General features: G+C 32.1%; 4 protein-coding genes across 4 annotated transcripts; 2 read left to right on the top strand and 2 right to left on the bottom strand.

Moving 5' to 3' along the window:
- Positions 1-15,940: 15,940 nt before the first annotated feature.
- Positions 15,941-19,083, top strand: LOC134714437 (cerebellin-3-like). Its single transcript, XM_063575678.1, has 2 exons — positions 15,941-16,282; positions 18,659-19,083. Exons 1-2 carry the CDS (start codon positions 15,991-15,993, stop codon positions 19,081-19,083), a joined length of 717 nt encoding a protein of 238 aa, XP_063431748.1. The 5' UTR covers positions 15,941-15,990.
- A 6,222-nt stretch (positions 19,084-25,305) lies between these two features.
- LOC134714436 (uncharacterized) lies at positions 25,306-60,631 on the bottom strand. The gene is made up of 15 exons (XM_063575677.1): positions 60,506-60,631; positions 49,568-49,903; positions 44,887-45,021; positions 44,059-44,148; positions 42,679-42,795; positions 40,300-40,520; positions 34,909-35,188; positions 33,966-34,064; positions 33,166-33,348; positions 30,913-31,092; positions 30,475-30,648; positions 29,669-29,854; positions 28,716-28,892; positions 28,192-28,383; positions 25,306-26,978 (listed from the first exon to the last, which is right to left on the bottom strand). The coding sequence occupies exons 1-15, from the start codon at positions 60,528-60,530 to the stop codon at positions 26,674-26,676; spliced, it is 2,700 nt and encodes an 899-aa protein (XP_063431747.1). The 5' UTR covers positions 60,531-60,631; the 3' UTR covers positions 25,306-26,673.
- Positions 60,632-62,679: 2,048 nt separating this feature from the next.
- LOC134714435 (uncharacterized) lies at positions 62,680-76,985 on the top strand. The gene is made up of 4 exons (XM_063575675.1): positions 62,680-62,745; positions 70,348-74,786; positions 75,649-75,771; positions 76,793-76,985. The coding sequence occupies exons 1-4, from the start codon at positions 62,680-62,682 to the stop codon at positions 76,983-76,985; spliced, it is 4,821 nt and encodes a 1,606-aa protein (XP_063431745.1).
- A 1,080-nt stretch (positions 76,986-78,065) lies between these two features.
- On the bottom strand, positions 78,066-78,683 carry LOC134714434 (zinc finger protein 227-like). The gene has a single exon (XM_063575674.1). The coding sequence runs from the start codon at positions 78,681-78,683 to the stop codon at positions 78,066-78,068; it is 618 nt and encodes a 205-aa protein (XP_063431744.1).
- Positions 78,684-125,971: the final 47,288 nt, after the last annotated feature.

Below are 125,971 nucleotides of genomic sequence, written 5' to 3'. Positions count from 1 at the left end.
AAAAATCACAGCTCCATGAGTTTTGTTCCAATATTAAAATAAAAAAAAAGTAAAATAAGTTCCTGTGATATTAGTTTTGAACAAAGGTATTTTATAGAAATCAATGAAAATGTTTTGCTTGAACCTATTTCACAGAAAATAAGTACCTTTAACATATTGCACAGCAAAATATTTTCTTGTTATTCTTAAAAATTATAATGCAAGCTGGATGCTGTACTGTGCTTGCATGGGGTACATCTGCAATTAGAGGTATGACTGCAGTGTAGGATGAAGATAAGAAATAAAAGCGATGATAATGTATCATATTTTGTATCTATATTTTATCATTTATGTCACTGAGTATTTGACATCCTTGTTTCATGTTGATATGTCATGTGTGTTCTTATCATACATGAACTTATCTATGGTCATTGCACAGTTTGAAATTAGTGTGTCTTAATTTTGTTTCTTTATGTCTTTTGATATAATTGATCAGTCACTTTCAGTTTGTCCTCTTCTAATTAGTATACATGTTCATCTTTAACTAATTATACTTTTTTTCGGAATGACTTTTATTATTATTTCTTATTCTACTCTTTCCTGGTTCATAAGTGCCATTTTTAGTATTATTAGTTGAGTATGTTATTAAACTTTTGCCATACTCTACAGGATCCAATTTGGATGTTTACACTTTCTATTTATTACATTATCAATATAATGCATGTTTTTATAATACATTTAAACTCACTGATGACAAGTGTTCAGTATATGAGATAACAATTAGTTTAACTTGTTCAACCAGTGGAACATATTTCACAGACAAGGAACTTATTTCACCAGGTGAGGAACAAATCTCACAAATCCAGAACTTATTTCACCAGGTAAGGAACAAATCTCACAAGCATGGAACTTATTTCACTAGGTAAGGAACAAATTTCATCAATCCAGAACTTATTTCACCAGGTAAAGTGTGGAACTCAGGGGCGGATCCAGGATTTCAAGTTAGGGGGGGCGCAAAGTTTTTATATTCGCCGAGCGTTGATATTTTTATTTACATGTTACGTCATACATGTACATGTCAATCATTAAGGCAACATTGAAATTGACACACTATTTACTGGTATCATCATGGCAAGCCCTTCAAATACAACTATGGAAGATCTGAAAACCCTTATTTTGGCAGTTGACTCGAAAGTAGAAAAATTTAATGAGAAATTAGATACAATTGAAAATAAATTTTCAAATCTAGTGCAGGAGGTAAAAGAGGATGTCAATAAAGTAAAGTTAGAGGTCTCAGAAACAGGTCAAGCATTAAAAGAATTAAGGCATGATCACGATGAGTTGCAAAGAGGGGTTGAGGCTATGGAACTCAATATGCAATCTCTAGAGGTAGAGAAGATAGAGTCAATGAGGCAGAGCTTTGAGACTGACCTCAAAAATTTAAAAGAGAAGCAGGTCCTCCTTGAAAAACACGACCGCAAATATAATATTTTAGTGTATGGCATGCCTGAAAAGAGGGATGAAAACATCTGGAAAGTCATTGATGACCTAATGATGAATTATTTAAAAATGGAAAAAGCTAAAGCAGAAAGCTTCCCATTTGCAAATGCTCATAGAATACCAGCTAGGCAGAAATCAGGAGAGAAAAAACGACCAAATCCGATAATAATTAGATTTATACACTATGCAGATAAAGAGCTATTTTTATCACTTGGGTCACTTTTAGCCGGTAAGAATATTCGCATGGTAGATGATCTGCCTCCATGCATGAAGGAAGCCCGAAATGAACTTGCAAAAATCGCATACAAGATTAGGTCAGAAGAAAAACTAAAAACTCGCATTCGTCACTTAGGAGTCACTGTAATCCTTGAAACACGCACTAGCTCAAGAGACCAGTGGCATATTCGCAAGCAATTCCGTTGTTGCTAACTTGCATAGACCTTTCATATACTCAGTCACATACTGTTATCAGTACTATTGATAAGTTATTAACTTTGATTCATATATCTGCTTCTTTGTCTTCAGTAAAAAAAAACATTTACTTTGCTAGCATATTTGTAGATATCTCTACCATTTCTGATGTATTTATTATTTCTTTTATACATTTTAGAATACTACAATGAGTGTAAGGATATGTGTGTTGAATTGTTCTTACATGTGCTTCTATCATCTATGTGCTTTTAGTTATGAGCTGGCATCTGTTAATAATTATGCAAATGAGCAATGGATTCAAACTTAAAACTATAAACCTACATGTTACTCTCATTTAAATAATCAAAAATATAAAATATCTTGCTCTTTTTACTTTAAAAGAATAATTAAATATCCAGGAATCAATGAACAAAATTGAAAAAAAAGGGAAAAGGGAATCAGTTCTCTTTTTTCAGACAGCTTTCTAAATATGCACTTGTATATTTATTTTTCATGTGGATATTTAACCACGGGCTGAAATGTTTAATGTCTTAATTGATAAATTATTTCGGAGGAAAAGTTATAGTCTAGGGTTGAATCCAAGTTGTATTTATTGGCTACAGCCATTTTATTTTATTTGCTTTAGGCTTGACATGCTTACTTTTGTAACTGTTGAAACATGTTTGCAATTGCTTGTGTTCATTTATATGAAAGTGCATGCTACTTTATGCTAAATTGTTTTTTTTTGTGCTGCTTTGTTCAATTGGTTTGGTATTGCAGTACATTATGTACAAGAAATTTGCATCCTCGTTTTAAATAACCAACATACATGACATAAAAAGGAAAACATTTTAAAGTATCAAAATATGTGTCCATTTTATGGTTATAAGACCAAGGTCTTTCTTTGGACAATTGTGAAAAATAATACCCTAGGAATAACAAGAACAATTATATAACATTCAAATTAAGACTTTGATAATAGCCATAGAATTACTATGCTGACTAAAATCTTGACTAAAATATACATGTTTGCAATCTTACAATTAAGGGGAGATAATAGTTTGGATTATCTCTCTTTGATTGTTGAAATTTAGCTTGAATGGGTATACATTTGTTAGTTTTTTTCTCCAGTAACCCCTTTCTTTGGAAACAGGTAATCCAAAATTTGTTTTTATTTATAAAAAATCAGAAAACATATCACAATATGATAATCATGATTGTTGTTACTCTTGCTTTTTTTTATTTATTTCAATTCTTATGATGTTTGCACAATGTTTTATAAAGATTTATTTATGCATGAAGATAGATTTATATACCAACTTGTTTATTCATATATAATATTACAGTTTTGTATTTTCATAGACAGTTGTATGAGTCAAAGTGTGATAAAAGGAATAAAAATTATAAATGGAATGTTTATGCTATATCTAGCTATTTAAATGACTAAGGATTCTTTAAAATTTTTCTCATACAACTGTCAAGGTTTAAATTCTATAGAGAAGCGGAGAGATGTATTCGAATACTTAAAATCAAAGCTCTGTCATATTTACTGTCTGCAAGACACACACTTTACTGAAAAAGATGAATCATTTATAAGAAACCAATGGGGAGGAGAATGCATTTTTAATTCTTTTGCTTCAAATCAAAGAGGAGTTGCCATTTTATTTGCAAATAATCTTGATTTTAAAATAAATAAGATAAAGAAAGATGATAATGGAAATTTTCTTGGTGTAGATATTTCAATTGAAGGTAAAAATATAACACTTGTTAATTTATATGGACCAAATAATGACTCGCCATCTTTTTATAATAAAGTTAATGAAATAATAGAAAACTTTAATTACCAACAAGTTATTCTGACAGGGGATTTTAACTTAGTTCAAAATCAGGCATTAGATACATACAACTATCTTAATATAAATAATCCAAGAGCAAGAGAAAAAAATCTTTGAACTTATTGAAACTTATGATCTAATTGATCCCTTTCGAGAATACTACCCAGACAAGAAACGATTTACATGGAGACAAACTCATCCTCTGAAGCAAGCTAGGCTTGACTTTTTTCTTATATCTCGAAGTTTCTATCAAAATGTAAAGCAAGCTAGGCTTGACTTTTTTCTTATATCTCGAAGTTTCTATCAAAATGTAAAAGAAGTAGAAATTCAACACAGCTATAGATCTGACCATTCACCTATAGTTCTACACTTTAAAATAAGTGATTTCAATATTGGGAAGGGTTTGTTGAAATTTAATTATAGTTTATTGTACGATATGGAATATATTAAATCTGTTAAAGAAAAAATAAAACAAGTAAAAGATCAATATGCAACTTTAGTATACAATAGAGACTCACTGGACCAGATTGATTGCTTAGATATTCAATTTACAATAAATGATCAGCTGTTCTTAGAAACATTAATGACAGAAATTAGGGGTAAAACAATTTCCTTTGCATCATATAAAAAGAAAGAACAAAATAAATTGGAAAATGCTTTAATACATGAAATTCAAAAATTAGAAGAAAATATACAAACCACAGAAGCTCTTGAAGATCTCAACCAAAAGAAATCTGAATTACAAATTTTAAGACAAGAAAAAATGCGTGGTCACTATGTTCGCTCAAAAATGCAATGGGTAGAAGAAGGAGAAAGATCCTCAAAATATTTTCTCAACTTAGAAACTAAGAACTTTGTTAATAAAACAATTCCAAAACTAGTCAATAATGAAGGCTGTTTAATAAACAAACAAGAACATATTTTATTGGAAGCTAAAAACTTCTATAAAAATTTATATTCAAAGAAAGATACAATAAATAGTGTTGATCTCAATAAGGAAATTCCATTTTTAGACGTTCCCAAGTTAACAAATGAAATAAGGGATACCCTTGAGGGAAAAATCTCCTATTCAGAATTAACATCTGCTATTAAAAGAATGAAAAGTAACAAAAGCCCAGGATCTGATGGATACACCAGTGAGTTTTTTAAATTTTTTGGATAGATTTAGGTAAATTTGTTCTTAGATCAATCAACTATGGGTATAATATGGGTGAAATGTCAGTATCCCAAAAAAGAGGGATAATTACTTGTATACCAAAAGGAGATAAACCAAGACAATATATGAAAAACTGGCGACCAATAAGTCTTTTAAACACAATATATAAACTAGGGTCTAGCTGTATCGCAGAGCGTTTGAAGTCTATTTTATCACTTCTCATAAATAATGATCAAACAGGGTTCATTCCTGGTAGATATATTGGTGAAAATACTAGACTAATTTATGATATTTTATTGTATACAGAAGAACATGATATACCTGGTATTCTCCTCCTTATTGATTTTGAAAAGGCTTTTGATTCAATTTCTTGGAGTTTTATTGAAAGTGTATTAGACTTTTTTTAATTTTGGGCCTTCTATTAAACATTGGATCACTACTTTTTATACTAAGATTCAATCTGCAGTAACTCAAAATTGCCATCTCTCAGATTTTTTTGAGATTCAGAGGGGCTGCCGACAAGGGGATCCCCTATCACCTTATATATTTTTACTATGTGCAGAAATACTGGGTATACTTATACGAAATAATGACAAGGTTAAAGGAATCACTATAGATGACTCAGAATATCTCATATCACAATATGCAGATGATACCTCTCTTATACTTGATGGATCACCTGAATCTTTGGATGCATCTCTCCGTACTCTAGATAAATATGCAGATTTATCAGGTCTCAATATAAACTTAGACAAGACCAAGGTTGTTTGGATTGGGAAGAAAAGGTTTAGCCAAGAAACTATGTGTGTCAATTGGGGATTGGAATGGGGTTCCAGCAGATTTACACTTCTTGGGATAAATTTCTCAGTGGATATTAGTGAAATTGAAAATTTAAACTATAACCCAAGGTTAAAAGAAATTGAAAACATTATAAAAACTTGGACTAATCAAATACTCTCACCAATTGGAAAAATTACAGTGATAAAAACACTTATAATATCAAAATTAAACCATCTATTCCTATCCATACCTAGTCCAAATAGTACAAAGCTGAAACATTTTACTGAAAACATATTTTCCTTTATTTGGGATAACAAACCAGATAAAGTCAATAGAGACACCTTATCCAAACCGCACTGTTTAGGAGGACTAAAAATGATAAATATTGAAAACTATATAAAAGGTCTTAAATTAACCTGGATAAGAAGAATTAATAGAAATAATTCAAAACTAGTAAAACTATTCCTCTTTTCAGAAAATTTGAATTTTTTGGAAATGCAATTTCTTGGTCCTTATAAAAAGTTGAATAATCCATTTTGGAAAGAAGTATTTGACGCTTGGCAAGATCTACAAAATGTACAAAATAACTGTCAAATTAAAACATGCCCTTTATGGAAGAATGATAGAATAAAGATTGGTAACAATCCAGTACTATATAAAGATTGGACAAAAAAAGGGGTTTGGCTGATCAATGACTTGTTACAGGAAGATGGAAATTTTATGACTTTTGATCACTTTAATAAGGTATACAATATTAAAACTAATTTTCTCACATATCAAGGCCTAATTTCGTCAATCAAAAAGTATTTAAAAGAATATCAAATATGTCCAAATGACTTAAAGAGAGAAAACGGTCCTGTTTTGCCCTCAGTGTTAAAGGTTTTTTTTAAATCCCAGAAAGGTTCAAAAGATATGTATAACATTTTGAATGGTAACAAATCAAATCCTAAACAAAAATGTGAACAAAAATGGTCATTAATTCTCAATGCAAACTTCAATTGGAAAAATATTCATGTACTACCCTTTCATATAACAAAAAATTCAAAATTGCAGTGGTTTCAATACAGAATAATACATCGAATCTTAGGCACAAATGAACTCCTCCTTAAAATAAAAATTAAGATACAAATATTTGCAGTTTTGGGTGCGGAGGGGTCGAAACAATAGAACATATATTCTGGACGTGCCCATATATATCGAAATTATGGGAAGACCTTAACTTCTGGATATTTGAGAAGACAGAAATAGAACTAACTTTAAATATTGATTTGGTTTTATTTGGTATTTTAACAAAAACAGATAAAAATGATATAAGAAACATAATACTTCTGTTAACAAAATTCTACATCTATAGAAGCAAATTAGCTATGGAACAAACCAATATAATAGCACTTAAAAATTATTTGAAGGAAAACTTATTGATAGAAAAAAATATATTCTATAAAAATAAATTACTCAGTAGGGCAGAAAACTGCTGGAACCCCTGGACTCCTTTACTATCATAACAACAAATAAAACAAAAACCAAATAGACTTCACATATATTGTATATATTTCATATCCAAACAGCCTCTGTCTTAAAATCATTATCTGCAATGTATCAAACTATTTTTTGATGTATATAACTATTATGCATACAAATGTGTGTAACCTATTATGTTCATGTGCAAATAAGGAAAAGAGAAATTTAAAATAGAAAACAGTATATATATTTTTCAAAACCTGTGCATTTGTTATACAAATAATTGTATTTGAAAATCTCATTAGTAAACTTCGTTCTGTTTATTTTTCTTTTTTTTTCTTTCAAATATTGAAAATTGAATGTATAATACTAACAAATACTAACAACTGTATAAATATGATATTTACTAATGTAAACGAGGCCGGGATAAGGTACCGGTACGTGATGTTTTAAACTAACAAATGTACAGATTTCATTAAAATATGATAAATTTAAAAAAAAAAAAAAAAAAAAAAAAAAAAAAAAATACAAGTGGATGTGGCCGGGTACTTATACATCCCGACACAAAAAGACACAATGAACAGATCTGAGAGTACTCGCAGTTATCTGACAGCTAGTTCAAAACCACTAACAACTAATAAAATAAAGCATGCATATTTAAGTCTAATTTATCAATCCGTACACATCCAACATCCAATGGATTTAGTGTAAAGACGTCATATTCAGCTAGAGAAAAATATGACCTTGTGCAATGCCAAGTTACAGGTATCGACAGATTGTAGATAACATACTAGTTATATTTAGTTAGCTTTAAATCTACTGATAACAAAATCAATATGTATATAAATAAAAACAATATTAATGTCATTCTTATCATACTTGTCATATATCATATAACTGATAAAATAGATATTGAAAATATGTGCACGACATTTACGGATTAAAATCATAATAAGATGAAATATAGCTGTGTAACATAAATTAACTCAATCTCTATCATAGTTTTTCTCACAATTTGAGATTTAAAATTAACACACATGAAAGATCGTTATATTAAGAATGCTAAAAACATTGTCTGTTGTATTAAAAATGAAATTGTCTGAAAGATTAAACGGAAGCTGTTATAAACAATATAAAAAACTAGTCCAAACGTCCGAAATAAGAAATACATAATTTAGTTTGACTTTTTCCACGATTAAATATGTATAGTACCAGGAAACTATACACATTGTGTACATGTACGTCTAGCTAACGTATATCGCTCTGTTTTATATGCACATCTGTATCACAGGCGCTTGGGTCTATGATACAGATTTTTTTTTTTTTTTATCAAAAATATTCAATTTTCTATATTTATAATACATATCTATCACTTCTGTGCATGTCTCACCTAGTTTCGAGTGATTTAAACGACCCAGAGAAAATACCAAATTTTACTATCCATACTAAGAAACAAATTTCTTCTTAGTATGGATAGTAAAATTTGGTATTTTCTCTGGGTCGTTTAAATCACTCGAAACTAGGTGAGACATGCACAGAAGTGATAGATATGTATTATAAATATAGAAAATTGAATATTTTAATAAAAAAAAAAAAAAAAATCTGTATCATAGACCCAAGCGCCTGTGATCTGTATTAGTATAGTAGAAATGTTGATTGCACAATGGTCCAAAGTCAAGACTTTGTATGCGTTCTTCGAGATTCCCTATACTTGAAAAAGTCGGCAAAAGAAGGTGGCATTTTGCTCTTATACTTAGCAGATTGGTGTGTTTGCAGTTTCTTCCATAAGCATATTTTCTTTTATCATGTATCCAATTTCCACTGGATAAAACGCGCGATAAAGCTACAATAGTCTATTTCTAACGAAATATTAAGACCTGAATCTGATTTAAAATAAAATCTCCGCACTCGCTCATATGTTATGCTTGGTCGCTATGTGGCAGATATAACAACATCCCATTCAAGTGCACGTCAGAGGTCAAAATTTGAATAAGGTCTAGCAACTATATCCAGTCAAAAAACTTATGGCATTCTAATGTACAGTAACTGTTTTACAGTGAAACATGGATATGAAACTACATGTATTTATCTGCCAAACAATTAGTAAAACTTAATTTTAAATTGTTTTTGAAGAAATGTGTCCGGAAGAACTTTCTTAAGGCATGAATAGACATACGAAGATACTGAAAAACTCAGCACATATTCCAAATTCAAATTTGCTTTTAATTCTAAAAGTTAGTTCAATGCGAAAAAAATTAACAGCAAAAGAACTTTAATAAAATTCAAAACATGAAAAGCGAACTCTCTTAATACAAATTTGAAAACCTACTTGACTTTGCATTTTTACTTTAGAATTTAATCTTCTTGATACATGTAGTAATTCAAATAACAAACAAAATATTAAATTTAGAATACACAAGGAAGAAGTCAATGAAGTTCATAAATATGCATACTTTGTTGCAATCAACATTTCTTTAGATAATTTGACTAAAAGCGTCTTTTAACTTGTTGCATAGTTATAACTGTAATTTTGACTATTAAAATAAAAGCAACCAGAAATTACAACGGTTTTTTTTCATTACTCGACTGGTAAAAGATAGTCAGTCCAGCAGCTAAGTCCAATATTTTGGGACAATTGATCACTTTATGGTAAAAGCATGAAACTTTGCACAGTGTTAGTTATGATGCTTATAAACATTTTTGGATATGGAGCCATAAAAAAAAAATTCCACAATGGCCGCCAATTTCAAAATGGCCACCAACAGTTATGAAGCAGAGTCCAAAAATATAGTATAATTTATCATTTGAAAACAAACGCACAAAACTATGCATATTACTAGTTATGATAATTATTAATCTTTTCTGAATATGAAACAATATAAAAAAAATCCATAATGGCCGCAAATTTTCAAAATGGCCGCCAACAGTCATGAGGCAGAGTCCCAAAATATGGTATGATTTATCATTTGAAAATAAAAGCATAACACTTTGCATAATGCTAGTTATGGTGCTTATTGATCTTTAATGAAAATGGCACAATCAAAAATAATTCCATAATGGCCGACAAATTCAAAATGGCCGCCAACAGTCATAAGGCAGAGTAAAAAAAATGGTACAATTGATCATTTGAAAATAAAAGCAAAAAACTTTGCATATTGCTAGTTATGATGCTTATTAATCTTTACTGAATATTGAACAATCAAAAATAATTCCTTAATGGCTGACAAATTCAAAATGGGCGCCAAAAGTCTTATTATCAGAAACTATGTCGGGTATATCGAGAAAGCTATTAGCGTCACTGATACGTCATTTGTAGACGAAACACGCATCTGGCATACAGAAGTTATCCACAAGGAATATATAAACCAATTTACGATCATAGTTTTTACAACATGGATACTGAAAAGACATTCAGGTTATCAAGCGTAGAATATGACAAACTGACTAAATCAAATAATATTGATTGGGCAAATTGCATCCTATGCCAAGAAATTATAGATGAAAAACTCATATGCCTATTTGATTCTAAACGTCTAAATGATGGTGCTGGTTATCAATCTTTTGCTGACAATATTAAGAAGTTTCATGAATTTCGATTGATGCCTGAAGGCATTAATGTGTGCATTGAAAACTTAGATGAGGGAGCTGGAAATTAGCACAATCTTTCATTGACCAAAAGGCATGTTGGCACAAATCTTGCAATTAAAACTGAACAGGACAAAGTTGAATAGAGCAGAAAAACGAACCTCACATGAGAGGATAGATCATAAAGCAACCATATCTAAATGAAAACTATACATAGCTTTAAAATTTTCCTTTCAGTCCACCAGAAACCCGTCTGTGTGCTTTTTCCATAATGAAAATAGCCATGAAGCCCTTCATGAGTCCTCAACGTTTTGATAAGATACACGTGTGAGAGAATGTGCAGTAAAATTAAATGACACATTGTTACTTGCAAAGTTAAGAACTGTTGGTCTAATTGCACAGGAAGCAAAGTACCACTCTGAATGTTTAGTTTCCTTATATAATCGTACATCTCGAATTGAAATGAAAAATGATAATGTCGAATCTAACAAGGAAAGTCAAAACCATGGTATTGTGTTTTCAGAACTAGTCTCTTTAATAAATGAAACAAGATCATGCGATGAAACCATAAGTGTTTACAAGTTGTCAGATCTATGTAAACTTTAAACGGAAGGAATAACATGTCTAGGTGCAGATATTTCATCTCGAGTTAATAGTACACGACTAAAACACAGAATTGTATCTAATTTCCTAACTTAGATGCTTACAAACAAGCCCTTGAAAACATTCTTGCTTTCAAAGATGACATTGATCCTGCATTGAAGAGAGTCTGATTACAAGACTTTGATAATAAGTTTGTCAACATATCAAAAGCAGCTAGGTTCGTAAAGATATTTTAGCATCAAATTCAGAATTTAAAGGAACCTTCCCAAATGGATGTCAGGAAGTTTCTGTATCCCAGTCATTGCTTTCTCTGGTCAGTATGATTCAGTTGGACTTCACATTCAGGACCGTTCATATTCTCAGTCGACATTAACAATAGCACAGCTTCTGATGTATAGTTGTACAAAGAAACTATCCAACCGTCACATGAAAGATCATGAACATCCAGTTTGTGCTTATTAGGGAATCATGATCCACTGTCATTCCTGTAAGACTAGAAAACGTGATCTAGTTGATACTTTCTTCAAACTTGGACTGTCTGTCTCCTATGACCGAGTGTTAGAAATTTCTACTTCCATGGCCAATGATGCTTGTCGTCGTTATGTCCAAGAAGGTATTGTTTGCCCTACCAATCTACTACGAAATGTGTGTACTTCATCTGCTGTAGGCAACATTGATCACAATCCAAGCAGTATATCGTTAAAAGATTCATTCCATGGTACAGGTATATCTTTATTTCAACATATTTCAGAGGATGTTCAAGGCGTTGTTCAAACATTTGACCAATCTGAACCTATGTTGAAATGCCAGTAAAAGAGAGTGCCTCTTTTACCAGAGAGTTTTTCAAATCTTCCACCAGCTGTACTAAGATTCGGCGAACCAGATATCCCATTAGTTGAAGGAGAACTTTCAATTGACATGTTCTTAGTTTTAGCTGCATTAAAAGGGGAATTCAAATGGCTGAACAGATGTGGATTGGAATTAGCACTGGAAAGAACTTCTGATATATTTCAATCCATGGATTGTGTCTTGCTCTATAACCATTGAAATTGAAAGTCTTTCTACTGTGTCATTCTTTTATCAGGTGTGACACAGTCTCAGCTTTTTCTAGAAAAGGTAAGAAATCAGCTTGGGACACATGGTCCGTATATGAGGAGTTGTCAGAAGCATTTCTGCAGGTAATCGAGAATCCAAATGAAGTGGAAATTTTAAAAGTGTTAAAAGTTATAGAACGATACATTGTGCTTTTGTATGATCGGTCTAGTACAGCTAATATGGTGAATGAGTTAAGAAAATAGTTATTCACGCAGAAGACAAGAACAATTGACAATACTACTCCAACACAAGATGCACTTCTTCATTGAACATACGAAAAGTGCAGCTTACCAAGGTAGTGTTATTTGGGGCTATTGTTTAGTTCCAAATAAGTATGCCTTCACCAGATTTATTTGTTGGCAAAAACTATATGGTATCATTCTGATCTGTGCTTGCTGAAGCTTCAATGTCATGCATGTAAATTCTTGGAAGCAGCATTCATTATGAAACTGCTCACCGGACTGCGAAAGACAAACTGATAAAGACTGTGCTTTCTTTTGATTTTACCTGCATTTGTATCATATTTTAATTAAAATTTTGATCTGTTGTTATGCTAAATAGTTACTTGTGAGTTTTTTTTCTTATCTCATTTCTTAAAAAAAGAAATACTCTTAGCACTGATTCAATACTGCATATGTTGGATTTTTTTCATTTCAGGAAAATTGTGAAACCTGTAGCTGTGAAAAGTAAGAACTCGTCAAAGACGCCATTTTGAGTTGTATTGGCCATTTTTATTTCATAGTTAATGTCACCTGTTAAATTAAATAATAATATGTTTGTATATACGTGCTTGTATAGAAATAATTGATCCATTATTTTTTAATTATTTTTATACCATATTTAAAAACAGACGTCAAATTTCCACATGTTAAACGGCGCCATTTTGAATATTGTCGCCATTTTGAAAATTTTATCTATGCACCCAGGTATTAATGATACATTGTAGGCCTTTGTTGATATCAAATTATCCAGTTTCACGGATTTGGTAACTTTCTAACACACAATGATGGTGTATACATACAAATACTGTCAAACTTAGACATTTTGACGCGCCATTTTGAATTTGGACGCCATTTTTATGATTTCTGTATTATAGGGTTTAAAAAAATTATAATTGACATATCTTAATTGTATTTCCTAATGTTTGTGACATCTTCTGAACTCATTAAAATTGGAAGACTCCATCAAATGAATATGTTGTACTTATGTCGGCCATCTTCAATTTGGCGGCCATATTGGATTTTTTTGTCGTGGCTCCATATCTGAATTTTGTCTATACCCCTTAATCTTTCAGTATGCCAAGTTTCATGCTTTTACCATAAAGTGATCAATTATTCTGATATCCGCTGGACCTCATGATTTGCATTGCATAAAACATTATTTTTCAACATCTTTTCAATTCAATTCAATTCAATATTTTATTGGAAAGAGCACAATAGAGGCGTGATCCAAATACAGACAATTATAATATTAAAACAACATATAAATGAAATAAAGATTCATGTAACAAGTCATGAGCCAATTCTATGTATACAAATACATTATAGACTGATATTGATACCATAGACTTATATTTCAGTATTATTATAGATTTTCGTATATTTACTTAAAACACACAATACAAGATATGTATATATATATATATGTATATGCACAAACTACTGTAAAAGATTATTATCTGATGAAACGGTATGGTGGTCTCTCAAATCAAGAGCTTCTTCAATATACATACAAATAGATTTTAATTCCTTTTCAGACATAGGATTTAACATTTTGGTAAAATTTTTATCCAAATTATTTGAATTAATATCATTTATTTTATATTTAGATCTAATGTTTTTATATTGCGGACATTCAATCAAGAAATGAATCTCATTTTCAATTTTTTTCTGTGCAAAATTTACAAAATCTCTCATTAGATGGTATTTTTGGTCTTGCATACCTCCCAGACTCTATTGCTAATGAGTGTGCACTTATTCTTAATTTAGTGAGTTTTTTTCTAAGGTATTTAGGAATATTAAAATTTAAATATTCTTGTTGTTTAAATTTAGTATAAATTTTACTAAAAAATAAAAGTTTACCACAGTTTCCATCTTTTATCTTAGAAAGTTCAAAAATAATTTTATTTTTGTAGAAATCTTCTAGTTTCTGTTTAAAATTAATATTACAATGCTTGTTTAAGGATATTCCAATATATTTCATTAATTCAGATAGTTTATAGGATACAGTTACCTAATCTTAAAGCTATTTTTTGCCTTACTTTGTATAATTTCATGATCATTTTCATTTTATTTCATCTCATAACAACTGCATCAACTTACCAAAAAAACGATTTCTAGTCAATTTTCAAAATAAAAATACTAAAATACCTGTAATTTACTAAAAAGATAAGTGTACAAGAAAATATCTACTGGTATGATACGAACCTGTTATATTTTTATGTTTATCCCTACTACAACTAAAATTTTCTACCTAAGTATGTCCTTGTCATTGTCATGTATAAAAACACCTTTCGATACATTGTTGATGCATAATTTCGTTCAAAAATGAGATAAGGTACGTCCGAACCAAAGGCAGGTTTTTTCTCCCTATTCAAATTTTCAATTTAGTTGTTGTTAAATTACTACGAATTGCATTACATCATAAAGGGAAATTGAAGAGGGGAACTCTGTGAATGTGGACCTGTTACCTATAGTTGTTAATGTTTGTGTCATTTTGGTCTTTTGTGGATAGTTGTCTCATTGGCAATAATACCACATCTTCTTTTTTACATTGAGGCATTACATGCACTGTGCTGTATTACACAATTTTTATGAGAAAAGAAGCATTTGGATGATGTTTGTGGTGAACATTTCCATCAAGACCAACCAGTACAATTTCCGTCTTTTGAAGGAGAACACGGGGACATTTTTATAAAAGAGCATATTGCAATTTTTTTTATAACTGAAATATATGTTTTTAACACAAGCGTGTTTAGTTTTTTTCTAAGTATATAATGGCGTTGGGGTATTGATGGGGTTCATTACGATACATTTTATTTTTGATTTTGCTCAAAACAGTTAATATAAAAGATTTAAAAACGATAACAGCAATTTAAGCTATCTTAAATCAGAAAACAGTGAATTCAAAAGTAATAATAGCAATAAAAAAACAGGGCTATTTTTTTCCCCACAATAACAGTTAACAACCATAAATATGGGAAGATGTGGTGTGAGTGCCAATGAGACATTTCTCCATCCAAATAACAATTTAAAAAAAGTAAACCATTATAGATCAATTTTAGGAATATAGATACATTATTATAACAGCTAACTAGTCACTAACAGTTAAGAACACGGTTGTTTTCAAATAACAAAGTTTAAAGTTTAAAAATGAATAAACACCTAAAGAGAAAAGATGTAGAACCCCCTCTCATAGATATATCAAGTATATTAACATGCTCTTATTTATAAATTGAAAGAAATACACAATTGTCATTGATTGTTTCATCTTCCTAATTTTACTGATAAAGATTTCTTGTCTTATAATGTAACATGATAAGAGATCGTAGTTCGTGGTGTATATGGAGATAATTGAACACCTAAAATGACATTCTTGACAAATTTTCTGGTCTATGTTTGGTGTCTTGGAGGATTTTCATACTGTTTTCAAGTGGATTCTTTGTTAGAAGATGAAATTAAGAAAATTGAGGAACTAGCGTCCCTTTATACAAAACAAAATAATACGTTTCACGAGGAATTTAATCTCGTTGAGATGGAATTGGAATTATTGAAAGCTGACCTTAATGTGCCCTTGGGAAAAAGTAAACATGCACAAACGACGAAAACCAATGCCAAGTGGAATGCGCAAAAGAAAGAAACGAGAAGAGAAAATCGAGGTTGGTCTTCACACTGTTTCATATTTATCTTACATTTCTCTGTATTTTTCAAAATGAAGTGAACTAGCTAATTCCTGCAACAGAGTCACTGAGAACATTCGACGGCATATGATTATGATTTTGAATGATAGATTTTTTTCATAAATTCAATTGAAAAATTACAAAAATAACATTACTCAAGGGTGCATCAACATAGCACTTCGTGTACATAGACAACACATTAAATGAAAGGAAAGATAGTACATTTAAAAAAAAAGTATCAATACAAACTGCATATATTAAGGATAATATCTTTTAACCCCTATGCAAAATATTTCAATAAAATACCGAAATGGAATTGCCACAAAAAACAGTGGTTATGTGGACGGACGGACAAAGAGACAGACTTTGAGAATGAAATTCAAAAAGTTGTTATCAACAGCGATTTTATCAGCATGATACACGATAAACATTATATATTGAGTTTTAAGCATAAAAACACGCCAAAAAATGGTGAATACATTGCAAGAAAATTTTGCCATCCTTAAAATGGTTAAGCCACCGGTATGGTTTCCATCTTGATGAATAAAAAAAAATCCACCATTGTGATTGTCAAATACGATCCAACAATAGATTTTTAATCGTTTAAGCAGATAAATGTATTATATGTGTCTTCCCTGGTGTCTTTCATTTACAATATTCGCCGTATACATCTGTGAGACGGCAGCTATCAAACCAGGAACTCAAAACTTATTGTGTTGGTTCAATCATAAAATGCAATAATTATAAATACACTGTTCTATGAGGAGATGTGGTATGAATTCAAATGAGACAACCATCCACCACTGTTCAAATGAAGATTGTCTATACTGTTTAAAAATCATTATATAATTATACGTTATCATATATGTTAACTCTTAAACTGCATTTTAATACAAATATATATTACAAATACATGGCAAATGAAATTTTTAGTGCTAAATTTCAATTATTTCATCTAGTTATTATTCATAAAATATTACTATATGAACTAGCTGATTATATAGTGTTATTTGATATTTATTTGATATTAATAAAAACTTATGATATTCATTTAAAAAGAAGTGGCAACTTCAACTAAATTCATTCAAAACATGTGTTTAGGACAGGTATGGAAACATGTTTTGAACACGTGATCAAAATGAAAAATACAAATGTTGCAACCGTTTCCTGTTTATGGCTTGCTAGTATTTCAAATCATATTTATGTCAAAAATATAAATGCGCAATACTGTTATATTTATAGGATTTGCCTCTATAGTTTTTATAAAGAAAATTATAAGGTCGAAACTTAACCAAAATATACACTGTAATATTAAACCAAAAATAAGCCAAAATGTATTGAATCCGTTATATTCATAATAGATTTTCCTTGATACTAAATAAAGGCAACAGTAGTATACCGCTGTTCAAAACTCATAAATCCATGGACAAAAAACAAAATCGGGGCAACAAACCAAAACCGAGGGAAACGCATTAAATATAAGAGGAGAACAACGACACAACACCGAAACGCAACAGCACACAGAAACGGACCAAGCAACAGACAATACACCACGAGAATAACAAATATAACATCAAAACCAAATACATGAATATGGGATAGACAAGTACCGTGCCACGTCTTATCTCAAAAATAAGAGAAAACAGAAACGACTCAACGTTAAAATGCAACACACACACAGAAACGAACAATATTATAACAATGGCCATCTTCCTGACTTGGTACAGGACACTTTTAAAGGGAAATAAAAGTGGTGGGTTAAACCTGGTTTTAAGGCATGCCAAACCTCGCACTTTAATGGCACAGTTAAATATAACATTAAAATGAAAACAAAAAATTACAGGACTACAATACAAATAAAAAAATAAATACGTTAATACATGTAGCATTATAATTGTGTACGCCGGACTCAGTTATTACTAAAACATGTAAAATTATATTCACTAGCCATATGTACTTTATTTTATTGAAGACAGCTGTTGTAAATATGTTATCGAAACTCCTTAGTATTAAAATTTCAGTGAAGTATCTCAGTGGTTTAAGTAGTCCAACAACCGTACCACAAACCTGTCGATACTGGGTAGGTGCATGGCAGATTCATTCGACTCCAATCTTATATTGACTTCTCGTCGATTCTCGGTGGTTTTCTCCGGGTAAGCCGTCTTCCTTAAGCAATGAAAACTGATCGCAGCGAATCAGCAACTTAGTGCTAAATGCGGCGTTATACAAGGATTAATAAAATCAATCGATTAAAATCAATTAAATATGACATCGTTTCGATTTTAATAATGTAAGTGGAACACACATAAGAAAGATTTGGCCTCCCTCTTATGTTGATCTTTTTTGTTGTTGCAGCCCAACCATCGACACCAACTGTGGGTTTTTCGGCTACAATGATTGAACACAATCAAGATATGAACCTACAAGATACGGTTAAGTTTCAGAATTTGGTGACCAATGACGGAAATGGATTTGACCATATTTCTGGAATTTTTAGAGCACCTGTACGCGGATTATATTTTTTCAGCGTCATCATATTAAGTCATGCAGGAGAAGACATGGAAACTGAAATTGTCAAAAATGGAGATGGTTTTTTCAGAACGTATTCTGGAGATTCAACCACATGGAATGCAGGAAGACAGTCGACTGTCTTGCAGCTTGATACAGGAGATCAAGTATGGATACGGATATTAAACCTGGTGCCATCAGTCAATAATGGAAATGTAAGAATATTCGGATACGGATTTTCATCTTTTTCCGGATTTTTAATATCAAAATAAATATCATAAATATAAAATATAGCAATCGAACATAGCCGCGAATATCTCTTATATTCCCTTTTAACGAATGTGACCTACCGAATTATACTGTTTACCGGATTTGTAATAACATAAGCAACAGGACAGGTCGTCACATGTGAAGCTGGATCTGCTTACCCTTCCGAATCACCTGAGATCACCCCCAGTTTTTGGTGGGGTTCGTGTTGCTCAGTCTTTAGTTTTCTATGTTGTGTCTTCTGCACTATTTTGCGTCTGTACGTTTTTTTTAAATTTTTAGCTATGGCGTTGTAAGTTTATTTTCTATCCCTCTGGCATCTTTCGTCCTTCGTTTATATTTGAGTTTTTCCTCTAATCTTAATGCAAGCATTAGAGTTTATGCATACTTGCCGCAAGCTTGCAGCAATGTTTGCTGGAGGTTTGTAGTAAGCTGCAAATATCAGATCTGCACACATTATTCCAAAGTTTCCTACATACTTTTTGATTTCAGCAAACCTGCAGCAAATATTTCCGTTCTGTAAGTGTATTAAGTAGCAAATACACAATATCTATAGTACACAAATTGTGTGAGTTTATAGTAAACAGCAAAAGCGAAAATAATTGTGATATCCCCATGTACTCATAACGATTTTCTGTTATTGTAAACAGTACTAAACGGAAGTCTTGTCTACAACATGAAAAAGGTCGTCCGATGAAGGAAACCAATTCCGGACGCCTTTATATGTTACTTTTAGTTTCCATACTCACCTACATAAGAACAACTAAAGGTATGGCACATTGAGTGTATCGGATAAGGCATTTCGTCATAAGTACAACTGAAGCAATGGTGCATTGGGTGTGTACGGAGTTAACATAGATAGTAACTAAATTCCACACTACAACAGTTTTACGGTCACTAGCACTACTTGCATGACCAAAAGGATGTGTCTGCTTTTCAATTCACTAGTACAATGTCTTCGAGGTTTTAGATCTATAAATGCCAGAGAGGTCGTCTGATTTGGCTGACGGGTGATGCGCGAATAATTTATAGACGTTTTATGGATTATTTGAGCAAACCCGATAAATGTTGATAAATTGTGATTCGTTTCTTTCATTCAAATTTGAGTCTATATTTTATAATAACCGACACATTGCTAATTATCTATAGATGTATTTATAAACCGGATGTTGTGTCTGTAATTAGATATTCCTTAGTCTACAATACACATCATGATAGCAAGTTGATGTTGTTATTCTGCCTGAAGCAATTCTTATATTAATGAGCCTTCCTGTCCGATTATACCCACAAATAACATGGTGACAGCGGTGAGCAACGTCTGAAACGTTATAAAACTAACAATTATCAAAAACATTTGCGTAAATGGTCCTGAAAGCACCAAACACAAAATTAATCTCCACGTGGTTGAAAGACGCTGTTTCAGCAATGGCCGAGGCAACAAACACTTTTCGTCTACCCCCACAATTAAATGTCACAGAAGGGAATGTGTCAGAAAACTTTAAAAAATGGAAAAGGCAAGTTGAAATATATCTTGTGGCCAGCGGAGCTGTAAAAAAGGATTGTGCAATCCAAGTAGCTATAATTTTGAATTGTGCCGGTCCCAACATTGTAGACATATTTGACCAAATTCAATGGACAGAGGGAGGTGATGAAAAAAAAAACGATAATTTTTTAGAAAAACTAGAGGCCTACTGCAACCCAAGAAAAAATGAAGTTCTAGAGTCCCATAGATTTTGGATGGTACCATACCAAGAACCTTTTGACAATTTCTTAACTGAATTGAGAACTAGAGCAAATTCGTGCAATTTCCAAGAGAAAGATCGTATGATGCGTGACAAAATTATTTTTAGTGTCACAGGCAAACTTCAAGAACTTTTATTGAGAGAGGACAAGATAAACCTAGACAAGGCAATCACAATTTGTAGAGCTTATGAACAATCAAATAAACATGTTAAGGAGTTGAGAGAATCTACAAGTTCTACTCACACAGTCAATAAAGTCACACACCATGATAAATTCAAAAAGAAAGCTTACCAACCTGAAAGTAAAAGACCCCAAACAAGGTACCCTCAATCACAGAGTAAAACTTCTTACAACACACAAACTAACAACAAAGAATGAAACTTCTGTGGTTACAAACATGAAAGAAAAAAGGAAAAATGTCCGGCATGGGGAAAAACATGCGATGCGTGCAAAGGTAGAAACCATTTTAAAGCTAAATGCAAGAAAATACACTCAATCAGCTCAACACAAAGTGACCAAGAAGAAGATGACTGTTGGTTGAATGCTATCACTGGCCATACATCTGAAAATGTAATTCATGCAATAGGTGCAGAGTCTAAAAACATTTCAGCTTTAATGAATGTAAATGATTGCGATGTTAGATTTCAATTAGATAGCGCAGCCGATGTAAATACGATTTGTAAACGATATATCCGTAAAGAACAAGTAAAACCAAGCACAATCACACTGCGTATGTGGAACAAAACACCTATGAAACCAATAGGAGAGGTACATTTGAAATTGATAAATCCGAAAAATGGTGACGAAACCATGGCAACTTTGGTCGTTGTGCCAAATGGACAAATGAATTTACTAGGCCTGGAAACAATCCGTAGAATGGGATTAATAACTGTCAATGATGACCGTTTTATTGCAAAAGTAGAAACACAGACAATTGGCGACCTAGGAGAGAAAACTCTGAAAGTTGATGAAAATGTACCTGCAAAAATATTACCAAGTAGAAAACTACCGCTCTCTTTACAAGACGATGTTAAGAAGGAAATTGACAAGTTAGTTGAGAGACAAGTTTTGATTCCAGTAACCGAACCGTCTAAATGGGTTAGTCAAATGGCCGTCGTTAGAAAACCGAATGGAAAATTGAGAATTTGCATTGATCCGCAACCGCTTAATACTGCATTAATGAGAGAACATTATAAACTACCAACTCTAGATGACGTACTTCCGAAATTAGCAAATGCTAAGATCTTCAGCCGACTGGATGTTAAAGAGGCATATTGGCATGTAAAACTAGACAAAGAGTCTAGTGATTTAACAACAATGATAAAACCATTTTGGCGATACCGTTGGGCGAGACTTCCGTTTGGTCTCAAAGTTTCAAGAGAAATATTTCAACGAAAGCTCACAGAAACTCTTGGAGATATAGAAGGAGTATTCACAATAGCAGACGATATCATTGTTGCAGGTTGTGGTCGTACGAACGAGGAAGCATTAAAAGAAAATGATCGAAAGCTCAAAAAGTTGTTTCAACGTTGTAATGACTACAACATTCTTCTCAATGAGGAAAAGAAAGAAGTTGGATTAACCGAGATCACGTTTCATGGTCACCGTATTACAAGAGAAGGAGTAAAAGTTGACGATGTTAAAGTAAAGGCGATACATGAAATGCCCTGTCCGACCGACGTGCCAGGAGTGAAAAGATTGTGTGAAATGGTACAGTACATGGCAAAATTTCTGCCAGATCTTGCAAATGATCTAGCACCGATCCGTGAACTCACTATAAAAGATGTACCGTGGATATGGTCCGATGAATGCAATATGGCATTTAACAGAGTAAAGAAAAGACTTACCGAGGCACACATATTGGCTTATTTTGATGTCAACAAAGAAGTTGTACTGCAAGTCGACAGTAGTAAGAGTGGTCTGGGAGCCGTACTGCTGCAAGAAGGGAAACCTGTTGAATTTGCGTCAAGAGCACTTAAACCGTCAGAGTGTAATTGGGCTCAGATTGAAAAAGAAGCATTATCAATGTTATATGGTCTCGAGCGTTTTGACCAATACACTTATGGACGTAAAGTTATAGTTCAGAATGACCATAAGCCACTTGCTGCGATATTAAGTAAACCGCTAAGTCGTGCACCAAAAAGATAACTGAAGTTATTCAGATATGACATTGAATTCCGTTTTGTAAAAGGAGTCAACCTTGTATTAGCGGACACTCTAAGCAGAGCATATTTGGAAAATGACAATGCTACAGAGACAGCAAGACCACGAATTATGCAATAAATTTTTTCGAAGATATACCGGATGCCCGACTGCAAGAAATAAGAACAGCGACAGAAGAAGATACCGAATTACAAAAGCTTGTAAAAATCTTAAATGAAGGATGGCCACAGCACAGAGATACTGTGCCGTACTGTGCATTACCGTATTTTGAATGGTGAGACGAACTAAGTATTCAAGAAAATATAATTGTAAAAGGAGAAGCCATCCTGATACCAAAAGCATTAAGAAAGGAAATGAAAAACCGTTTACACAGCGCTCATTTAGGATATGATTCAATGATGAGGCGAGCCAGAGGAACACTATTTTGGCCAGGAATGACAAAAGAGATAAAACAAATGACAGAGTTATGTGAAATTTGCCAAGAGTCAAAACCGAAAAATCAACGAGAACATTAATACAACATAGTGATGGTCAATCACCATGGGCGAAAATAGGAATGGACTTGTTCGAAATAAAAGGCTGACCATACTTAGTGGTCATTGATTACTTTTCGAATTTTACCGAAGTAGACTACTTATCGAAAACAACCTCTAGTCAAGTGATCACAGTACTTAAGAAACAATTTGCGAGATTTGGAATCCCAAAAACAATTGTATCCGATAATGGACCTCAGTTTAGTTCCGATGAATTTCGACAATTTGCAACAAAATGAGGAATAAATCATACGGTGTCGTCTCCAAATCATCCTCAAGGAAACGGAAAAGCCGAATCCGCCGTTAAAGTGATTAAGAATATGATCAAGAAAACTCTTCAAGATGGTCGTGATCCATACGAGGCTCTTCTTGAATTGCGAAGCACACCTACTCAGAACACTGGTCTCAGTCCGACCGAAATAATGTTCGGAAGAAAAACCCGTTCGATGATTCCATCATTTAACACAGAGCAAAAAGTACCGAATGCGAAAACCACAGAATTACGATCAACAAGGAAACAATCTGTCAAGAAATTTTATGACAAACGTGCTAAGAACTTACCACCGTTAAGATCTGGTGACTCAGTGTATTTCGAACACAAACAAGGACAGCACTGGAAATTGGGAAAAGTAAAAGAAAGATTAAGCGAAAGAGCATACATAGTTAAAAGTCAGGAAGGAGTTCCGTACAGACGTAATCGATCTCACATGCGACCGACAAGTGTAAATGTACAAATCCGTGATGTATCACCACAACGGGAACTATTGAACTTTGATAACATTTCAGACACAAAAACTTCTGTACCGACAGAAGCACCAAATACTGCAGAACTGTCAATGAACTCAGACAATTTAGTTAGCGAGTGCGAACCAATTGAAAAAGAACAAAAGCGTGTCGAACCGATAACTAGACCACAACGTGCTACCAGAGAACCAGCCTATTTGAAAGACTATGTGCGTTAAATATATAACAATTTAATTTGTTTCAAGTAGTTAATTTTATAGTCAATAATTTAGTTTCTAGTCGTTTTCATAATTAGTTTTAGTTATAAAAAATGAACTGCTATCACAAATTCTAGATACTGATTTTGTTCAAAACATGTGGAAAAGACTTTATAATTGAGATTATTATTTTTGGTTAAATTGTTTTGATAATAGTTGCGAATTTTAAAAGTAAATATCTTTCTTAAGAAAAGGGGATGTTGATAAATTGTGATTCGTTTCTTTCATTCAAATTTGAGTCTATATTTTATAATAACCGACACATGGCTAATTATCTATAGATGTATTTATAAACCGGATGTTGTGTCTGTAATTAGATATTCCTTAGTCTACAATACACATCATGATAGCAAGTTGGTGTTGTTATTCTGCCTGAAGCAATTCTTATATTAATGAGCCTTCCTGTCCGATTATACCCACAAATAACAGTATATTTTTACACTTTGCCATAAAAAATATATGCATTGTTTTGGTAAAATGACACATTTAATAGGAATTTAGTTAAGAAATGTAACAGGCGAGTTGTCTGTAATACTATAGTACTTGTAAATTTTGATCACCATGCATATCATGTTAACTGTAAACTCCATGTGATATGCCCTCTGCTGTTCATTTGGAAAATTTTAATTGAATCATAATACCCATCTTATTAATCGCCTGAAGTTTCATGTTGTATTCCATATAAAAGTGCTGTTCTATAGTGGATTATCAACAAGTACACAATGAAAACAATGATATTAAATAAGATTTATTTCAATCAATATCAAAACAAGGATAACACGTGATTTACAAAAATAAACTTTTAAAGTAAATTATTTAAAATACAGTCATTATAACAATATTTTTAAACTACTTTTTCTTTAGAAACATCACCTGTCACATAGAAATAAGCATTTCATACATTTTTTTTTGTCAACACAAAATTAGAAGTACACATGTACATTTTGCTAACATTATAAATTCAAGGTGAAATAGTTCTAGAACATACTGACACAAAGCACATCTGCAACGCTTCAAATTCAAAACACTTTAATAATGATGTACAAATCTTACAGAGACAGATTTCACACACAGTTAATATATACAAAGATGCTGTATGATTAGAAGAGTAGGACTTTTATTTAATTTTCACACAAAGGTCATTTACATATGTCTTCTTTTATACACAAACATACATAGTCTGACAGTTTCAAATCTGTACCAAGAGGTTGTTACAGCAATGTAGCAATTTCAAAAGAAACTAACCAAATTTCAAATGCCCATTGATGACTTGAAATTTAAGTTTCGAAAAAAGGATATTGCTCTGTTTGAACAAAGGTGTGGATTCCTGTGCTGTCGTTAATATAAGATGGTTTTTTTCTATTCTGCAGTTTACATGTTGTAATGTACTATTATATTATTTATTAATGTTTTTCTTTGTGTCGACTGTGTGTTTGTTTGTTGGTACTGTATTCATGTCACATAGTGGTGTCTTTTTAGCGATACATTTTGTAACACTGCATTATAAGCGAGAGTTTAGTTAGCCATAAAACTATGTTCAACTCACCATTTTTTCTTAAAATGTACTGGAACACGGCAGTTGTTATTAAATATCAAATTTCTAGATTTAGGCATTATTTGGAATGAAGTGACATTTTTTCCATTTTTTTATATAGTTTTTTTTTCATTGGAAAGAGAAAATTCCAAATATTACCGATTCAGATCAGTTTATGAACTGTTGGGTAAGATATGCTTTTTGCATTACATGTATCAATTATGCCAAAAAAAAGACGCGGAATGATTTACAACGCCACCTTAGACCAATTGGTTTAGAATTTGGCAGCCTTAGATCACCGTAAGGACTCGAGAAATGAGCAAAACCAGTGACGAATAGCTTATATACGAGCATCACTGAAGAGACATGTATTGTCGAAATGCACATCTGGTGCAAAACAATTGGTACCGTTAATTTTATTATATAGAAAGTCATAAACATAAAAAAAAATAAAACGATTAAAACCAGAAGACTGGTTAAGTATGGTTATCAAAATGATATTATATGGCACATGATATCGATGAACAATAGTGAAAAATGCTAAGAAAGCATTTCCTCAGACAACACAAATGGCCTACGAAGGAGTCCCGTTTGTACGCGTATGAGTTCCTTTCATTTTTCTTATTCAATAACATGTGGAATATCAGAATCACGTGAACTATTGTCTCTAACAGATCTTTTTCTCGTCTTTCCTCCAGCTTTCTGGCAAATATTTATGCAGTCAAAAGACATTATTATAGCTACAACAGCAGTTAAAACAATCACACCAACCCATCCAACAACTATCGCTGATGTTCTGTCATCTGGAGCACTTACTAGCTTCCTTTGAAACGACGAAGTTGTTTTCTTGTCAACTTTGTATATGTAATCTTTTGGATTCATTTGTGTGGTATCTGTTTGTCCGTTATTTTGACTACTGCCGTTACCTTGAAATATGAAAAAAAATATTTATCCTTGTACATGTATATTACTGAAAAAAAAATCTCTTGTGATTTTGTCATTATAAAAAAAGATTCTAACAACTTGTCCAAAGGGATGCAGTAGAAAATTTTGGCAACCTTGTGATCGACATACAAATGTTACGTTGCGTTTGTCTAAAATTGATAAAGAACGAAGACAGTTCTCGCATAATACAATCATACATTTCCAGATTCACATACAAAAAATGTTCACATTTATAAATTGTTTCAATGGTCACTACATTTTATTTCACTGTCATCCTTATTAGAGTTAACAAACCTCACTGTAAATATGTATATAGATATAGGAAGATATGGTGTGAGACAACTCTCCATCCAAATAACAATTAAAAAAAAAAGTAAACAATTATAGGTCAATCTACGGCATTCAACACGGAGCCTTGGCTCACACCGAACAACAAGCTATAAAAGGCCCCAAAATTACTAGTGTAAAACCATTAAAAAATATATATGTATATAAACGCCTAAAAAGTGTACATAACAACACCAATAACACAAAATGGAACAATAAATGTAATTATTTATAAATATTTCGGATAACGGATATCCTTCGTCAGTCAGATTCTGATGTTAAATATCTGACAAAGGTGGTTTTAAATAACGTTCTGTTAATAAAACAAATGTAATTTTATTCGAAGTAAAAGTCAATTATAAAGCTTAAAAGCCAGTCTTTATAAAATTCAGGCAATTTGGAATAATTTCAAAACAGGATCGAGAAAAAACTATGCCGACCTTACCATTTCATTTAGAAGTAACTCGCATCTTAAGTAAAAGAAATTGATAAATACGATCCCGGTTTTTGTTGTAGATCACAAATGTCTGATTGTAATGTGTGCCGTGTAAGGTCACACGTTAACAGTCAACAGAAAGACATGTCACACTGCACGAGCAAACTGTTTAGACTCTGAGCCAATCAATTTGCACCTACTCCTTAAAATACCGTGGAGAAGCAGCAATTTCTCTTTCACAAAAGTAAATATCGCTACCTCAATGGTATCTAGGCAATATGTAATATTATGTATTGGTAACATATGTGCAAATAAAGCATGATAACTACATTTACCCTTTTATATTTATTTAGTTGCCGCGTTTTCAAACATAAATATAGTTTACATAAATGTAATTAAATTGGTGCAATATTCCAAAATGACATTAGTACCTGTTGTTGAAGTAGCCGTGTTTATGCATTGTGGGACAGCACCACTCCAATCTCCTGTCACTAAGCAAAACATTGGAATGGAACCATTCAAGGTAAATCCGTCGTTACATGATACTGCCAAAAATCCATCAACACTATAGTTGGAAGCAAACACATTTCCATTCGGAACTACGAAATTTGGACACATGACAGCTGAAAAAAAATGAATATATATTCATTTACAAAATTTAATTAAATGATTGTTGGTGTTTAAATGCCAATTTTAAAAGCAAATTTGAGGCTATTTTGTGACGGCCAATTGTATTGGTGCAGGAAGCCGGATGCCCAGAGAAACCCATCGACCTTCGATAGTAAAGCTGATAATTCTTATCCTATAAGATTAGAGTTGAGTGCATCCACAAGGGCGGTATTCGAAGTTAAACGTCAGTGTTACCTGGCAAGTGATAACAGGAGTAGAATTGTCTAGACCACAGGGCCAACGAAGACCCTTAATAATGATATCAAACGTGAAGTAATTGTTATACCTCTGCATGTTGGTGGCTCACCACTCCAGGTTTTGTCTGCCTGACAAGTTCGGCTTTCCACTCCGATTAAGGCAAAAGCTCTGTTACATTGGTAAGTTATAATATCTCCATAAAAATACTGGGTGCTGGTATTCCATGAGCCATGAGTTATGAGAGCAGGGTCCTGACATTCGACCACTGAAATAATAACAAAAATTAGACTGCAAACTAATTTCAACATTTCCATTTAAAATAAAAGGCATTACAATTATATGCACCAGTGTATAAAGATGACACAATACCATACGTCAAATTTATTCTGCATTTTTAAATGTGAGTATGAAATGTATGCCAAAATTTGAACTTACTGATTGTATGATCACCCAAAAGTTTTTTAAAAATAATTATCTTAGTTTTTCCTGCAATTAAAAACACTGAAAAATCATGAGAAAATTATTGATTTTGTTTCTTTTGGTTCCACGATGATTTTATTTGTATTCACTTCCTATTCTCTCATAATCTTACACCTATCATAACCATATAATTGTTACATCGATTTCAATGTGCATGACAAATGTAAATTGAAAATGACAAAAAAAGCGAGAAAATAAATGTTCCAATTAAAAAAATAACAATCATGTTTGGGGGGTTGGTAGACTTTTGTGACTGTTTATATCTGACAATAAGATACATATGAGTTTGCTTTTAGTTGAAAGCCCTACAGTTACCTAGTTTTTTCCGTCTCATTTTGTCTCTTGTGGAAGGTTGTCTCATTGTCAATAATATTACATCTATATATCTTTTTTTTTCCATTTGAGGAAAACGCAAAAAAAAGAACGCAAAAAAAGTCAACAAAATAAAATAACGACAAATAGATTTACATGTTGTTATCTATAATCCAATACAAATTCAATATTTTTTTGTTGTAATCTAATATTTCGTACTAATTCTAAAAATATTTGAAAGTTACATACGTTGACAATCTGGAAGTTCACTTGTCCATGAACCTGTATGATCACAGGCGACAGTCCCAAAATTCAACCCAGATTGAGAGTTAATATAGCCAACATCACATGTGTACAAACTGTTAGCTTCAAACAAAGTAGAGGTGAAAGTGACAGATCCTTTCGTGATATTTGGAGGAGCTCCACAGGAAATTCCTAAAAGATATTGATGCCTTGTCAATATTATTATAATAAAGTAAAGTTAATCTCTGACAAACGGGATTTCTTTTTATAAGAATTCAAACACAACCTAATCTTTCGATCAGTGTGGCATGCTAGTAACTACTTCAATTTAATTGAGGTCTTGAGCTGGCATGTCAGTAACCGCTAGTGGTCCTTTGTTATTTATGTATACGTATTATTGTCATTTTGTTTATTTTCTTTTGTTTCATATTCTGACATCCTACTCGGACTTCTCTTTAACATAGATTTACTGTGCGTATTGTTGCGCGTTTGTTTTTTCTACATTGGCTAGAAGTATAGGGGGAGGGTTGAGAAATCAAAAAATATGTTTAACCCCCGCCGCAATTTTGCCTCTGGCCTTATTCTTTAGTTTTCTGTGTTGTGTCAATTGTACTATTGTTTGCCTGTGTGTCTTTTTCTCTTTTAGCCATGGCGTTATCAGTTTATTTTCGATTTATGAATTTGACTGTCCCTCTGGTATCTTTCGCCCCTGTTTTAGACATATAATTGGGGATTAATACAATCTGAACACTCTCGGAATTCATAATACTGTTTGCAAACGTCGGATCTTTTCCTGCGTCATGTACACTTACTTGTACAATTAAACGGTTCTCCTGACCAGCTCCCATTTTCACCGCATTGTCTTATTAAATCACCACCGACATACGTAAAACCGGGTTTGCAGTCAAATGTTGCATTAGTGTTGATAAGATTTCCATCATTTGTACGAATAACGCCATCCGGTACTGATTCTTCTGTACAGCTTTCTGAAAGCAGTAAAAGTATTTAAAAATATAAGATTTTTCTTGTCAGTAAGTCTTTGATTTTTAAGTAAATAAAAAAAGAGTGTCATTGAGAAAAGTTAAATGACCAGTATAGCATACGAACACTCTTATGCATTATCAATGTAAAGTAAACCACAGCCAATTGTTCGGTGATGATATTAAATGTGTATGTGTCAATTCTATCAGTTTGGTTGCTTTTGAGTTAAAGACTTTTATTAAAGATTAAGTATGTAAGAAAATACTCACTTTCACATATTAAAACGCTTCCATTCCATGTTCCGTCCTGCTGACAATTCCGAACATCATCTCCAGATAGATGACCGTACCCATTGATGCATTCATAATTTACAGAATTCAAATATACCGTACCGGTAATAACAACTATCATGGAAAATGTTCCATTATCTGGATCACCGCAGGGTACAGCTACATTGTAAATATAAAATATATGAAACAGGAATTATCGAGTACAATATACAAAATATATATATACATGCATATTTTTTTCTTATTCTAAAATTTTCTTTTTTTATAATTTGGTTCTTGTTATATAAACCTGTATATAAGAAGATGTGCATATTCATGATATTATACATGTAGTTATAGTTAATAAAAATATTTATAAGATCATTCTTCAATGTAGCATACAAACATATCATAAAAGCTCTATTGTTCTGTATAATTATTTCTTTCAATATCTTAAAGTAAGTATGGTATTTTATTATGTATCTTACATAATTACTATATTGTAGTATAGCGTATTTTGAGTTTTGAGGTAATTTTCTTTTCCTAAAATATCGTCAATGCTTACATCTACTTCAACCGGTTTCTGGTGGATAGTTGTCTCGTTGGCAAGCATACGTCATCTTTTGTTTGTATATTCACTGTACACGAAACCTGTTATTTTTACTGTCATTAGATATTTAAAAAAACCAGGAACATTCATGGCAAATTTGAGTTGACCTTAAATGAATTTGGCTATTTTTCTTTTGGTCCTTGCTGTTCATAAAACTCTTCAAATGTGTCGGTTCTTTTACATTCCTAGCTCTTAAATATTCGGATATAATCGTTCCTGATGTAGGGAAATCAAGAACAGGTGCTTTGGGTGCTTGAAATTTAAAAAGTGGTGTTTTAATTTGACCCATGAAAAGAGCCATGACTTTCCTTATTTTCATTTTGAACGTAGCTGATGATTATTATTAAGATCACACGTGCCGTTTACACTGAATCTATAAGAAAGAAAATATGGTGTTGTTTTCAACGAGAGAAATATTATCCAGATTTGAATGAAGTAAATGTAAGCTCCTATATTATTAAGTTTTTCAATCACCTTTACTGTTGAAGATAAATTCCAAAAAGCGCATCGTAAATATGTTACGATATTAAAAAGGTGTTATTTTTTTTAACGCACTGCACTCAAGTCACCACCGAGTGTATCACAGCTTAGCGGTCATTACATCGGTTCTGATATTATTTAAAACCAACTTTTTAAAAAATTCTGTTAAAAAAATAATAAATGTCATATTTAGGTGTGTACAACTGGTTCGGTACTTATGTATCCTTAACGTTATAGTATTTGGTCGGGTTGAGCGTTCCTGGTAAAGATGCACCCGGAAAAACGCTTCGGACACATGAAATGTATACAATGTAGTTTTTATTCGTTGCAGGAATGTTGAAAATCATGTCACTTCATCAATTTAAAATTAATAAACAGCTGCGCCATGAGCGCATGATACACCCGACGTCTTGTGTGGAAGTTTTATGCAATAATCATAAATAGTTTCTGAGAAAGTTTTAAGCAATAACCATGTATTGTTTTTCAGACACGATAAACTCAATAACTCAAAAATAAAATTTTGAATCACCACCAAAAAGTATACAAATCTTTCGATTAATATAACAAAGAAGTGTGTAAAGTTTTAAGCAATAATCATAAATGGTTTTTGAGATACGGCGCGACATGTAAAAATGAAACCCTCTCCCTTTTTTACAAAATACTCAATAACTCAAAAATGAAATTTTGAATCATCACCAAAAAGTATACAGATATTAGGATTAATATAACTAAGAAGTGTGTAAAGTTTTAAGCAAAAATCATAAATCGTTTTTGAGATACGGTGAGACATGTGAAAAAAACCCACCCCTTTTTTAGTTACAAAGTGCCCCGTAACTCAACAAGTTTACATCTTATTTTCATCAAAAAGTATACAGATCATTTGACCATCATAAAAAACAACTATATTAAGTTTCATGAAATTTAGATAAGTCGTTCTCAAATTACGGTGCTACAACTTTTCGCCGGACAGACAGACGGAAGGACGGACGGACAGACACCAAGACATGTGTAAACCATAATACGTCTCGTCAAAATTTTGATGGGTGTATACAAACTGAAAAGCGAAAAAAACGAAAAATTAAATAACAAATTCAATGAAGAACTGTTTGAAGTCAGATACTCTGAAAGGGTAACACTAAATCGAGATATAAGAATGTACTAACGGTCACACAAATATGATTCTCCACTCCATGATTTGTCTTCCTGGCATTGTCTACCGGATGATCCTGATACATTATAATATCCTGTTTTGCAAGAGAATGTAACGTCTTCTTGGTGGTTATATCGGTTTTTTAATGGTGCCAAATTAGCATTCCTATGATCGATTGGTTTGAGGCATGTTACACCTGTAATTGAAATACACAGTATTGAATATGGTTTTCAAATATTTGGTCACATGTACATACAACTTTACTTTAGGTTTCCGTTTTTAGGATACAATACAAGCATACGATAACATTAGTAGGGACATAATGTCATAATTACTGGTTTATTTGTAGATATTTTCGTGTTCAATACTAATATTGGTTACATGGTGTGTTAGTGACCTAATACGGTATATATGGGGTCAGTAAATTCCATATGGGGTGAGAACTAAGTGAAAGGATGTAACTCCTTATTAACCCCAGTTGGTTGCTAACCCTGTATTATAACTAACCATGTAATGTTTAGGACACCCTTTATGAATATATATAGTCACAACGTGTAGATGATTAACCAATCATATCCTTATAAATATATATATGAGTGTAAATTGAGTTAACCTTTTCATTAAAGCCCAAACCTAAACTTTTAAAATAAAGGTATTCATGAAGTAGACACGTAAGCAGCGTTATGACCAATCAGAGAATACAAGGAAAAGCCTACGTTCTCTATATACTTCTGGGAGTGGCTATACTGAATCGCGAAGCTCGCCTTGATGCCACACTTGAGTGTTCTGAAATAAAGATATAAATATAACTACCGCTGTCACAGAACTGTCCTTCCTTTCCACTTCCTGTACAGTTGCATTCTGGTCCTCTGTCTGATGCACCTGCACATGAAAAGGATCCACATGCTGGTTCTACAAAAATATACACATACTTAGATGCCATTTACATATATTTATCACTGTACGTATCCACATTATAAAAACTATAATTGGGAATATACAAAAATCTTTGAACCCTTTTAAAAACAAGAGGCTCGCAAGAAATGGAATCGATCAGCTGTAGTTATTTGCTTACATCGTTCATTAATGATTATTGATGCTTTTCAATTTTCAATATATAACTCATAAAGTGTCTAAAAGATGCCATTCAAATGTTCTTTTGTCTGTTATATTTTCTTCAAAATCAAAAAAACATACAGTTTTGTTCCGTTTAAGCCATAGTGGCTATGTTTCTTTACTTACGAGGAAAAAAAAATTAAAATTCATCCTAGATTCTCTGAAACTATTTAGCCCAAGTTTGGCTGAAATTGATTTAGCAGTTTCAAAAGAGAATATTTTAGAGTGAAAAAACTAGATGAAGAATTTGTGATTTTTTTTTAATTTATAGGACAATAACTGAATATAAAGTAGCCATACATATGTATTAACTTATTTGTAGATCTTACTTTGCTAAACATTTTTGCTGTGTACAGTGTATCTTTATCTATAATAATATTCAAGATAATAACCGAAAACTGCAAAATTTTCTTACAATCATCAATTCAGGGGCAAACATTGTCCTATGGTCTAACTGGATGTTAATCGCGCTGTCTACAAGTATCATACCACGTCTCCTTGTGTTTATATTACACTATATCACAAAACCAAACCAATCAAGACCTTTTAAATACCTTCAGTAGAGAATTGTCTCTTTACAAATAAAGTCCTACTTACTCGATCGAGAGATAATTCTCTACTAAAGTTATTTGTGTCATACCTCTTATGCTAAGCACATTGAAAGTAAACTCCAATGAAACATCACTTTTACTCAGACAGTGTGGTTTACTGTTGGAACCCCATAAACCGCCCATTAACAATACACATCCTGATGATGTCTGTGCAGCGTCCTCGGGTGTCCAGTAGTAAATCTTGTCATCAGTGTAACCATACACAAATGATCCATACTTTGTATTAGTACTGGATGTTGTTCCGTCTGTCATCGATGAACCAGCTGGATAGAACTGGAAACCCGCATTATCACCAGTGTTGGCTTTCACCTTAAGATCGATCAAATAATAGTTTACAAGTCTGCGATGTTAACTTATCTAAACATTTTGTGGCTTAATAATTACCAAATTTAACGATACTTACCTTGGTTAACTTTAAGTTAAAGTGTAATTTTATGAAGACATAGAATAACACTGGAGGTGTTAGATGAGATAGTACTGCGCAACTGCAACCTCCATATTTACAGTAAAAACAAAAGTTGTTGGTATAAAAAGTACATCTACCAATTACAATATACAAAGATGTACCAAGCCCTATAATAAGAGCTGATGGGTTGGGTGGTGGCATCTAACACCTACAGTGTTATTCTATGTCTTCATAGATTTACACTTAAACTTAACCAAGGTAGGTATCGTTAAATTTAGTAATTATATAACGTCATAACACTTCCGGTATTAGATGAGACTTCAAAGCTACAACATATTTGGTTTCCAGGTGTACTTTTGAATGTATGTTACATGTATTTCACACTTCTTTGAAAATGAATACCTGTGATAATCATTAGATACACTAAGACAATTTGCAACAACCAGATGACAGTGATATGCATTATGTAGCACTCATAAACATGTAGATCATTTGATCTTTCTTATTTAAAACTAAATCATAAATCAAACATTTAATAAACTCGTATTCAGATTTGTAACACTTTTTCTGCAAAAACATCACTTGTTGTTACTGTCTTGTCATGAAATTTTCCCAAAGTCGTTGAACTTGACCAACCGGCTTTAGCTAAACTATCACTTACAGGCACATTATTCTGCTTTGCCTTCGAAGTAGATGCAGATCGTGTACTGTTGTGTCAATTCCTGCACGGCACATAACGGACTAGACACCAATCCATCTAGAAATAGTTGAGCAACTAACTTTTTTGTGTGGTTTAATATAACTTTATATTAATGAATCTTGTTCTGATCTTATATTAACAGTACGTTTCAAATATTTCTTCAGCACTAAATACACACATAATCTCCTGTCTGGAGGAAAACTTTTAAAAATAACTTCAGGATTCTTACATTGTATATCCAGGTCTGCTTTGTTTCAGTAAATCAAATATCTTAAAACGAAAACAATCCTTCTGTTTTTGCTTATTGCTGAGTTTTAATAAATGAATATTCTGTGATCTAGTAGCATTCGTCAATGCAATTTACATAACTACATGTAGTTTTAAAGTTTAATCTTTCATTCAAACAAATAAGTCAGAAATTCTAGCACAAGTTCTACAGACGTGGGAAATTTATCCTCTTTCCGTTCAAGACAGAAAATAAACCATTTCTTGATTTATGTTTTATATTGTTTTTGAGTTCCTGATCTCCATGATTCCATGATAATAGCGGAAGTTTTCTCTGAAATTCCTTTGTTTTGAAATCGGTTCCGGATAGCCGACATACAATGTACCATCAAATTCAATGTCTTTTCTAAAGGATGAAATATGTCCTTGTATGGTAGAGTCAATAGCTTTTTGTTTCCTTTGATAACATATGGATTGTTTATAAACAGTTTCATTACTTGAACAAACCATGATTGGGTTGGTCAAAGTGGTCCCACAGACAGCACGTCTGCCTTGTCTTTTATAATCTTCTTTACACAGCGTCCGATCATGCTAAAAGGAGGAAACATATACCTGTAAGAAAAACTACCATAAACCTGTAAGAAAAACTACCCCAATCAAGAGTAAAAGCATCAACAAAAGATGATTATGGGTCAGCTTTCCATGAACAAAAAATTGGTAACTGAGTATTTAGATGTGAAGCAAATAAATCTATTTCTGGTTTATTCCATAATTAACATACTTCAAAATTGTTTTTATTCAGTTGCCATTATATCTGATCATTAAAATGTCTTGACTGATAGTCTACTTTTGTCTACTTTTGTATTTAACTTCCCTGGTATATGAGTAGCAATCAGCCATATTTGGTATTCAATGCACCAAATCCAAAATTTTCTAGCTATTCTATTACATTCAATAGACTTTATACCACCCATACTGTTTATATAGCTTACAGCAGTTGTATTGTCTGTAAGCATTTTGACATTTTCAACAGTATTCAAATCATACTTGAATGATTTAAGAGCATGATAAACAGCTAATAATTCTAAACAATTAATATGATTATTTTTTCCATCCTTGCTCCATCTGCTACCAATTTTTTGTTCATTCAAGACTGCTCCCCAACCTAATTTTGAGGCGTCTGTTTGAATTATAACCTGTGGGTTACCTCTATTAAATGTCATCTTTTGAGTATAAATATTATCTGACCACCACTGTAGGTCTTGTTTCATTTCTGATGTATCAAACATTTCAGAATCAAAATCTCCCATAGCTAATTTTAATGCTTTAATTTTCTCTCTCTCTATTTCCCTGTTATAGAGTTTACCAAATTTCACAGCAGGGAGACTAGATATGAGTATCCCAAGAACTCTAGCTGCTTCTCTTATTTTACATTTATTTTTACTTTGAAATTGTTTGCATTCTTTAGCAATAGTATCTGGTTTTTCAACTGGTGAAGTAACTATCATTGTTTCCGAGTCAATGTAAAAACCTAAAAACTTGATGCATTTTTTCAGGAGTAAAAACTGACTGATCTTTATGTACTATAAATCCAAGGCTTGACACCATATTAACAGTTTCTGTAACATTATTTTTGCATTCGAGTTCAGTATCATCTAATAGTAGTGAATCGTCAATGTACCCAACATTTACATAACCCATTTTACGCAGACTTGCATATACAACTTTCATAATTTTGGTAAAAAGCCTTGGTGCCATAGCTATACCATTTGTTAGCAGGAATATTGAAAATATTTCTCTTTCCAAACAAATCTTAAAAATTTTCTATGCTATTCAGCAATGTTAATAGAATAATACGCATGTCTAAGATCTACAGTTGACATGTATGCATTTTCTTTAATCATATATAAAGCGCTTTCAAAAGAATCCATTTTGAAATGTTGATATTTACTGTGTGTATTTAATTCTTTCAAATTAAGTATCATTCTGTATTCGTTATTTTTTTTTGTTGGTCTTACAAAAATTGGGAAAATAAATTCATTTATTCCAGATTCAACCTATTGGATTGCATACATTTTTAATAATTTTTCAATTTCAATATCAACTATTTTGTCTTCCTTTAAATTAAATTTGGAATTTCTAATTGACATTTTATTTCGCATAGGAGGTCTATTGTCTGTAAATTCTATATAACAGTGCTGAACCGCATCTAAAATATATTCATCAGATGTTAATTTTCTCCATTCATTAACAAACAATTTCAATGTTCCTGCTTGAAAATCATTTGTGTTAATACTCAAAACATCTAATTTCTGTACTTGTGAGTCCAACGGGAGTTTTTTACTCAGATTTGTCAACTGACCTTTAGACACTACCACGGCCTCTTCCGCCTCATCCTCTACCACGGCGTCTATTACATAAGAATCTCCAACCACCACTGTACCGCCCCTAAACTGGCTATAACCATAACCAACTGAAAGGCGATTTGAAATATTTCTACATTCTCCAATGTCTTTGACTGTTTTAGAGACATCTCCACCAAATAACCATTTATTGAAAGGTTATGTTTTTTATTAAACAGGTCACCTTATACATCAGGTTTCGTGAGTTCTCTTCTAGCTAAGCATATTTCTTTATTTGCATGACCAAATAAAGTAAGAGAGTCCATACAGTCATCAAGAATACCTTCCAACTCAGGTTTGTTTTGCGTATCTTCTTTACCTAGAATTGTGTCTAGTCTATTAACTACTTTGGACAGATAAGTTGCCCCTCTGACTACAGAAGTCTGACATTGTCTCATTCCATTGTCATTAGTTCTAGTTCTGGGCCATAACAGATCCCATACTAACTGATCAGTTTGGACTGGTACAAGTCCTTCACAATTCTCAGGCCGATTACTATTTTCATCTTTCATAAGTTCTCTGTATTTCTCTTCCGAAATACCGTTTCTGAAAATATCTGTGATATTGTCTGCTAGATATTTACCTTTCACCACATCTCTCACCAGATCTAAATATTTATTCATACTAGAAAACCTGGACTCTTCGCTATTTGAGAGAGTTTTCTGTTTTTTTACAAGGTGGTTCATTACCGGTATCTTTACCGTCACCAGATTCATGGACCTCGTCCATATCTTCATCTACGTCACCTACATTATCATATTCATCATCATATTCATCATTATACAAAACATCTATACGTTTTTTTATATCTTCCAACCTTTTATTAGTTGAAGATTGTTCATTTCTCATGTCAGTAAGCATGTTAATAATCACATTATTATTGCTATTGATGTACTAGTCGACACCTCGTGTCACTTGTTTACCAGAGTCTTTTCTTTAGCGTCCTTGCTATTTACCTTTGAACCGTTACCTGTACTACTTTTACTGGCTATAGTTTTTGAGCATTTTCTTTTAGCGGGACCTTTAGCGGGATTTTACACTTCCCTTCATATGCTATTTCATCTTCGTCCAACCTTAATAAGTCATCTTCAAAAGAAGATTTAGGAGTTTTATCTCCTTTCTCCTTGTGCAGAATTGCGTCCGCCATCTTTGTCAAGTTAAATAATCTCGTTTCACAAACGAAATAATTATAAGATTTTTACTTGCGCAAAAAATCTGTTTATAAAGACATATACTTTTATTCAATATAAAAAAAATCACATTGACTTAATATATCTTTAATGAAATCTTAGTTAGAGGTTGCGCATCGAGACAAACCACATCCGCTCGATAGCAAAATTAGCAACACATTGAGGTTGCAGTTGCGCATTACTATCTCATCTAATACCGTAAGTGTTACGACGTAATAAAATTACTTGATCTATAAATTGCATTTGAAACATGAAGGCTTTTCTGACGTAAGAGAGATAAACAAAAGTGTTATCCTGTTAGTATAAATTTTATAGTATCTGGTTTATGGAGACAGATAGTCAACTTCAAACAAAATCTATGACTTTAATATGAACAAACCGGTTTGCAAAAATAAAAGAAGCTTGAATAAAATTATGCACGAACAAAATCGTATGTTCAGTTTATGTATTATGTAATTGAAGAAAAAAAAGCGTAGTGGAAAAATTTAACCACTTACCGCAAATAGAATCAAACTGTTATCAGCATGCAAAGAGTACCCAGGTCCAACAGATATAAAACTGGGACTTGTAATGTATGATGTCTGTGTCAGTACGATTGGATTGGTGGGAATAAAATTGGTGTCTAGAAAATTCCATACAAATGCCCTTACTGTAACTGTCTCGCTGTATCCGAAATCGCCAGTTTCACCCCATCCATTCATAGCATTAAAAGGTACACCTGCATTTTTAGATATCAAATATAACATGAATATAATTATATAGTGATAGTGTTATTCTAATCATATACTAGTACAAAATATTTAAAAAGACAATTTGATATATTGAAGCTTTTTAGTTGTAGTATTATTGAAATATTAGTTTTTATGTAGAAGGTCGTACGATGACCTATATTTGCTAACTTCGACTTCATTTGGCCGGTCTCTAGCGAAAAGGTGTTTTATTGATAATTATACTACATCTTTGCATTTCTATTATTATAAAGATGAAACATATTACAGCTAACATTTAATTGCTGAGGTATATACTTAACAACCAAAATAAAAACATTCAACAATTTCTTTGGATTTTAAATTTGAATTGAAATACGTAAACATTTTAACCGAACCTTTCTGAATATATAATATGGTAATTATTTTTTTGTGTCATTTTGTCTCTTGTGAAGAGTTGTCTCATTTGGCAAATGGTAAATGCCAAGTTTGACTAAGCATGAATCGAGCCCTCGAACTTCCGCACTTGAGGCATATACTAGTACGCAACATTAGGACCATCATAGCATTTATTTAGGATTCATACATTAGCGAATTCAAATATCATTACGCAATTTAATATCGTAAAAGATGATGAATGTAGTTGTTTTGAAACAGTGAAATTGTTCAGTTAATTCCAACTTATGTAATAATGCTGTATTTTGATTGGATGAGAACCATGGTATTTTTCACCAACTTCTATATATTGATATTTTGCTAGCAAATACCGTGGCAGATGAAAAATACCCTAGCAAATACCGTGGCAGATGGGGAATACCATGTCTAAAAATAACTCAATGAATTGTTTCTATTCTGATATGACAAATACATGGTCATTCTAAATATATGATTCCAGATAAAATATTTAGGATAAAAAACATCATTATTGAATTTGGACCGAATGACGTAAAAATTCCGGAAATGACGTCATAAATAAAACTCAACGGAAACGAATTCTCAACCGGTCACATTATACTGGAATCCACTTGTATTTCGCTTCACTGAAACTGACGAACAAAGTGTAGTAGTGAGCCGAGAACCAGCTTGTATCACAAAAAGGGAGATATATATACAGTCAGTTACTGTACATAAAAAAAAATGATAAGAAATGACTATACGGTCAATGCAATTTTACTGCGCAAATAGCACAGCTGCAGTGTATACAAAAATTATACATTCAAGTTTAAATTTCATATGATACCTGATTATAATAAACTTTCTGAGGTGGAACATTCGGTGGAATTAAACAATTATATCATGCTTACAGTGGGTATTTGCCAAAAATACCGGTTTCGAGGTAATCAAATTTCCCTCGCCTAACGGCTCTGGAAATTTGTACCTCTCAACCGGTATTTTTGGCAAATACCCCTTGTAAGCATGATATATTTGTAAATAAACCTGGGTTTGTTTTCACTTATAAATTAATCGATTTGTGACTATTAAACAGCGTAATACAAATGTTATATTTATAAACGACGTTACTACCTAAATAAAACAATTTGACACGAAATAAGTCTACAAATGTTAAGTAAATTTAGTTTGAGATTATCCTACGTATTCGTGGTTTATTTTTATAGGTTGTACTTTGTAAATACAGCTGTTGCTCAAAACACACCCCTTTTGGGGAGTAATTGAATATTCATAAACAAATAACTTTGTTTACATACCGGTTCCCAGTTATACTCTCTGTATTCCATATCGCAAAGACTGAACTTGGGAATGTTACCAGTAAATAAACACATGCATATTGTTTACATTGAAATCTGTGGTAACCTTTCATTCGAGGTAGGAGAAGTTAAGAAAATTAGTGTAAGTTTAAACTCTGAGACGTTTATGTTATATAAACGTTGGAAACATGCCGCACAGTCCTATATTTTGACCTTTGAAAAAAATTGTGGCGTATATGAACTTTCAATTCTAGGATAAGATGTTTTTCAAATTTCATAGTAAAAGTGGTACAGTTTAACCGTAAAAGGAGTTCCTATGGGAACTTGCATTGTCAATATTTACAGAAATGCAACCTATAATTCATTGTTATCAAATTTTTGGTAATTATTCATCAAAGAGTGTTTTCGCCGAAGTTGTTAATGAAAATAAAAAAATATTTGACTGAACAATAATGTATTTTACCATTAGCCCTTGACGATCCTGGTCCTTTTTTTGGGACCCATAATCTGAGATGAGTATCGCTATATGCAAAAACGACACCTCCAAACGGATTACTGGATGTTTCATAAAATACGCTACCTGTTGTAAAAAAGAAATTCATTATATCAGACCTCACAATTATGCGTATTACGTCATGAAAGTAAATCCAGTTCTGAGAGATTTTTTTATATGCTTTGTTAGCAATTATCGGCAACAAATAAAAACCATAACGACATATGTTTAAGATAGAAAAAGGAGATTTGTGTTCTCGTAAAACTAGTGTAGTACCATCACAGTTTGTTTCTGTACAAAGATTCATGTTCAGCTTTGTTTGTTAGGTTACTAAATCAGAGGAGTTGATTATATGGTTTTAGCTTTGTGTGTAGATGTATGACTGCCAATGCGACTTCTCTCTATCCAAAAATCTATTTAAAAAAGTTAACCATCTTAGGTCAAAGTACGGTCTTCGACACTTAGCCTTGGCTCACACAGAACAGCAGTCTATAAAAGGACACAGAAATGACAAGTTTAAAACCATTGTCACAATTATTTTTAGGGCTATCATCTCACTGAAACCTTGACTTAGTTGTGCTTAACAAAATATTGATCAATAGGATTGCAAGCTATGGAAAAAAGTAAAATCACAAAAATACTGAACTCAGAGGAAAATCAATTTGGAAAGTCCATAATCACATGGCAAAATCAAAAAACAAAACGCATCAAAAACGAATGGACAAGAACTGTCATATTCCTGACTTGGTACAGGCATTTTCAAATGTAGAAAATGGTGGATTAAACCTGGTTCTATAGCGCTAACCCTCTCACTTTAATAACAGTCTCATCAAATTCCGCTACATTTACATGATGCGTTAAATAAACAGTCACAATTAATAAAATAGTCAAAATATGGGTTCATCAGTCATCATCGTATAACAATTTTAAAAGGAACAATTTAACAGGACACAAAAACATCTACTATCTACGAAAACATTGCTTTTCGCATGTTTCTTATTTAAATTGCAAGGAAATATTCATGAAAACACGGTTTCTATAAAATATACTTTTATTTACATATTGATTGTGGAGGCTTGTGTTATGAAGAATGGTACATTTTCATTTTGAAATTAGATGAAGGTTAATTGCAGAATGACGCGAGATTGCCAATCAAATAACGCAGTATGGTGATAGTTATCAAAGGTACCAGGATTATAATTTAAAACGACAGACGCGTGTTTTGTCCTCATACATGTAAGACTCATCAGTGACGTTTTGATTAAAATATTTTTAAAGTCAATGAACCATACATGTAATGCAATAATATATTCTATATCAAACTAACAATTAACGATACAACATGATTACCTTGAGCCTCATAAACCCAGCCTTGATCAATGTGTACTCTGACAATTACCCACGACGGTTTATGTCCATGTGGTAAATCTTTAGTGTCACCTACAATATAGAATAAAAATAGAGCGACTGTTCATTGGCAAAAATTTAAGCTTATTAACTAAAATTCGGCACCAACTGTAATGTGAAAGGAACACTAAGGACGCCATCAGTTATTTTGATATTGTTGAGTAGAGTTATTTTGAAATATAAAACTTCTTTGTGCAGTAACAATATAAATAATATTCTTGCTTCGATCCTATTATTTTACCTAGACTCATTTTCAAAACATAAAAATAGGAAAAAATAGGAAAGCTGTTTTCCGTCATTATTCTTAATTTTAACCAACGTGACGCAACCCCTTGAAGTTAATTACTTCCCGCTGAAAAAGGGGTCTTTTGGTAGATGGTTGTCTCTTTAGCAATCAATGCAAATCTTCCTAATTTTCAAAAATTACCAACCAAACGTATACGATTTTATTTATTGAACGCATAATATTATTTAAGGATGTTATTTAAAAGACAAAATAAAGTCCAGTTAAAACACTACATAAATATCTAATATTTTTTACATGTACAAGTTTTCGTGGATTGAAGAAAATTCAATTTTCGTAATTATTTGATTACGTAGTTTTCCTTTAGTCAGCATATATCAATATGGACCATTTGTGATTCGTTTAACACTTAAATTCGTAATTTCCCTGTACCCACGAAATCCAAGAAAATGTGTATCCAACGAATAATAATGAATTTACAGTATGTATTTTTGTAACTGAAACAAGTTTTTTCTAATATCCAAAACCTGAACTCATTGGAATTGCATTAGAGATGAATGAAGGTCTTGGAAGTGAGCATGCTCTCCAAACTCTTGCTCTGACATAGCCAGTTGAAAATGATCTTGCTATGGAGCTATTACCATGAAATGTACTGTTTTCCCCTAAAACAGACAAAAAATTAATGCTGTGATTACTGAAAATGTCAATGATTTTAAGAAAGTTATTAAACACAAGATTGTTTTACCTTTGCAAATGTATAATGAAAAAAAATAATCTTTCCACCATCTTATATTACGAAAATGTATAGTTTATTGTCAAGCGGTGAGCTTTAGCAAACAGTTTATTGATCGAAGACCAAAACCGTGTTTTTTTTCTGCCTGCACATCAAAATTTATGTAAACATAGTGTTTAGAGATTTCCGAGTTTCATATTAAATTGTCCGTACGGCCAACGATATAACAAATATACATTTGTATATTGTTCGTTTAATCTTGTCTTGCTAATAACTTTTTCTATAAACATGATTCAGTGTCTCTTTGAGTCTAAAAACGATTTCGGCTAACTTTGTTTTATTTGTAGAGTTTTTCTTGCTGATAATTTTGACAATGTAAAGTGTGAATCTAGTAAAGTGTTCAAAGTTAACATGGCACAAGAACGCAACACATGGTAAAAATTGTCATCAAAGAACATGAACTACAATAAGGAGTTTATAAACATAACAAATCGTCAACAACATGTACTATTCGTTGTTTAATAACAAAGGTTTTATCATTTTTTTAAGACCGTACAGTGAACTATAGCAGTTTACTTCTATTCAATATAGTCTCTGGTTGAAAGTTGCCTAATGGCAATTACACCACATCTTTTTTGTTTTAAAGATAAACACCGGCTGTTCTTTTTGGTTAAATTCCGTTTTATATGAATGTCCTTTAGATTTGTGCAATTTGTATTTATAATATCTCATATTTATCAAATGTACACGAATGTAGTAAAAAACGTCATTTTTGCTGCATATTTTTCTAATAAAAAAAATTGGCACACATAACCTTCTTACGTAATCAAACCAAATGGCATTTTAAACAGAGTGGTCCATGAAATCGTTTTCAACTTAGATTAGTTTGAATGATAAAAATCAGTCGAAAACCGAATCTTTTCTCGATAATAGTTATCAAAGATACCAGGATTATAATTTGGTACGCCAGACGCGCGTTTCTTCTACATAAGACTCATCGGTAACGCTCATATCAAAATATTTATATAGCCAAACAAGTACAAAGTTGAAGAACATTGAGGATTCGAAATTTCAAAAAGGTGTGCCAAATACGGCTAAGGTAATTTATGCTTTGGATAAGAAAATTCTTATTTTTTTGTAATATTCCAAGTTTTGTAAACAGGAAATTTATAAAAATGACCACATCATTGATATTTATGTCAACACCGAAAAGTTGACTTCTAGGCTGGTGATACCCTCGGGGACGAAACGTCCACTAGCAGTGGCATATACTAAATGGTGTTAATAGTTATCAAAGGTACCAGGATTATAATTTAGTACGCCAGACGCACGTTTCGTCTACCTAAGACTCATCAGTGACGCTCATATCAAAATATTTATAAAGCCAAACAAATACAAAGTTGAAGAGCATTTAAGATCCAAAATTCTAAAAAGTTGTGCCAAATACGGCTAATGTAATATATGCCTGGGATAAGAAAAGCCTTAGTTTTTCGTAAAATTCATAGTTTTGTAAACAGGAAATTTATAAAGGTGACCACATTATTGAAGTTCATGTCAAGCAAATACGGCTAAGGATATACATCGCGTAAATAACAATTTACGTTAGCAACTTTATTACCTCCCTTATAACTGCATCGTATGCCCTTAAACCACAAATCAAGTAATTATCTTGTGAAGTTGTGTAATTATCTTATAAAGTCAAGTTATTATCTGCATCAGTTTCCTCATCGATGACAGATCAAACAGCTTGATTGGAAAAAAATTACTATGATGCAATTAGAAACATATAAAGGTATCGAGAGGAAATAAATGATTAGCAATATCACCCTTACATGGCGATAATTTAAGACCTCTTCAAGTGCCTGCAGTTCATTCCAAAAGTTTCCCTGCAGTAAAATTAGTTTTTAAAAACATCGGACAATTTCTGATTTTTATTATTGCTTCAAAATATAATGAAAAGTTCATCGTAGTGCTTGTTTTGCTATTTGGGCTAACCAGTATTGTTTCTGTCCCATAAACCCTTTTCTCTAAGTAAATATACATGTGTTACTATATGTACATGAAACCCAAGAATAAGCTGCTTCTAAAATGTGTACGAATTGTCCAAGCATAATTTCGATTTGTAGCCCTCAACACCAAGAAGACTAGTTAAACGGAACTAAAAATTCAAATAGAATTTACAGAATTTATTGTTATTACATACTATCTTGAATATTGCCAGATCTAAGTGAAGTTCGTTTCAATATAAACAAGTTTCATTCGCGTTTAGGTCGACGCGATATTAATTTAGTATTCCAAACCATGGGAATCGGAATTTCTATCAATGATAAGGTCAATTAAAATACACATATTGAAATTGATCACCATTAACAAACGGTCCCGGCTGGAGATGGAAACATACAAGTTTGTGTAAAACAGTGTAAAAACAGAAAAGGTTCATGATAGGTTGATATTGCTCACGTGTTATTTCAGGATCAGACATTTGTCTTATTTGTTAATCTGACTTTGTTTATCAATTTTGAAACTGACACTTTATGTCTTTTCTTTTTATTGATATTGTTATTGAAGATAAAACATAACAAAAAACGTAAATAAATCCTAAAAAAATCCCTATTTCACCTCAACAAAAGCCAAAAACTGCATCTCACCTTCTATTTCGAAGCCATGGTGGCCCTATTAAAATGGACCAAAACGTCGGATACAATTTATAAACATGTTACCCTAAGAAACATGCATTGAATTTAAGAAATATTAGGCCCAGTAGTTGAAGAGAAAACGATTTTAAAATGTAAACAAACACAATGAATAAATAAATGTATTAATGAATACTTTTAAACTGTTTAAGGTCACTCAATCATTATCAAGGATGCAAGTCAGCGAGTGAAATCATACAAAACAAGCTAAATTATTCACAAAGCAAAAAAAATGAACTTATTAAAAAAGATTCTCACTTGTATGCTTCGATTTAAAAAAAAATCTTCAATTACACAAAAAATATCCACGTATGTTTCCTAATATACAATCATTATTCGTTTTAAGGAATGGTAAATATTTGTTTATTTTTCTTTACTGTGGATTATTAATAATTATAATTAAAGAATTCCCTATGAAACAAAACTATACAATAAAATGTCATTATTAATATTGAGTATCCATTACATAAGACAAATATCAGCAAAAATAGTAATATAATGCATGACGATGCATAACTGCAGGTTTCTGAAAGGAACAGTTATTAATTATTTAATTGTTTGCACATACATGCTAGACATATTTAAAGAAAAAGTTTATGTCAATTAATATTGTTTTTGTTGTATATGTTTCAAGTATGATTCATGTTTAATTTCAGCGTTAGCTCTTTATTTTAAAGTCTTTCTTATGTAGTTTTATGGTATAAATTTTAAATGCTATTATCCTTTGGAATTGAAACATTTCGCAAAAGGTACATGAGAGAATTTGTTTCAGAATGAGTTTCTGCGATTCATAATAAGAAAGGAGTACACGTCAGCGCTTTGATACTTATAGATTGCCCGTTAGTTTAAACATATTTTACTGTTCAAAATGACAAGCGGATTACACACAAGTTTTACAACTTAATAACGTGTTCTTCAAAACTTCCCGTTGTCTATATCTATCAAATATAGTAACAAAGTTATATTGGGTGTCTGAAGTTCTATTATCAAAAACATTATGCTTTGTATGCTAAAATAAACTTAAATTCTGATTAAGTTTAAAAAAGAATAATTCAATGCTCACAATCATGATATACTATAACAGAAATAAAGGAAATTAAAACGTATAACATAACTTATTTCAACAAAAAACGTGTGCAAATTTAAAAGTGGAATGATCATGCATGTAAGATAGTGTGCATTGTCGTCCAAAGGCACACATTTATTGTAACCTAGGTAATTGACACTAACAATACAAGCCATTATGACTTTGTCAAAGAATAATAAAAGAAACAATGATAGTGATCTCTTTTGTTCTTTAGTTCTTTTTTTTTTATTCAAATCCGATCTCCTTTATGATATAAATAACAGCACCCTTTAAGATGAAACATGAAACGCAAATGCTATTTGTATAAATAAGGTGATACGGTATGATAACCAACGAGTCAAAATAACGAAAAAGCCCGAGCAGAGACAAATGCAAACCGGTTTGTCTACATGTCTAAAAATGCATACAGATATATAAATACTTTAATACTTTTTTGATATAATGTAAAAACAAATATGATGTAGGAAGTTGATGAAAAGCCGTTTAAATACTGTGACAGTGTTTTTTCTTTCGATCTATGGTTGACAAATATGTTATAAACAATTTTTTGCCTAGAAACCTTTGGAAATGTATCTTGCTTAGTCACATGTATGTGTGCGATTATTAAATAGTAAATAGATTGAACATGTATTCACATCTGGTAGGCAAATTGTTTTGAGTGTTCGTTAATCTAACCTGCTAGTAAACATACTAACCTAAATATACTAGTAAGCCTGTACACTCTGGTCGTACACAATTCTTTGGTCCTGGTGCTAGTATCTTTATTGTTTCATTGTTATATAAGTATAAAACTCCTCCGAATGGCAAATTATTATCATTTCCTTTCTGTGCAGATCCCATTGCTAAGAAATACATGTCCCTACTTAAGAACGTATCAAACACTTTGACCTGTACTTCGACCTTTAGAGGTAATTCATCTAAACCATGTGAAATGTCTACTTCCGGATTTACGTAGGCTTGTATTTGCATCCAGTTACTCACGAAATCTGGAGGTGCTAATGCGTTGGAAACATCGAATAAAAAAGTTTTCACTGTAATAAAAATATAAGTGAGGATTGTAATAAATTATAAAACATCTATCTTAAAAATTATTAAGAACAAAATCGTTCAGCGTATTACACTAGTCTTGATTTGATCGGAATAGTTATCTAGATAATAGATTATACTCCATATCAACTACTCAAACCGAATGTATTGTGTATACAATATATGTTTTCTAGTTATAGTACATCCGAATACTAGTACATAGTTTAAGATATTAAAACATCTGAATTTGACATTGCCTTACGTAGCAATCAAACAAATACCAACTCCATTTTACAGTTTGTGTGTCGTTTATACCGTTAAACCTCTTTCATAACTTAGAAGAATTTCAAATATGTGGCACCCGCACCATTTTTAATGATTATGTCCAAAGCTTTGAACCTGAAATCGAATAGTAGATAAATGAATGAATGTGACCTGTCGAATTAGACTATTTACCGCATTTGTTATCACATAAGGTAGCAATACACAGTTAGAAGTTTAGTTTCGCATTATGGCCCCTGTAAATTTTTTATATATGAAAGTTTTTGTACAATAAAATTGATTTTTAGGTAATTGAAGAATAATATAGCCTTCTTAGTGGGTTTATATGAACATTTAGATTGATTTTAACATGTTTTATAGGCCATTTCAATGATTGACAGTCCGTATTTTCCTATCCGTACCGTTCATAGGTCCATAAATTATTGTAGTGTTTATCAACAAAGATTTTGCGCTCGATCTTTTCAATTAAATTTTATGGAAAAACGAGCAGGAAGACATATGATTTTTTTTGGACCACTTGATAGATATAAACCTATGGATTCAGGAAAGGTATCACTGTAGTTCATTGAAATTTTCCTTTAGACCAAATTTTGGAGACTTTTGTGACATGTTCATCCCCCTTTTTTTGCTATATTTTGTATCTAAGAAATGCAGATTGTTGGCATGGTTACACCCACAAGGGATTATATTTCACCCTTATGACCATTAGAAATCAAATCTATGGAAGATTCTCTTTCTACATGTATATACATGCATAACACACATATAAAGCCTTCTTTGTTAGACAGGAGGGGAAAGGGGGTGTTTAAAAATTATGAGTGTCAATTTTAAGGTTTTTTCCTAACTGTGTATTGCTTCCTAAGCAACACGACGGGTGCCACATGTTGACCAGGATCTGCTAACCCTTCCGCAGCACCTGAGATCACCCCTAGTTTTTGTGGGGTTCGTGTTGTTTATTCTTTAGTTTTATATGTTTGGTCACGTGTACTATTGTTTGTCTTGTTTTTTTTTCACTTTAGCCATGGAGTTGTCAGTTTATTTTAGATTGATGAGTCTGACTGTCCTTTTTGGTATCTTTCGACCCTCTTTTAATTGTTGCCGTTAACTTTACGTTTTATTTTTTAGTTTAAGGTTATCAAATTAGTAATAGCAAATAGTTTTCATTTTTCAAGTGTTTTACGTTTTGTTATTCGTAGCCTTTTAAACCTACGGTATGAGTTTTCTTAATTGCTGATTGTTTTTTCGTCTCATTGAAAATATCTATATAAGAACTAAATATTTTGATGTTGACATGAACTATGACTTATGGGGACTATTTTATAAATTCACTCTTCATAATTAAATGTAAAAAAATCCTAATATTTCTATTTTTGATGAAATTAAGCAAAGATTAATTGGCGACTTTTATTTGGAACTAATTAAAACCGGGTCAAAATACCAAAAAATATAAAAAGATATAGGAAGATGTGGTGTGAGTGCCAATAAGACAACTCTCTATCCAAATAACAATTTATATAAAAGTAAACCATTATAGGTCAATGTTTGACCTTCAACACGGAGCCTTGGCTCACACCGAACAACAAGCTATAAAGAGCCTCAAAATTACTAGTGTAAAATCATTTAAACCAACGGTCCTATCTACACACAAAAAAAAATTGAAACGAGAAACACGTATAAATTACATAAACAAACGACAACTACTGTACATCAGATTCTTGACTAAGAACCGGGGCAAGCATTTGCAGCGGAATTAAACGTTTTAATGGTACCAAATCATCCCCCTTTTTCTGAACAATAAATACACGATTAAATTCAAAGTATCAAATAAACCCCGAGGATACATTTTTGTTGATGAAATAAACAATGTTCAATTTTGGATCCTTTGAATATTGATGTGGACAAACTGAAAATATGGATCATCAGTTTAAAATCGAAACACACGGTTAAATAAGACATATAATAATTCAATCTTAAAGAATTCAAGCAATTCGAAGTTTAATTTGATTCTTTGGAGCTCAATGTAGACCATTTTAAAACGGGGCCCATAAAAATAATAAAAGGTCCGATTTGAAAAAAACATCAAGATTCCAAGACATTGAATTTAACCCAAAATATGGTGTAATTGGTCAAGAATTATGTCATTTAAACAAAGTATTGTTTGGCCAATTTTTTATACCCAGTTAGTGTAATTTCCCCAAAAATTAATCCCTTCTTACGTGTACCGGTGTGGAACCTTGTCGTACAATGTCATCGATTTCCAAAGACTTATACTCAACTCGGTATCCGGAGCATAGCAAATCCTTATTTTTAACTCTAATTCCTATACGGTTTGAGCCATATCTCCAAAACTATTATAACTTCAGGCGATCAGAAACCTATTATGGTACAATTTAATAGAGAACCATACATTTGTACATAAGTTATGGTACTGAAACAAAGAAAATGCTTGTTTTTGGTCCTTGTTTGCCTCTTATTCTTAAAAATGAGTTGGGACCATAATCGTCAAATAATCGATCTCAAACCCTTTTGTAGTATGGGACTTGTTGATGCAATTTCAAATAGAATAATACACTGATATATACTACTGTTATTGTCTGGGAACTAAATGTCTTTGGAAGACGATGCCAATGACGACAATGTCTTACCATAATACGGCCGTATTGTAGTCGTATAACAAATGGTTTGAAACACAAAGGTTTATTGTCAACGCCAAAGGCACATTTTGGAACGTATGAGTCTTAAATATAATTCGGATGCCGCCCTTTTTTTTGGGGAGGGGTAGGGGGCTTTTTTTAAACACATTGAGTCTGGTGTATCAAAATATAAGCATTATTTGTTTTTATTGAACTTGGACAAATAAATAAAATGAATAAAGGGAATCTTGAAATGTAAGTTTGAAAACGCATTCCTAAATATTATTTGTAAATAAGCTCGACGTGTGCTTTTCTTTGCTCTTTTTCTATAAAAAAGGAACAATTTGGTAAAATACATTTTTGAAACATATAGATGAAGAAAAAACATAAGATACCATTTTTCTGTGAAAATAATTCATGAATCAGAAAAACATGAATTTAACTTAGTGTGTGTATCTGCCAATTAAATGAAATTCAAGTTGATTGTTTTGCTTTTCGTGTTTTCACTAAAAACAAGACAGTAATCAGCACTTTTTTTTTTTTTGTATTCTATATATAGGTCTCTCAAATAAGTTGAATGTGTTTGCTGCATTTTTTATAAGAATTGGGTAGCCTTATTGTATAAGGACTGCATGCTTTTTATATTATCGTTGTAAATTGATGTAGAAAATGATAGATATATGCGCAATAAAATATTATCAAGAGACAAATTCAATTATCGTATCAAATGAACTAGAACAGGAAGAAGATTTTTATCGAGCCAAATATTGAATTGTCAGCGCTTTAAAAACTTATATAATTAATTTATCAGAATAATTGTTCTTAGCTGTTATATAAGTTTATGAAGTAATAAATTGAAACTACTAATTTGAAATTTCAATAAAAAATTAGGACTAATTAATATTCGTATCAATTCAAATGGTGTTAATGTTTTCTTTTTGTAACATTAACCCACGATATTTCATTCTAGTTTAATTATTCAAATGTAGTTCGCAGATATAAAAGAGAAACTTTCCGCTAGTGGTGTACTCACTCCAATGCAATTATCGTCTCGGCGGCCAGTGCTTCGATACAGACATGGTATCTTTTCTGAAACTTTCCGTTGATAAATTCAGAAATATAAAATAATATATTGACCCAACACACTCAAGAAACGTGACCATATTAGAAAAGTTGGCTAATTAAATGCTTTCATATATTGTGTCTTAGCAAGAAAAACAGGTAAAGACACACCAAATTTATAAAGTGTTATTATCAATTATTAAAGCAAACGTTATGATAAAAACAACAATCAATTTCAGTATTTACAATTTTTCAATACAAAAAGCAAAAAAAAATAATATGAGTTAAAATAGGACATATTTTAGATTATTTATCAATAAAGGCAACAGTAGTATACCGCTGTTCAAAATTTATATATCGATAGAGAGAAAAAAATCCAGGTTACAAACTAAAACTGAGGGAAACGCATCAAATATAAGAGAATTACAAAAAACAGAGATACAACAGCGAAATGTAACACACACAGAAACGAACTATAATGTCACAATGACCATTTTCCTGACCTGTCCTGGTACAGGGCTTTTGATGAAAAAATGGTGGGTTGAACCTAGTTTTGTGGCATGCAAAACCTCCTGTTTAAATGGCAATGTTAATTATAACATTAAAATGACAACATTACACGTCAGGGTTACAATCAATAAACACAAAACTATGCTCAGATGTAAAACTGTAGAAAGACATAACAACTATAAAGTAGAAGATTGCGATCGCCGAGAACTTAAAGTTCCAAAAAGTTGTGAGGCCAGGGTTATATATCCTCCTGGGACAAAAAAAAATCATTATTATCAAGAATAATATATAGTTTTGCAGACAGTAAATTTTATGAAATGACTAAATAATAAATTTACATGATTAAACTGAAGTGCTGACTAGCTATAGAATAAAAAAAAATGGAATTTACTAACACATTCACTTTCACCGAACTAGTTCGCCTCAGGTTTGAGATTTTCTCGCTTAGTTCCATTCATGGCATTGGTCTGGTTTCTGCTCTTTTGTCAGGTTGTTGTCTCTTTGACACATTTCACATTTTTATTCTCGATTGTATATAGTAGGAAACGGAAAAACAAACTGCTACCAATTTTCAATGAAGTTTACTAGACGAATAATAGACCACCATTCTTGTCGAATTGCATTTGGCATATGAGTCTTGCTTAATTTTTCACTATGATGATCAATTATTGCTTGGATACTTAAAACCACCTCAAAAAGTATTCATTCAATGAGCATATGTACGGTTACTTCTAGAAGATACAGTACAAATTTGCACATTTTCAAAACTTGCAGTTGAATCTAGTTTGCGGCTATTTGGTAAATACACTCAGCATAATTTCCAGGCTTTAAAGTTCAAGACACATCCATCCTTCATATATAACTAATTTCATCCCGACTTTATACTTATTGTTTTAATATAAACTAATAATGAAAATCGATCCTGTTTCCGGAATATTTTATAAACTAGTCCCTCATATGATCTAGATATCAACATGCATTATCACTCAAGCTTAATAGCTTAAAATCTTCAGCAACTTAGGCACAGTATTCATTAAATGATACTATTAATAAATAAATCAATGCTATAAAATAAAAGATAACACGAAGATCAAACTTATCCTAAAATATAATAGAAAATGAATTAACAAAAATATGTGAATCTCAATAAAATTAAACCAAGCATTCAAATATATATATATATATTACAATTGAGGTGGAAAATTGAGAACATTTTTGTAGTTAATTAAAAACAATCATTTGCATAGCCGAAATTAGTATAACAAAAATACCAAACTCTAAGCCAAATTTAAAAAAAAATCTATAAAAACTATCAAATTTATCAATCAACTAAACATGACAAAAATGACTCCCATACTCCTGACTTGTTTTCGAAGAAAGTGTTTGGTTAAACTTTGTTTTATAGCAACTATACCTCTCACTTGTATGACAGATTTTGTCTTCAGAAAATACATGTACCAAATTAAATTGCCATGGTATTGCAAGTTTTGGTTTTCATATAAGATTGACTAAACCTTCAGTATCCTCCGCCTTTCTCATATCTATGAACAAGTAAGAATGAAAAAAAAAACGGAAATAAAAAGCTATAATGATGCTAATATATTGAATAACTGCAAACAGTTCGTTATTTTTATAATCGAATGTTGATGATCAAAGTTTAATTTATGTTACCAAAATCAATAAGATAATGCAACACAACAAAGTGGAAGATACGTGTATATCAGGGGAACATACAACTCATTAATTGTATTTAAGTTAACCTTATTTGGCCATTATTACTTTTTAATTCGAGAGTCAATGGTGAGTATTTTATTGACATAACGCCGGCCTTTCATTAACAATTTTAAACCTGGTATCTATGGTGCGTTCATGAGCAATATGTGATAGCTAGTCAAAGAAAGGCAGACATCGCAATAGTAAAAACGAAAATTGACGGAAAAATCCACAAAACACTTCACAGAAATCTGTATACTAAGAAACACCAACCACATAAACAAACCTGGAGGGATAAGCAGTCCCTGCTACACAACAAATGTTTCATTGTGTATAACAATGTTGGTAGATTTAACATGACATATTGACAAAATCTATTATTACTTATGGCTGATTTGGTAAGGTATGCATGGTAATAGGGTTTTTTTTTCAAAGCAAAACCTTCATCGTGATGATAGAATAGTTTACCGACCTCGACTAGCTATACAGCCCTCGCACGGCTTTTTTTTTGTCGTCGTACTTTTTCGATTCATCTAATACTACTAATTATACCTAAAGAGAAAATGACAATTTAAAAGCCAGTTCGATTTTCAATTAATCGTTTAAAGTGTGACTGCTATTGTATGCTATGTTTTTAACTGATTGATTTGATACGTTTGCAAATTTATTATTTGGATTTGTATCAAAATCATTTGGTGCGCTTTTCCGTGAGTGATCTACTTGGGGATTTAAGCTGATGTGACGATTGTTTGCGACCATGATAGTTCGTATTGTGAAGCGTAATTGGCATTAAAACGGCTACATTGTTATATCTTGAAAAGTAAAACAGTAGTAATTACTCCTAGAAAATTTCATAACAAAAAGTACTTTATCAAATCGCAAAATCAAAAGCTCGAACAAATCAAAGGAATAAAAAACGAATTAAAACTTCAAGTAAACATAAAAAAGCTAAGTCAATGTCAATTATCAATCAGATAAGTAAACTACATTAAAGGTTGAGTATATTGTAGATCTTTTTTGTTTGCTCGACGACGAGGTTATACGTATGATTTGACAGTTAGTAAATCAGTGTTAATGCGTGTGGTAATGACTATACGGTTTCGCAAACAAATTGTCTGAAGAATCCAAATTAGGAAATAATGAACCTTGAAGATTTATTTTTTTTCGATTTTTTTTATGTAAATAGCAATGGAAACATTGGCTTCCCCCCATATTGATTGAAAACAGACCATACGTTTTCTACAAACAATGAAATTTTCTACTAGAGTGTATCTTTTTAATTCTTTAATTTATTGACATACATTCAACATCCCTTTAACATGACTTAGATATTATTCTTTTGAAATGAAATTTCTATGATAATTGATTATATGATGCACATACATTCATTGCCTAATTCAACAAGCGTTTTAAGTCCAACATGACAGCATGTAAATGGGAACATTCCTATATTATCAGATTATCAAGATCCCCTGCAAAGTTTTTCATCGAAGTTCAACAAAGTCATCAATTATTGTGTATGGGCTATATCCAATTTAGTAATTTCTTTCCTATGGTTTTCAATTAATTTCTGATATAATTCTAAAGTTCAAAATAAAGTAATCATTTAGCTATTTATTTCGTGCGTACAAAGAAATTATTGCAGTTTGCTGTACTTAAATACAGGGTAATGCGTCGACCGTACCGCGACAGTCAATCTATTAGTAATATGTAATAATATAAAATGTAAACTGTTCTGTGCATCTTCAAGATGATTAAAACTGAAAAGGGGAGATATGTTCACCAGTGCATGACATTCTGCAAAAGATCGTTATGTGAACCTTACTTCCAGCGAATACAATTTATAACTTGTCGTATTCATTGTTAATTATTAAACAACGAAAAAGATGACATAACTTAATTTGTAAAACTCAAACGTACTGGAAAAACGGGTGACATTAGTTTATGCATCAGAAAACAGAAATTATTCTTTAAAAAATCCTGTTCAAAATAAGTTCATAAAGTAAAACCCTTTTCCCTGAAATTATTTGCAATGAGGAACCAGGACCGTTCCTTAATATCGTAAAATTGTCTTTAAAACTATTGTCTAAATATTCCTGAAAACAGCAGTTATGATAGATTAGATAAACCTGTGATAATGTACACAAAAAAATGTAAGGATGATTATCTAAGCAAACACCAAAAATACTATCAAAAGTAATTGTATTTAAACTTTGTGAGTTAAGATAAAATTTGCTTGGTCAAAATGTCATTTGATTGAAAACTTGCATAATGGAAATTGATTATATTTTCAAGTTATAAAAATATGTATTAACATTGTTTTAAACCATGTAGGGTATAATAGTTTAAAGAAGTTTCAATATCGAATAAATGATTGTTCAACAAATTTGTGGTTTGTTCCTTGTGAGTGAAATATCTTACGTCCAAACAGCGGTAAACTACTGTTGCCTCTTTTTATAGAACATGTATCTTATAAAATAGACACAGATCAGAGAACAATTAAAGATTGACACAAATTAAAGGTGAAAAAACAAGTTTGAGAACGTGTCAGACGTTTATTTTCTACAAGAGATACAGAAACCGGTTCAACATTCCATCTGAATCTCCGAACAGTGTAGATATAAATGAACACAACAGGGGTCCAGCTTATGAATGTAACTGACGATTTTCTGGAAGCGATGATTGCATAAATATTTCCGCCCCTTTAAAGTTGTTCGAGTTTTAGCTGTTTAGGAATTTTCCAAGTATTGATCAGAATCCGTAATAAGACGACAAAGTAATGTGTTATAACTTAAACTAATGTATTTAATTTCTGAAACTAGTGTGTTGATTTAGGCGTGATACTTTATTGGTAATTAGACAAGTATCAATGAATTAGGAGATAACAGTTTTGTCTTTTATGTATGGTTTCGTAAAACCAAGAAGGGCTCAAATAACGTCGCAAATTGCTAGATAAACGGATATTTGCAACAGTAAAATAAAGTTTTACGAAGGTGCAGTTGAACATACAATACAATAATTTAAGTCAATTCTAAAGCCACACATTAAAATAAATTCTGTTTTAGTTAGAACAATGGCTTAAAAATTCCACTAATTAAAATGCCGTGTAACTATTGCATTGTCTTTGGCATCTAAATTATAGCGACATTATAGGTATACCCCTGCTGTCAAACATAAACAGTAGGCGTATTTATAACTTGAAGTAAACTCCTGAAGGTTTATAAAAAGTACATTTACTAATACAAAAGCGAAATTCAAAACGGGAGCTTTCCTCAGTTACAAACTAGTAAAAATGAAATCTATCCCTAAAAAACATGTGTCAATGTCCAATGAAAATAAACTCGTAGATACCAGGATTGCAATTTCATATTTGCGGCAGACGCGCGTTTCGTCTACAAAAGACTCATCAGTGACGCGCGAATAAAACATGGTAAGGAACCAAATAAGTACGAAGTTTAAGAACATTGAGTATCAAAACTTCCGAAATGTTTTTTTTCAAATACAGCTAAGGTTATCTATTCCTAAGGTAAAAAAAACCTTAGTATAAAAAAAAAAATAAAAATTGTGTGAACAGTTAATTCGTAATTATGAACATTCAATGATAACTCAAGTCAACATAGATGTGCTGACTACTGGACTGTTGATACACTTGGGGAATTAAAATTCCACCAGCAGTGGCATTGATCCAGGCCGTGGGTTTTAATAAACTCATTATACAATGTATATACCAGAATTAACGTTCTATTATGCACTAAATGATAGTAACCTCCACATAATCCAAACTGTAATGTCTAATGTAAAGTAATAGGAGAGAAAGACATGTCAGATGGTTTTGGGCATCATTTTCATTATGCTTGTACAAAAGGTAGATATTCTTTCTTCTATACATATGAATTTAACTCTTAAAAACTTTATCCGTATCGTTACTTTTTTTATATGAAGGTTGCTGAGGGGTCTAAATAAAAATGAATACATAAGTATTTTTTTTATTTCAAGAGAATAATCTCATTAGTTAAAACTCATTCGTCCTGAGAGTCCTCATAAGGTTTGACAATAGATTTTTCTTTTACTTCTGTAAATGTCAATTTAAAAGTATTTTTGCAACATCCCAAGATGGGGTGCTCAGACAAGAAACACCCGATCTATCTTATGGCGTTGTCAGTTAATTTTAGATTTATGAGTTTGACTGTCCCTTTTGTATCTTTCTTCCCTCTTTTATAATATACAATATAACAAAAGACATTAATGATATTGCTGAAACAAGTTTACACAATGTTTTTAACGTTTTATGATAAATTCATTGCTATTTGCTAAAACTGTTAGTCAAAATGGATAGTTCGTCATGATTTTATAAGTCTTTAATATACATCTAGTTCTTCAGTATTAAAATTGAAAAAAAATACTTACCAAATGCTAGAAAAATAATCCACATTTTTATACCCCTACATCCTTCACACGAAATAAAGTATTTTTCTTTTATTATATATATTATATCACAGAATAATTGAATTTGATTCACTTACAAAACATCAACTGAGCAAAAGAACACATTTTGATTATCTAACTTGTCATCCAATCATTAACTTTACTTTTGACGCAAAATTGAACAAATACCACATGCGCTAATTTAAATAATCATCGATCAAAGTACATTGAAATTCTTAATGAACTTGGATATTTTTCAAAAATGTATTGTATTTTCTTTTTACGTATAAAACAATTTTCATACAGACTAGATTTCCAAAAATAAACAACGTTATATCAACTAACTATTTTTATCTATGCTAAAAAGATACACACGCAGTTTCAAACAAATCAGAAAAGGTACATATAATCTGTTTTTCGTGTGATTGTAAAGTCATACTACATAATATACATATATGCAAAATGAAGGTATATAATAGACAACGATAAATCTTACGGGGCGATGGATCGTAGGTGATATTCTTCATATTTTGATCTTTCCATCGATTTTGACACAGTAGGAAGACTTCAAACTAGAAAATATGACAAGCGTGATTATTTCAACTTTCCAATTACCAAATTCCCATTTCTAAGCAGTAGCATACCCGCATATAGCGTTGACATTTCTCAGTAATACGTTAAAAAGGCAACCGTAGTATTCCAGTGTTCAAACTTCAAAGTAAAGTAAAGTAACAAAAAATAGCGAACTCAGCGTAAAGGTCAAACAAAATAGTAACTGCGTTTAATGTCACATGCTTAAACAAAATAGGGTAAGTAGGCAGGGAATTTGTTTTAAATATTATTAATTCTTAACAGTGAGTCTGTGGGCGCAACAGCGTCACTTTATAAGTACTTAATCAAAAATGGAAAAATAAACTTTATAGTATGGGATAAAAATTAGGGTAGGTAGGGGTACAGTATACACATACATTTTAGTTTGGCCAAATTCAAAACGAAAAGTCCGCAATCAAATAGCAAAATCAAGAGCCCAAACACATAAAACGAATGGACACCAACTCTCACATTCCGGACTATAGATACAGACAATTTCTTTCTGTGCCATTTCAGTTCTTGTGGAGAGTTGTCTCATTGGCAATTATACCACATCTTCTTTTTTATATAATAGATAAAAATGTCAAAAATAGCTGTCAACATTGTGTTAAAATGTTAATCACTATAAAAACAAACCAATATATAACAAAGAAACACAAGAAATACGTAGGCGTTTAGACAAAGCAAATTAATAAAAATGAAAGACAAAAATACAAAAATTAACCACAGCACAATAACATAATTACAGGTTGTATAAGTAAAGGCAACAGTAGTATTCGTTTATATTCGTTTGATGTGTTTGGACTTTTGATTTTGCCTTTTGATTTTGGATTTTCCTTTTTGAATTTTCCTCGGAGTTCGGTATTTTTGTGTTTTTACTTTATACCGCTGTTCAAAACTCATAAATCCATGGACAAAAAAAAATCGGGGTAACAAACTAAAACCGAGGGAAACGCATTAGATATAAGAGGAGAACAACGACACAACACCGAAACGCAACACACACAGAAACGGACCAAGCAACAGACAAAACACCACGAGAATAACAAATATAACATCAAAACCAAATACATGAATAAGAATAGAGCCACGTGAAATCGATATCACCAAAAATGACATAACAGTAAATGTAATATTTATAAAGACAAATTAAAGAAAACTGAAACACGTCAGTAAGACGTTTAACAAAGTTAATACCCAGAATGTAATTCTAGCCATCGTGTAATATTTGTAAAGTTGAAACGGAATATTCATCAACAAGGTCTTGGTACCTTTCGATGAACTTTGTTTGAGTAAACGTTCTTTGACATATCTCAATAAATTTTCACAACAACAAAGAATATATTTAATAAGCAAATAAATATTATTGGAGATTTAATGTTGAGAATCAAAGTTACACCAGGGCTTGACAAAACTACTATAAAAGAATAAAGAAATAAGGAGAGCCGCGGTGTAGTGGGTAGCGCTACTAACACAAAGGTTTCTGGTTTTATCCCCGTCCGGCGAAGAAAATTTCAGGGACTGAATTTTCGGCTATTCCTTATAAATTAACACCAACTGTGAATATGGTCTTGAAAAACGATGATAGTCCGTTAGAAGAGGACGATAAATGGCCGACTCGTATTAAGAGAGTAAAAGTGGAAAGGGATTAATATAAGTTGCAATAACTTGATGCACAATCCACTATAAATAAATATGTTTTAAAGTACGTAAAACAGAAATTCATGTTCAATTATTATACCAATGCCATATTAATCATATCATTCTGTATATAAACAGTAAATTCACAAAAAGGTTAACTCCGAGGAAAATTCAATACAGAAAATTAATCGAGAGAAATGAGAAAACAAATCCGGGTAACAAACTAAAACTGTAGGTATACATCAACTATGAGATAAGCAAGATGTTTTCTATTGACTACCGATATACATATAAATAGAAATATAGCGTCACTATACGTAAAAAAAGAAACAATGCTACGGATACGTAGCATAACCTTTTAAACGCGTGATTATAATATCCAATGAAAATAGTAGAATGCTACACCATATGTAAACTATGTTGCTTGGTATCTACAAATATTAAATGAAAAAAACTATCTTTTCCAAAGTATGATGACTACTCTGTATGCGTCTCCTGTGGATGTTTAAATTAAATATTTAAGATGATATCAAATAATAGTTAATAGTTTTACTCCAACAACATCTATCATTATATGTTATCTAGACTAAATAATAGTGAAAAAGCTTTCAGTGAAACGTCTATTTCTAATATAAAAAAAACCAAACAATTATGTGTGTTTAACTGAACAATGAAAATTCAAACAAATTTTAAATATTGTATGATTGCTTTCGATTTCATCTGTTGTACTGAGGAAGTACAATGTCCTGTTACTTTTAATATCATGTATCATGTCTGATTGATTTAAACAATATTTCCATTACATACTTATTTAAAATTTATGACACGAATTCTATAAAATTCTAGTATTCATTATATGTTGAAATGACGTTATCGTAAAATAGATGAATTTGTAGTCTATAATGTTGTCTTTTAAACTCTGTCATATTCATCGTTAGCCTAGAAACATCCTCCCTTTGTTCTTTTGGAATAGTTCACATTGCAGAATATCGAATTCATGTGTACGTCGAAGTCAACGGAGGTATTTCAAAGTGTTACTCTTGACCGTCCTTAAATCTGTCCAACCATCCCATTACGTTTCAGCGCTCTTAACTAAAGTTTTTAAATCAAACTTTTATGAATGTCATACATAATGCTTACTGAACCAAAACTTGCAGATAGATTTTGAATGCTAGCAATGTTTCACTTACCGTTATAGAGATATTTCCCTCTTTGACTTTGGACATTGGTTTTCTTTTATTTTACGTACTAGAACTTTTCCTCGTCCAAAATTCATGCACAATGCTATGAATCACAACAATCAGACAGAGTACAAATTTGGGCAGTGAGTCAATTACCGTTCTAGAGTTAACTTGGGAAATGGCAAAGCTGAAGCGGGGGCATTCGTTACCTCGACACATTCTTCTTTTACTTTTATCACTTATTATACAGTATGGTTGTTGATCATTGTTGAAGGCTTTAAGGCAAGCTATAATATTTGTTTTACATCATCATATATACGTTGTTCTCTCATAAAAAGAATTGATTTACTTGCAATCGTAAATAGTTATCAGGAGTATACAAGGAAATACGCTAGACGCGCGTTTCGTCTACGTCAAACTCACCAGTGACGCTCATATCAAAATATTTATAAAGTCAAACAAGTAAAACGTTGAAGAGCATTGAGGACCCAAATTCCAAAAGGTTGTGTCAAAAACGGCTAAGATAATCTATGCTTGGATTAAGAAAGTTGTTCGTTTTTCGAAAAATTCGTAGTTTTGTTAACAGGAAATTTATAAAAATTACCATATACACTATAACACATCTACTCGTTTAGTTGAATAACATTTAAAAAAAACAATCTAAGGCCACACCAATTTGATTCCTTGTTCGACGGACCCGCCCGCACCAATTTTTTTCAAAACAGATTTTTTTTTTTTTTTTATATTCCCGCTTCCCGCATCCGGAAATGTAATCATGTCCATTTCCCGCACCGGTTTTTTTTGTAACTATTCAAAAAGATATCAGGTGGCACGGTAGTATTTGCTGTCCAGAATTTAGGTTGCTCTTTGGTGTACCCTACTTAGGTAAATGTATCTAAACAGTGTGATTGGACAAAAAATACAGTATCAACTGAACATACTTTCCCAAACTGAGTGATGAATCAGGTGTAGAAAAATATGAAATAATTTTACATATAGATGAAAATGAATTTTTGAGAATTTTTTTAAATTTTGCATTCACTGCACCATAAAAGACCTAAAAGTACTAGTGGCCTTAGGATTTTAAAAATAGCAAAAAAAGTAAACGGTCATGATACATATTCAAATTCATTTCTGAATGGTAAAATGAAAGTACTTCAGTTAACTGTGAATGTAGAATTTTTTTGCAGTGTTAGAAAGTGGTGAAATTCTAAAAAGGCTATCATTATCCCTTATGGGCCAGGAAATACTACCGTGCCACCTTAAACATCTGTTTTTAAATCACAGTCAAACCTGTATATTACGATTTTAAACATAAAAGCACCCCACCAAACCGTGTTAATATCTGTAAGAATATTTGTTTTAGCATGAAACCTATTTATCCAAAGCGGGAGTGCTCCGATATAAATTTAGAACAACGGAAATACCTTTTTAAAAGAACAAAAAATAGTTTCTTTCCACCTTACTTATATTCCCTATCAACAAATGTTCGTTGTTAGAATAAAGTACAAAGAACTTCTGAAGGATTTGCCTTCAACTGCAATTATATTATATGCTGGCGAAACAAAACTATCCATAGCCGCTGCATGTTCATGCACCTGTCCTGATCGATTCAGGGGCCTGTCGTTCAGCATCGTTTGTTGATGTTGTTCATTGGTATTTTCCCGTTCGGATATCATATTAGATCGTTGGTTTTCCTGTTCGAATTGTGTACGCTAATAATTTTGGGGTCCTTTTTAGCTTGCTGTTTGGTCTGTATCAAAGCCCTGTGTAAAAGGTTGTACTTTGACCTGTGTTTGCTATTATCAGGTTGAGAACAACCCACCCTCAGACAAGGGGTAATTTTACTGATGTAGAAAAGAAAATAGAAATACCAACATGACCAAGGATTTGTTTAGTTCTTATATACAAAACCTTTGAAAACTTATAATGTTGTACTCAAAAAGAGGAGAGTTACATCATATTTTAAACAACTTTTTCTAAAAGAGTGGTCCACTTTAATATTTTGAATATTAATTATTAAACTGTTAAAGTAAATGTGTTAACATAGTTAAAGTCCAGGAATATTACAAAAATTCTTGGACATGTTTTGACCATTTATTATAATACCAGATAGATATATAGTTCTTTAGGAAATATGAACCCTTTTGAACAAACATATATTTTATAACTTATATTGATCCCTCATAAAACATGTAAAAGGGATAAATTTATAACATTAAGGGTTGCCCCCAAACTGAATATGACTTGGATGGAGAATTGTCTCATTGTCATACATAGACCAGATTTAATTATTTCTTGGTGAATAGGGAAACAATACTTAAGAAATTAAAGAAATGTCAAAGTACAAGTGATAAATCAAGTTTTAATATAGTTAAAACCTACTATTTTATGTTTACAAAAAAAATTTTAGTCGCTCGCCTCTACTTTTCAAGCTTCGCCTCAAAAATTTGCAAATTAAATATTTTTTTATTAAAATTTTCAAATCGCTCGCTCGCCCCAAATTTTGGAGTCCAAAAATCCGTAGAACAAGAAATTAAATTGGTGTGGCCTAACATTCAATTTGTTTGTAGCATTCCTTTGGACTTCCAATGTTTTTCATTCGAGTGACACTGATGAGTTTAGTGTACACGTCTTACATACCAAATTACAAGTCGTTGTTATTTTAAGCCTCGGTCACACCTTAACGGATAGCTCGAACGGATGCCTAACGGATAACTTTTTTTCAATCCGTTCATGTTCATAAGACGTTCGTCCTTATCCGTTAGACGTACGTCCATATCCGCTGCATGTCCGTTTAGCGTACGTTTTATTCGTCGACGTCTGTTCTGTCCGATGAAAATTTTTGAGCATGTTCAAAACTTTGAAACGACGTCCAACGGATAAAGTGTCCGTTGAACGTTCGGTAGGCGTCCGTTTTGTACAGATGTGTACTCGTCTGTGTCGTTTCCGTTTTGTATCCGTTACGTGTCCGTAATACATCCGTTGGAGGTCTGGCAAAAAATAATCACCAACGGACCGGTAAGGTGTGATTGAGGCTTTTTTTTCGATAATAGAGGTTTCCAGATTTGCTACGTATCAGGTACGGTTGGTACGTAACAAAACCGTTGGTTGTGTTTGGGAGGTTCCATTTAATGCATGAGGTTATTGTATGTTTCATGATGAAAATAAAGAAACAAAATTGCATATCAGTGATAAAAACCTTAATCTTTTATTTTATTACGATTTCTCTGCTTCTAGAAAACCTTGCACGTGATTTTATACGATAAAATTTATTTTGTGCACAAGAGAATGAATCAAACATTCCTTACTGGAACTGAGTTGCCTCGACCTTTATATTCTAAAAATAGATTTGCGTTTCTGTATGGCTATGTTTTTGTTTCTGTATATATTAAGAAAAGGATTAGAATAAAGAATGTTTTCTAATACTCAAATATAAATTGGAATAATTAGAAATTACTTATTAATAATATCTTACTTGTACCTTACTGGTGTCGTTAATGACTATATAGACGGATCCAGGGAGAGGGGGCTTTGGGCCGCCCCCCCCCCCCCTTTTCGTGGCAAAAATTTGGTTGATTATATAGGGAATCACTGAAGCATGGATGGAGCGCCCCCCCCTTTTTTATGAAAAGTTCTGGATGCGTCACTAAACTAGTACACGTGCTTATGGCAAAAATGAGTTCAAAATTGTGTTGATTTCTCATTTAAATAAATTTTTATTAATAAGCTATCTTTTCGATCATTAGAGCAACATTTTTTCATAAAACGCAACACATATTGTAAAACCATCGATCTATCTTTTTCCTTATATTTTGTCACTGAACTATTTAATAAATTTGTTGATTATATTAATTACTTAAAGAATAAATATAAATTTAATGACACTAACGCAAACCATTTTTTTAAACGAAATATTTATCATCACGATGTTACTCCATCGTGTTCATTTATTATTATTATGTCACTAGATATTGATATTACATAATTTAATATTTGTAAATATTGTCGCGAGTAAAATGGTGTATTGCACGTGCCTGGGAGTAGTATAATATAATCTACGAGGGGTAATGTTAAACCAATATCCATCCATTAATCCTTGTCGTACAGCATTGCCAAAAAAACTTCATACAACACAGCGTATTTTGTTCACTGATAACGGCAATAATTTGACGCTATATTTACACTTATTCTAATGCAATATGAATATGTCTTTCTAACTCTTCGTAATGTTGTACGGAAAATACTATGTTGCTATATAATGTCTTTTGCTCCATTTACAACTGATTTATGGACTCAAAATTAAGGATCCTTTTCATCGGTTGGTAAATGTTTCTATGTAAGGGAGCTACCATTTGATTTTTAGGGGGGGGATGGGGGGGCTAGGGTGAAATTTAAAAAAAATAGGCAGGACAGGAGTTTTGAGTAAAACAAAAAGGCAGGATGAGACACTTGCAAATAAAAAAAGTCAGGATGACAATTTATGTAAAAAAAAAGTCAGGATTAACTAAAAAAAGAAAAAAGCAGGACCGGATAAAGTGAAAAATAAAAAAGGCAGGACTGAGATTACAACTAAAAAAAAGATATATTACATATAACACAAAATTATCACAAGGCAATGTTATTTAAAAGTATAATGACATACATAATCAGTACAATAATTAGAATTCAAACGTTTTGAACCCTTCGGTGTTTTGTAACAGAGTATAAAGTATGTCTTCCTGGGGTGGTGTTCTCGAAAGTATCCTAAGATTCGTCCTAAGTCGTAGATAAGAACAATTTTAGGATGGTCTTAAGATCAACTTAGGACACTCTTAAGTTGTGTCTCGAAGCGATCTCAGACGAATCTTATGTTAGGACGTCCTAAGTCGAAAATTTCAATCGTTAAAGATATTATTTGATTAAACATTTATTAATGACGAAATTATTTAATAAAATTGTTTACGAATTTTATAATAACATGTTCAGAATTAAATGCATATTTACCAATGTAATTACACAGTGTAGATACTATTCTGTACGCTTTCCGGAAGTCGCGATTTTCGAAGCGATGACTACCAACTTGCTAACAGGACGGTTTTGCCTACGGTGACTTTTCTCATCATTTGTTTACATCTATACTTATAAAGTGCTTTGAACATCTTCAAGGTATGTAAAGCATCATAAATATGTGTAACTTGAACAAAAACATGCACTAGAACATAAAATATACGTGTGCATCATACCAACTTGATAGAAAAAAGTGAAATCGATGGCCAATTTTGCTCTCGTAGTACAAAACAAATAACCTTTTATTGCAAATATTTGCATCAGTTTGAAGTTCAATATATACTGTTTCAATATTCGTTTCGTATTTAAGTAGAACATTCGTATTTCCCATAAAAAATATGTTTTCCTTGAGGATCCCAAAATAAATTACTGTACGATCAGTCCATAACTGACTGTATTCTAGTAGCGATTTCAAATTGTTTTACTGTATGACCAGTCGTGATTTTGAAGAAAAATAAAAAGGCAATTTGAAGGTATCTACGTATTTATATGATATTATGAACTGCTTAGGGAACTTTACAGTGTAATATCGTTCATCAGACAATATAAATATAGATATGATGATTTTTGTAGACTGCAAAATAATTGTATTTTTGTTCCGTCAGTCTTGTTTAAAATCAAACGCCTAAAAAGCAATACTTGATTTGCTTGTGGACTTTGTAATAGTGTATAAGTGCAGTTATCTTTTTAGTTATAACTTTTTAAAAGACTATTTACACCGTCCGCCGAAACATTCAGGTTAAAAGTTGATATTAGTCGACCCTGAGAAAAACTTTGGGATGGGATGAAAAGGAAGCACATTATTAATATCTACTGACTTTGTTATTTAAAAATTGTTAATGAAATGAACATGTTAAATTCAAATCAATATAGAATCATATTCAAAACAGTGTGGTCCTGGCCATTGATTGACGACCTAAATGATCCCATTGACTGGGACAGATTAAGTAAACTTTTGTCGGTAACGACCATTGCTCACTTCTTACTTATTATAGAATTTAAACTGTGGGGTCACAATAGGTTCTTAACGCCTTTAATAATAAAATAATTCGAAAAATTATTCAGGAATAACCTTTATGTTTTGATTTATATTATTGATATAAATCAACACATCGTATTATTCCGGATAAGTTTTTCGAATTACTTTATTAAGGTGTTGAGAACCTTATGTGACCCCACATATTCAGTGTCTTTAACAAGTACATAGTGAGCAGTGATTGTTACCGACAAACGTTCACCTAATCTGTCCCAGTCAATGGGATAATTTAGGTCGTCAATCAATGGCCAGGACCGCACTGTTTTGAATATGATTCTAAATGATGTAATGCATTCAAGTATAAGAAAGATATATTTCTTTTTCAGGATAATCCAATGACAGAGTTTCGCTGTTTTTATTGTACAAATGTACGGTCAAGAGATTTTGCAGAACTGGTAGATCATTGCATAATTCGTCATGATTCAGAAGAATTAAAGTTGAAAGTGGCAACACGTGTTTCATCATCTACTACAAATGTCCGAACTAAAAACTTCAAGGTAATACCTGCTGAAATTAAGAAGGACAATAAATTCATAATTCCCCAATGTGAATCATACACACTTAATATATGTAACATTTCTTCGGAACTGTTGTCACCTGTAAAGAAGAAATGTGGAACAGAATCTGAACAGAATGACTCTGAAAGCATATCATTAACACAAAAACTTAGTTCTGTTTCAATTAAAGATAACAGCCATATTCTCGTAAATAGCAGTAACGATTCCGCCAATGATCATGAAAGTATGGTTACGAGTTCGAAAATGTCAACAAGGCATACACAGACTGAAGATTCGGCTGTCATAAATCTAAATGAGACAAACACAAATGATCAAGTGTTATTAAAAGAAATTTTACAGTTAGTTCCTACAGTACTTGAAAATTTGAAAAGTTGCAATAAACAAGATATGTATGTGAAGTTCCATACATTGATAAACGAGAACAAGCTTCCTATGAATAACATTGCTTTCCTGCTTTTCTCAGACGTCGTTGAATGGTTCTCAAAAAGTAACACACATGCAATGAGATATTCACAAGATGTTAAACAGTTCTGGAAAGTTGGACATGAACTTTTTAAAGGAAAATTTCTCCGTTTTATGGCAGGATGGAAAAACCAAGGTCAGGAAGCCAAAGGTCATACAAAGCCAGAAGAATCGGTTATCAACTTCGCAGTTCCAGATAGAAAATATCTAGACAGCACCGAGTTGTCACATAAACTAAAAAACATACAGCCTGGAATATTGGACGAAATGATCGAGTTGATTTATGATGATAGCTGCTGTCTTTCTAAGACATTTAAACTATGCGTAGATGGAAAGAAAATAAACCATGGCGCACAAAATCAAGTATACGGCGATGTTAATCTTTGGGGATACGAAGGTCCACCAACTCTTCAGGATTGTAAAGACAAACTCAGCATAGACAAGAAGCTTGTAGAAGACTTCACTGAAATATTAAACAAGATTGAAAAAAGAGATATTTATGATTTGAATCATACACCAGAACACCTGAAAAATGATATTTCAAGAGTAGCAAAACAAATTATCTGTAGTTTAAGTCAAAGACTGCGAAAATTGCGAACAGTGAAACAGTCGAAGGTGATTGCTCTAGAAAAGCTAAAGGTTACGTGTATCAATGATGCTATGAAAGCAAAATATTCCTATGCCCTCAGTGCAATAAAAACTTTCATATTTAAGCTAGACTTATGCATAAGTAGACTATTGAGAGTAATTGATTCGATAGGCCACGCAACTTCCGTCTGTAATGGTGTTCAAACATTTTATAACAAAGGAGACGCTTGCAATTTATCAATTCAGCAGAATTACGTCTGTTTGACAGGTTTGAAAGTCGAAGGGGATATCCAAAACTTAAACACGTCACTCATTAAACAAAGATCAGATGAATGGCATTCTATTAGGAAAACCGCTAAAGTAACCGGAAGTACCGCTCACCAAGCACTAGGATTGTCAGGACTTAAGAAATTACAAGAACATTTTGAATACGTCTTTCATCAAAAAGACAGACCAGATTTTTCGGAGGATGCCCAAAAGAGAATGAAATATGGAACTGACAATGAAATTAATGCCATAGGCACTCTTGTTTCTAAGATATTGCCAATCTTTTATCCGAACTTATCATTTGTGGAGGAGGGTTGTGAGGTAGTATGTGACAAAGATGAAACATTTCTCATTGTCAGTCCAGATGGTAGTGCTAGATACTTTAATTCAGAAAACTACAAGCCATGTGATGCAGTTGATCTTGCTATAGAAATCAAGTGTCCCTATCCAAATAAACTGTATACAACTCCAGTTTATTACAAGATGCCTTGGTATTACGTGATACAGGTTTTATCTGAAATGTATGTATTGAATGCAAGTAGCTTGCTATTCCTATGCTACAGTACCGATAGTACAACCGTCTGTGTTGCAAACTTTGACGAAGAGCTGTGGAATGAAATACTGGCAAAACTAAAAACAATATACGGTACTGAGAAGCCAGTAATGCCAAAAAAACTACCAGATGAACTAAAGTCAATAAAAGAAAAAATCAAAACCTACTGTGACAATAAAGTACAGTTTCTAGCTGAAATCCCATCTTGTCAAGTAAATAGAGAATGTAAACACGAACATTCATCAGTGGAAAGTGAGAAGATAGGTCGGAATTATCATACAAGTTGTTCAGATTCAGTAAAACCTCAGACCAAACATGATGTTACAACTTTACAGATGACAACGATTGAAATCAACAGTTGTTTAGGCCAAGCGTACTCGCTTGAAAGGCACCTTGCTAGCGAAGTACTTATATTTCTTATTTCAGATTTAGATCGAATTCACGAGAGAGAGAAGCAACACTCAACCCCTGTCGGTTTCAGCATGAAGGGTTACAGTTTAACCTCATCTGTAATGCGAAAGATGATCGATGATACTTTGCAAAGATGTTACCTTAATGGCTTATATACGCCTGTTGTCTCGTTTGATGGACAGTGGTCCCAGTTGGCAGTTAGATCGAGTAATGGGCACCCACTCACCATTCTTCAGTTACAGAAAGACGTTTTTAGAGAATCGAAAAAAATGAGTAAATCAGAAATTGTTCGCAGCATAAAAAACACTAACATAGTCAAAGCCAAATCTTTAAATGAACTGATAGATCAGACCTTAGTTGAACAAAAATTCCGAAAGAACGAGGAACATAATAATTTTTATTCTCTCATAGTTTCACAGAACAACCGACAAGACTCAAGGTTATACAAAACATCTCCAAACGTTTTGACATTTCTTAGATCGAAAATCTCATTAAATGAAGAATCAACTGAAGTAGAAGAGGAAGAAGCTACTTCGAAAACTGTACTAGATGCGCTGCCACCACAGATTGCGGAAACAGTTGATGAAAACATGATATCTGAAATAGACAGTGTTTGTACAAATTCAAAACTAGACACTTGTACTCACATTTCATTAGATATGACAGACTCGTTAAATGATATATTTGAAGATAATTTATCAGAAAAAATAACAGAATCAATGGAAGTTGATGTTTCTGATCCGATAGATACGTCTGCTACATCTACAGAGCTGAACGACAGTCCTATGAGTTTTCTAACAGCTTCCGACTTTGAAAGAATGTTGTCAGCTTTAGTCTTAGACAAAAAAGTGAGTGCTATAAAGTGGCAAAGTTTGAAGGTTGAAAACTTTGCAAACTATTTTGAATTACACGATGGAATAGGCAAGAAATTCACGAGGCATGAGTTACAAATTTGTGTGAGAACCATATCACAAAAACTGAAGACTGAAAGTATCCAATTTACCTTGTCATGGCCGAAAGCTAAATTGATAGAATTGCTTTTTCAATGTGTTTCTTCTCCATTGTCTCTCCAAAAAAAGTTGTTAGGAAAGAAAAAAGAAAAAAAGATGCTTTCACTAAAGAAGATGTGTATAATAGAAATCGACAAATTTCCAAAGCATATTCTAAACATTATTTATGCCGAACATATTTTTCCTGGTAGATTTAATGACTGGCAACAACACTCTCCATTTGCCAAGAAAACTCTAATTTCAGGAATTGAACAAGCCGTGACATGGTATTCAATGCCTGAATACATTCCAGAACGATACATGTATCAGTTCAATCTTCTTGACTGTCATCACTTGTTTGTTAATGCAAGAGTGAAGTGCTGTAGTACTGGAATAGACGCGTGTGGGATAAAAAAAGAAGCTTGGATCAAAGTTGCGAAAAATAGCAATGTCAATGGTTGTGGCCTTAGCCTAGCATTAGTCGAGGATTTAGTTGACAAACAGAGCAATGGATTCGCGCAAAAAACTTTTTCTGAAGACGTAGAAAAGGCTTTGCATTCAAATGGGGATTTTAATGAAGCCCTTTTCTGTCGACTGATAAGAGAGTGGTATGCGGCTGAAGATGACCCAGGAATTGATGTTATAGATAGAATTAAACGCAGACTCCGCTTTAGAGATTGGCTTTTGAAGGACATTAACTTCATGCAGTTTCCACCCCCTGGATTGCATGTGAAAGGAATACCACATATAATGTTTGAGGGTTTATTAACAAATATAGAACGCCGAATTCAGATCATTCCATTTGTTAAGTCGGGAAGTTATAACTCACGAGCATTGGGTAGTTTAGAAGCTGAGAACTTTTTTGGGGCGTTCCAAGACTTAGACCATAAAGGTAGTGGTATTATTAGACCAGATGATGTACCAGCAGCAATAAGAACAGCATGTGACCTGATTGGTACAAGACTTGATCCCAATAGGTAAGTGTGTTTAGACACAAAAAAACATATTTTCAACCTTTCAAAAATGGAAGGGATATATTTATAGGTTTATTTATTTTCAAATTTTAACTTCATATAAATAGGAAGATGTGGTATGAGTGCCAATCAGCCAACTCTCCATACAAGTCACAATGTATTTAAAGTTAAACATATAGGTTATAGTACTTCCTTCAACACGGAGTCTTACCTCACATCGAACATCAAGCTATAAAGGCCCCCAACATGACTAGTTAAACACAATTGAAACAGGAAAATCTAACAGTCTCACATTTTTACAAAACAAAAAACGAGAAACATCTATGAAACATACCAACAAACGACAACCACTGAGCAACATGTTAGTGACTTAGGATGTGTCGATTCCAATGCTTTAAACAACCGTTAAATTTCGTGTAAGTGGTCATAAAAAGAATACATAACCGAATTTTTTTTTTTTTGTCAAAATAACGTAGTAAAATATGGTCGTAAAATATAGGCTAAATCATCAGTATATATAAATGTATCACATTAAGATTAGTAACAAATTGAAACGTATAAAAGGGATGTGAACTTGAGTCAAACTGATTATTTTGGTTTTTTGATATAGGAAGATGTGGTGTGAGTGCCAATGAGACGAACTCTCCATCCAAATAACAATTTATAAAAGTAAACCATTATAGGTCATTGTACGGCCTTCAACACGGAGCCTTGGCTCACACGGAACAAAAAGCTAAAAGGGCACCAAAATTACTAGTGTAAAACCATTCAAACGGGAATACTAACGGTCATATATTTGCACAAATAACATTAAAACAAAGTACTTGCTTTTGTCTAATATATGTAATTTAAAAATCAATTTTAGGAAATTTGCCATGCACACCAGTCGAGCCAAGGTTTACCCTGTACATGAGTTAGAAAAGCAGCAAAACACAAGTTTGAATATACCTTACATAACACCAACATACGTAGACTCAATCGTTCCAAGGCAAGTTATTTAAACCTTTATACAGAAACTTATTGTTGCAACCACTTTCTTTTAATAACATGACTATCTCACAATAATGAGTTATCTCCTCTGCTTATTTTGAGATAACAAGTCACAGTTTTGAAAGAGTTCATAATAATGAATTGAAATCTCATAGTTTTATCTCATTACTATATGATGATATCTCATATCTATTAAGTATTAGATGATATACATGTACCATAATTTTGAAATGGTATCTCATATAAATACAAGATGTATTTGCATGGTTGTAAATTATCATGATTTTTTTCATGGTTAAAAGAGTGCATTATATAATTAAAAGTTGTGACTATCTCACTATATGAGATAATATTTAACTATATGAGATATCATCTCAGTAATATGACTTTTTTTATCTCATTATTAATAAACTATGAGTTTTTGTTATGATGTCATAAATATGGATTTGTACTTTACAGACTTTAAATGTGGAAAGAAAGATATTTAACGATATATACAAGCCCTTAATCATCTTGAATACAGAAGGGTAACCAATCCATGCAACAAGCCTAATAAATGGCCACGACAAAATAATCCAGTTGATCAAAAATAAAACACATTTAAAACTTTATCTAAATATTCAACATGGTTGTGTGAGTACAGATTTCGATGTCAGCAAATGCCGTTCTGAAGGCCGTATAGAAGCCTACATGTATAATTGTTAAATTTATTTCCATTATGTCTTGGATGGAGAGAAGTCTGTTTGGCACTTATTCCACATCTTCTTATTCATATTTAAAAAGAGACAACCACATGCCTGAACCAATTTTCTAACCTGACTGGGACAAACTAAAATAGGAAGGAATAAGACAAGTTTGGTTAAGTTCAAAATATCCCACTAAGTATCGACGTATAAATAGCTGGTACGAACACGCAGTCACTTTGATATAAAAATAGATCATAAAAGATCTGTAATGAACAGCCTAAGATATTCACCAATCATCTGTTTTATAATGTTGTTTTGTTTTATCAATTACAGAAATCACACATTTGATTCACCGGAAAGGGGAAAACGATCCTATGGAAAGCGGAAACGGGGAGAAATAAGTGACCCGTCCATGTCAAGTAGAGGTGCAAGACCAATAAGACAGCATCATCGTTGTGATGAGTCCAAAATATTACCTCATGTAAGAATGGGATTGAACATAACTGAAAATGAAATCACAACTTAAAGCACTATCAAATGCTTATATGACTATTTAGACGATTGAATGTAAAGCTAAGCGCATAATAATTATGTGAATTACAATGCATACCTTTGTGGGTTTTTTTTATTATTGTTTTTGATGGTGTTGTTTATGGTGGTATATATCTGCCGCTACTTGTCACTTAGTTGAGTCGTCTTAATAAGCTAAATAAGTCGACTTGCCAGTTAATTAAGTTATTTGTCAGATAATAAAATTAAACTATTTTGTCGAAAATAAAAATTTCTTTAGTGTTTTTGCCCAATTATGACGACTTTTATATATCTGACAAGTGCACTTATCAAAGTGGCAATTAGACTTAATTAAGCGTCAAGTAGACTTAATTAAGCGTCAAGTAGACTTAATTAAGTTACAAGAAGACAAGTGTTACCTGACAAGTCGATTTGTGTATCTAAAGTTTATTTGTCAATTAACTAAGTCTGCTTGTAACTTTATATGGTCTACTTGTCACTTAGTTAAGTCTACTTGTCACCTAGTTTAGTCTACTTGTCACTGAATTAGGTCTACTTGTCACTTACTTAAGTGTACTTGTTAGATATATAAGTATGTGTACATGTCATTAGGACGACTTAACTAAGTGAAAAGTAGGGGCAAAAATATGCCACCATCATGATCACATAGTTGTTAAATCAATATTTGCATAATATATCTATTTCATAGAATTTTGAAATATGCCACTGAAAATAATTTGTATTACAGTACTAGAATATATGTTGTCCCCCCTTTCAACCAGGTGTGATAATCATAATCTTGAATGAACTCTTAATAACACATCATTTTCCCAGTTGAACAGAAGCTCTAAACTTCTAATAAAAGAAATACGTTTATCATGCGGTGGTATATTATCAGTTTCGTGAGTGTAAAGAAACACTAGCGTTGTTATTCCAAAAGTTTATTCCAAAACATCAAACACAACAAATGTAGACAAATTTAAATACTGCCATATAATGTGTACAATTGTAATGTAAATAAAAAATAACAAATACCCATGGTCAGTAAAGGACCTCAATGTGATAAATAAACAAGAACAAAGTGTAAAAAATCAATCTAACAATGCACATGTTCTTTGTGGTATCTTAAGCTTGATCTCCACTTATACGATTTTCCACATAAATCACACTTGAGTTCTCTTCCACCATGTACTGCAAGGAAATGTTCCTTTAAAGATTTTTGTGAATTGCATGAAGCTCCGCATCCTTCTTTGCTACATATGATGATACTTGTCTCATTAGTGTGAACGGATGTGATATGTTGTTTCAATGTTTCTTTGTACGCAAAAGTCTTGTCACACACATCACATCGGTGTCTAAGCACTGGCTCATGTGTTGTTATATGCCCTCTATAGTTCCAGAGCGTGTTAAAGCCTCTGTCACACACTTTACACTTAAACCTAAACTCTGAAGTATGTTTGCCCTTATAATGAATATTTAGTCCACTAGCTGTCTTAAAAACCATGCCACATTGATCACATAAGTACATTGTAAAATGTCTAGTTTCTGCATTATTTGGAGCATGGGCATTTTGGGTGTGTCTTTTCAAATTTGGTTTGTATTTACTGGAATAGGTACAAAAAGTGCAATAATGCATGGAAGATGCTTCTGTTTCCACTTCTTCTTCTACTTCCAAGCTTTCATCTAACGCGTCTACAATAAAAGAGTCAACCATTTTCCTACAAGAAAGAAAGTTTTGATTAAAAAGAGAACACAAGTCATCGATTTAATTGGTTCGCATACACTAAAAACATTTTCTCTAATCAATTTTTTCTATACTTTGGATATACGTATGAACCGGCATGTACATGCGGACTTTGTAGCGTTATTACGTCGACTGTGCAAGCAGATGCGACATTTAGGGATCACTTTCCGTCGTATGTCTCGTCGTGTGCCAAAAAAATCGTCCAAAAACGTTGGCTGGACATAATTTGGATATTTGGTTCAAAGCTTTACAACATTGTGTAGCAATTTTATAGTCGGGCTCATTAATGTATTGTTGAAAATTGTAGTTTCGTGGATAGCTATTTCTCGACGAATTCAATGAAAGACCCACATCTAAGTTTACGGTTTTTCATTTCACATATTTCTTATTATTTATAATTCAAAAATGCATGTCTCTCATCTAGAGGTTTATCTCCCGTTATGTATTTTGCTATAAGGGAGCTACCATTTGATTTTTATGGGGGAGCTAAGATGAAATTTGAAAAAAGGCAGAACAGGATTTTGAGTTAACAAAAAAGGCAGGATGAGTAACTTGGCAAAAAAAAGGCAGGATGACAATTGTTGTAAAAAAGTCAGGATAAGCTAAGAAAAAAAAAGGCAGGACCGAATAGACTGAAAAATAAAAAGGCAGGATACAGATTACAAAAAAAAAAAAGCAGGACACAATTTTTCATCCTAGCGCCACCCCCCCCCCCTAAAAATTAAATGCTAGCTCCCTAAGTTATATCACTGCTTCACTGCGTTGTCGTTTTGAATATTTGAGATTTTGTCCTCATTTTTGTTCGATGGTGTTTGCTTTAAGTTTGGCATTTTATCGGTCTGGCGAGTACAGCGTATTTAAAAGGGATTTAAACGTTGTTTTTTTTTCATTTTTCAATTGTGCAGGGTTAAAAAGGGTTGTTGGTGTGTATCGGTGTTTGTGTTGGTTAGATTTAACAAATATGTATTACCTCGCTGTATATAATTTATGGTCGTAGGTTTGTCTCATGTGACTTATTTTATTAAGGGAACAAATGAGACGCGGAGGGAACGTTGTATAATTGGCAATCAATGGGCAATCATATTTCATTTTCTTTTTGAAGTAACATATGTAAATTTAAGTATTTACAACTCAATACAACATGCAGTGATTTGTTTGAAAACTTTAGGTATTGAGAAAAGAATTAACGAAAGTATTCTCCCGCCGCTTCTGAAGTCCATGTTTTGGAAAAAAATAACCCCCCCAAAAAACTAAAATATAGGTGCAGAGTGGCATCATTTGATAAAAAACCTGATTTTTTTTTTATTAATATACGGTAAGTTTAGGAAAGTTGCGTATAGTGAATGGGTACCACCCAATAAGGTGGTGGAAAAGCCCTTATCACGGAAGGAGAAAACAGTGAGTTTTTAAAAAAATCAAAATCAGAGGTGCACAATTGAATTAAATGATAAAGAATCTAAAAAAGATTCATAAAGTTAAGTGTCTGAAGGAATTTGTGTATATAAAATAGATACACCCAATATAAAGCTATGGCAAAGTCCGTATTTGAGATATAAAAAAATGAAAAAAAAATTTCCCCAAAAAATAGAAATAGAAGGTGCATATTTGCATTAATTTATTAAAAATCGAGCAATTTCAGAACTTTAATAATTGGTTTAGGAGGTGGTGTTGGAAATACCTGATAGGTGCCCCATATAATGCATAGTCCGTATCTTATACAAAGAACCCCCATAAAAGATGTTTACTTAAATTCGGTGCACAATACAGTCATTATAATTTATGATAAGGAATCCGGGAAAGATTAATTAAGTCATATCAGTGACGGATAAAAAAGGAGATACGGCGGATTGAAACCCTTTTTAACTATCAATGCATTTGTATGGGAACATATATTTGGAATCCCCTTTTCTCCTGGGCTGGACCCTCTCTCCATTTAAAAATGCCTGGAAACCCCATTGTATATTAAGTGGTAAATGAGGAGATGCACTTACAAAACCGGCCAAACATAGTATAACTGTCCAACGAACGAACGGAAAGACGGACTTCATTATCATTATTAACCTAAACCCCCGCAAAGTGTTGTACAATTGGGTGTCACAGAAATAGCTCTACTCCCAAAACAAAGTGAAGTAACTGTGATCAATTATAGGCTACAGTACGGCCTCGAATGTGTGTAAATACATGCATTTTTGTATTACAATAAAATCTGTGCGTTTGTACAATTTTAAGTATAACGGAGGACAATTCTGAAACTTATACATACAACAAACCTTCCTCTTGTTTTAACAACATTTAAACACCCTTATACTGAATGTAGTAAGTCGAGTACACCCTATTAAGCTAAACATGGGTGTGTTTGGATATACACCTGAGGCGGCCTGTGGTTATCCATAGGTACCTATGGTTTGATATTTTATACACAAACTATCAAACCATAGGTACCTATGGGTAACCATAGGCCGCCTCAGGCGTATATCCAAACACACCCCATGTTTCATATAAGTTTTCAGGATGTGAATTTATTGAAATATATTTGTGTTATTTCGAAAAATGACACCTTCTAAATGTATCGTAAATAACTTTGAAATCACTACTAGACTAGAATACAGTGAAATAAAGATTTTAACAACATTTAACATCCTTATACTGAATGTTGTAAGTCGAGTACACCCTATTAAGCTAAACATGTTTCATATAAGTTTTCAAGATGTGAATTTATTGAAATATATTTGTGTTATTTCTAAAAATGACACCTTCTAAATGTATCGTAAATAACTTTGAAATCACTACTAGAATACAGTGAAATAAAGATTTTAACAACATTTAACATCCTTATACTGAATGTTGTAAGTCGAGTACACCCTATTAAGCTAAACATGTTTCATATAAGTTTTAAGGATGTGAATTTATTGAAATATATTTGTGTTATTTAGAAAAATTACACCTTCGAAATGTATCGTAAATAACTTTGAAATCACTACTAGAATACAGTGAAATAACGACTGATCATACAGTTTCAAAATATACAAGCGCGACTGATCGTACAGTGAGAAATTCAAACATGTGTTATTTTCTTATTTCTGGCTTCAAAGATCTGGTTGAAACTTTTACCACCACTTGAAATATATTTCATTTAGCTAATTAAGTCTGGTATTTACGTTAATTTGTACACTAAGAGGGTAAAAAGATTGTTTTTAGGTTCACAGACTGATTGTCCTTAGTGATGCACTTGAAAATCTATTGATTAAGACAGAGTTACGAATAACGAATGTGCTAGATTTAATTCTAAACGATTTGAGTATATCGAGGTCAGCTGAATTAATCATTCAGCAATGTACAGATGATCCACTTACCGTTTAATTCAGTATATCCATCAAATTTCACATGCTATCCAAAAAGTTCTCGCTTCGAAAATCGCGACTTCCGGATAGCGTACAGAATAGTATCTACACTGTGAATTATATAAAAGAATATTGTTATTTAAACTGGAAAACCATTTGTTTTGACAGGAGAATTAAATTTGTAGTGTAATCGTATCGTGAAACACGAAGTTCAAAGTTTAAAATCATGTACAATTTCTTTATATAGCAGTTAATAACCGATGGTGCGTTTCATTTCATGTTCTATTCAAGTAAAATAATGAGCAAAAAGTGAAATCCCAGCTTTATAACACTAGGATGAAGATAGGATGATCTTAAGACACCTTACTGGGTGTCCTAAAGTTAGGACGAAAAATGAGATATATCATAAGTTAAGAGAGCTTCGAGAACACGACTTAGGACAAAGACTTGTCATAAGATAGACTTAGGACACGTACTAATCCTAAGATAGCTTCGAGAACACCACCCCTGGACTTTTTTTTTTTATCTTCATTTAATATCCATTGACAAGGGTTTTAGACCTCACGCGCACAGACTGAACAATGATTTGCTTTTATATTAACTTTGTCATTTTTCTTTTGTTATTAAGGTCAATTTATTTTGTTCAAATTCATTTTATTTGATCATGTTTTCTAAAAATTTACCAAAATAAATACAAAACTTTAACATTTTACCATGATACATAAAGTTATTACAAACAAAATTTATAAAGTTTTAAATTTGTTTTGTAATTTAGCTTCTTTGGATCTATGTAGTTTCACGGGGAAACAACTCTGAACTATAAACCTTTCGTATCAACGGTTACTTGCAACGGTTGCTTGAAAGCATAATCGAGTGCACACACTATTGTTTACTACCAATACAAGAAGAAACCACATGAAATAAGTCCCAAATTACAGCTAAAAATTCTCAAAACAGTTCTGCATATGATTCCTAAAACATGTGTTGATATAAAGTTTATGCATCAGTTATTTTCAAAAGTTAAATGACGGCTCCCACTTCGTACTACGGTTGGTACGGTGGCAAATCTGGAAACCTCTAATAAGAGGAACCCATGCTACTGTGATATCGTGACACCAAATCGCTTGCACTACAGCCGCCCCCTAGACCACACGACCACCTGGGCTCTACTAAAAATAAAGCTTTCAGTGGCCGTTTGTACCTTTTCTCGTCAGTTTACTTTCCATTTCTAAGTAGAAACATTCGAGCTGCACTTGCATACTGTGTATATATCTCCCAATCGATACAAAAGAGGGACGAAAGATACCAAAGGGACAGTCAAACTCATAAATCTAAAACAAACTGACAACGCCATGGCTAAAAATGAAAAAGACAAACAGAAAAACAATAGTACACATGACACAACATAGAAAACTAAAGAATAAACAACACGAACCCCACCAAAAACTAGGGGTGATCTCGATCAGGTGCTCCGGAAGGGTAAGCAGATCCTGCTCCACATGCGGCACCCGTCGTGTTGCTTATGTGATTACATTTCCGGTAAATAGTCTAATTCGGTAGGTCAAATTCATGAAAGGGAAGGGGATTGTAGTTACGACGTAAGGAACATATCCGATATCATTTGTGAAACGATAATTCCATAACGGTCAACCAACTCGTGATGGCGTCCGTAAAATTTACGAAGGCATGATTTCAACTTCACCATTTGGAACTCTTGGTTTAATAGCTTTTATGTGAGCAGTAACCCTCTATCAAGAAAATCATGATAGGAAATGCAAGCACGGGAATATCGTATCAATTGGGAAATATATACCCCGTATGCAGGTGCTGCTGGAACGTTGCTACAATATTCCCATGCTTTTTTTGATAGAGGGTTGTTGCTCAAAAGGAAGCCATTAAGTCAAGAGTGAAAAATGGTAAAGTTTAATTAATCTCTTCGTAAATTTTTACGGACGCCATCAAGAGTTGGTTGACCGTTATGAAATAACCGTTTCATATATGATATCCGATATATTCTTTACGTCGTAACTACAGTCCCCTTCCCTTTCATGAATGTGGCCTACCGAATTAGACTATTTACCGGATTTGTTATTTCATAAGCAACACGACGGGTGCAACATGTGGAGCAGGATCTGCTCACCAAAACGGAGCACCTCTTTTATACTTTTCTATATCATGAATAGATTACCTTAGCTGTATTTTAGAATTGGCAAAACTTTCAGGAATATTTTGTCGTCAATGCTCTTCAACTCTGTACTTAATTTTACCGTTTTAGCTGGGTTTTCTTATTCAACCGTCACTGATGATAGATATGTGAGATAGAGGAAAATGGCGACCAGTTGTGGTTTTTTTTCTGTCCGAGAATTTTGAGAAAGTAACAGACCATTTGCCAACTAGACATCTTGAGGAAAACTTTAAAAAAAAATATTCAGACAATCAGCTGTTAAACAGACACTACTAGAAACATATATTTTACGCTTGAAATATGCGCAAATACAAAATTTGAACCCAGGGGCAAGTTTCACGAAGCTGTCTTAGGACTAAGACTTGTCTTAGGATGGTCTTATGACATATCGTAGTCCTAAGTGGGTTTCACAAAGTGCTCCTAACTTAGGACATCTCTTAAAGTTGGTCATAAAGTTAGGACTAATTGATAGGTGTCTTATGATGGTCTTAGGATAGTCATACCATACGTTTATTTATATAATTTAAACTTATTTTCTATATTAATTTAGAAAATTAGTAATCAGCAAATCTCCCTTTACTGCTTTTAACTAATTGTTTATAGGTTGACGAATTATCAACAATGATTCATCATAAAAACATTCGACATGCACGATTTTATCCGTTAAACTAATTCAATTAATGTAACCAATAACGTGACAAAATGAATTCAACTCACTTTATACATTTATTTTTCTGAAATATGTATTTGAATTTTATAAATTGGTGCATTATTAATAGATTAATTCTATATATTACACTACTATTTTATATTAGTCTTACAAATTATTTAAATGAAATGATAAAATATTAATCAACACGTTAAGTAATTTATGGGAACAACCTACTACATTTACATGAATGGTTCAATAAATCCATTATAATATTTGAAAATTTAAAGAACTTGGGACAGGGTTAGAATATCTTAGCTAAGATCATCCTAAGACATCTTCGAGACGAGGTCTGAGATATGTCATAGGATAGGCATAAGAGGATCATAAGACATGTATTAAGACATATATTAGGACAAGTCTTATGATACCTTTGTGAAACCGGCACCTGGTAGGGGCAAGTTTCACGAAGCTGTCTAAGGACTAAGACATGTCTTAGGATGGTCTTATGACATAACTAAGTCCTAAGTTGGTTTCACAAAGTGCTCCTAACTTAGGACATCTCTTAAAGTTTGTCAAGAGGTGGCGAAAAAAATAATTGACCAATGAGAAACTATGCTATTTTTTTCTACTCTTTTTTATTCTCTTTTATGTAAACTCCATCCAGACCTCATATATGAAACGGTTACAGATCTTCAAATGTAAAATGACTTCCAATTTTACAACTAAAGTCCTACACGTTTCCTATTGCTTTTCCTGTTTTAAAATGTTAGACAGAGACAGACATCGTTGAGATTAGATTCTTTAATTCAAAATCCAGATTATGTGAGGTCAATGACAGAAAATTAGCAAACAAGTAAAACATGAATATTTAAATAGTAAGTAGTTGATGGTGCCAATTAGAATTTTAAAAAATAATGGTTGTGCATGTATAAATAATTGTGCAAAATCTTTCTTAAAATATTCCAAATTTACAATACAAATTACTGTATATAAAACCGCACCCTCATATGTGCAACGGTAACAGATCTTCATTCAAATATAATCTAGCTTCTAGTTTTATGAGTAGAGTCCTACACATTTTTTATTGTTCTTCTCTTTTAAAAATTAATGTTTCACAAAGAAAGACACCGTTGAGATAAGATTCTTAAATTCAAATTCCAGATTCTGTAAAAACCAATGACAGAAGATTTGCATACTTTATTCTGTTAACCCACTGTAGACACAAAGGTACACAGAAGAATAAAGACATTATCCTATATCACAATTGTACATATCATAAATTAATCAATAATACAGTAGAAATACATATATCATTTCCTGTTTACATATTTTAAATAAGTGAAATGTAAATCTAGTAGAAGACCTTCAAATATGGGGGAGGAGGGATTGATTGTTGGTTGGTTGCTTAACGTCAAGTGGCAAATGTTTCATGCATATTCAGGACGAGAACAAGTTCACAATAAATACAATAGGTAGGTCTTGTCATAATAGAGGCCCTAAGGAATGATGATCGGGGAAATGTCGTCTGCCACTGGAAAATGAGGGTATATTGGATAGGAACAGAAATTTTGCCTTACAACAGGCCACCTACGGTCCTTCAAAGAGTTGTTGGTGTAAGGGTTCTTCACGTACAAAGAACGTGGCACTTTCTTTACACGAGACATCGGATTTAACGTCCCCATTCTGACCGGACGTGACTGCGAACTTAATACATCCCGCACAGACAAACGGACGCCCCACTTCGGCAAGCGTTTTACTGCCGGTAGGGAGAAGACCAAGTGTCCATATTTCTCTCCCCCAGTCACCCTTGGGGGTGGGGGAGGAGGGAGAAGGACTCAGAAGGTTATTCGAGAGAATCCACTTCATCGTTTCAACTCTAATAAGATTATACAAATTTCTAATTTCTAATTGTATTAGATGGTTTTAATATGTGTTCAAATGTTCCCTGAACTTAAAAACATTACAATATCGAGAAACGTGTAGAAAACGAAAGTTTTAATGGACAATAGTCGACGGTACCAATTTGATTTTTTTTACATAATAGTTGTGCATGTTAGTATGAATAATTGGGAAAATGTCTTTCTTTTTATATTGTATACAAAACCGCTTTATTCCTGATTTTCCCGCTTTTTAAATTCCACCCTGGGGTGGTGTTTTCGAAAGTATCTTAAGGTTTATGTACCCTTCTGTAGCTATTTTTGTACGAACTTTTCAAACTTCAATTGTATGAAAACTACAGATATAATGAATAAAAGAGATAGGCCATTTTGTACATATTCCAAGGGGAAATATGATGCAAAGCATTATTTTTTGCTGTTCCATTGCATTAAATAGAAAAAGAGGACTTTGTGGCAAATAAATCAAGATTTTTATAGAAAATCCACAGCCTTTATCCTTGCACTCTCATATTTGGCAATTTGATTACTAGTATATATAGGATTATTGCATGCAATGCTAGCATTGATTTCCTTAAAACAAGTTTATAAAATGTAGTGATTGGTTAAAACAAATATAAATATGACCAAAATCAAGTACACCTTTTAGGGTGCGCTCGACTTTAGTGACTCTGCACGAGGTGTTTTGGAATTTACAGGTTGCTTGGAACTTTTTGTAAAAAATAAACACTAGCACTTCTTAGAAAATCAAGTGAGTAACTTATGCTTTTTTTTTTTAATTTTATAACAAAATCTCTGTATTAAAGGCTGTGGGTTTTCTATAAAAATCTCACAGGCACTTGTTTCTGTCAATATGGGGATTTACTATCCATACCAGTACAAAAAAAACACAAGGTAGCTAACGTGAATTTTCAATGTGTTCGTTCAACCAATATTTTATTACTTTCCCTTGCCCCTTTCACGAATAAAAGTACACCAGTCTTTCGGTAATTGATTTATCTTTACAATGAAACAACTCTCACGTACCTTGAGAATACCCCTCAAACAGTACAACACACTTAAGTGAGAATTATTGACCTTTTTCCAGACCATTGAATTTGGAAGGACTTAACTTCCGGTTTACTTAGGAAGTTAATATAACACAGCAATCTGATTGGTCGAATTCATCTGGTTACCTGTTTATTTATACTAGTTAACAGAAACCAGAAAAATGTGACCAATGGGATTGCACAGTTTTATTAACTTCCTAAGTAAACCGGAAGTTTAGTCCTTCCAAATTCAATGTGTTTTCATTAAAGATTTGTTGGTCATGCATTTTTAGAATAATTTTGCTATTCATTATTTCCATACATATAAACAAAGAAGGTTTTCATAAGATTGACCCCAACAATATATGGGACATATCAAAAATATTGTTTGACAATTATTATCATGATTTTTATCACAACTTTATTTAGAAATGCGTTTTTTCTCATACAAATGATCAATATAAAAATGAGCCAAGTGTACAGTCATCATATTAACATTATTAACTATATTGTAAAAAGGGGGAAAATGAAAATTTCAGTTACTGATAATTTGTCCAAGTACAAAGGCGAAAGCGAAATCTCTAGACAACCTTTAGAAAACTTTGACTGGTATTGACTTTGTAAAGGAACTTTAAGATATTAAATTCTTTCGTGTTATTCCTATGTCGGTAACAGTATTTTCGAATAGGGACGGGGAGGTAAATAGAGTCCAATCGAACACAAATGTCAGTAATGAAAGGAACTGCAGCAGTCAACACACATTTTTAGCCAGAGGAAGGACCTTAACACACAGTATGTCATCCTTTTCGAGTTTTGTTTTTTTCGTAATATTTATTTATGTTCTGTCTGCAACAAAACTATTCTCAAACATTTCTTCTATTATGTTACTGCCATCCGAGAGAAGTTGTCATCTGTCATGAAAGAGAGCTTTTCCCATGCCTACAGTGACATAATACAGGCTGCATATATGGCAAAGGAACAGGACGGGAATGAACTTTCATTGTTTTTGTAATAATTTTCTCTAGAATATTATGTGACAGTGGTAGAACTTATCTTGTATTGATCTATAATAAATATGTATTGCCCAATGGACAAAAGATTCACCTACAACACACCAGTACCTGAGGTTTGTATACTTCAAGTACGACTTCGAAGTACTAGTGCTTAACTTTACTTAAAGCCTACACAGATACTAAGTAAAGTCAATAAAGTCCGTATTTTTAGGGTATTTTTTCAGAGATTAGAGCTATGAAAATTCAAATGAAATTTATTAAGCACTGCATACATTTAAATTTGAGATATTTTTAGTAATTGAACGACAGTAATGAAACAAATCATTCAATGACTCTTTGTTATAAATATAACAATTTGTACAGAAACACATGAAATTCTTACAAACAATTTACTGTCAAATAACTTCTAAACTTATGTAATTTTTCTCTAAAAAATATCATAAGTTTTTATGTTTAGGGGAAGATAACAAGATAACATGCAAGATTTGTTTTGTAGGATTTTATCCAAGCCACTGGATTCGACGAAAAGTTGGCCGATATATACAACAAAGAGTGTGATTACGAAGTACTGGGAATGATTACGAAGTACTGGGAATGATTACGAAGTACTGGGAATGATTACGAAGTACTGGGAATGATAACGAAGTACTGGAAATGATTACGAAGTACTGGGAATGATTACGAAGTACTGGGAATGATTACGAAGTACTGGGAATGATAACGAAGTACTGGAAATGATTACGAAGTACTGGGAATGATAACGAAGTACTGGGAATGATTACGAAGTACTGGGAATGATTACGAAGTACTGGGAATGATTACGAAGTACTGGGAATGATAAATGGAAAATATTTCAGAATATCAAAGACTGAGAGTCAATGTGTGTTTGACAATACGGAGAATCGTAAAGGTAACTCTTGTTTTATGTATATTTATAATATTTTATAATATTTATGATTTTGCTTTTATTCATATTTCAAATAGAAAGTTATGTTTGATATTCTAGATTTAAAGTGCAAATATTTTCAAGCGGTTCAAAAAAAGCAAACACTTTTACTACAACTTAGTTTCATCTACGGTATTAAATATTATATTTTAATAATTATTTTAGAAGGCTGTTTCTTCCCCATAAATATTGGAATTCGAGCAAATCCAGGAACACGTGATACAAAAGCAGAGGAATTATCAACATCAAAACAGGTTGGTTAAGTATTTACTGTCAGAATGAAATGCTCAAAACCGACCGATTTTAAATTATATCCAAATCGAATCGGTAAATCAATTTTCGAAAAAGAGAATTAATTTTTCTGATCATCCCAATTCCCTATCTCTTGATACTCCATAGAAAAGAATTCGCCATTAAAGCACAATATTTGTTGTTTAAAATAAAGAACCGAGAGTTTGGAAAACATATTTTTGAAGTAAAACTTATCAATCTTTTCCTTCTTTTAAATAAATTGCCAAATTGTAAATCGAATAAGAATGAGAAGATGTGGTATATAAATAAGGAGATGTGGACACAGTGGTATATACATGTATGTAAGGAGATGTCGTATATAAATGACTGAATAAGGAGATATGGTATATTATCATATACTTGTATAAAATATTACTAAAATTTTACAGTTCAATAACATTTGAAAATATCACAAGGCTATGAAAGGATTACTAGCTTTATTGACCAGATTCTTAAGAATTTCCATAGCGGGCTGATAAAGGTACCTTTATTGACTGCTTCCGGAATGTTATCACATGCCTTTCCGTTAATTTCCGTGACGTTTATCACATGCAACTTCGTGCATTTCCGGAAATTTGATTGAAAACGACAACAGAACGCGGAAAACGGCAAGTGATAAGACTTTTCCCAAAATAGTTGAGGAGCAAAAATTAATTAAGTTTAACATGTTTTGAAAGACATAATTGAGGTGGCAATATTATTGAAGAACATGATAGTTGTTGTGTCAAAACAAATTAAATGCTTACTATATTAATAAAACAATTAAAAAAAAAGTAAAGAATTTGTTTTGGTTGTCTGTAAATATTTTCTGAAAGTGCAAAGACAAACAAAATTAAATTTTAATAGTTCTTGTCTGTATATCTTCTGCTGAAGTATATGATAAAAAGATAATTACATGTCATTTTTCATATCAGACCCTTTATCGGCCCTTGTTCATGATATCAGCCCTCGAGCCTGTGGCTCTTGGGCTGATATCACAACCTTGGGCCGATAAAGGGTTTGATATGAAAAATGCCATGTAATAATCTATACTTATTAACGAAGTGTGTATATAATTAAGGATAAATGGATTGCCAATGAAACAACTCTAGTAACTTAACAGTTTGACAGTAAATAAGATGAAAACATTTGAGTTTGTATTATGTATCATATATTTTTTTATTACAACAGGTCACCAATTAAAATTAAAATTATCTTTAATGAACGGAAAGATTCGTTTTGGTTGGGTTAGACAAAATGCAATCTTTAGACCGAAGACATGGGTTTTTATTTCTTGACGTCAGAAGATTCAACAACAAAATCAACAATAGGTGTGCCATCAGTATCATCCCTCTGAGCTATTCCAACAATTGAAGTAACCGAATGTTCTGACGATTTTAGAGGACAGGGGGATAATCCATGTGTTATAGCCCAGGAAAACGACAAGCGCGAAAAGAAAGAACAAGAAGATGCAGTTTTATTACCTATGATCAAGAAAATTATTGCTGAATGTATTCACAAGATTAAACTGGAAGAAAAAATATTGGTAGTTTGAAATGGAAAAAAAAAAACAATTATAAGCCAAATGAATGTTTGAATTGTACATATAACTTTATAATTTTAAAATTTAATAAAATTATGAAAAAAACACGATTGTGTTACTGTTTATGGTATGTAATATTTATATAAGATTCAGAATATGTGCTACGATTGTCAATAAGACAACAGTTGAATCAGAGAATCCACTAAAGACCAAAGAACAAGGATTTCAACAACAACAGATCAATGTACTCGTTGAACAATTAGAAAAACGCATACTGTATTAATACATAGTAAGTAATACAAGACCGTACCATCTTTAACAGCGAGCAAAATCATAACGTATAATACGCAATAGGGGGCAGAAATAAGAATCTTCTGCAACATGATCTGCATTTACAAACGAATGACTTCAAAATTATATCAGATTAAGGAGATGTGATACGATTCTCAATGAGACAGCAGTTGAACTTAGGAATTCACCAAAAACCAAAAGAACAATGTACGCTTTCCACGATTGGAAAAACGCATACTGTAAATAGTAAACAATACAAGACCGTACCATCTTCAACAGCGAGCAAAATCATATCGTATAATACGCAGTAGAAGGGCAAAAATAAGAATCTCCTGCAACATGACCTGCATTTACAAAAGAATTACTTCAAAATATATAAGAATAAGGAGATGTACTACGATTCTCAATGAGACACTGGCAGCAGTTGAACTAAAGAATTCACCAAAGACCAAAAGAACAATGTACGCTTTCCACAATTAGAAAAACGCATACCGTACATAGTAAGCAATACAAGACCGTTCCGGCTTCAACAGCGAACAAAATTATTCTGTGTATTATAAATAGATTAAGATTATAATTGTGTAGCATGTTACCAAAATCTTAAACAACGAATGCTGATTATAATATACCAATAAAATATCAGTGATGCACACCTGTAAACCAGGGGTGGTGTTCTCGAAGCTATCTTAGGATTAGAACGTGTCCTAAGTCTATCTTATGACAAGTCTTTGTCCCAAGTCGTGTTCTCGAAGCTCTCTTAACTTATGATATATCTCATTTTTCGTCCTAACTTTAGGACACCCAATAAGGTGTCTTAAGAGCATCCTATCTTCATCCTAGTGTAATAATGTTTGGATTTCGCTTTTTGTTCATTATTTTACGTGAAAATGAACATAAAATGAAACGCACCATCGGTTATGTATTAGAGAATTGATAAGAAGTAGTGGATTCGTAAACGATAATCAACGAGCGACTTTAGTCACGAGTTGATTATCGTTTTCGAATCCACTACTTCTTATCAATTCTCTAGCTTAACTCATTCCTAGTAAAACGACAATCTGTTTCATGATCTGACAATGAATCAACTGAATTTCATGAAAATAATTCCCTATTTTGTCTTTTTTATTGTCTAATAGCTGGAACTGACTAGACCCACACGGTTCACATTTATATTTAACTTAATATAAGTTCAATTTAACTTAATTATGTAGTTATCTTCCCTTTTTGTTACCAGATTTTGTATTTGTAAATGATTTATTCTTTCATTATTGATTTTTTACAACTAATTTATATTGATTAGATTTTAGTATTTATAATTCATTCAGAAAGACATATAACTAATGTATGGATTTTTTTAAATCTTTTTTTGAAAAGTTTAATTTTTTTAATTACCAACATTTGGAAACCTTTAATATGTACATAAAAATGTAGTATTTAGAAACCTAATGATAAAACCATTGGGTGGCCCGATTGATTGAATTTCGAACAAACATTCAATAATAAAAATAAAAAAATCCCAACACACTTTCTAAATTACTATAAAACTGAAGTGTAAAATTCATATTAACACCACTTCACCAGTTGTTGATAAAATAGATACTATGATTGGTCATAATTGAAATATGATATATACGTTTTGTTCAAACTGGTTCCCTTTCATTTTGTATTGATTTTTTTAACGTTATTGCCTTTGTCATCCATCGACAATCAGTTAATGAACTTGTTTTTGTGGTACGTATCCTAAAACCCAAGCAGAATTGCTTTTGCTTCAAATATACAATATATAATTATGTCAATTTTGCATTGTTAAATGTAAGCTGTTCATAGCCGTGACCGTCTAGTCGTTGGCACCGAAAGAAAAAAAAATGTGATATTAACAGTGCCAAGTTCAAGCCCAGTCCTCGGAATGATTTTTTTTGTAATGTTTTTCTCTACCAAAATATTGTTTTTAATCTTAGAGGTATCTATATTTCATTTTTACTCTAAAGTTGACGATTTTGTTTCTGGTTTCACAGTCAAAGAAATAGTTTTACAGTCGTATTTAATCACACTTTATTCACATATGAGTTAGCTAAATGTTGATGTATATTTGGACCATTTATAATCAAACAAATATTAATTGATCATAGTATGATATCATTATAATCATAAAATCAAAATATAATGAAAAGGGAAAGGCCTTGTACCTTAAAAGGGATAAGTGTAATGTTTACATGGATGTTTATTTTATCAAGGAATTGTACTAGTAAGTAATATCTACAGTTCCTTGATTTTATAGTGTTTATATATTTCATTAGATAACAAAAAGACAGAAATACAGTTTATTTGACATGCATTGACAGATAAACGCTATAAGAGTGATATTAAAATAGCAATTTATATCAGTACTCGTGGTCTAGTGGTATCATGCATAGACTAAAGACTTAACTGTCGAAAATTCGCGCGAGTTCGAACCTATACGAGTCAATCGTTTTTGAGAGGACAAAATATCTTAAGTTAAAAGTTATGATATAAGTTATCATAAGTTAACATGGTGGTCAGTGGATTCCTGAAAAATAATCCACCGGTAGAACAATAGACTGACGTCAGAGAAATGGGTTAATAACTCGTATATAAAGAAATTGTGCATGATTTTAAACTTTGAACTTCGTGTTTCACGATACGATTACACAACAAGTTTAATTCTCATTTCAAAACAAATTGTTTTCAAGTTTAAATAACAATCCTTTTTCATATAATTGCATTGGTAATTATGCATTTAATTCTGTACATGTTATTATAAAATTCGTAAACAATTTTGTTTAATAATTTCGTCATTAATAAATGTTTTATCAAAAAATTACTTTAAAGATTTAAAATTTCGACTTAGGAAATGTTTAGGATGTCCTAACATAAGATTCGTCTAAGAGAGCTTCGAGAAATAACTTAAGAGTGTCCTAAGTCGATCCTAAGTCCATCCTAAAATCGGTCTTATCTATGACTTAGGACGAATCTTAGGATACCTTCGAGAACACCACCCCAGTTTTCTAGATCAATCGAAACATTTGTCTTTACAGATTCATCATTCTTCGTACATGTCATGTATTAGAAACGTTTCTTTTATCCTTTTTGTTTTGTTTTACTATAAATATTGAAATAGCAGCTAAATAGATATGAACGCGATATTTTTCTTATTGTTTATATTCAACAAAATCTTTTCCTTTTATTAAGGTCAGTGGCACTACAAGTGAATAAATTATCCACAGGTTTTTTTCTAACTGCCGAAAGTTCATAGAAGCGCTAATCACAGTTATAATTGTTTTAGAAGAGCAACATATAAAAGAGATGATTGCCAATGAAACTACTCTCCACAAGAGACAATGACAAATGTAAAACAATTTAAACGAGAAAACTGACGGCCTCATTCATGTACAAAGATTGAACGAAAAACGAATATGTAACACATAAAAAATAAACGACAAACAGGCTCCTGACTTAAGACAAACAAATATATATACACAATGAAGCGGGTATGAACATATTAGAGGGGCCCCCTTTACATGGGACAGTGGACGTGGCCGGGTACTTGTATTTCCCAACGAAAAAAAGACAAGAAGTTCTGATCTGAGGGTACTCGCAGTTGAGTTCTTAACAAACATATTTTTGAAAAATGCAACATTAAGTCGAGCAGTATGCAATTTATGACTAGCCATTGCACGCTCTGGCCACAGAAAAAGCAATTAAGTTAATTTTAGAAAAGCAAGGAACACACTCTATTATCATGATTATATAACTCCCTTTCTCCAGTCCGAACCTCGATAGAATAACAAACGCCGGATCAAATATTATGACGTCAATGGATTATATGTTTTCAACGTCACTGTTGGAAAGCAGGTCACAATATGACATATCTATGGTCTATATGCACCTATAGGATCACGTGTCATAGAAAATTTTGTAACACTACGAATGAGACAAACCTCAAATAATATAAAATATACACAACTATCATGATAAAAATATACTGATAAAAAAAGTTTTCAGTATAAATATTTTTTCCTGTAAAAAGTTAGCATTTATTTACATGAACACATTAACTAAAAGTTGAGTCTTCTTTAACTTTTAATTTTATCTTCATTTTAAAAGGTACTATTAAGAGTGGGTTATTTAAGTTCTTCATGATCGGCGCATTTTCGCTATATCGTGATCCGTTTTTTTACAGATTTTTTTTATATATATACATATTTCGTGATCCGTGATCATGGAAATTTATTTTCTTTGAATCGTGATTGACCAAAAAATAATCTCGTGAATCGTGACGAGACACCCCCGCCCCAAACCCCCCATACCAGGCCCCTTATACGACTGCAAACGATGAAACTTTCTTGGGGGAGGGGAAATCAAAGTGTCGATTTGAACATAATAACATTTTATCTACATGTAGGTGACTTTGTATGGGTACGCTTACATTTTTTATATCTCTTCCTGTTCGAATTATGTGACCATGAAGGACTTAGTATTGGGTGGTAATTTTAAATGCGCATTTGTATTCTATAAAAGATTGATTGCATAACAACAACAAAAAACGATATAAATTAAATAAAATACAGGAGCTCGTCATTTTTACGTTAATTTTATGTGTTTTTAGTATTGCTATCGATGATGCTGTCATATCAGAAAATAATGTTAGTGCTGTGTAACTAATACTAATAGTTTGCCAAATAGTAATTTATTATAGTTGTATGTGGCCGAGAACAGCGTCTTGTTGCACTCTAGATGTTACCCGAATTCCTCAAAATGTTAGATCGCATTTATAGCATAAAAATGGTTTGATCATGAACTGACATCGTTAAAAAAAATATGTTGATGGAAAAGCTGCACTGATGAATAAATATCCTAAAGACCCATTTATTCGTGGGTCATTTTTTAAAACATATAAAAAGTATGCAAAACTTAGAAAGTATAAAAAAAGGGAATTTAAAAATGTAATTCTAAATCGTCTAGAAAATTTGGAAACTGAAAACCCTAAGGAGTATTGGAAACTTGTGAACCTCCTACGCAATGAGAACACGGATAAGCCAGAAAAAAATATTGATGGTGAAACCTGGTACAAATATTTTGCTTCTTTAGCATCTATTCCAATAGACAAACATGATCAAATAAAAAAGATTGAAGAGAAATTAAAGTTACTAGAAAGTAATATAACCAGCTTCACACTTTTAGATAACAAGATATCAGAAGCTGAACTAAATAAAGCATTTAAAAAGCTTAAATCAGACAAAAGTCCTGGATTAGATAATATAAGCAATGAGATGCTTAAGGCATCTCAATCTTTTATTAACACAATTTTACTAAAACTTTTTAATGCAGTTTTCACCTCTGGTATATACCCAATTGAATGGTCAAAGAGTTTTATTTGTCCAATATTCAAAGCCGATGATAGAAAAAAACCTGAAAATTACAGGGGAATTGCTATAAACAATAGTATCGGAAAACTATTTAATATTATTTTAAATAACAGATTTGACCTTTTCTTAGATGAAAATAATATAATTCATGAAACCCAGATAGGGTTCTCCAAAAAAGCACGTACCTCTGACCATATTTTTGTATTAAGATGTATCATTGAAAAATATTTAAAGACTGGAAATAAAAAAATATTCGCATGTTTAGTCGATTTTCGAAAAGCTTTCGATAAAGTCATACACATTGGTATTATGTATAAACTACAACTTTGTAATATAAATAATTATTTTTATAGAATATTAAAATCTATGTATACCAAAGACAGATTATGTGTAAAAATAAATGATAAAATGACAGAGTTCTTTGTATCAGGGGTTGGTGTAAGGCAGGGGGACGTTTTAAGTCCAAATTTATTTAAATTTTTCATAAATGAACTTCCAAAAATTTTGCTGGAAAAGTCAGAATCAGTTTGTTTAAATAACGAAAAGATACCATGTCTCCTATATGCTGATGACCTGGTCATTTTTTCAGAATCTAGAGCAGGGCTTCAAGACAAACTTGATATTTTATATAACTATTGTAATGAATGGTGTCTTGAAGTCAACTCCCAAAAAAACAAAATAATTATATTTAATAATAATGGACATTTGATAAAAGATGACTTCCATATAGGGGAGGAAAAAATAGACTGTGTAAAGCAGTATAAATACTTGGGTCTTATAATTCAAAACACTGGTAAATTTACTGAGGCTAGAAAACAACTTTACCAAAAAAGTCTTAAAGCCTGTTTTAAGCTCTATAGGGACTTGAAATCCTCAAAACCTAGTATTGGTACTTTTCTTCATTTATTTGATCATTGTATTAAACCTATTATTTTATATGGTTGTGAAAACTGGGGCACTATTAATATAACCCCTAAGAGAAAATCATCATCTCTCTTTGATATATTTAAGGATTGGGAGTCTGAAAAACTTCACCATACATTTTGTAAATATATCCTTGGAGTTACTAAATTGTGCACTAATATAGGAGTTCTTACAGAACTAGGAAGATATCCTCTTAAACAATGTCTCCGAAACAGTTTTCTTGAGACTTGGAAAGTAATCAGAGATTCTTATTTACAGGATAAAGGTAAATTGAGTACTTATTTCAAATTTAAATTTTCATTTGGTAAAGAAACCTATCTATCCTCTATAAATAATGGCAATTGTCGAATTCTTACTAAATTTAGGTTAAGTAATCACAAATTAAGAGTTGAAACTGGTCGTCATGAACGCAGGGTAAATATGTCAGGTAAATTAGAGAGAATTCCACGATGTGAAAGACTTTGTCAATATTGTAATTTGAATGTGACTGAGGATGAACACCATTTTTTATTGCAATGTCCTCTATATGTAACTTCAAGAACCATTTTACTTGATGATTTATTTATGGAATATCCAAAACTAAGAATACTTAATTCGCAAAACCTATTTATATGGATTATGACAAATGATAATGATAATTTTATTAAAAAATTATGCAAATTTTTAACTTCAAACTTAGAAGTGAGAAATAATACTGTCAAGTGAATTAATACAGGTTTTAATGATAATATTTGGGGAACAGTTATCTTTCTTTTGCTGAACTGACAATGTCGTATATATATGTACTATTGTTTTGTTTTATATATAAATCATATTATAATGTTTAAATTTCATATTGTTTCTAAATATGTATTTTAATTTATGTTTTGTCTATTATCCATTTTGTTTGTAATTCATATGCCTATAAGGGCCCTTTGATTAGGAAATAAACATATTTGATTTGATTTGATTTGATTTGATAACTGTCCTTGTACGGATGTGCTAGAATTAACAGTTTAATATCTATTGTCTCTGTATAAAATTTCTCATTCAGAATAGTTGATTTTTCTTTGTTTCTTAAATTAATTAATGAGTGATAGATTTCTCTTTAATAGAAGAAATTTAAATGTCCCAGTGAATAAACTTAACAGAGAACAATACCTGTTGTATTTGTTCAATGGGACATATGGACAGGTAAATATCAGGTTAATCTATGGAAAGATGCAATTAGGTTTGCAATAATAAAAATAAACATAAAAATTAAACAACAGATTTACAATGCACCTGAGAGCGACGTTTCCACATGGTTTCATTTGTTATATATGAAGGACCCAAATATATGGCGGGTTCCAAATCTGCGGCAGATCCCTAATCTATGGTAAATGTGACGTCATGCCATCCAAAATCTGACAATTGTATTTTTTTTACGATCGTAATCTATGCTAAGTTTTGTTGTTTCCTAATCTTTTGTGGATATTTGTTGTTTCCAAATCTATGGCAGATGTTGTGCAAATGGAAAACAATGCAGTACATATACGACTAATGAAGTTGTATGGAACGCCACGACTGCCTTATGTTAATAATCAGCATTATACGCAGTGTTCACAACATTATATGAAGTGCTCACAACATTATATTAAGTGCTCACAACATTATATTAAGTGCTCACAACATTATATTAAGTGCTCACAACATTATATTAAGTGTTCACAACATTATACGTTTTTTGTTGTATGATGAGATTGATGTATGATGAGATTTGTGAATGATGAGATCATTCGGTAAACTTCGTTTTTTAGCGGAAATTACCGAAAACATGATTGGTAAATTACGGTAAATTAATGCCCAGCAAACAAATTTAAACAGTTATTATTATATATGTGATCATTAAGGCAGTATACAATATTTAAAACGGATTGAAATAAGTAAATTAAGAAGTATGATCAATTTAACCCAAGTTTATTCCACACCATGCAGGGCATTTTAAACTTATTTTGAGGATTAGTTTCACCATATTCACAACTTAATATGTATATGTTACAGGCATTTTCTAAATTTAGGCATTTTGTAAAATGACTGAAATTTTTAGGCATTTTGTAAAATGCCTGCATGATTTAGGCATTTTACAAATTGACTATTTTTTTCAGGCATTTTATAAAATGCCTGAAAAAAATGTAAGGCATTTTACAAAATGCCTAAAAGATAAGAAACTGAATGGAATGCTCTCAATATTCAACGACTTGAAATTTCAAATAGATGATTCTTTTCTATCATTAAATATAGCATGCATTTTAAACAGTTGCAGTTTTATAATTGTAATTAAATCATTTACATAAACACCGAAGATGACTTTTATTTGTTGCTACTTGTAATGTTTGGGTGACAGCGACTGTTACATATTTGTCCTGATTTTTTGCAAAGACAACTCTTAGTGTTACATCTAGTCTTACCACTAGCACTACAGCCACATTTTGTGTAACACTGACCATCACGCAAAGAAACCTTACTGAAAGCTTTTCTAAAGGATATTTTATTATCAAAATTGCAGGATTGAACAACAATAACCAGACAGTTCAAACTGATTCCTGGTGTAAAGTCCACCTTGTATCCCATCTTTAATTTACAGTTTAATGAAATGGTGCATGCTAAATTTCCAGTGGCAAATATGTCATGCATATTCAATAGGTCTGTGAGACAACTTAATGGTAAAAGAAGTTGTTAACTCATTTTTTATGTGATTATGTCCTTGTTTTGACTTCACCAATTGTTAAAATATTACTTGGGTGCATCATATTTTTATTTTCAATATTTTGCAAGATGAGCAATTCAGGAGTACATTTGTAGTTTCACAAAACACAAAAACATTACGAGTAAGATTGATCGCAAGTTATGAGCAATCCAGTATACTTACGACCGATCTTATTACTAAGGTTTTTTTGTGAAACGGACTCCTGGCTCCAAAGAGTCCACATAATTGACTTGTTTTGAAAACTTTTAAATAAGTTATAGCTCAACAGAAGAAATGCACTTAGTTTTTGCATATGATAATAATCCGAGGAATGTCCTTTTACTAATCTTAAATTTGTTCAAAATAGTTTCATAGTTTTCTCTGTTCCATATAACACTTTTCTGACAGGAATCAACATTTTCAATTAGTTGGTTTGTAAATCTTTGTTCAGGTGTAAGAACAAAATGCCCTTCTTCCATAGGCATAGTGAAAGAAGATCATTTATGAACAACAGAGTTAGTTCAAACTCATAGTTGTTTCTCTATGGAGTTTCTAATTATAGACATTAAAAACTAGTAAAACATGAAAACTTAACCTGCAGGCTATATTTTTAAAGAATAATCTTAACTTTATTTTACTCAACACTTTTTTGTAGCTTTACACTATATTTCTATCATCTCTTTCATGTATTTCATATTACACAATTTGCCTGAAACAGACCAGGCAATTTGTGAAATTTTGATTATAAATTTCAGGCATTTTACAAAATGACTAGGTTTTTTTAGGCATTTTGTAAAATGCCTGTCAACTTTAGGCATTTTAGAAAATGCCTGAAAATTCAGTCATTTTACAAAATGCCTAAATTTAGAAAATGCCTGTAACATATATATATTTACTAGAACACATTCGTGATATCGCGGGTCTGTGACTGAATTAAAGAATATAACTATGCATACGCTTTATTTTAGTATTGGTATTGTCATCTGATAAAGTCATGCCGATTATAAGATGAAGTTTTCTCTGCTTTTAACATCTTTCTGTTTGAACCCGTCGACCTGGAACTTGTCAATTTAATATTGGTGTTATTGATTTTGTTTGGAAAACAAAAGTCTCTGGAAAGGAGTATTTTTTAATCAACAGTTTTGTCCTTTATGAGTTATGAATAAAATTGAATCTTTGATTCGCTGTTTTACGTCTAACAAATTGAAAACTGTACATGCTGTACCTATACGCCTTATTTAAAGTCCAGATTTTTATTATTCGTATTGCCATCTTAGAAAGGCATACTGATTAAAGTACTACAATCGGGAACAATGTGACAATGATTGAATTAAGTAGTTTCAACCCTGTGATTACGACCCGTGTATATAGCAAAATCTTAAATACAGCGTTTCGTGGTACTCCTGTCAGGTGCGGAACGTACAGATAATGTAATAGTTAACAGGTGAATATATTATTGGTATCGATTCGATCCGGAACTTCTTAATTATTGCTGAGACTATACTATAACACTGTGTTATAGTAGTCTCAGATTATTGGCAATATTAATTATGTGGAAAACAAAAGGGTCTGGAGTGATGTTATTTTTAATCAACAGCATGGTACTATAATAGTTATATATACTCTCAGATCAGTACTTATAGTGTCTTTTTATTGTTGGGATATACAAGTACCCGCCCACATGCACGTTCACTCTATTTTCTTGTTAGATCATATGTATTTATATTTGTACCCATCTAATGAGTTAATATAAAAAAGAAGATGTGGTATGATTGCCAATGAGACAACTATCCACAAAATACCAAAATGACACAAACATTAACAACTATAGGTCACCGTACGGCCTTCAACAATGAGCAAAGCCCATACCACATAGTCAGCTATAAAAGGCCCCGATACGACCATGTAAAACAATTCAAACGAGAAAACTAACAAGCCTTTTACAACTGATTTTCATAGTTCGTTCTTATGTTGTTCTGTGACGCCACTGTCCCAGGTTAGAGGGAGGATACCAACATCCCGCTAACATGTTAAAACCCGCCACATTTTGCATATATGTGGCCGTCCCAAGTCAGGAGGAGCCTTTATTTCAGTGGTTGTCGTTTGTTCATTAATGTGTTATATACATGTTAGTTTTTCGATCGTTTGTTTGTACATAAATTAGGAATATTTGTAGTTTATCATTTCGGGGCCTTCTATAGCTGACTATCCGGTATGGGCTTTCCTCATTGATGAAGGTCGTACTGTGGCCGTTTAGCTGTTTAAAATTTCTGTGATGTCATTTTGTCTCTAGTGGAAAGTTGTTTCATTGACAAGCATACCACTTTTATATAGATAAGATAAGATAAGATAAGATAAGATATATTTTATTTCCAATTATGGGCCCCAAAGGGCATAAACATTACAACATCAATAATTTTTTTCATAATACAATACAAACAATGAGATAAAAAAAAAAAAAGTTAAACGAGAACTATTTAAGTTCTTAAAGAATACGTAGATAAAGAATATATATATGTACCGTGCAAACTGACGAACAAACGTAGTAAACGTTTTATTCATCCCTTCAAACTCAATTTTCATAAGAGATGATAATTTTAAATGAAAATGTTAAACAGGGTCTTGAAAGGGTAAATTTTTCTATGAAAGTTTAAATTTCTATATAAGACTGCTGATCATATTTAGAAGACAATCTTAGTACTTGCCGTGCTAAAAAGCTTGTAAAAAAATGGAATAATTGATGTAAAGTTATGTTTAACACCTACAGTGAAATGCTTTAAACTGCATTTTCAATATCTGTTAGATACTTATTCATGTAAAAATGCCAAATTCTGAAAATCGATGCCAAAAATGACTCTATCATGACATATATAAGCTAGCGTAATATGGCACCTATGTGTTGTAGAAAGCTGACTGTTTTATTTAAAAGGTAATTAAGCTTTTTAAAACTGAGTACGGACTATAAAGTGGCACCTTGCTAAATTTCTTCAGTAGGAAATGAACTCGAGAATATATCATACAAATTTTCCTACGATATTTCATTAAATAAACTTTTTATTATTTAACTTACATTTTGCAATTCGTATTTCTTACGACGAACAGAACTACTTCAATCATTCACCTCTCAGTTTCATCTTTTCCTTACTTATTTCAATCAGTTTTAAATAATGTATGCTACCTTATGATAACATGATTTTAATAACTTTTTAAATTTGTTTGCCCAGGCATTACCGTAATTTACCAATTATGGATTCGGTAATTTCCGCTAAAAAACGAAGTTTACCGAATGATCTCATCATTCATAAATCTCATCATACATCAATCTCATCATACAACAAAAAACGTATAATGTTGTGAACACTAAATATAATGTTGTGAGCACCAATATAATGTTGTGAGCACTTAATATAATGTTGTGAGCACTTCATATAATGTTGTGAACACTGCATATAATGCTGTGAACACTGCATATAATGCTGTGAGCACTGCACATAATGCTGTGATCACTTCATATAATGTTGTGAGCACTACATATAATGCTGTGATCACTTCATATAATGCTGTGAACACTGCGTATAATGCTGATTATTAACATAAGGCAGTCGTGGCGTTCCATAAAGTTGATTAGTACGACAACGGTAAGAGGTCTTTAAACCTTTGTAAAATAAACATTTTATTGTCAAATCGTGAACAATTCGTAAATGATGAATTCATTTACCTTTAATACAGACTTCGAGATTAAAATGGTGTGTTCTGTAAAAATAAACATTAATCCAACTAGTAAGTCCCTTGACAAACAAAACGGAAGTTTTTTTTAAAAAACAAAAATGATAAATAAAAGTGAACAGTTTTAGTTTTCAAATAATATTTATTTCATTGTTGAAACATTTTTTTTTATTCGGAGACGATTTTAATCAAATTGGTATCTGGTATTTTTTTCTTTCACTTTAAAAACTTTGCCAGCCGAACACTGTTAAACTTTTTCTAAAATTATCATGTACTGAAAAGAGGTGCCATTGTTGATCACGGGGTTCGGACGGTACAACACATTTTGTCCCTCTTCCGGATAATAGCTAGGTCACTTCTTCCTGTAAACCTTCCTCAAATTGTTGTCGAGGGACATATCTTCATCTGGGATGGTAACAAAATCTAGGGGTTTTGCCATCGTTAGCGGCGGCGACGATATAATATGGCGTTATTCAATTGTGGCTTTATGTTTTAAATCTGCCATTGATTTGGGGAAAAACAAAAATTTGCCTTAGATTTGATGTGTTTGACTTTTGTATCGTCACGTTTGCAATAGAATAGGAATCTGCCATAGATTTGGAAACCGCCATAGATTTGAGTCCTACATATATACGTCTTTTCATTGCGTAAAAAAATCTTTTCATGGTGCGTTGAAGACCAAATTGTGACTTGGGTTTGTTATTGCTCTTTTGTAGGGTTGTTGACTCTTTTACACATTCCTCATTTACAGTCTAAATTTTAATCATGACAGAATAGATGAATTACATTTTCCTGATATAAATTTTCAATTTGTATATTGCAGAACATGGATTATATAAAAAATAATGTGTGTGACTGTCGCCATATTTATTAAATATTTCAAAGCTTGCGTTTGTTTGATACTCGTTCCTTACGTACATAGAAGCTACCTTTTCTACGTTTCTTTGTCGTTTAATTTTATTCGTGAAAAAATATAAAAAAAAACGCGCGCCCCAAGTCGTTTGATGGGGTTCCGGTTAATCAGGCTATGTTTTTGCGTACTAAACGTGTCTCGCTACATTACCGTTGTCTAGTTCTATATTTTTGTCATTTTCCCCATAATCACTTTAAAACGACAATTTTGATAACTACCTTTGAGGTTAGAAAGAAGGAAAATGACAGATTTTATAGATAAAAAAAACAACAATCTTGAATAATTATGCTTCGATAAATTTAAAGTTGTATACTAATGTACACCAGTCTACACTTTTGTGAATCTCTTGTAAGAAACGGAGAAAATTAAATTAATAAAGACACAGAATTCAGCATTAACTTTCTCGGCTTATGGATTATAATTTGATGCGACCTAATAATGGCTAATTCGAGGAAAATTGATACTTAGGCCAAACATATTTTTTTTATAAATTCTCGTCTCCTTTCCTCTTTCATCAGTTTCTATGATTCAGTGTTAAAATATATTTCACATTCTCAGATACTATTGTATTTCAGATAATTTTATTAGCTGACTATAAAGAAGTGCACATTATAAAAACAATTCCATGCTGCTTAGACTAAATGTTTGTGAAAAATACCGCTAAAAAGAGACTCGCACATCATATTTTATGAGGAGAATGTTAATCTTAACATTAAACCCGCATGGCCGTAACGAAATTACATACTAATGGTTTCATTATTTGGTGAATTAAACATACTTAGCGATAAGTTCAAGATTGATGTATACTAATATTGGTGACTTAGAATTAAAACATAATCTTATTAAATGAAATAATCTTTTTTTGAACTATTAAGTTTTCTCCCTAGTTACAGATAAATAAATTGCACTTGCTTTTTAAAATTGTTCTAGATTTTTTACTTATAGTATTCTTAATGGACGTTTTATGTATTCAGATACTTAGTTACTATCTTATAAGTTAGCTATTTACAAAAGATAAAGTTCGACCTGGCTTCTAAGAGTTCATCTAATTGTATTATTAAGAGGCGATGTCAGTTGGTGCTTTTGAAAATATTTAAACTTATACTAGTATTCCGGTCTTCGTTACATCATCTGCACATTGTGTTAAATGAAACACACGACAAAAACTTATCAAATACGAACCAACACCATGCATAATATTCATCTCATAACAAAGCAATAAATCTTCTCCTCTCTTTGTACATGGACTGTCTAATGCATTTCAAGTCATTTCTCTCCGGATGCTCATCATGGTGTACACCTAAATTGGCGCAAATGAGTTCAGGATATTGGCGCAATAGATACATATGGAAAACAAAAGTTGGCGCAAATGATACCCCTGCAAAAACAGTAATTGAATTAAAAGGACTGCTTTCGTTATTATAGGGACAATAGCTGTTAAACTCATGTTCACCGATTTGACTCAAATTCTCATATTTGATTTATGACCATGTAAAACATTTACCCAGACTATTAAATAATCAGATTACAGGTCATGAGCTCTATAATATGCTTCTTCGTTCCGTATGTATACTAGTCTAAACGCCATGTAATTAACTTTTGAGTTGACCCCTGCACACCTCCGATGGCCATATAAACGATATAAACATAAGTATAGATATAAATATATTTAGCAACTCGTGCAATTAGGCTATTATAGATTAAACATCGTTTATCGTCGATTTTACCTGTGTAAGAATGTTTTTATATGGATCGAATCATTCAATCAAATGAGTAACCTTTGTTTCACTTTCAATGTTTACATTCTTTTCCTCTAACAAAGCTCTACAAGGACAATTGTCCATCTCTAGCTAAACGGTTGAATTGAAATTCACATGAATACGAATTCAATGTGGTCGAATTATTAACTTGTAAGTGAATAACTCATCTTTAATGTCTGTAAGCTTAATTTGAAAATATTGAACCAAACTATTTTAGTCTTAGAGGCATGATTTTTTTATTAGTTGTTAATGGCTTTGAACTAGCTGTCAGATAACTGCGAGTACTCTCAGATCTGTTCATAGTGTCTTTTTGTGTCGGGATGTATAAGTACCCGGCCACGTCCTCTTGTATTTATTTGTATATCTGATGAGTTAAGCCTTTTTCAACTGATTTTTATACCACCGTCCCAGATTAGGGGGGAGGGATCCCGCTAACAGGTTTAACCCCGTCACATTATTTAAGTATGTGCCTGTCCCAATTAATTAAGGAGCCTGTAATTTAGTGGTTGTCGTTTGTTTATGTGTTACATATCTGTTTTTCGTTCATTTTTTTACCTAAATAAGGCCGTAAGTTATCTCGTTTGAATTGTTTTACATTGTCTCATCGGGGCCTTTTATAGCTGACTATGCGGTATGGGCTTTGCTCATTGTTGAAGGCCGTACGGTGACCTATAGTTGTTAATGTTTGTGTCATTTTGGTCTTTTGTGGATAGTTGCCTCATTGGCAATCATACCACATCTTCTTTTTTATATTTAACTTTGAGTCAACAAACACAAAAAAAACATAATTTGATTTTTTTTTATATCTCGTAACTAGCGTATAGTTATATAACCCATGTTTTATATGTCATGGGTGGTCCGAGTACACAGTTATTTCGTAGTGCATTTCTTTAAGACAATAAATGTAAATAAAAGAAATCCCACCTGCGCTTTCTCAATAACATTTTTACAGTGTGTTGTACTACTTTTGGGACAAATTATATCAAAATTATAGAAAACTTCATCAGCTCTAACTCAAAATATGGACAATTTTGTGTTAAGGGGGTCTTGAAATCTTTTGACAGCTTCCGAAGTGCTAATTTTTGACCTTTTTCAGCTGGACCTAATCACTACTTTACCTAAATATTTATGACCCAAATTTTTTTACAGTGTCATTTCACCCCCCAACTTACTATATGAGGCATAAAACATGGAGAATTAAATTTGGAAGGGGTATAACAAAAATTGGCAAGTAACACACTGTCCACATTAAGGACTATATTCGTGTCAAAGGACGATAACTGTGTACTCGGACCGGGTACTATGCCTTAGACCAAAAAATACCTAAACAACTAATTTTTTTTCAATTTGTGATTTTCAGCGAAAACTTTAACATTAAATTTTGTTTTTTCATAGCACATTTTATTTTTTACACTTTTAGTTATAACTTTATGATATGGTGCAAAAATCAACCCAAAAAATCGTTTTGGTTTGGCCCCAGATGACTTTTAAAATGTTTATATCATTGAAAAAGCTCCAAATTATCTCCCTTTGATGCAGCAATGCCATTTTTGGCATTAAAATAGATTTTTTTTTCAATTCATCGGTGATCTATATTTTTTATTATTGTTTCCAAATAAGCTGTACATATTAAACTAAATAATTGTAAAATTTAGTCGATTTCTGTAACTTGGTTCTTTTTTTATTACGATATTACCTCTATTTCTCCTATTAGTTCAACAGAAAAAAGGACATTAACAAAAGTGTATGCTTCTTCCGGAGGCAGATTGTAAGCCTAAATGAATGTTTTTATTTCATTTTTCTATTAAGTTCATTTATGAAAACATATAGGGAAATCCTATATTAGAAAAAACGATTTATACCCGCGAGCCTCCTTAACACAAATGTATTCATATATATATAAATGGACGTCACACTTCACTTGCAAGTGAATAATTCATTATCAATATTTGTTAGCTTATTTTGTTAAAATTGAACCATTATAATACTGGCTGCTAAAAGCGAATAATTAATCCACTATTTCACTTTCATCAATGATTGAACAAAACAAAATAATATATTCCGGTTTTTTTTTATACCTTTAAAACATTTTACAAACAGTATTCTAATTTCGTCAAATTCACAATTGTTGTGGAATATCAAACTTTTTTCTTAGTTTTTTCATATTTTTGAAAGTTGTTAGAACTTATAATAATGTTCTCAATTGAATTGCTTCAAATTTCCATGGCGTTGAAGTTCCACGGTTTCTTATAATTACTTTTATCCATATGCATTTCACTTGAATTTTGGTTGACAGTTGTCTCATTAGCAATCATACATGTACCACATCTCTTTATTTGTATATGAAATTATGAGTTGTTATGATATCATAATACATCGATATGTGCTGTTTTCTGCTGTTTATGTATGGTCATATGTGTAATAGATATTTTGATTGCTATAGCATGAATGTGCTTTTTAGAAAATAAACTATTCATGTATTGAAAATCGCTGAAATAAAACGCGAAATATAATATTTTGTCAAAATTATTTATGGTAATTAGATATAGTTTTTAAGATATATACTACGACAGGTGCAAACAATCGTAGCGGGTTTAAACCTGCATCCTTATCTAAAACAATAGTGTTACATTACAACATTATGTAGTTTATTTTAAACATATTTTATTTGCTCAAAGCGAAAAAGGATCAGACACAAGTAAAACATACTTATAAAGTCTTCTCCACAATACAATATATATAACAATACAAATTGAACATGAGCATGCATCATATAATATAAACAACATACATATTACTTATCTATACTGAAAAAAGTAAAGGGAATGAGGAAAGAACGACAGAGATTGTAAGTTGATGATGATAATGATGATGATGTGCGCTTTACCTATGTTGATACTATACTACGAGGAATCTTTTGATCTCTTTATAAAATTGAATACTTGTTTAAAAATTTGCACATTTTGATCATAGGAAAGAGTTTCTTTTCCAAAAACCAGTAGTGTTAAGTCCAAATCGCAGCCTTCGGGAAGCCAGCTGAGACCATTAAACAGAATAGCCCTTTCATTTAAATAGAAAGGACAATCGAAGAAAAAATGGTGCATGTCCTCAATATCCAAACCACATTTACATGTTGGATCAGATATAATGTTAGCTCTAAACAAGTCACAATTCAAGAACGATGCCGAACATCTAAATTGGGTTAATATTAATATGTTCAAATTTCTTGGACCATATAAATAATGTTTTAAAATAGATTGATTCTCATTTCGAATTTCGTAGTTTTTTAATTCTAGTTTGAATTTTGATAACGAGTCTACATTTCGAACTGATATGTCCAAATTATTCCAAAGTTTAATTGTTGATGGGATAAAGGATTGGGAAGTCAGTGTCCGCCTGCAAAATGGTAAAATGATATCTTGTCCATTTCGCAAGGGATATTGTGTTGTACTTTGAATTTTAGGGGGCACAAGGTTACATAAATATTCAGGGGCATTATTATTCTGAATTTTATAAAATAATTGTAGTTTTCTTCTCTTTCTTCGTTCCTCTAAAGTTTCCCAACCAACCTCTTTATAGACAGTCTCAGAGTGTGTGTAAACAGGCAAACCTGTTACAATTCGTGCAGCTTCAAGTTGTAGCTGTTCTAATTTAATTGAATAACCTTTTCCGCAATTGTCCCATACTTCAGTTGCATATTCAAAAATTGGTCTAATAAATACTAGATATAATTTTTCCAAATTTTGTCGCCTTAGTTGATATTTGAGTTTTCGCAATATATTCAGATGTTTTTTAACACTATTTAATATGTTTTCAACATGGTTGTTCGATTTTGCGTCACTTCTAAATGTAACCCCTATATGCTTATGAGATCGCACAATTGGTATTTTTTTGTTGTTCATAGTAAAATTAGGGTCTTTTATCTCATTATTTGAGAACATCATAATTTCTGTTTTTTTCAGGATTGAAAGACATAAGCCACTTTCTTGACCATTCATCCAGCTGTCTTATGTCATGATTAACAACTGACTGTATAAGTTCCTCGTCATGACCCGAGTAGCTGAACGAAGTGTCATCTGCAAATAGTCTGCATAAAGAAGTTAACTGTTCAGCCCTATCGTTAATATATATGATAAACAATAAAGGACCAAGAACGGATCCTTGGGGTACACCAGCTGAAACATTGCAAAAAGTAGAGGATGATTCATTAATGATAACCTTTTGTTTTCTTTGGTATAGGTAGCTAGTGAACCAATTTAAAAGATTTCCCTCAATGCCATATGCTTTCATTTTATGTAGTAAGCCAATATGCCAAACTTTGTCAAAGGCCTTCGAAAAATCACAAAAAACAAAACAGCAAATTTCTTTTGTTTCTAGTGCATTTAAAGATACAATCATAGATTTCTATTAATTGATGCACTGTTGAATGTTTTGGCAAAAAACCTGATTGGTATTCATAAATTAGTTTGTTATTAAATAGATGATTATATACATGTTAAAACACAACTCGTTCCATAACTTTCCCCACGCAACTAATTAAAGATATTGGTCTGTAATTAGATGGCAAAGAAGAGTCCCCCTTTTTGAAAATAGCTATTACATTTGCAATTTTCCAGCTGGTTGGATATATACATTGACTTAGGGACTTGTTGAATATAATTTGAAGAGGTATTGCAACTTTATCTGGACAGATCTTGAGCATCCTGTGGCTAATCACATCTGGTCCCGAGGCTTTATTTGGATCAAGAATATTAATCATATCTATAATTTCTTGAATAGTGACATGTATGTCACAAATTTTATTGTTAGATTTAGTTTCAAATTGTGGTAAGTTGATATTTTCTTCATTTAATTTGGAAATTAAATTAAAATACTTGTTCAAAAACTCACATTTTTCTTCATCTTTATATGCTATTTCGTCTATTTTTTCGGTATTTATAATATTTTGGAGTGGGGGGATGTTACCGTATAGCGGGTTATTTTCGCGGGGTGTAAATTTTCGCTTATTTTCGCGGATAGAACAAAATCGCCAAAATAAATTCCGCCAATTTAAAAGTGTACATGCAATGGTATTGATAAAAGTTTCGAAACCGCCAAAATATTAACCGCAAAAATATTTCGTATACCTTATTCAATGAAAATCGCCAAATTTTACACCCGCGAAAATAACCCGCTATACGGTATTTGATCCATTGTTAGATTTGATTAACATTTTCATAATTTTCCAATAAGTTTTTGTATTCGATACATTATTTAGAATGATGTGGTCTAAATTACTTTCAAATTTTTCTTTAGCAACTTTTTTCATATTATTGACCCTATTTCTCTGTCGCTTGAACTTCAAAATATCAGATTGTTTTTTTAGATTTAAAAGCCTTTTTTCGTAATCGATCTCTAATACGTAATTCTCTCCTAAGCTCACTATTGAACCATGGTTTGTCGTTTTTTCGTATAGTTACTTGTTTAGTAGGTATGCACTCCCTTGCAATGTTCAGAAAAGTTACAGTAAATATTTCACATAATTCATTAACATCCTTGTCATCGGGAAGAATGGCATGCCAATCTGTTTCATTATTTTCAAAAATTTATCTTTATCCATCTTATCATATATCCACACTTCTCTTTTGAAAGTACGTGACATTGATGACGGACACTCAATAAATATTACTGCTGCATTGTGATCACTAATATTTGAGGGAATATCTAAAACATCTGACAGATAATATGACATACAGTCACTTATTATAATGGGGTCTAAGAGTGTACTACTTTTATCAGTAACTCTTGTTGCTTTATCAATTACATTTCTTAGATTGAAAAAGTCCATAGTGTCAATAAGTTTATTATAATTATTGACATTAAAGAGATCAGAATTTAGATCACCAGTAATCACTATATTTTCGTTTAATTGTAAGGCAGTTTCTATTGCATGATTTAATCGTGCCCAGAAGTCAGTGTCCGCATTCGGTGGACGATATGAGTGACAAAGAAGGAAGTTTTGACCTTTGGCTCGTATTTCAACCCAAAGTGTTTCATCAAATGGATTTTCTAGTTCTCTTTTTCGGACGATACCGATATCATCTTTCACATAAATCATTAATCCACCACCAAAGTTGTTTCGATCTTTCCGTATAATGTTATTGAAGGAATCTAGTTTTAATTGATCTTCAGATACACTAGGATCTAAATGTGTTTCTGTTACAGCCAGGACATCAAATTCGTCAGTGAAATTATTTAAGAATTCTAATTTGTTTCTAATACTACGGATATTTAAATTACATATTGATATGGATTTATCGATTTCACTAAATCTGACACTAGAGGGTGTACTCGATGTGTTATTTTCATCTGGACCCGGGTTTGGTTCAATATTTCCGACAATAAGAATAAAAAAAAGCACAAACAACAGAAAGATAATGTCAATCTTTGGATTTATAGACTGTAAGACATGCTAGTGAAAGAACATAGAAGGAGCAATGTAAGTTAATTTTTAGTATTTCTAAATAAGTATAATAGTCTATAATTTATAAAAGTACTACTTTTCCTCTTGCTACATGTACAATGAAATAAGCCAATGGCTGCCCTGTAATCCTCAATGCTGACTGCCATATGCATATTGTTTAGGGGGTTCAGATATTAAGTCTAACGACAGCCAACGGCATTTTTCGTATGGTAACTTGCACACATCATCATCATCATCAGAAAAAAAAGAGAAAGTAAATATTAAACAAGAAAAATAAAAAATAATGGTGATGGAAAAACAAACGGATTTCAGGAGGATACCTGGAGTCATACTGGATGATAAAAATGGGATTTTGCTTAACTTTTACTATTTTTATAAATCAGTGTGAACCGTGATCTAGCCACTATATTTAAAAGACAAATTATATGAGCTGTAAAGTCCAAACATACTCTTGGTTTATAAAAGACGAATACCTACCAATATGGTAATAGTATTAAACACTTTATACTTGCAAATTGAGTATACAGTTTTACATGATATGTATATATTTAAATCAAACATAAATATTATGTACAATTGTGTGTGCACACAATACTATTTTGTAAAAAAAATAATCAGTATCTCCTGGTTTCCCTTTAATAGTGTTTAATTACAACAATAAGATTTTTTTTACAGACAAAACTATGTACACGGAGAATATATTTGTACATTTACATGCATTCGATTATTTCTTACTATCATATTTTGGTCCGTGTTTGGGTTAGGCAAGGGCGGTCTGTTTGACTTTTATATTTTTAAAAAACTTCTTTTGATCAAAATCGACATTTTTCGTTAATAGATTTATTTAATTTTCTAAAAGTTATAAAAATGTACAATTAAGCTGATATGATTATAAGCAAAGTTGTCGAGAGAAGAACAGAACATGTGTATACGTTCACTATAGAATGTCACAGTTACACTGCTTTTTGTTTTTATTTTGAGTGATTGAGAAACGGTAATTTTATCAACTGTTGAAAAGATCTTACGATATGTAATACCATTTTACTACTTAGCTAATTTGGGATGACCGTTTATATAGTTGTCATGATGTGGAAACATATTTTTGGGAATTTTTTTTATTATTGAATTACAGACTTTGGTTGTATTTTGGCTACCAGAACAACTAGAAGAAAATCAGCTAAACGGTTATAAAGTGTAACTAATTTAACCGTTTTTAGAGCATATATAACAGTGAGGAAAACAGAACACAACAGAACAAAATGAACTAAACATGAAAATAATTAAATCAAACATAAAAAAAACAAAAAACACACACACACACACAAAAAGCCCACATAAAACAAACAAACAATGTTTAGGTTATAAAGTATTAGTAAACTTTTTTTTAAACTTTTGTTCATAAGATATCAAATTTTAAAGCTGGAATAAATCAGTTTTTGTAACTGTCTCTAATCAATCATGATCTTCTGATTGCTGGTTTGCACTGTCTGGCTGATTGTCAGCATGCTTGTCAGGATGATTGCCATAAGCAGCAGGCCTTTTATATGGAGGTCTAAGATCACCAACGTCCTGCCAATTCTGTATAATCAGCTTTCTGCTGTTTTCAGATTTTTTAGCGAATATTCGACCATCGGCAGTCCAGTAAGCACTGATTTCATTTTTAGTTTTCATATCGGCCAGGCTTTTTACTAGTTAATCTGTTCTATATTGTGATAGGTTTTCAGTTATGAAAATACCATTTGTGTCACCCTTTAGTTCCCTTTTATTGCTGTACACCAAATGTTTCATTCTATATGATATGAACCTGACTATAACTTAGGACCTGCCTTTTCTTGCCTTGCCTATAACATGAGACCTTCCTATGTCATGCAGGTCTATGTTTATTTTTAGCTTGTTCCTAATTATATCCAATACTATCTAATCTGTATTGACAGGGTGTAAGGTCTTTCCTTGGTTGTCAGTAGGAACTGGAATGTTATGAAAACGAAGACTCGTTCTTCTAGAATATTGTTCCTACTCTACTCTAATTTTGAGGTCAGCAATTTCATCACTCAGACAGTCAAGGTCTTTGCCTTGTTCTTTGATTGTTGTTATATGGTTTGAGGTAGCCTGTTCAAGGTTTGATATTTGTATGAACTGTTTAAGGATTTGTTGCTTGTGAGTTTGTATTACAGTTTCTTGTTCCTTTATTTGTTTTAGTATTGGTTGTATTGTAGGATTTAATAATGTCCCCAATGAAAAAGTGTCCACTGGACATTATTTCCTAATAAATACGGTCTCGGGACACTATTTCCTTATTTAAATGTGTCCTGGACACATTTTTCTATGAAAAACTGTCCTCAGGTATGAAAAAGTGTCCCTGAAAGTGGACATAATTAAATACTTTACTTCAGTGATAAGATGTCCACCTGGACATTTTTTCACAGGACATTTTTGTCCTCCTGAACTTTTTTTTAATATATATGATTAAATAACATTCATTGCTAAGTTATATTACTAAATGTATTCTAATCTATACCTGCTAATTTTTAATACACTAATTTTGTTACTTTGACAGGAATTACTTAATTTAAATATGACATATGAATAAAACAGCATCTAGCAAGTTACTATTAAATGTCACAGTGTACCACTAGTTTTTCCACATTTTCTTTTGCCTTCATGTCATAGTACATATAGAACAGTTCTTCAAATTTAATTTTAAACTTTTCGCATTTCCTTCTTATAGTTCTTCTTTCAATTAGATTTGTATTTATCAGGATATTTCTTATAACTTATATAGTTGTAAATTTCTCTGTTTTACTTTCCATCCATTTTTTATTTTGTTTATATTATTAATCAATTTCTAATTACTTTCTTATTCTATTAAAATTCAAGCATAACAAAACATTATAATGACCATTGTATTACTTCCCTTGGAGGACATAATTTGTTAATAATAGTAGGATTTAATAATGTCCTCTGTAGTCAAGATATTGCTATGACAATCTGTCCATTTTGGGGACAATAATCCATGGCAATGGACATTATTGAATACCTAAATTCTAAGAAATAGTGTCCATGTGGACACAATTTCCCAGGACACTATTTTGCCTTACATATCTGTATATCAACGAATCTTTTGGTATCTTGCTCAATTATTGGTGTAAGGGTATCACTGATCTTTTGTGACAATAAAGGTATCATAACATTAAGAACTTCTGGGCTATTAAGAGCATCAAGTACTTTATCGGCAACTGTTTTCCTAAGTGTTGGAGTTTTTCTTTCGCCTACTCATCGCAGATCCCCAATTGAGTTACTATGACGTCTGCGGATTTGACGAGTTGACTGTTTTTGTGTGGCTGGTAGGGAGTCTGGGCTATCAGAATTACCACGTGTATTGCTGCCAGTTATTATGGAAGAGATTGATGGACTTGGCTTTGAGCTAGTCAATATAATGTCGGACTGAGATTGAGACTCAATGTTTACATCAAAGGAGGCATCCATTTTGTGTTCACTCATCTTGACCTATGGCTATTTGAATGTTTTGTCTAATTAATTGTCAGTTTTATTTAGTTTACGAAGGATCAATCACGATTCAATTGTTTAAGTTGACTATTTAACGATGCATGTGTTCATATCATATACGTTATCCATCATAAAAATCCCATTTTGTTGGTCAAATATTTTACCCTACCATTCCAGTTAGCGCATGCCAAAAACATTATGTATACAAGAAGGCATAATTATAAGAAAAAGTATGTTTATTGTCAACAAGAAAAAATGTTCTATACATAACAAGAATTGTACAAATATAAAGTATATAAATAATAAAATTTAAGTATAAACAACATTGTACAAAAATAACTTGAGGCAAATATATAAAAAGAAATACACACAGTTCGAAAAATTTGGGTAACAATATCACATCGTTTTTCAAATTTAGGACACACATTATAATTATTAATATTAATAGGGAGCATGGATGAATAAATATTATATATAAAAAAGAAGATGTGGTATGATTGCCAATAAGACAACTCTCCACAAATACCAAAATGACACAGACATTGACATCTATAGGTCACCGTTTGGCCTCCATCAATGAACAAAGCCCATTCCGCATAGTCAGCTATAAAAGGCCCCAAAATGACAATGTAAAACAATGTATAGCTGCCATCATCAATGTCATATTAGGATTATCAGTACTGAAACACGCAATTTTGGTTTTAATGCATCTACAAGTACTATATATACCATGGTTATTACGAGTTAACATATTTAAACAAACGAATCCGAAGGATGAGTTTGTTTAAATATGTTAATGGGTAAGACACATGGTATATAAAATTTGTAATATAAATAAAATGATTGACAGCTTCAAGACCTTCAACTAATATTGGAAATTCATCACGTTACAGTTTTATCCAATGACATGGAAGCTCGCGCAAGTCTCTTTTGCGCCTCGTGTATGATATTCTGTGTATTTCATGTAATAGAACCCCTGGATTTGCAAAAAGGAAAGAAAATGTCAGATTTCTCGATTTTTATTTAGTTTTGTGCCCCGTGTATGGTTGTTTGCGCAAGTAACTTCATAATGTCATCAGACTGAGGTAAACAAAAATATCGGATTCCAGCGTCGGAAAAGGATTAAATAATTATTCTCAAGACGGTAAGAATAGCTTTTTCTTGTTTTCAAGTATCATACAATTAATCATATTTAACAGAATTTTCATCTCATTGAAAAATGCATATTTATACATTTCTTGTTTTCGTACAAACTGCTTTCTTCCGTTATTTTATTAATTCGATTATTAGATTATTAATTAAAACACAATTCTAATGATAAAACACTACTTAAACAGTAGCGGATCCAGGGAGCGAAGAAAGTGTACGTTCCCCTAATTGATCGCAAAAAAAATCATGTGACCCTATGATTATTTTATATCATTAAAACAGAAATTTATGTGTCAACAATATATAGTTTTATAAGAAAAATCTATGGAGTAGAATTCGAGATTTGGCGATTTTAAGACAAATTTTAGAAGGTTTTTCGCCGATTTTATGTGCTTTGTATACAAATGTTCACCCATATTAAGAGAAATCAATCTGCAACTTTTAAGCAAATAAAAGAGATAAATGTATTATTTTTCGATTTTCAGTTGTAGTTGAACGAGCCAAGGTTGTATGCAATTTTGTAGCAAAATCTGCGACATAGTCCATTTACTGTTCCTTTACCTTAAAGAAGAAACATTTAGTATTTTTTCCAAAATTAGGGGAATTCGTAACAATCCTATATAGTTTGAAAAAGGTTTCTTAAGATTTGGGTACACATAATTTATTGCTTTTTGTTATGAAATGAAAACAAATGAAGATCTTGACCTTTTAGCACGTTTAACAGTTTCCTAAATATTTAAGAGGCGGATACATTTAAAGAAAAGGTGGAGCTTCAGCCATGGAATAACATGAACATGAATATTTTATACCATGGCTGAAGCTCCGCCTTTTCCCTTTGAATTCTAGTTGAGTTGCATATTTAATTAGCAAAGTATGGTACAACATTAATTTGCATACAATATACCATGGTTTTCCCTCACCACACTTTTTAAACAAATTATTTCATAAAAACATCAAAGGAAAAAATCTAATTTATGTTACAAATAACATTAATGATACCCATTTTACTTCACAAAATGAACAGATTGACAATTATAAGTTTCTTTTGAGGTCAAATAACTTGAATATCCTAACGAAATTATTTAAAAATAAATGAAGAGCTTACAATCAAAATACGATTAAAGTATAAACAAAGCTGAGCAAGGAATCAGAGCATGTGGGAGATATATTATTTCTCAGTTTAATAAATTTCCCAACTATGTAACAGCAAAATTTCAAAAAAAAAACCAACAAAAAAAAAGAATTCTGTAATAACCATGTTGTGTTTTTCCATTTCGAAATAAAGTATTTTAAAAACCTGACTTCTCTTATTTTCAATTAATTTTGAAAATTCTTTCATTTACAGTTTTGTTTTGGATGGGAAAATCATAACCCAAGCAAATGTATTAGACTTTAAATTTGCGTAAAAATCATTCATCAAATATTTCTTATACGTCACAACTTAGCAAACGTGGATTTCTTAAGATTTTGGTTGCACTAACTTGATAATAACAGTATTTTGAATAATGAAATCGGCATGATCAGAAGAAATGCAAAAAAAAAATAATACCATACAAAAATAATTAATACCTGTAAATTGGAATTGATTATGAAAAACAACATGTAATTTGAAAGATGAAAAAAACAATTATATAAATATTATATCATGATGAACAAATATTGAATTCTATTATGTTAAATCAATAATAATTGCATCATAATGCAGGAATTTGAAATTAAAAATGATGAACACCATTTGAATGGAAACATTTGAGCATTATGTAAACAGAATATGATAAATTGAGATGAAAATGAGGTCAAGATACCTCGTTCTCGATACAAAAATATGATGTAAAGTAAGACAAGTTTCATCGTTTCGTTTTTACGGTATACGTCATTCAAAGCGGGTGTTCTATGTGATATTTGAAAGAATGCAAAACGTCATCGCTTTGTTAAACAGATAAGTGTATGATACATCGAAATCAAAGACGGTGACCCTACGATAATTGCATGTCAATCAATCGAAAGTTTCATGTTCACCAGTTTTGAAAAAAAATTCAAAGATTTATAATTAAGTCAATTCAAGTCTTAAGATTTCGATTTTCAGTTATTGTTACGTGCAAACTTTTATCATAATCTGTGGCATTAATATATGAAGAGGAAATATATCTCAACAGTAGAATGTAAATTGTTTCTACACGTTTATTGGAAGACATTTCCCGTTTTTAGTTGCACAACCTTGGGTTACGTCACATGGTCTACCGGAAGTCATAGCAATGCATTTCATCCATAAAGTATTCTGTTCTTCTATGGATGCATACATTCTTTGAAGGAGCTTCTTGTCATAATTTGCAACGATCCTTTTCTGCATGACCAATTCTCTTTCCACTTGTTTTACTTTCGATTGTGAAGTTTCCAGACCTATGGCACACCTCTTATAAGCTGGAACAGAAGAAATATAATCATTAATATAGAGTGTTCGAATGTTCATTATTCAAAAAAATAATATAATATTCTTTTTTTTTTATTACTTCAAACCGCACTTTTATTTTAACAAGCTATAAACACATGGTCATATTTTTTTATTAAGTTAATTGCTTTTGATGTATTTTTCTCTGCTAACACTATCTATAATAGTTGTCAAACCAGGGTTGAGTTCAATATCGTAGCGGCTAAGTAGCTGCTATCAATATTAATGTAGCAGCTAGTCTATAGCTACATGTTTAATAGTCAAAATCTACGTAGCACTACGTAGCAGCTACGATATTGAAGGCGGCCCAGTTGAAAAATTGTACTGGATGATTAAACATCGACAATCAATCAATCAACAACAACAATATATTTTCGAATGTCAAAGCCAAATGCAATTTTCTTCATGTGAAAAAAACTAAATACAAAAACATAGGTATAACTTTATTGATCGAGACAGATTATTCTATAATTTGCATTAGCTTTTTATTGCACTTTTTATACCCCCGCTTAAAAAAGGGGGGGGGGATATACTGTTTTACCTCTGTCTGTCAGTCCGTCCGTCCTTCCGTCAGTCCGTCCGTCCGTCCGTCAGTCAGTCCGTCCCATGAAACTTTCTTCACATTTTTCTCAGAAACTACAATACAAGGATTTCTGAAATTTGGTTTCCGGGTTTATCTAAGTCAGCTATACCGTGTGATGCGTTTTCAGATTGATCACTTGACAACTTTCTGTTTACCGAACACTTGTATGATTTTACACATGATAGCCAAGTTGAAAATTTTCGTCACATTTTTCTCAGGAACTACAATACAAGGATTTCTGAAATTTGGTTTCAGGGTTTATCTGAGTCAGTTATACCGTGTGATGCGTTTTCAGATTGATCACTTGACAACTTCCTGTTTACCGAACACTTGTATGATTTTACACATGATAGCCAAGTTGAAACTACAATACAAGGATTTCTGAAATTTGGTTTCAGGATTTATATAAGTCAGCTATACCGTGTGATGCGTTTTCAGATTGATCACTTGACAACTTCCTGTTTACCGAACACTTGTATGATTTTACAAATGATAGCCAAGTTGAAAATTTTCGTCACATTTTTCTCAGGAACTACAATACAAGGATTTCTGAAATTTGGTTTCAGGATTTATATAAGTCAGCTATACTGTTTGATGCGTTTTCAGATTGATCACTTGACAACTTCCTGTTTACCGAACACTTGCATATTTTTACACTATTAATATTATCCACTTGCGTCGGGGGTATCATCAGTGAGCAGTAGCTCGCAGTTTCACTTGTTTAATTTCAAATTTAAGTTATAACGTTGAACGACCAACATTCTGATTAAAATAAATTTTGCTCGATTAATTTTCATAAAAGTTTGACAAAATATTTAATCTGACTTGTTTACAAGAATATAAAAGTTTCCAAAATTATAATGTCAAAACAATTTACAGGAATAATTTCTTTGGAGATATAGCAGTATGATAAGCACAAATTGTGATCAATGAGAAGTTTGATTTTTGTCTAATAATAGCATGTGGTGAAAACGTTCAGCTGTTTTTTTTAAGGGTTAGCTTCCTTAAGTGTTCTGTTACCCTTTAAGGGTGTTAATAAACATTTAAATAGGAATTCAAATGAGTAACATCAACTAGACATTGTTAATTTCTGTGTCATTTGGTCTCTTGCAATCATACCACATCTTTTTTGTAATATTGACGTACCATTTTTCCAGGGATCTGCGTAAAAATTGTCACTGACTTCTTGACAGCCCGCACCTGTAAAATAACAGAACAAATTTCAAATACAAAAATTGTTAATACGTTTATTTTACAAAACATTATTGGCGAAATTGTATATTTGATTTACCATGGTATTCATTAAACAGGCAAGTGAAATAAAAACAGTGCTTAGATATTTGTAACAATAGTTGAAACGAAAATTCAAATTGCCATTTGACAATCTAATTAAAAACCGATCTCTCATTGCTCCCGTTTTCTGATATGTCGCGTGGGAGATTTAACGAAACCCGGTTTGAGGTCACATGTGAGTGAATTTATAATGATATGCATATGAGTTGGCGACCTTTTAATAAGCCAATCAAAAAAGTTTATAAATTATTTGAACTGACGATTTCTTTGTAAATAAAATGAATTACATCCATTTACCTTACGATTAACTTTCATGATCGTGGAAGACTCATTTTCATTGGTCGAAAAAGACACACCTACAAGGTAACTCGCATGTGACCTCAAAGCGGGTTTCGTTAGGTCTTCCACGCGGCATATCAGAAAACGGGAGCAATGAGAGATCGGTTTTTAATTAGATTGGCCATTTAACAGCATATAATTATAGATCATAACAGAACCCAGTATAAGAACTAGAGTAAGCATATCTTCGGACTATATATCATTTCTTCGTATTGTTATAGTCTAAAGTCAACAAGGGCACTTTCTCCTCTAAAGTTTGTTACCTGGATTCAACTGTTTTATGCTTAAGACGTATATTTTAACTAGTCGTACATTTTTAATAGATGATAAGTTTAGAAGTTATGTCGCCAAAATAATAACTTGATATTTACAATAAAACCAAATGTTGTGGAAAGATGTGATGTAAATCTGTCGGCAGCAAGATATAACTATAGCCAATAGCCAATTATAGATTATAGTATTAAATTAATGTTTATGGCAATTATGTCGGTATATCGAATTTCTAGAGTAGATACATGTATTGATCAAAATACAATCGTGTCCTTATGCTAGGACATTGTAGACATTTTATGGTGTGGAACCAACACAAAAATAAAATACAGATTCATAAAAGTGGCTGAAAATACCAAATAATGTTCAATTCTGCATGTATATGTCGAAGAAACCCTGACAACGCTCAGGGAAGAAATTAGAAACGAGAAATGACAAACTACAATCTTTAAAAAATAGAATGAACCTCAGGGACTGAATTTTAGGCTCTCCCTTGACACTTTTTGTGAGTATGATCTTGAGAAAACGATGATATTCCGTCGGAAGGGAACGATACATGACTGACCCGTGTTAAGAGAGAGCCATATCTCTTGCAATTAAAATACACCCTTGTAGATTTCGAAAAAGAGGACGCTCATGACGCTACAAGGCAGCACTCGCACCCGTACCTCGCACAAAGTGGAAAGGGATTAAAATAAGTTGCAATAAATTGATAGTCCGTCAGAAGGGCACGATAAATGGCTGGCCCGTGTTAAGAGAGAGCCGTGTCTCTTGATATGAACATAATAGACCATAGTGATGGTCAGTTAAAAAAAAGAACGAAATAAACCAATTGCATTATACTGTGTTTTACTCTTGTAAGTGGTAACTAAAAATTTTAGATATGAGAAATTTCAGATAATAAAATTATGTGTTTTTTAGATTCAAAGCTGAGCAACTTAATTCGTCTCAAGTACCCAGCTTATTTTAACAATCATTGATTTGGTTATATTTGATTTCCGAAACAGAACAAACAATACTTCAGGATACATGTTCTCACGCTTACTGATGATTTTTCGTCAATTTTCAAATATTTGAGGTATGAATAATATAAAAAAGAAGATGTGATATGATTGCCAATGAGACAACTATCCACAAAAGACCAAAATGACACAAACATTAACATATATAGGTCACTGTACGGCCTTCAACAATGAGCAAAGCCCATACCGCATATAGTCAGCTATAAAAGGCCCCGATAAGACAATGTAAAACAATTCAAAGGAGAAAACTAACGGCCTTATTTATTTAAAAAAAAATGAACAAAAACAAATATGTAACACATAAACAAACGACAACCACTGAATTACAGGCTCCTGACTTGGGACAGGCACATACATAAATAATGTGGCGGGGTTAAACATGTTAACGGGATCCCAACCCTCCCCTAATCTGGGACAGTGGTATAACAGTACAACATAAGAACGAACTATAAAAATCAGTTGAAAAGGGCTTAACTCATCAGATAGACAAAAAATACAAGTGGACGTGGCCGGTTACTTATACATCCCAACACAAAAAGACACAATGAACGGATCTGATAGTACTTGCAGTTATCTGACAGCTAGTTCAAAGCCACTAACAACTAATAAAAAATCATGCCTCTAAGACTAAACACTCAATCCGTACACATCCAACATACAATGGATTTAGTGTAAAGACGTCATAAACAGCCAGAGAAAAACATGATCTTGTGGAATGAGTTTAATTGCATTTCAAATACGTTACCATTACACTTAGACATGTATGCCATTGACAGATTTATAGTATTGACCTTCTCAAGTTTCTACAATTCAAATATTATCAATAAGTGAATTAAAACTTTAACATTGTCTTACTAAGTTTGTTAAAATATCTGTTGACAGTCAACTAGACACATAGACATGTCTCACCTATTTGTAATTTTGATAGTATAAAATATAGATATAAGAAGGTGTGGCATGACTGCCAATGAGACAACTCTCCATCCAAGTATCAATTTGTAAAAATAAACCATTATAGTTCAAAGTAGGGTCTTAAACCCGTCGCCGTGGCTCACATCGAACAGCAAGCTCTTGAAGGGCTCCCAAATAACCAGTGTAAAACGGGAAAACCAACGGTCTTATTCATATTTAAACGAAAAACTATGAAATATTGAAATAAACATGGCGATACTTTATAATATGTTATTTATACAACTTATTCAAAGTCGTTAACCATACATTATTTTCAATGCCATTTTTCAAGAGACCGATCTAAATCAAACGGTGCCTTTTTACTTTGATTTAAATAGAAAACGTTGAAATCCCTACCTGGTAAGTAACGATCTAGTTGATACGTTGTTCTGCAGAAGTATGACATTGTCTTTGATGTGCATTGGTCAATTATAATTGAAAACAACATCCAGCACAGAATGATATAACATGAATTTGAAGACATCTAAAACGAAAACGAAAATAAGGTGAGGTTTTATGAAATCGTTACGAAAATATATGCAATTGTAATTGAATAAAGTTAGAGTACACAAATTTCATGACTTACTGAATGGTTTTTTTTAAACATTCTATTAGTATCGATTTAATAGAATTGAAGTTTTAAAAAACTAT

Source organism: Mytilus trossulus, chromosome 4 (genome assembly GCF_036588685.1).
Source record: "Mytilus trossulus isolate FHL-02 chromosome 4, PNRI_Mtr1.1.1.hap1, whole genome shotgun sequence".
In the NCBI taxonomy this organism is placed as follows: domain Eukaryota; kingdom Metazoa; phylum Mollusca; class Bivalvia; order Mytilida; family Mytilidae; genus Mytilus; species Mytilus trossulus.
Note: the sequence above shows the minus strand (reverse complement) of the source record. Positions and strands in the feature narration are given on the sequence as shown.

Excerpts from the sequence above, each read along its gene's own strand:
- LOC134714434 (XM_063575674.1), bottom strand. The coding sequence starts at position 78,683 with ATGGTTGACTCTTTTATTGTAGACGCGTTAGATGAAAGCTTGGAAGTA.
- LOC134714436 (XM_063575677.1), bottom strand. The coding sequence starts at position 60,530 with ATGTGGATTATTTTTCTAGCATTTG. Across the intron at positions 35,189-40,299 it reads ACAGTTTGATTCTATTTGCG|GTGAAAGCCAACACTGGTGA; the intron begins GTAAGTGGTTAA and ends ATCGATCTTAAG. Across the intron at positions 28,384-28,715 it reads TGAGCCACCAACATGCAGAG|CTGTCATGTGTCCAAATTTC; the intron begins GTATAACAATTA and ends ATTTTTTTTCAG.
- LOC134714435 (XM_063575675.1), top strand. The coding sequence starts at position 62,680 with ATGGTCTTGAAAAACGATGATAGTCCGTTAGAAGAGGACGATAAATGG. Across the intron at positions 74,787-75,648 it reads ACAAGACTTGATCCCAATAG|GAAATTTGCCATGCACACCA; the intron begins GTAAGTGTGTTT and ends AATCAATTTTAG. Across the intron at positions 75,772-76,792 it reads GTAGACTCAATCGTTCCAAG|AAATCACACATTTGATTCAC; the intron begins GCAAGTTATTTA and ends TATCAATTACAG.
- LOC134714437 (XM_063575678.1), top strand. The coding sequence starts at position 15,991 with ATGACATTCTTGACAAATTTTCTGGTCTATGTTTGGTGTCTTGGAGGA. Across the intron at positions 16,283-18,658 it reads AACGAGAAGAGAAAATCGAG|CCCAACCATCGACACCAACT; the intron begins GTTGGTCTTCAC and ends TTGTTGTTGCAG.